This window comes from Dendrobates tinctorius, unplaced genomic scaffold (genome assembly GCF_039654945.1).
Source record: "Dendrobates tinctorius isolate UK_male_01 unplaced genomic scaffold, ASM3965494v1 ptg000126l, whole genome shotgun sequence".
Lineage (NCBI taxonomy): Eukaryota > Metazoa > Chordata > Amphibia > Anura > Dendrobatidae > Dendrobates > Dendrobates tinctorius.
This window is the reverse complement of record NW_027361794.1, coordinates 10,412,295-10,555,891: the sequence shown is the minus strand read 5'-3', so window position 1 is coordinate 10,555,891 and position 143,597 is coordinate 10,412,295. Positions and strand designations below refer to the sequence as shown.

Below are 143,597 nucleotides of genomic sequence, written 5' to 3'. Positions count from 1 at the left end.
TAGCTGCCAACTTCTCTGGTTTTCTGGACTTAGCTAGCATTTCTATTTTTGCCTCCTACGGTGACTCAATCATAACAGAATCACCCGCCATACCGCAGATCCTAGGGTACTCAATTGCAGGATAGAATTGTATAAAAAAAAAAAGTGTGTATATTTTTTCCTCTATATCTCTGAGGCCGTAGGGGGAATTTTTTTTTCTCTCAATGGAGATAAAGCAATTGTCTGATCGTGTGGAGCAGCTCGTTGCGGAAGTGCGGAGAATTTCCGCCTACCTTGCTCATTCACATGCTGCTGAACCAAAGATTCCTACACCTGATGTATTTTTTGGGGATCGGTCTAAATTTTTGAATTTCAAAAATAATTGTAAATTATTTTTTGCCTTGAAGCCTAACTCATCAGGGAGCTCCGCGCAGCAGGTTAAAATTGTCATCTCTTTGCTGCGTGGCGATCCCCAGGATTGGGCGTTTTCTTTGAAACCAGATGATCCTATTCTGACTAATGTGAACACATTTTTTCAGGCCTTGGGGTTGTTGTATGACGAACCTAATGCCATTGATCAGGCTGAAAAGACCCTGCTGGCATTGAACCAGGGTCGTGATTCTGCAGAATTGTACTGTCAAAAATTCCGAAAGTGGGCAGTACTTACTACCTGGAATGATAATGCCTTGGCTGCTCTCTTTCGGAAGGGGTTGTCAGAAGCCATAAAAGATACTATGGTGGGATTTCCTGTTCCCTCTGGTCTGGACGATTCTATGTCTTTAGCCATTCAGGTTGATCGGCGTTTGCGCGAACGCAGAGCTGCATGAGAGGTGTTGCCACCTGTTGAACAGATGTCTGAACCTATGCAATGTGATAGAGTTTTTTCCAGAGAGCAGCGTCAGGAGTTCAGAAGGCGTAATAAGTTGTGTTTTTTCTGTGGAGATGCCTCACATATTATTTCTGTCTGTCCTAAACGCGAGAAACGCCTTGCACACACATTTTCTGTTGGTGGTGTTCAACCTAAGTTTCTTCTGGCTATTACTCTGATCTGCTCCCTGTCCACATTTTCCGCTAAGGCTTTTGTGGATTCGGGAGCAGCTCTAAACCTAATGGACTTGGATTTTGCTAAACGTTGTGGATTTCCGATGACACCTCTGCAGACGCCTATCCCTTTGAGGGGGATTGATGCTACTCCTTTGGCTAAAAATAAACCTCAGTTTTGGACCCAGGTGGTAATGCGGGTCGCCCCAGATCATCAAGAAAATTGCAGGTTTTTGGTGTTACATAATCTGCATGATACTATTGTTCTGGGGTTTCCCTGGTTACAAATTCATAATCCAGTTTTGGATTGGAAATCTGTGTCTGTGGTGAGTTGGGGTTGTCGGTGTGCCTTTAGTGAGGCTCCGGTGTTTTCCACCTCTCCTCAGTCGCATGATGTTCCTGATTATTTGGCGGACTTTTATGATGTATTTAGTGAGAATGAGTCTGCGTCTCTGCCTCCTCATAGGAGTTATGACTGTGCAATTGAACTGAGCCCGGGGTGTAAATTTCCCATGGGTCGGCTCTTCCATTTATCTGTACCCGAGCACGAGGCTATGCGATCCTATATTAAGGAGGCGTTGGAGAAGGGTCATATTAGACCATCCTCGTCACCCTTAGGTGCCGGTTTTTTTTTTGTAGCCAAAAAGGATGGATCATTAAGACCTTGTATTGATTATCGTGCTCTCAACAAAATTACTGTTAAATATCAGTATCCGTTACCCCTTATTTCTGATCTATTCTCCAGAGTTAAAGGTGCGTGCTGGTTTACCAAGCTTGACCTCAGGGGGCGTATAATCTTATTCGCATTAAGCATGGGGATGAATGGAAGACGGCGTTTAATACTCCGGAGGGACATTTTGAGTACCTGGTGATGCCTTTTGGGCTCACTAATGCCCCTTCTGTCTTCCAGTGCTTCATGAACGATATTTTCCGAGATTTTGTCGATAAATTTTTGATTATCTATCTGGATGATATTTTGATCTTCTCCAAGGATTGGGATTCTCATGTGGAACATATTCGGACTGTGTTCCGGATCTTGAGGGAGAATTCCCTGTATGTCAAAGGATCTAAATGCCTTTTTGGAGTACAGAGGATTTCTTTTTTGGGATTTATTTTGTCCCCGTCAACTATTGAAATGGACCCGGCCAAGGTACAGGCCATTTACGATTAGGTTCAGCCCACTTCTTTGAAGGCCCTCCAGAAGTTTTTGGGTTTTGCTAATTTTTATCGGAAATTTATAGCAAAATTTTCTAGTATTGCCAAGCCATTGACTGATTTGACTAAGAAGGGTGCTGATGTGTTAAATTGGTCTCCAGAGGCTGTTTCTTCCTTTCAGGAGCTGAAGCGAAGATTCACCTCCGCCCCGGTTTTGCGGCAACCTGATGTCTCACTTCCGTTCCAGGTAGAGGTGGATGCTTCTGAGATTGGTGCAGGAGCTGTTTTGTCCCAAAAGGATCCTGTAACATCTAAAATGAATCCCTGTGCTTTCTTTTCCCGAAAGTTCTCTCCATCTGAACGTAACTATGATGTGGGGAATCGGGAACTGTTAGCCATGAAATGGGCATTTGAGGAGTGGAGACATTGGTTGGAGGGAGCTAAGCATCAAGTCGTGGTCCTCACTGACCACAAGAATTTGATTTACCTAGAGTCGGCTAAGCGCTTGAACCCTAGACAGGCTAGGTGGGCCTTGTTTTTTACACGTTTTGATTTTGTGGTTTCTTTTCTTCCTGGAACTAAGAATGTCAAGGCTGACGCCCTCTCTAGGAGCTTCTTTGCTGATTCTCCTGTGGTGACCAAGCCTGCTACCATCTTAGGCGAAGGGGTAGTTCTTTCTGCCATTTCGCCCGATTTGAGACGTGCTCTGGAAGAGTTCCAGGAGGACAAACCTGAGCGTTGTCCCAGTGGAAAGTTGTATGTTCCTGACCAGTGGAAGAAGAGAGTGATATCTGAAGTTCATTGCTCTGCTTTGGCTGGTCATCCAGGTATTTTTGGTACTAGAGATCTGGTGAGTCGGTCTTTTTGGTGGCCCTCCTTGTCTCGTGATGTCAGGAATTTTGTGCAGTCCTGTGGGATGTGCTCCCGGTCTAAATCGTGTTCTCGCTCTAGTGGGTTGTTGATGCCTTTGCCTGTCCCCAAGAGGCCATGGACCCATATTTCAATGGATTTCATCTCTGATATGCCTGTCTCTCAAAGGATGACTGTTATTTGGGTGATTTGTGATAGGTTCTCTAAGATGGTTCATCTTGTACCACTCCCTAAGTTGCCGTCTTCCTCTGAATTGGTGCCCCTGTTTTTACAACAGGTGGTTCGCTTGCACGGGATTCCTGAGAACATTGTATCTGACAGAGGAGTCCAGTTTGTGTCTAGATTTTGGAGAATTTTCTGTTCCAAGCTGGGAATTCAGTTGTCCTCTGCTTTTCACCCTCAGACCAATGGGCAGACAGAGAGAACAAACCAGACCTTGGAGTCATATTTGAGATGTTTTATTTCTGCTGATCAGGATGAGTGGGTTTCATTTTTGCCCTTGGCCAAATTTGCTTTAAATAATAGAGCTAGTTCTGCCACTTTGATGTCACCTTTTTTTTGTAACTTTGGGTTTCATCCTCGATTTTCTTCAGGGCAGGTGGAGCCCTCTGCCTGCCCAGGTGTTGACACTGTGGTGGAGAGAATGCACCAGATCTGGGACCAAGTGGTGGATAAGTTATCTCTCTCCCAGAAAAAGGCCCAGCGGTTTTCCAACCGACATAGGACCATTGGTCCCCAGTTTAAGGTTGGTGATATGGTGTGGTTATCATCAAAAAATATTGCTATGAAGGTGGCTTCTCCTAAGTTTAAGCCTAGATTTATTGGACCTTACAAGATTTTGGAGATTATTAATCCGGTCTCTTTTCGTTTGGCTCTTCCTGTCACATTTAAAATCCATAATGTGTTCCATAAATCTTTGTTGAAGAGGTTTGTTGAACCTGTTGTTCCGGGGGTTGCACCTCCAGACCCTGTATTGGGTGAAGGTAACATGGAATATGAGGTAGAGAAAGTACTGGATTCCCGTCTGGCTAGACGGAGACTCCAGTATTTGGTTAAGTGGAAGGGTTATGGTCAGGAGGATAATTCCTGGGTCTCTGCCTCTGATATTCATGCCAAAAGATTGGTGCGTGCCTTTCATCGGGCTCACCCTGATCGCCCTGGTGGCGTGGTTGAGGGTTCGGTGACCCCTCCTCAAGGGGGAGGTACTGTTGTGAGTTCATTTTCCCCTTCACTACTGAGGCCCGAGGAACTCCCTCTTCTGGTGAAGAAAGGTAGTGAGCCTGATTGTCAAACACCTGGGGCTGATGATGATGACTGGCTGAGTGGAGATGATGACTGGATATAAGGCTGCTGACGCCCTTCTGGCCTGCGGGTGATTTCTCTGTGGACTTCTAGGAAACCAGTCTGATTCCTGCTCATCTAAAGCTAAGATTTCTGCTTTGCCTTTTTGCATTAGTGTTTTGTTTTCCTTGCTTTTCTGGATTCTGCCATTCCCTGCTGGGGTGAGCTGAATCTCCTTTTGCCTGTTGCTCTGTCTTCAGAATATTCCTGAGTACTGACATAGCCTTTCTGAAGCCTAGCGTCTTCAGGGCCTTTTTTACTGTCAGTTTGTTGGCTCTTATTTTCATAGGGTTTTTCACGGATTGCAGACAGCAGCCTTCCTGTCCTTTCCTATCTAAGCTAGCTTGGGCCCCATCTTTGCTCAGTCTATCTTTCTGTCTGTGTTTTGTTCTTTCTTCTTGCTTCACCGTCATTATATGTGGGGGGCTGCCTTTTGCTTTGGGGTCTGCTCTGGGGCAGTTTAGATTTCCCTTTCTGTCTTTAGGCTATGTAGTCCTCCGGCTGTGATCGAGGGGCCTAGGGCATCGTAGGAGCCCCCCACGGCTACTGCTAGTTGTGTTGATAGGTTCAGGGGTCTGCAATCCGATAGCTGCCAACTTCTCTGGTTTTCTGGACTTAGCTAGCATTTCTATTTTTGCCTCCTACGGTGACTCAATCATAACACAGAAGAGAAACAATGATGCCAAGCACCAGCCTCCTTTTAAAGTGTCCAGTGGTGTCATTCTTACTTAATCATGACAGATTGATCTCCAGCCCTGTCCTCATCAACACCCACACCTGTGTTAATGGAGCAATCACTGAAACGATGTTAGCTGGTCCTTTTAAGGCAGGGCTGCAATGATGTTGAAATGTGTTTTGGGGGATAAAGTTCATTTTCTAGGCAAATATTGACTTTGCAAGTAATTGCTGTTAAGCTGATCACTCTTTATAACATTCTGGAGTATATGCAAATTGCCATTAGAAAAAATGAAGCAGTAGACTTTGTAAAAATTAATATTTGTGTCATTCTCAAAACTTTTGGCCATGACTGTACAGTACAATGCCCCCACAGCCCCAGCCACACACAGTACAATGTCCCCACAACGTAGGATACTTTTCAGCCTCAGCCACATACAGTACAATGCCCCCACAGCCCCAGTCACACACAGTACAATGCCCCCACAGCCCCAGCCACACACAGTACAATGTCCCCACAGCCCCAGCCACACACAGTGCAATGCCCCCACAACGTAGGATACTTTACAGCCTCAGCCACATACAGGACAAAGCCCCCACAGCCCCAGCCACACACAGGACAATGCCCCCACAGCCCCAGCCACACACAGCATGATGCCCCCACAACATAGGATACTTTACAGCCTCAGCCACATACAGTACAATGCCCCCACAGCCCCAGTCACACACAGTACAATGTCCCCACAATGTAGGATACTTTTCAGCCTCAGCCACATACAGTACAATGCCCCCACAGCCCCAGTCACACACAGGACAATGCCCCCACAGCCCCAGCCACACACAGTACAATGCCCCCACAACGTAGGATACTTTACAGCCTCAGCCACATACAGTACAATGCCCCCACAGCCCAAGTCACACACAGTACAATGTCCCCACAATGTAGGATACTTTACAGCCTCAGCCACATACAGTACAATGCCCCACAGCCCCAGCCACACACAGTACAATGCCCCCACAAAGTAGGATACTTTACAGCCTCAGCCACATACAGTACAATGCCCCCACAGCCCCAGTCACACACAGTACAATGCCCCCACAGCCCCAGTCACACACAGTACAATGCCCCCACAGCCCCAACCACACACAGTGCAATGCCCCCACAACGTAGGATACTTTACAGCCTCAGCCACATACAGTACAATGCCCCCAAAGCCCCAGCCACACACAGGACAATGCCCCCACAGCCCCAGCTACACACAGTACAATGCCCCCACAAAGTAGGATACTTTACAGCCTCAGCCACATACAGTACAATGCCCCCACAGCCCCAGTCACACACAGTACAATGCCCCCACAGCCACACACAGTACAATGTCCCCACAGCCCCAACCACACACAGTGCAATGCCCCCACAACGTAGGATACTTTACAGCCTCAGCCACATACAGTACAATGCCCCCACAGCCCCAGCCACACACAGGACAATGCCCCCACAGCCCCAGCCACACACAGTATGATGCCCCCACAACGTAGGATACTTTACAGCCTCAGCCACATACAGTACAATGCCCCCACAGCCCCAGTCACACACAGTACAATGTTATGAGTTCATTTTCCCCTTCACCATTGAGGTCTGATGAACTCCCTCTTCTGGTGAAGGAAGGTAGTGAGGCTGATTACCAAGCACCTGAGCTGGGAGAGGATGACTGGGCGACGGGGATCTCTGACTGGATATAAGGCAGCCGATGCCCTTCTGCCTCGCTGGTGATTTCTCTGTGGAATTCTAGGAGACCAATCTGATTCCTGCTCCTCAAAAGCTAAGTTTTCTGCTTTGCCTTTTTGCATTTGTGTTTTGGTTTTAGTTTGCCTTGTTTTTCTGGATTCTGCCATTCCCTGCTGGGGTGAGCTGAATTCCATTTTTGTCGGTTTGCTCTGTCTTCAGAAAATACCTGAGTACTGATATAGTCTTTTTGAAGCCTAGCGTCTTCAGGGCCTTTTTCCCTGTCAGTCTGTTGGCTCTTATTTTTATAGGGTTTTTCGCGGATTGCAGACAGCAGCTTTCCTATCCTGTCCTATCTAGTTAGCTTGGGCCCCATCATTTGCTCAGTCTATCTTTCTATCTGTGTTATGTTTTTTTCTTCTTGCTTCACCGTCATTATATGTTGGGGGCTGCCTATTGCTTTGGGGTCTGCTCTGGGGCAGTTTAGATTTCCCTTTCTGTCTTTAGGCTAGGCAGTTCTCCGGCTGTGATCAAGGGGTCTAGGGCATCGTAGGAACCCCCCACGGCTACTGCTAGTTGTTGTTGATAGGTTCAGGGGTCTGCAATCCGATAGCTGCCAACTTCTCTGGTTTTCTGGACTTAGCTAGCACTTTTGCCTCCTACGGTGACTCATTCATAACAGTACAATGTCCCCACAACATAGGATACTTTTCAGCCTCAGCCACATACAGTACAATGCCCCCACAGCCCCAGTCACACACAGGACAATGCCCCCACAGCCCCAGCCACACACAGTACAATGCCCCCACAATGTAGGATACTTTTCAGCCTCAGCCACATACAGTACAATGTCCCCACAGCCCCAGTCACACACAGTACAATGTCCCCACAGCCCCAGCCACACACAGTACAATGCCCCCACAATGTAGGGTACTTTACAGCCCCAGTCACACACAGTACAATGCCCCCACACACAGTAAGATGCACCCACAGCTCCAGCCACACACAGTACAATGCCCCCACAGCCCCAGTCACACACAGTACAATGTCCCCACAGTCCCAGCCACACACAGTACAATGCCCCCACAACGTAGAATACTTTACAGCCCCAGCCACACACAGTACAATGCCCCCACACACATTAAGATGCGCCCACAGCTCTAGCCACACATAGTACAATGCCCTCACAGCCCCAGCCACAGACAGTACAATGCCCCTACAATGTAGGATACTTTACAGCCTCAGCCACACACAGTACATTGCCCCCACACACAGAAAGATGCCCCCACAGCACCAGCCACACAGAGTACAATGCCCCCACAATGTAGGATACTTTACAACCTCAGCTACACACAGTACGATGACTCCACACACAGTTCAATGCCCCCACTGCTCCAGCTACACTCAGTACAATGCCCGCACAGCCCCAGTCACACACAGTAAGATGCCCCAGCCACACACAGTAGAATGCCCCCACAGCCCCAGCCACACACAGTACAATGCTACACACAGTACAATGCCCCCACACCACATTGCCCCCACAGCCACAGCCACACACAGTACAATGCCCGCACAGCCTCAGTCACACACAGTAAGATGCCCAATCCACACACAGTACAATTCCCCCACAGCCCCAGCCACACACAGTAAGGTGCCCCCACAGCCACACACAGTACAATGCCCCCACAGCCCCAGCCACACACAGTACAATGCCCCCACAGCCCCAGCCACATACAGTACAATGCCCCCACAACCCCAGCCACACACAGTACAATGCCCCCACAGTTCCAGCCACCCCAGTACAATATCCCTACAGCCCCCCCAACATAATTTGATGGCCCCACACGGACAGTATGATGGATCTCACAGCACCCCGAGACATGGTTTGATGGTCATTACAGCCCCCCCACAGAGTAATGGCACCCATATACCCCAACAGACAGTAATGATGGTCCTCAGAGCCCTCCCCACACACAGGACGGCCCTCACGGGCAGTTGCACAAGGTATGACTGTCCTCACAGAGCCCCACACATGGTATAATGGTTCTCATGGGCCCTTATACACAGTATAATCCCTGATACCTCAGAAAGTATTATGGACACCACAGCCCCCTATATAATATAAGTCTTCACACACAAAGCCACATATACACTCACAGTCCACCTACAGTGGGGAAAAAAAGTATTTAGTCAGCCACCAATTGTGCAAGTTCTCCCACTTAAAAAGATGAGAGAGGCCTTTAATTGACATGATAGGTAGACCACAACTATGAGAGTCAAAATGAGAAAATAAATCAAGAAAATCGACTTGTCTGATTTGGCAAGGTTTATTTTTCAAATTATGGTGGAAAATAAGTATTTGGTCACCTAAAAGCATGCAAGATTTCTGGCTCTCACAGACCTGTAACTTCTTCTTTAAGAGGTTCCTCTGTCCTCCACTCATTACCTGCAATAATGTCACCTGTTTGAACTTGTTATCAGTATAACAGACACCTGTCCACAACCTCAAACAGTCACACTCCAAACTCCACTATGGTGAAGACCAAAGAGCTGTCGAGGGACACCAGAAACAAAATTGTAGCCCTGCACCAGGCTGGGAAGACTGAATCTGCAATAGGCAAGCAGCTTGGTGTGATGAAATCAACTGTGGAAGCAATAAGAAAATTGAAGACATACAAGACCACTGATAATCTCCCTCGATCTGAGGCAGCATGGAAGATCTCACCCCGTGGGGTCAAAATGATCCCAAGAACGGTGAGCAAAAATCCCTGAACCACAAGGGGGACCCTAGTGACTGATCTGCATAGAGCTGGGACCACAATAACAAAGGCTACCATCAGTAAAACACTACGCCGCCATGGACTCAGATCCTGCAGTGCCAGAAGTGTCCCGCTGCTTAAGCAAGTACATACATGTTGTATGTTCTCCCCGTGTTTGCGTGGGTTTCCTCCCACATTCTAAAGACATACTGATAGGGAATTTAGATTGTGAGCCCCATCGGGGAAAGTGATTATAATGTGTGAAAACTGTAAAGCGCTGCAGAATATGTTAGCGCTATATAAAAAAAAAAATAGAGATTATTATTATAAAAAAAATAAAGATTATTATTATGTCCGGCCCGTCTGAAGTTTGCTAGAGAGTATTTGGATTATTCAGAAGAGTATTGGGAGAATTTCATATGGTCTGATGAAACCAAAGAAGAACTGTTTGGTAGAAACAAAACTCATCATGTTTGGAGGAGACAGAATGCTGAGTTGCATCCAAAGAACAAAATACCTACTGTGAAGCATGGGAGTGGCAACATCATGCTTTGGGGCTGTTTCTCTGCAAAGGGACCATGGCGACTGATCTGTGTATATGAAAGAATGACTGGGGCCATGTGTCATGAGATTTTGAATACAAACCTTCCATCAGCAAGGGCATTGAAGATGAAACATGGATGGGTCTTTCAGCAAGATAATGATCCCAAGCACACCACCAGGGCAATGAAGGAGTGGCTTCGTAAGAAGCATATGCAGGTCCTGGAGTGGCCTAGCCAGTCTTCAGACCTCAACCCCATAGAAAACCTTTGTAGGGAGTTGAAAGTCCATGTTGCCCAGCGACAGGCCCAAAGCATCACTACTCTAGAGGAGATCTGCATGAAGGAAAGGGCCAACATACCACCAACAGTGTGTGCCAACCTTGCGAAGACTTACAGAAAACGTTTGACCTCTGTCATAGGCAACAAAGGATATATAACAAAATATTGAGATGAACTTTTGTTAATGACCAAATACTTATTTTCCACCATAATTAGAAAAATAAATCTTGCCAAATCAGACAAGGTGATTTTCTGGATTTGTTTTCTCATTTTGACTCTCATAGTTGTGGTCTACCTATGATGTCAATTATAGGCCTCTGTCACCTTTTTAAATGGGAGAACTTGCACAATTGGTGGCTGACTAAATACTTTTTTCCCCACTGTATATCCCCACCAATCTCAGAAGCATCTACCTCCAAGAAGAACCTTCAAGAAGAGCCTGAAGACCCACCTGTTCCGACAAGCCTACAGCCTGCAATGATCTTTGGTCTACTGAACCACCGCACGACCTGCTCTACCCCTCTCCTACTGTATCCTCACCCATCCCTGTAGACTGTGAGCCCTCACGGGCAGGGTCCCCTCTCCTTATGTGCTTGTGTGTGTGTCCCTTGTCTTACACATGTTTATTATACTTGTTTATATTTCCACTTTTCACATGTAAAGTGCCATGGAATAAATGGCGCTATATAAATGCATAATAATAATAATAATAATAACCTCCATCTGAAATGGGAGTGAGACATCAGGTTGCCGTAGAACCGGAGCAGAAGTGAATCTCCGCTTGAGCTCCTGAAATGCTGCCTCTGGAGACCAATTCACCACATCAGCGCCCTTTTTGGTCAAATCAGTCAGTGGTTTAACAATAACAGAAAAATTACTTATAAATTTACGGTAGAAATTAGCAAAATCCAAAAACTTCTGGAGAGCCTTCAAAAAATATTCCTATGAAGGTTGCGTCTCCAAAATTCAAGCCAAGATTCATTGCACCTTATAAGATTTTGGAAATCCTTAACCCCGTTTCTTTCCATTTGGCTCTTCCAGTTACGTTTAAGATTCATAACATTTTTCATAAATCTTTGTTGAAGAGGTTTGTTGAGCCAGTAGATCCCATGGCGGCGCCTCCTGACCCTGTATTGGTTAAAGGTAACTTGAAGTGTGAGGTAGAGAAGACATTGGATTCTCGTTTGGCTAGACGGAGACTCCAGTACTTGGTCAAGTGGAAGGGTTATGGCCAGGAGGATAATTCTTGGGTCTCTGCTTCTGACATTCATGCCGAAAGATTGGTTCGTGCTTTTCATCGGGTCCATCCTGACCGGCCAGGTGGTGTGGATGAGGGTTCGGTGACCCTTCCTCAAGGGGGGGTACTGTTGTGAATTCTCTGGTGGTTACTGAAGGTAGTGGAGCTAGTCAGATTGACAGAGGTGTTGCGAGTTCTCTTTCTGGGCTCCCTCTGGTGGCTACTGGAGGTAATGGAGCTGGTCAGATTGACAGAGGCTTGCCTCCTGATAATGATGATGATGATTGGAGATCTGGGGTTTCTGACTGGTGTATTTAAGACAGCTGACTTCCTTCAATCCCTGCTGGTGATTTTCTTCCTGTGCCTTCTGAGGTCTGATGTCTGATGTCTCCTGCTCTGTTCCTGCAAGGTTCATCTAAGTGGCTCATTTGCTAATCTTTTTGCATTTGATCTGGTTTGTCTATCTCTGCTTTGTGCGGGTCAGCTTGCTCCTGCTGGGGCTGTGCTGGATCACCGCCCATATGTTATTGCTTGTGTCAGCTTGTTTTGTCCCCTGTTATATTGGTCTCTTTTTGCTTTGCTTTCAGTATATACCAGAATGATGATATAGTGGGGGCGAAATTGTGTGACTTCAGTGTTTTTTGTGCATCAGATGTGTTGGATTTTTCAGGGTTTTTTGCGTGATTGCAGAAAGTGTCTTTCCTTTCCTGTCTAGTCAGTTTGGGCCCCATCTTTTGCTCAGTCTATTTTTCTGCCTGCGTATGTGTTTCATCTTGTCTCACCGACAATCTATGTTTAGGGGCTGTCTATTCCTTTGGGGTCTGCTCCGGTGCAGTTTAGATTTCACCTTTCTTGCTGTAGGCTGAGTTAGTTCTCCGGCTGTGCCAAGGCATCTAGGGCATCGTAGGTATGCTCCACGGCTACTGCTAGTTGCGTGGATAGGATCAGGGGTCTGCAATCCGCTTAGTTTCCAACCTCTCTGGTTTTCTGTGGCTTAGCCTGGTCCTGTTATCCTCCTCAGTGACCCATTCATAACACCAGTGTCTCTCTGCCTGCAGCTCTGTGAAATCTGAGACTCTAGTGAGGATTCTTCTCTCTTCCCCCCCTAGCCAGGAAAAGATCTCTTTTTTTTAAGCACCATGCGGCTAAATAAAACTATGGGTGATATTAAAGAGACTGGATCATGAAAACGATGTGCGACAGATATAAAAATCACATCTCTGCGTAGGGCACGAAACCAGCATTCTGGCCCATAATTTTCATGGTTCTAGCACCCCCAGAAACTGAGAAATGGATTCCTTCTAAACAGTGTGTCATAACTACTGCATGTTTGGTTTTGAATTATTGTATTCAACAAACTACAAAGAATGATACCATGTGCGGGTTTATACAAGGTATCCTCTACGAGATATAGTTATTATAAGTTTTGTAGGTAGATTGTAACTCCAGGAGTAGGGGACTGACCCTCTCCAGACTGCCCCTTTTGTCATGTCACAAAGCAAAGCTATAAGACATTCCCTGCCAAAACTATTCATGCCTAAAGGACCTCCCAACATGGTACAGACCATCTAAGCAACTGTAAGTTTAATTTCTGCTGTTAATCCCTTTTATTTTATATTTGCATTGTACATATCTAGTGTCTCAACTTTGTAACATTTTTACCTGTGTAATCACTGCCCACCTTTTTTGGGAATAAATTCTAAAACTTCGTCTCTGTCTCCATGCTCTAAGAAACAAACTTATGCGCCTTTAAGATAATTACGCTACTGACTGGGTTGGCTTCAAACCCCTCTCTTAAGTCTATAGCTTAAGCAGAGAAACCTGGAGCTGGTGGCGGCGTGGTGTGTTTTGGTTGGACTAGCTGGCAGTGACGGAAGGGTCTTATATGCTGATTGGGTGGCTGCGGCCAAAGCATTAATAATTCCCTCACTGCAGTGGTCTAATCGCCCGTACACAACAAGCAGCCCGTCCGGCGACTAATTATCCTAGGTGTAGTAACCTGACTGACCTGAGGGTAAGGGGGCACCGGAGAGCTGTGAGATCCAAAGTGGAACTGAAAAGTGGGATATCCATAAATCCCCGCAGTTCGTGGAAGATTGTTAGCAGTGGTGGGACATCCAAAATAACCCCCCTGCGATAAATTGTTAGGGCAAGACTAGCTTGCTGTGGTTTTTGTCACCTGGTGCCAGGGGTGGGATAACTAAGATAAGCCCCCCCTGCGCCTGTGATAGCCGTGTGCTAGCAGTGCATTGCATCCCTCCGTCCGTGACATACCGGTGTCAGCGGCGGGTCTGTGACATCACCATATATTAGGTCGCCAGTAGGGTTGTCTCCTCCACCATATATTGGGTCGCCAACTTGACTTTTTATTTTTTTTCTGGACAGCCAAATTAAAAAAATAGGCAAAAATATTTTTATGGACACTTTGAACAAGCATTATGGCTGTAAATGGTACATATCTACAATCCAGAATTATGATATGAAGACAATAGCTGCATTCACTATAATGTTATAAGAATTAGTCAAAGTTATCTGCATAAGTTTCTTCAGATTAAAAAAAAATAAAAATCATGACCACCTTCAATTTTTTTTTTACCGACAGGGCAAAAAAATGCCATGTTTTCATAGACTGTCCTGGAATTTTGTGATGGTTGGCAAACTTGGTCACTGAGAAAGCAATTGCATGGTGCAGCCCATGGGCTGCAATTTTCAGGCCTTTTGGTGGCCTCAGTCCACATGCTAGACAGGAACAGCCAGAAGGCCGGATTTCCTGCGTGCTGCACTATGCCCAGATCTAATGTACACTGTGTACATAGATTTGAGTTACTGCAAATTATGTCCTTCTTGGCTAAAATTACTCTTCAAAATTATTAAGAGGAGTATTTTTACCCCTCTGTAAAATATGTAGTGTGACCTCTGCTAGAGTATGTGCTATGGAGCAGTGGGGGCACCTGCAGTGAGACCCTCAGCAACTGATGGCCCTTTAATAAACAGCCATAAAAAAGAGTTGTCCTATATGACTTCTAAAATGGACCAGGCTGTATGGGTAACAAAGAATCGTAAGTGACTATAGAAGGCCGACGTACACCGAGAAACATCGCTGGGACCTAAGAAATTGCTTACATAAGCGATTATCATGTTTGTTTATTTACTTTTTTAATTTACTGTATTTTTCAAACCATAAGAGGCACCCCAAATTTTGGTAAGGAAAATTGAAAAAAAAAAAGACTTGATAAAATGAGGATCTTACAGTCCGTATTTACGGTAGCTTACATGGGTAGCGGTGGATTGGGGTCACAAGAGGCAGGGACCGTGTTGTGCGAAACCGTCAGCGGTGGGGCAGTGCTGCAGGCCTTGGGTGGGAGAGGGTGTACTAGCGCTGCAAGGCTGCGGGTCCTGGGCTGGAATAAGTGGTCAGGCTCCAGGAAAACTGCTGCCTCAGGTGGGACATGCGCAGAATGGGATCTGAGGTCCTGCAGCCTCGCCCCACTTCTGCCTTCCTGCACCAAGGACCCTGCCTCCTGTGACCCCGCTCCACAAGAGTGCCCCACCATAAGCTATATACAGACTATAAGACACACCCCAATTTTCCTCCCAAATTTGGGGGTAAAATTGCCTCTTCTAGTCCAAAAAATGTGCTAAACGCTGCTGAGGACAGAAAATAAATTGTCAGGGAGATCTGAATGATTTAATGCGAGTCTACTGCAGATTGCTTCCCCAACAAATTGCAATGTGTGAACGTACCCCAAGCTTTAGAAATATATTATTATGATACATTTTTATAGCACCATTTATTCCATGGCGCTTTACATGTGAAAAGGGAGAAAAATAGACAAGTACAATAAACTTGAGCATTACAAGACACACACAAGTACAGAAGGAGCCTGCAACGGCTCACAGTCTACAGGGGATGGGCGAGGATACACTAGGAAAGGGTAGAGCTGGTTGTGCAGCGGTTCAGTAGACTGAGGATCACTGCAGGTTGTAGGCTTGATGGAAGAGGTGGGTCTTCAGGTTCTTTTTGAAGGTTTCCATGGTAGGCGAGAGTCTGATGTGTTGTGAATGCATTTTCTGGTTCACCTCTGGCTTCTGGTGAGGGTGATGGAGCTGGCTGTGCTGACAGAGGAGTAGTGAGTTCTCTATCTGGACTCCCTCTGTTGGTGAAAGGAGGTAATGAAGCTGATCTAAATGGCAGAGACCTGCCACCTGAGGAGGAGGACTGCGATTGGACATCAGGAGTCTTTGATTGGAGTAAAGGCAGCCGACTCCCTATTTTCTTGCTGGTGATTTCTCCTGCCTGTGGCTTCTGGTTTCCAGTTCGGTTCCTGCCTTCTCAAAGCTAAGTTTGCTCTGCTATTGTTCATATGAGTTTTGGTCTGGTTTCTTAGTTTTTTGTGTTCAGCCAGCCCCGGCTGGGGCTGTGCGGAATTCCCATTTTTGTCTCTGATTATTTCAGTTTGTTTTTGTCCCTGATCAGTTGATCTCTTTTGCTCTGTCTTCAGAATATCCCTGAGTGCTGATATAGGGATTTGAAGTCTAGCGACTTCAGAGCTTTTTCCTATCAGACGTGTTGGACATCTTTTTGGCAGGGTTTTTTCGGATTGCAGACAGCAGCTTTCCTTTCCTATCCTTTCTAGTTAGTGTGGGCCCCACTGTTTGCTCAGCCTATCTTTCTATCTGTGTTTGTGTTTTCATCTTATTTCACTGACAATACATGTTTGGGGCTGTCTATTGCTTTCGGGTCTGCTCTGGGGCAGTTTAGATTTTCCCTTTTCTTTCTTTAGGCTTATTTAGCTCTCCGGCCATGACGAGGCATCTATGACCACCGTAGGCACGCTCCACGGCTACTGCTAGTTATTGTGGATAAGATGAGGGGTCTGCAATCCGCTAGTTACCAACCTCTCCGGTTTTCTGGGCTTAGCTTGCTTTTTGTTTTTCCTCCTCGGTGACTCATTCATAACAGCCCACCCTGTATATTACACTCCCCATAGTCCTCCATAAATTAAAATACACTGCTCAGTCTTCCATATAGTATAATACACTCCTCATAGTGCTCCATTTATTATAATGCACCGCCATAGTCATCCATGTAGTACAATTCACTTCCCATAGTATAAAGCACCCCATAGTTCTTCTTATAGTATAATATATTCCCCATAGTTCTTGATACAGTATAATGCAGCCCACATCCCACATATAGTATAATGCAGCCACCCCATACAGCATAATGTAGCCACCCCACAGAATATAATGCAACCACCCCACAGAATATAATGCAGCCTCACCATACAATGTAAAGTAACCCCCATAGAATATAATGCAGCCCCCTCAAATAGTATAATGCAGCCCCTCCATAGAATATATGGCAGCCCCCTCATAGAGTATAATGCAGCCCCACCATAGAATCTAATGCAGCCCCCTTATATTATATAATGTAGCCCCTCCATAGAATACAATGTAGCCCTCCTCATATAGTATAATGCAACCTCCCATACAATATAATCTAGCCCCCCCATAGAATATAATGCAGCCCCCACAGACTATAAGGTAGCCCCTTCATAGAGTATAATGAATCCCCCATACAATATAATCTAGCCCCCATAGAATACAATGTAGCCCTCTCATAAAGTATGATGCAATCACCCCTCATTGAATATAATAAATATAATACAGCCTCCCATAGAATATAATGTAGCCCCCATAGAATATAATACAGCCCTCCTCCCCATATAATATAATGTACCCCCATAGAATATAATACAGCCCACCTCCCCATAGAATATAATGTAGCCCCCCATAGAATATAATACAGCCCACCTCCCCATGGAATATAATGTAGCCCCCCGTAGAATATACAGCCCACCTCCCCATGGAATATAATGTAGCCCCCCATAGAATATAATACAGCCCACATCCCTATAGAATATAATGTAGCCCCCCATAGAATATAATACAGCCCACCTCCCCATAGAATATAATGTAGCCCCCCATAGAATATAATACAGCCCACCTCCCCATAAAATATATTGTAGCCCCCCCCACCGAGAATGGCCCAATGTCCAGTACTCACTGATATATTAAAAAAAAAATCACAATCCTCATGTCTCTTCGTGCCCCGCCCTGCTCCAGGCTCTGCTCCGGTCTCAACAGCGGCACACAGTGGGTGCTTCATGAAGTGACGTCATTGCGCACCCGCAGTGTCAGAGGCAGAGGGGAATGATGGGAGAGGGAGCGTCATCTGACACTCTCTCCTCTATCATTGCTTTGAACGTGACGGCGGCGGGTGGAGTTGGCGCTGGCGGCAGGTGTGCCCCCCTGACTCAGTGGCCCCATAGCGGCTGCGCGATTAGTGGCACGACTCTGGCTGGGGGCCCCTGGGGGAGTGGGGGCTCTAGTCAGCTGCCTGGTCTACCTGCCGCTAATGCCGGCCCTGCACAGCAGTCACAGTCTCTCATGTGGTCCCTCAGGAAAATAAATTGGCCACCCCTGGAATACAGAATACTAAACTATCACTAGTTATGAGGTGAAGCTGGATCTTATAACAATGCTTCCATGTATGAATAGAGAGAACTTGTTTTCATCACAGGACCCCTTTATCACCTATCCAAGGTCATCGGTGGTGTCCACAGCTGGGACCTGTACTGATTGGCAGAATGGGGCACTGTTATCTCTGTAAGGCCGCACTCACTCTGGCATATAACTCGGATGAGTGCAGTTCACTAAAAAAATCAGATTGCTCTTCTGACCAATGTTATTCAATGAGGCCATGCAAATCGGCGTATTTTTTTTCTCAGCTGTATTCGTCATGTTACGATTTCACTCAAATGTGATGGGTGTGAGAAAAAAATCAGATGCCATATGGACCACCAGCATACAGACCACCAGGATATGGAACATCAGTATGGCATCAGATTTTTATGGATACATTACAATTCTGTAAGATGGGAAACCATAAATTTTCCTGTAAATGATTAATAGTTACTGAGTAAAAAAAAACAGATTGTACATTGATGACATTGAGAAAAAAATCATTCTACTCTCCTGGATGAGAATGGGACTGATTATACGCTAGTGTGAATGAGCCCTAAGAATTACGCAGCAGAGCACATGCTCAGTCTGACCTCCATTCTTTGAGCAGCACTGCACATGCTCAGTCTGAGCTCCTTTCTTTGAGCAGCACTGCACATGCTCAGTCTGACCTCCATTCTTTGAGCAGCACTGCACATGCTCAGTCTGACCTCCTTTCTTTGAGCAGCACTGCACATGCTCAGTCTGACCTCCTTTCTTTGAGCAGCACTGCACATGCTCAGTCTGACCTCCATTCTTTGAGCAGCACTGCACATGCTCAGTCTGACCTCCATTCTTTGAGCAGCAGTACACTTGCTCAGTCTGAGCTCCTTTCTTTGAGCAGCACTGCACATGCTCAGTCTGACCTCCATTCTTTGAGCAGCAGTGCACATGCTCAGTCTGAGCTCCATTCTTTGAGCAGCAGTGCAAATGCTCAGTCTGAGCTCCATTCCTCCTCTATGGGGCAGCAGAGCGCTCTGCTTTTTCCAGCAGCTCCATTGAGAATGAACGGAGTAGTGATCGGGCATCCAACCAGTCACTCTATTTTGTAATGGGGATATAAAGTCCCTGTTTTGCCAATCGGTGCAGGTCCCAGCGGGACTCACTGATCAGCAAGTTGTAACCTATCCCATAGGTGAACACTTGTTTTCACTGCATGGCCCCTTTAAAAAGACTTTGTCAGCACAGAATGATTATTTAAAACAAGCGCAGGCACTCGGTGCACCCTTGTTGTGGCTAGACTTTTAAAAGGGTGGTCCAGTATTAAGACAACCCCTTCTTAAACTAAATCTTTGGCCCCAATAAAATAATAAAGCCTATACTCACCTCCATGCTGGTGCCGTTCCAGTGGTGTTGGTTCTTGTGGCCCCGGGGCTGTGACGCGGTGGAATGACACGTGATGGCTGTTTTCACCTGACCATGAAGAGGCAGTCCGGGCTGTATCTGATCCCAGACTTCCTCTTCATGATCAGTTTGTCCCAAGGCAGAGACAGTGATGCCAGCGCTGACTGGGTGCTGGCATCATGTGTCACAACACCGCATCAGAGCCTCGAGGAGAGAGAGTGCCGACACTGTAGGATCGGGGCCGAACATTTTTAAGAAGGGGTTGTCCTAGTCGTGGACAACCCATTTAACTGCTCCTTCCATCTACTTGTTTTTTTTTCTCTATCTCCATCCTTCCTCTATTTTCAAAGACAGCTCTGGTTTTATTGAACCTGAGAAGGTCAGCGATATATGGGAAAACAAGTAGGTGGGAAGGTGCATTAAAATGTTTTGCTGCACCAAGGCTGCTGCATTGAGCGCTTGTGGTTGGTTTGAACAGTCATTCTGTGCAGACAGAGTCCCTTTAGGGCTACGCACATGAGAGTGGAAGAAGAACCCGCTGCCGAGTGAAGCAAAATTCCACTCCACTTTAATAGAGCTAGTGGAATTCTACATCACTCAGTAGCACTCGATCCACTCTCATGTGATTCCTTCTAGACCTCTTGATAGATCCAGCGTGGGGAGCAGCAACCGGCAGGAGACTCCTATTCAGGGTTGGACTGCGGTGTCTGGGGCCCACCAGGGGAATGGACTCTAGGGGCCCACCCTACGGTTATATGCAAATGTCTGTTAGTCATTATCCCCATTATAGTGGAGCATCGGCTGTAAAACACAAGCGGCTCCTGCACATCTACTGTGCGCTCCCATAACTGGGATGTATAATTACAGTAGCTTGCATTAATGGGGTTCTTTGGTTAAAACAAGTTATCACCGATCCATGGTCTCCACAGGATAGATGATCACTTAGGTCCGACCATTAGAAACTGCACCAATTGGAAGAATGGGGAAGTTTTATCCCTTATAGGACACTTATCCCCATTTTAAAATGGATCGGCAGGTGGGATATCTGACCGAAGCTCCATTTATTCTCTTTGGGGCTTCTATAAAAAAACAAGTGCAGCCACGGAGGGAATGAATGGATCAGTGATCAAGTCAGACATGCCTCTCCAGTCTAATGGGGATAAAAGCTACACATTCTGCCGATTGGGTCCACATAGTCTGCCATACAATATTATCGGCAACCACATAGTCCACCATACAATATTATGGGCAACCACATAGTCCGCCATACAGTATTATGGGCAACCACATTGTCCACCATACAGTATTATGGCCAACCACATAGTCCTCCATACAGTATTATGAGCACCCACATAGTCCACCTTACAGTATTATGGGAAACCACATAGTCCACCATATAGTATTTTGAGCACCCACATAGTCCACCATACAGTATTATGAGCACCCACATAGTTCACCATACAGTATTATGGGCACCTCATAGTCCGGCATACAGTATTATGGGCAACCACATAGTAATCCATACAGTATTATGAGCACCCACATTGCCCGCCATACAGTATTATCGGCACCACATAGTCCGCCATACAGTATCATGGGAAACCACATAGTCTTCCATACAGTATTATGAGCACCCACATAGTACGCCATACAGTATTATGGGCACCTCATAGTCTGCCATACAGTATTATGGGCACCTCATAGACCGCCATACAGTATTATGGGCAACCACATAGTCTGCCATACAGTATTATGTGCAACCACATAGTCCGCCATACAGTATTATGTGCAACCACATAGTCTGCCATACAGTATTATGTACCCCATATAATGCTCCTCCATACAGTATTATGGGGCACCTGCTCCTTCATACAGTATTATGGGCCCCCTGCTCCTCCACCCAGCACATTATGGCCCCGCTGCTCATCCATGCAGCACATTATGGCCCCCCTGTTCCTCCATGCAGCACATTATGGCCTCCCCTGCTCCTCCATGCAGCACATTATGGCCCCGCTGCTCATCCATGCAGCATACTATGGCCTCCTCTGCTCCGGCACAGCTTCCAGGGAGCATGGTGACGAGAATGATATACTATCAAACTGCGTAGGCGACAACCGTGGGGCCCCCAGAAACCTATTTTTCCTCTCATTGTGGCCCCATCAGGTAGCCGGCACAGCTTCCAGGGAGGGTGCTGAGATTATATATACTATTACACGCTGCGTAGGTGACCACCGTGGGGGCCCCCAGACTGGGGGCCCCCACGGTGGTCACCTACGCAGTGTAATAGTATATTTCACCACCCTCCCTGGAAGCTGTGTGCCGGCTACCTGATGGGGCCACAATGAGAGGAAAAATAGGTTTCTGGGGGCCCCACGGTTGTCGCCTACGCAGTTTAATAGTATATCATTCTCGTCACCATGCTCCCTGGAAGCTGTGCCGGCTACTTGATGGGGCTCCAAAGAAAGGAAAAATAGGTTTCTGGGGGCCCCAGAAACCTATTTTTCCTCTCATTGGGGCCCCATCAGGGAGGGTGCAGAGACAGCAGAGCAGCTCACCACGCCAGGCTAGCCATCATTCTCTACACAGGGCAGGCTGCAGGGCAGGAGTCAGACAGGGAGCCCGGCGGAGAGCACACGCCACCACCACCACACAGCCGGGCCGGCACTGCAGGACAGCGGTAGTCGGAGGCTGGCAAAGCAGAGCTGCCTGACTCCGAGCAGGAGGACACTGGACATACTGGGCAGTCCGCAGGGCTTCAGGAGTCAGACAGGGAGCCCGGCAGAGAGCACACAACACCACCACACAGCCGGGCCGGCACTGCAGGACAGCGGTAGTCGGGAGCCGGCAGAGCTGCATGACCGAGGAGGACACTGGATGCGGCACTGGGCAGGCCACAGGGCTGCAGGAGTAAGACTGGGAGCCCGGCAGAGAGCACACAACACCACCACAACACAGCCGGGCTGGCGCTGTCTTGTCCGGCACTGCAGGACAGCGGTAGTCGGGAGTCGGCAGAGCTGCATGACCGAGGAAGAGGACACAGGACACGGCACTGGGCAGGCCGCAGGGCTGCAGGATTAAGACAGGGAGCCCGGCAGAGAGCACACACCACCACCACACAGCCGGGCTGGCAATCTTGTCTGGCACTGCAGGACAGCGGTAGTTGGGAGCCGGCAGAGCTGCATGACCGAGGAGGACACTGGACGCGGCACTGGGCAGACTGCAGGGCTGCAGGAGTAAGACAGGGAGCCCAGCAGAGAGCACACAACAACACAACACAGCCAGGCACTGCAGGACAGCGGTAGTCGGGAGCTGGCAGCGCTGCATAACTGAGGAGGAGGACACTGGACACACTGAGCAGGCCGCAGGGCTGCAGGAGCAAGACAGGGAGCACACAACACCACCATACAGCCGGGCCGGCACTGTCTTGTCCGGCACTGCAGGACAGCGGTAGTCGGTAGCCGGCAGAGCTGCATGACCGAGGAGGAGGGCACTGGACGCACTGAGCAGGCCGCAGGAGTAAGACAGGGAGCACACAACACCACCACCACACAGCCGGGCCGGCACTGTCTTGTCCGGCACTGCAGGACAGCGGTAGTCAGGAGCCGGCAGAGCTGCATGACCGAGGAGGAGGACACTGGATGCACTGAGCAGGCCGCAGGGCTGCAGGAGTAAGACAGGGAGCACACAACACCACCACCACACAGCCGGGCCGGCACTGCAGGACAGCGGTAATCGGGAGCCGGCAGAGCTGCATAACCGAGGAGGAGGACACTGGACGCACTGAGCAGGCCGTAGGGCTGCAGGAGTAAGACAGGGAGCACACAACACCACCACCACACAGCCGGGCTGGCACTGTCTTGTCCGGCACTGCAGGACAGCGGTAGTCGGGAGCCGGCAGAGCTGCATGACCGAGGAGAAGGACACAGGACGTGGCACTGGGCAGGCCGTAGGGCTGCAGGAGTAAGACAGGGATCCCGGCAGAGAGCACTCAACAACACAACACAGCCGGGCCAGTACTGCAGGACAGCAGTAGTCGGGAGCCGGCAGAGCTGCATGACCGAGGAGGACACTGGACGCGGCACTGGGCAGGCCGCAGGGCTGCAGGAGTAAGACAGGGAGCCCGGCAGAGAGCACACAACAACACAACACAGCCGGGCCGGCACTGCAGGACAGCGGTAGTCGGGAGCCGGCAGGGCTGCATGACCGAGGAGGACACTGGACGCACTGAGCAGGCCGCAGGGCTGCAGGAGTCAGACAGGGAGGCCGACAGAAAGCACACAACACCACCACCACACAACCGGGCCAGCACTGCAGGACAGCAGTATTCGGGAGCCGTCAGAGCTGCATGACCGAAGATGAGGACACTGGTCGACGTGGCACTGGCCTTGGCTGCAGGAGTCAGTGAGCCCGGCAGAGAGTCCACCACCACCACCCCCACTCACCAGCACACAGCCGGCAGAGAGAGTCCACCACCCACCACCACACACAGCCATGATCAGCCGAGGACATTGGCCTAGTCTGTGTGACTGTCTGTCGTGTCTCCCGTAGTAGTGTCCCCTGCTGGACACCTTCCCCTGCTATTTTATACACTAGTGAGTAGTGACTAGTCTGTGACTCACCGGACCGGGGGGCTCAGGGCTGCGGACGGTACACTGTACAGACACAGGAGCTGGAGCAGCAGCAGGATGAGCGGCGACGTCCTCTGCTCTGTGTGCTGGCGCTGCTATTAGCCAGGCAGCAGCCAGCTACAGAAGAGGAAAGAAATGCGGGGTGGTGACTCACCGCCCGCGCGAACCACTGCAGCGCAAGGTCACGCGGCGGCCAGGAGAGTGACTCACTCATCACATCAGGCACTCAGGAGCCGCCGCCGCCGGAGACAGGGAGCAAACGCGTGCTCTTTAAGGGCCCGGCCGGCCCCTAAACATTTAAAGGGGCAGTAAATGTAAAGGGCCCCCCCGCAACCCTCGGGACCCACCGGGCATTTACCCGGTAGCCCGCCAGGCCAGACCGAGCCTGCTCCTATTCAATTTCCTTCAGGGTTGTGCCTGCCACGCACACCCTCCATAGGTGAGTACGCTCATCACATTGCCTCCATCAGTCTCAGTAGATCTGTGCAATGTGCATTTTCTTTACCTTTCTTTCTACATATCTTTAAAGGGAATCTGTCACCCCATTTTAGCCCTATCAGCTGCCGGCACCACCATCAGGGGCTTATCTGCAGCATTCTGTAATGCTGTAACCTGAAAGATAAGAAAAAAGAGTTAGATTATACTCACCCTGGCGTTCGGTCTAGTTTGATGGGTGTCGCCATCCCGTGTGGCGCCTCCCATCTTCATACGATGATGTTCTCCTCCTTGCTTCTCCCTCGGCTCCTGCGCAGGCGTATTTTATCTGCCCTGTTGAGGGCAGAGCAGAGTACTGCAGTGCGCAGGCGCCGGACCTCTCTGACCTTTCCCGGCACCTGCATACTGTAGTACTTTACTCTGCCCTCAACAGAGCAGATAAAATACGCCTGCGCAGGAGCTGAGGGAGAAGCAAGGAGGAGGACATCATAGTATGAAGATGGGAGGTGCCGGACCAGACCGCGACACCCACCGCCCCCGCCCCCCGGTGAGTATAATCTTACATGTTTTTCTTTCAGGTTTCATCGGGAACTTATCTACAGTATTACAGAATGCTACAGATAAGTCCCTGATGGCGGTGCCAGCAGCTGATAGGGCTAAAATGGAGTGACAGATTCCCTTTAAGGCTACGGTCACATGTTCACCATTTGGTCAGTATTTTACATCAGTATTCGTAATCCAGAACCAGGAGTGGGTGAAAAATACAGAATTGATTACGTGTTTCTATTGGTATAGTAAATATTTATATTTTGCTTTGATTATTATTTTGACAATTAAATTTACCTGTACACTGTGTTCCAAATTATTATGCAAAAAATATTTCCTCATATTTTCTCTAAATTACCTATATGAATTGCAGTCATTGCTATTTTCCAGTCATCTAATATTCTAGTATAATTGCAATGTTTTTGAACAAACTGCCTATGAAAACAGTATATTTTTAAAAATAAGAAACACTCAAAATGCATGTTCCAAATTATTATGCACAGCAGAGTTTTCAACCTTTTTATTTTTAATTTGAACAAAAAAATGGTGAATTGTGAAATTATAAGCATTATCAGCTTATTACAAAATGAAATCAAACAGTTTTCAAGCAAAAACTTTATTCTAGGTGATGTTACATTTGCACATAGGACCCCTTGTTCGAAAGAAGCTTCTGAACTCTCGTCCATTGAATTTGTCAGTTTTTGGATGGTTTGTGCTTCAATTGTTTTGCATGTGGACAGAATACCCTCCCAGAGCTGTTGCTTAGATGTGAACTGCCTCCCGCCATCATAGACACTCCTTTTGATGATGCTCCAGAGGTTCTCAATGGGGTTGAGGTCAGGGGAAGATGGTGGCCACACCATAAGTTTGTCCTCCCACAGCAGCCAGAGATGCAGATGTGTTATTTGCAGCATGAGACGGTGCATTATCAGGCATGAAAATGATCTGGCTGCGGAAAGCCCGGTTCTTCCTCTTGAACCATGGCAGTAAGTGCTGTTTTAGAAACTCCGCATAGATTATGGAGTTCAACTTTACCCCTTCAGGGATCCTAAAGGGGCCGACAATCTCTCTCCCCATGATTCCAGCCCAAAACATTACTCCACCTCCTCCTTGTTGGCGCCTTAGCCGTGTTTTCATGGGGTGTCCATCAACCAGCCATCCTCCACTCCATCCATCTGAACCATCGAGCATTGCATGGCACTCATCGGTGAACAAAACAGTTTGGAAGTCAGTCTTCATGTATCGTTTGGCCCACTGGAGCCGTTTCTGCTTGTGTGCAGTGGATAGAGGTGGTCGACAGGATGGCTTACGCACAGCTGCAAACCTCTGAGGGACCCTGCATCTTGTTGTTCGGGGGACGTTGGAGGCACCAGCAGCTTCAAAAACTTGTCTGCTATGACAAGGCATTTTTGCAGATGCTCTTTTAACCTGACACAATTGCCTGTTGGAAAGAGTCCTCAATTTTTCCTTATCAGCGCGCACACGTGTGTGCTGGGAATCAGCTACATACTTCTTGATTGTGCGATGATCACGATGAAGTGTCTTGGCAATGTTGATTGTAGTCATGCCTTGACCTAAATACTCCACAATTTGTTGCTTCTCAGCAGCCGACATATCCTTTTTCTTTCCCATTTTGGCAAAAAATGTAGGCTGCTTAATAATGTGGAACAGCCTTCTTAAGTAGTCTTGCCTTTATTTGGACACACCTGCCAAACTAATTTGCACAGGTATCTGCAATTGCTTTCAGTGATATAAAGAGCCCTGACACACATCACCATCAATGAGTTTAAATGACAAACAAAAAAATTCTAACCTTATCACTCCTAAACTCTTTTTGCATAATAATTTGGAACACAGTGTATATCTATGATAAGTATATATTAGATTACAAAAATATAAAATTATCTTGTAATGTCTTTACATCCTGTTCTGTCCAGATGTGTCCGGACCCCAGAATTCCAAGCGGCGGAAGTTCACCGACTGCCATATTGGGACACCCCAGTGATGAGTGTCTCAATATGGAAACACCACACACACACTGCATACGCACCATACACATTGTATACTCCGTATGCTCCACACACATACACACACACTCTGTATTTACCGTATGCACCACACACACACACACACACACACACACACACTGTATACATCGTACGCAGCCTCTTGCGTGGTACCACCAGTGGAACACCATAGACGCTCAATCCATCAGCCACATCAAAGCTGTGCAGGTACATACAAAGAGTCACATGTACACAGAGAAAGCTCTAATGCCTATATTCGCTAAATAAAATATGAGCGTCCTCACATGTACCACTACTGTGCAGGCGCTTACTTCTCTGCCTTGTCGTCATTCCGATAGCGCGCCCCATATTACACTCTGATCGACCTTTATGGGGAAGAGTCTTGAGGAGATCATTTGCATATTCCCAGTGCCTTCTGGGATAAGTGAAGAGTCTCCGCGAGCTCTACGATCACTGGGTTTTGGCCGTTGCAGCTGAAAAGAGGAAATCGGAAAACCAGGGGAAGAGTCTTGAGGAGATCATTTGCATATTCCCAGTGCCTTCTGGGATAAGTGAAGAGTCTCCGCGAGCTCTACGATCACTGGGTTTTGGCCGTTGCAGCTGAAAAGAGGAAATCGGAAAACCAGGGGAAGAGTCTTGAGGAGATCATTTGCATATTCCCAGTGCCTTCTGGGATAAGTGAAGAGTCTCCGCGAGCTCTACGATCACTGGGTTTTGGCCGTTGCAGCTGAAAAGAGGAAATCGGAAAACCAGGGGAAGAGTCTTGAGGAGATCATTTGCATATTCCCAGTGCCTTCTGGGATAAGTGAAGAGTCTCCGCGAGCTCTACGATCACTGGGTTTTGGCCGTTGCAGCTGAAAAGAGGAAATCGGAAAACCAGGGGAAGAGTCTTGAGGAGATCATTTGCATATTCCCAGTGCCTTCTGGGATAAGTGAAGAGTCTCCGCGAGCTCTACGATCACTGGGTTTTGGCCGTTGCAGCTGAAAAGAGGAAATCGGAAAACCAGGGGAAGAGTCTTGAGGAGATCATTTGCATATTCCCAGTGCCTTCTGGGATAAGTGAAGAGTCTCCGCGAGCTCTACGATCACTGGGTTTTGGCCGTTGCAGCTGAAAAGAGGAAATCGGAAAACCAGGGGAAGAGTCTTGAGGAGATCATTTGCATATTCCCAGTGCCTTCTGGGATAAGTGAAGAGTCTCCGCGAGCTCTACGATCACTGGGTTTTGGCCGTTGCAGCTGAAAAGAGGAAATCGGAAAACCAGGGGAAGAGTCTTGAGGAGATCATTTGCATATTCCCAGTGCCTTCTGGGATAAGTGAAGAGTCTCCGCGAGCTCTACGATCACTGGGTTTTGGCCGTTGCAGCTGAAAAGAGGAAATCGGAAAACCAGGGGAAGAGTCTTGAGGAGATCATTTGCATATTCCCAGTGCCTTCTGGGATAAGTGAAGAGTCTCCGCGAGCTCTACGATCACTGGGTTTTGGCCGTTGCAGCTGAAAAGAGGAAATCGGAAAACCAGGGGAAGAGTCTTGAGGAGATCATTTGCATATTCCCAGTGCCTTCTGGGATAAGTGAAGAGTCTCCGCGAGCTCTACGATCACTGGGTTTTGGCCGTTGCAGCTGAAAAGAGGAAATCGGAAAACCAGGGGAAGAGTCTTGAGGAGATCATTTGCATATTCCCAGTGCCTTCTGGGATAAGTGAAGAGTCTCCGCGAGCTCTACGATCACTGGGTTTTGGCCGTTGCAGCTGAAAAGAGGAAATCGGAAAACCAGGGGAAGAGTCTTGAGGAGATCATTTGCATATTCCCAGTGCCTTCTGGGATAAGTGAAGAGTCTCCGCGAGCTCTACGATCACTGGGTTTTGGCCGTTGCAGCTGAAAAGAGGAAATCGGAAAACCAGGGGAAGAGTCTTGAGGAGATCATTTGCATATTCCCAGTGCCTTCTGGGATAAGTGAAGAGTCTCCGCGAGCTCTACGATCACTGGGTTTTGGCCGTTGCAGCTGAAAAGAGGAAATCGGAAAACCAGGGGAAGAGTCTTGAGGAGATCATTTGCATATTCCCAGTGCCTTCTGGGATAAGTGAAGAGTCTCCGCGAGCTCTACGATCACTGGGTTTTGGCCGTTGCAGCTGAAAAGAGGAAATCGGAAAACCAGGGGAAGAGTCTTGAGGAGATCATTTGCATATTCCCAGTGCCTTCTGGGATAAGTGAAGAGTCTCCGCGAGCTCTACGATCACTGGGTTTTGGCCGTTGCAGCTGAAAAGAGGAAATCGGAAAACCAGGGGAAGAGTCTTGAGGAGATCATTTGCATATTCCCAGTGCCTTCTGGGATAAGTGAAGAGTCTCCGCGAGCTCTACGATCACTGGGTTTTGGCCGTTGCAGCTGAAAAGAGGAAATCGGAAAACCAGGGGAAGAGTCTTGAGGAGATCATTTGCATATTCCCAGTGCCTTCTGGGATAAGTGAAGAGTCTCCGCGAGCTCTACGATCACTGGGTTTTGGCCGTTGCAGCTGAAAAGAGGAAATCGGAAAACCAGGGGAAGAGTCTTGAGGAGATCATTTGCATATTCCCAGTGCCTTCTGGGATAAGTGAAGAGTCTCCGCGAGCTCTACGATCACTGGGTTTTGGCCGTTGCAGCTGAAAAGAGGAAATCGGAAAACCAGGGGAAGAGTCTTGAGGAGATCATTTGCATATTCCCAGTGCCTTCTGGGATAAGTGAAGAGTCTCCGCGAGCTCTACGATCACTGGGTTTTGGCCGTTGCAGCTGAAAAGAGGAAATCGGAAAACCAGGGGAAGAGTCTTGAGGAGATCATTTGCATATTCCCAGTGCCTTCTGGGATAAGTGAAGAGTCTCCGCGAGCTCTACGATCACTGGGTTTTGGCCGTTGCAGCTGAAAAGAGGAAATCGGAAAACCAGGGGAAGAGTCTTGAGGAGATCATTTGCATATTCCCAGTGCCTTCTGGGATAAGTGAAGAGTCTCCGCGAGCTCTACGATCACTGGGTTTTGGCCGTTGCAGCTGAAAAGAGGAAATCGGAAAACCAGGGGAAGAGTCTTGAGGAGATCATTTGCATATTCCCAGTGCCTTCTGGGATAAGTGAAGAGTCTCCGCGAGCTCTACGATCACTGGGTTTTGGCCGTTGCAGCTGAAAAGAGGAAATCGGAAAACCAGGGGAAGAGTCTTGAGGAGATCATTTGCATATTCCCAGTGCCTTCTGGGATAAGTGAAGAGTCTCCGCGAGCTCTACGATCACTGGGTTTTGGCCGTTGCAGCTGAAAAGAGGAAATCGGAAAACCAGGGGAAGAGTCTTGAGGAGATCATTTGCATATTCCCAGTGCCTTCTGGGATAAGTGAAGAGTCTCCGCGAGCTCTACGATCACTGGGTTTTGGCCGTTGCAGCTGAAAAGAGGAAATCGGAAAACCAGGGGAAGAGTCTTGAGGAGATCATTTGCATATTCCCAGTGCCTTCTGGGATAAGTGAAGAGTCTCCGCGAGCTCTACGATCACTGGGTTTTGGCCGTTGCAGCTGAAAAGAGGAAATCGGAAAACCAGGGGAAGAGTCTTGAGGAGATCATTTGCATATTCCCAGTGCCTTCTGGGATAAGTGAAGAGTCTCCGCGAGCTCTACGATCACTGGGTTTTGGCCGTTGCAGCTGAAAAGAGGAAATCGGAAAACCAGGGGAAGAGTCTTGAGGAGATCATTTGCATATTCCCAGTGCCTTCTGGGATAAGTGAAGAGTCTCCGCGAGCTCTACGATCACTGGGTTTTGGCCGTTGCAGCTGAAAAGAGGAAATCGGAAAACCAGGGGAAGAGTCTTGAGGAGATCATTTGCATATTCCCAGTGCCTTCTGGGATAAGTGAAGAGTCTCCGCGAGCTCTACGATCACTGGGTTTTGGCCGTTGCAGCTGAAAAGAGGAAATCGGAAAACCAGGGGAAGAGTCTTGAGGAGATCATTTGCATATTCCCAGTGCCTTCTGGGATAAGTGAAGAGTCTCCGCGAGCTCTACGATCACTGGGTTTTGGCCGTTGCAGCTGAAAAGAGGAAATCGGAAAACCAGGGGAAGAGTCTTGAGGAGATCATTTGCATATTCCCAGTGCCTTCTGGGATAAGTGAAGAGTCTCCGCGAGCTCTACGATCACTGGGTTTTGGCCGTTGCAGCTGAAAAGAGGAAATCGGAAAACCAGGGGAAGAGTCTTGAGGAGATCATTTGCATATTCCCAGTGCCTTCTGGGATAAGTGAAGAGTCTCCGCGAGCTCTACGATCACTGGGTTTTGGCCGTTGCAGCTGAAAAGAGGAAATCGGAAAACCAGGGGAAGAGTCTTGAGGAGATCATTTGCATATTCCCAGTGCCTTCTGGGATAAGTGAAGAGTCTCCGCGAGCTCTACGATCACTGGGTTTTGGCCGTTGCAGCTGAAAAGAGGAAATCGGAAAACCAGGGGAAGAGTCTTGAGGAGATCATTTGCATATTCCCAGTGCCTTCTGGGATAAGTGAAGAGTCTCCGCGAGCTCTACGATCACTGGGTTTTGGCCGTTGCAGCTGAAAAGAGGAAATCGGAAAACCAGGGGAAGAGTCTTGAGGAGATCATTTGCATATTCCCAGTGCCTTCTGGGATAAGTGAAGAGTCTCCGCGAGCTCTACGATCACTGGGTTTTGGCCGTTGCAGCTGAAAAGAGGAAATCGGAAAAACCGCGCGCCTACCGGCGCGCGAATTTTGGCTCATCTTTCATCGTTTTTAAGAAATCTCAAGATGGAAGAGGCCAGGAGCCATTTGGTGAGCTGCATTTCTTGCTACATGTTCACAGACTTACCAGTGGAAAAGCCAAATTTCACATGCCACAAATGCAAGCTTGTGTCCCTGTTGGAGGAAAAGTTGCAAAATCTCGAAGAGAGGTTGGCTACGTTGAAGATCATTAAGGAAGGTGAAGAGTTCTTGGACAGAGCAGAATTATCTCTTCATGTTACAGAAAGAGAAGAAATTCGAAGTGCACCTGAAGAAACAGAGGAATGGAGACATGTGACCCAGAGAAGCAGGAGGATCAGGAGGCAGTCAGCACCCATACTGCTCAGAAACCAGTACCAGGCTCTCACGCAGGAAAATGATGAAGAAATACATCAGGATAAGACTTTGCCAACAAACAGCAACCTTGTACGCCTTCAGAGTCCTCCTGGATGGAGAAAGAAAAATGTTGTGAAGAAGAAACGGAGAGTGGTGGTCATGGGGGATTCCCTGTTGAGAGGAACAGAGGCCGCTATCTGCAGACCGGATATAACTTCAAGAGAAATGTGCTGTCTTCCAGGTGCAAAAATTAAAGATGTGTCTGACAGGATATCAGGACTCTTCAGACCTACAGATGACTACCCATTCCTGCTACTACATGTGGGGACAAATGACACCGCAAGAAACGACCTGGAAACCATCTGCAGAGACTTTGAAGACTTAGGCAAGAAAGTGAAAGAACTGGGAGCGCAGGTGGTCTTCTCTTCCATCCTCCCAGTGGATGGCCATGGAACAAGGAGGTGGAATAAGATTCTGCAGGTGAACAACTGGCTACGTCGATGGTGCCGTCAGCAACGATTTGGATTTCTGGATCACGGAGTGAACTACTTATACGATGGACTACTTGCTAGAGATGGGGTGCACCTTACGAAGACTGGAAAGCATGTATTTGGAAGTCGCCTTGCTACACTTGTAAGGAGAGCTTTAAACTAGAACAACATGGGAAGGGAAGCAAAAGACCAGAAAAAGCCATACACCTGACAAATGCTATTGAGAACTCTGCTAATAGAAGTGGAAAGGAAGAACAAAGACGAAAGAATCTAATTAATAAAAATATTGGAGAAAGAGAAACCAATCACAAACTAAAATGTTTCTATACTAATGCATAAAGCATGGGCAACAAACAAGGAGAATTGGAACTACTAACACAGGAAAAGAAATATGATGTCATTGGAATCACTGAAACTTGGTGGGACAATACACATGATTGGAATACAAGACTAGAAGGATACAACTTATTTGCAAGAAACAGACTTGATAAACGAGGAGGAGGTGTTGCATTGTATGTTAGAAACGCGTATATCTGCACAGAGATTGAAGCTTCAGAGACTGGGAGTTCTGTGGAAACTGTTTGGGTAAGAATACAAGGACAGAACAATGGAAAGGACACCATTGTAGGCATTTACTACAGGCCGCCTGTGCAAGCTGAAGATATGGATGAACTCTTTATGCATCAAATGGCCAAGTTCTCCAAAAAATATGACATAGTTGTCATGGGAGATTTCAACTATCCAGACATTTGTTGGGAATCTCTCTCAGGCAAAACTAACAGGTCAAGGAAATTCTTATCCTCTCTTGCTGACAACTTTATCTTCCAAAAGGTAGGGGAGAAAACAAGGGGAACTGCTACCTTGGATCTAATCCTTATAAACAGGGAGGAAATGGTTGAGGAGGTAAAAGTGGCTGGAACCCTAGGAGGTAGCGACCATGCTATTTTAGAATTTTGGATAACTAGAGGCGGAAGACCTGTGAAGACTCAGACGTCAAGGTTAGATTTCAGAAAGGCAGATTTTAAGGGATTCAGAAAGATAATTGGAGGGATCCAATGGCTGGATATCCTTAAAGACAAAAATGTCCAGGAAGGATGGGAAATCTTGAAAAATGAAATTCTCAAAGCACAGTTGTTAACAATTCCGAAAAGAGGGAAGAATAGGAAGCATTTAAGGAAACCAGGATGGGTGAACACAGAACTTAAGCACATGCTAAAAAGGAAGAAAAAAATGTTTATAAAATGGAAAGAGGGAGGCATATCTAAAGAAGAATATAATGCTGTCTGCAGAATCTGCAGGGCACAAATCAGATTAGCTAAAGCTGAAAATGAATTGAGGCTTGCAAGAGATGTCAAAAGCAATAATAAAGGATTTTGGGGATATGTCAAAAGTAAAAGAAAAGTCAAAGATGCTATAGGATTTTTACAGGATGAAAATAATGAAATGGTAAGACAGGATGTTGAGAAGGCTGAACTTTTAAATTCCTATTTTGCATCTGTTTTCTCTCAGAAAGGAAATGTAACACCAACTGTTATTCACTGTCCTATTAAGGGAATAGAAGAATCCAGGATATCTATAAACAGAAAGATAGTGAGGAAACACTTAGCTAACCTAAATGAATTCAAGTCTCCAGGTCCAGATGAATTACACCCCAGAGTACTGAAGGAGATAGCAGAAGAAATTTCTGAACCACTCTCCATAATCTTTGAAAATTCTTGGAGAACAGGAGAAGTGCCAGAAGACTGGAGAAGAGCAAATGTTGTTCCTATCTTCAAAAAGGGGAAGAAGGTGGACCCAGGCAACTATAGGCCGGTGAGTCTGACTTCTATACCAGGAAAGATCTTTGAACAAATTATTAAACAACATGTAAGTCAATACCTGGATAAGAATGAAGTGATCAAACAGAGTCAGCATGGGTTTGTAACTAATAAGTCATGTCAGACTAACTTAATTTCCTTCTATGACGGTATCACTGATTGGGTGGATCAAGGAAATACTGTAGATATAGTATATCTTGACTTCAGCAAAGCATTTGACAAAGTCTCTCATACAATCCTTATTGAAAAAAATGACTAAGTATGGAATGGACAAGGCAACTGTTAGGTGGATTCATAGCTGGCTTAGTGATCGGACCCAAAGAGTGGTCGTAAATGGCTGCACATCCAGTTGGAAGAATGTCTCAAGTGGGGTACCACAGGGCTCTGTCCTGGGCCCTGTATTGTTCAACATCTTTATCAACGATTTAGATGAAGGAATTGAGGGTAAACTGATTAAATTTGCTGATGACACAAAGCTAGGAGGGATAGCTAATACTAGAGAAGAGAGAGAGAGGATTCAAAAAGATTTAAATAAACTGGAGAAGTGGGCAGTAACTAACAGAATGGTTTTTAACAGGGAGAAATGCAAAGTACTACATCTGGGCAATAAAAATGAAAAAAGCATATATAGAATGGGAGGAATAGGGCTAAGTGACAGCACATGTGAAAAAGACTTGGGTATACTAATAGATCACAGACTGAATATGAGTCAACAGTGTGATGCAGCAGCAAAAAAGGCAAATGCAGTTCTAGGATGTATTAACAGAAGCATACAGTCTAGATCACGTGAAGTCATTATTTCCCTCTACTCCTCTTTGGTCAGACCTCATCTGGAATATTGTGTCCAGTTTTGGGCACCACATTTTAAAAAAGACATCAACAAACTGGAGCAAGTTCAGAAAAGAGCGACCAGAATGGTGACCGGTCTGCAAACCCTGTCTTATGAGGAAAGGTTGCAGGATTTGGGAATGTTTAGTTTGCAAAAGAGAAGACTGAGAGGAGACTTAATTGCTGTCTACAAATATCTAAAGGGCTGTCACATTGTAGAAGGATCAACTTTATTCTCATTTGCACAAGGAAAGACTAGAAGCAATGGGATGAAACTGAATGGGAGGAGACACAGATTAGATATTAGAAAAAACTTTTTGACAGTTAGAGTGATCAATGAGTGGAACAGGCTGCCACGAGAAGTGGTGAGTTCTCCTTCAATGGAAGTCTTCAAACAGAGGCTGGACAGACATCTGACTGGGATGATTTAGCGAATCCTGCTTTGAGCAGGGGGTTGGACCAGATGGCCCAGGAGGTCCCTTCCAACTCTACGATTCTATGATTCTATGATTCTATGTCCATTGCGCATGCGCAGGTCATATTCAAATAGGCGCACTCTCTACCAACCCACGATATATACTGCGCAAGCGCCATCCCGGACGCACCTGCGCATGCGCCGAACACAGCAGCGTCGCACACTGTACACTGCGCAGGCGCCACCCTGGATGCCACAGCGCGTGCGCCAAACACAGCGGCGTCATAAGTCTCCGAGAGGGACGACAAAGGTGCTTATACCCAAGTGCACAGGCGCCGATCATAGCCATATAATTATCTAAAGAAGACTATACAAAAGTCTCAAAGAAACTTATTGTAACAACCCTGCTGGCATCACTGCATGGCCTCCCATCCCCCGCACACCAATTTGCTTTCTGCTTCAAGCCATACTGTGAATTCTGTCTGTTGCCAGCTCTGTGCCTCTGCTCTCCATGCTTCCAGACTGTGTGTATAGGGGGGCGGCGCCTGAACTCTCTGGTTCTTATGCAGTCAGGGTGCACCTGTGTAATCTGTCCCTGACCAATCACCTGGAGCCCTTGACTATTTAGTTTCGCCACTCCCACTGAAACATTGCCTGTGCAATGTCTAAACTCAGTTAGCTCCTTGCTGCTGAGCTAGCCCGGCCCTGTCCTATGTCTTGCCTTCTCTGAAGGCTCTTAGTCTGTATTCCTGTGTCTCGGTACCTTGCCTAGCATTTCTCTGTCCGCCTGCCAGGAGGCAGAATATCCTGGTCCTTGAGTCTTGTTCCCAGTGCCTTGTCTGTTCTCTGCCCGCCTGCCAGGAGGCTGAATATCCTGGTCCTTATGTCTTTGTCCCTGTCTCTCTGTCTGAACTCAGTCTTACCTTTGTCTATCAGTCTCCCTTTCTCCTTGTCCGTGGCTCCCTTCCTTGCTGTGTCTTTCCTTGTGTCCTCCCTGTCTGTGTATCTGCACTCTCGCAGCTTTATCTGTGTGTCTGCAGTCTCGCAGCTTTATCTGTGCGTCTGCACTCTCGCAGCTTTATCTGTGCGTCTGCACTCTCGCAGCTTTATCTGTGCGTCTGCACTCTCGCAGCTTTATCTGTGCGTCTGCACTCTCGCCGCTCTGTCTGCTCGGCTCTCTAGCCGCTCTGTCTGCCCGGCCCCTTAGCCGCTCTGCCTGCACGGCTCCTTCTGCCGCTGCAGTACCTCTTGCTGCAGCTTCTCTCCACAGACCTTGTGGTTCAGCTTTGCTCCACTCCTGCTGCCACTGCAGAACCTCTTTCTGCAGCTTCTTATTTCACTCCTGCCTGCCTGCATCCATACCTGCACCTCCTGTGTGAACAGGGCCAAACCTGTTCCTTCATATTCCACTCCTGCCTGCCTGCATCCATACCTGCACCTCCTGTGTGAACAGGTCCAGACCTGTTCCTTCATATTCCACGCCTGCCTGCATCCAAACCTGCACCTGCTGTGTGAACAGGTCCCTACCTGTTCCTTCTCAAGCCGTGCCCGCCTGTCCTGTGTCTCAAGCCGTGCCCGCCTGTCCTGTGTCTCAAGCCGTGCCCGCCTGTCCTGTGTCTCAAGCCGTGCCCGCCTGTCCTGTGTCTCAAGCCGTGCCCGCCTAAACCAGTGTCTCCAAGCCACGCCTGTTTGTCCAGTGTCTTCAAGCCACGCCTGTTTGCCCAGTGTCTCCAAGCCACGCCTGCTTGCCCTGTATCTGTCGTACCTTCTTGCCCTGTGTCTCAGTCTGCCTGTCAGTCACATCTGTCCAAGTGACTTGTCTCCAAGTGGGATCAGCAGCCACAGCCAGACACCACCCTGGAGTGGCACCCGACAGCTATCTGCCGCACAAGCCTGACCTCACCATCAGAGGCTCCAGTGAAGACCAAGGTAGCTGTCGCAGTCACGCCCCTTCCAGGGTAGTCTGGTCTGTGGCACAGTGGGGCCACAACCCCCGACTCGCGCCATTCAGCCAAGGCGCGGGCGTGACAGTTTGCACGGGCCATGGTCCCCGCTGAGTCCCATGTCCTTCCACTTGCAGAGCGTCATGAACTCTCTCCCTGCCAGTGTGAGCCACCGGAAGAGTTTGTTCCGCCTTGTTTGGTTCCAATTGTGGAGACTTCTGAACCACTCATAGTCTCCAAGGCCATCTATGAGCAGCTCCTGGCCTACGAAGAGCACGACCCAGCAGATCCGCCTAGGTTCTATGGGGACCCCAAAGAGTGCCAAGGGTTCCTGAAAAAGTGCCTGCACTACATCCTGCAGAATGCAGTTTGCATCCTGCAGAATGCAGTTTGTTTCCCCTCTGACCGGGTCAAGGTGGCATATATCATGTCCTACCTAGCTGGTGATGCCTTGAATTGGATCTGTCCCCTTTGGGAAGCAGGGGACCATGTCGTCATGAGCCTGGGGGCCTTCCGTAAAGTTTTCGACATGCCTCGTCCAGCTGCTCTTGAGATGTCTTCCCCTTCAAGCTTCCAGATACAGACCAGACAAGAGGAACCTATGGGTGAATCCTCTCATTCGTCTGTGACCGTCCCTGACACTCCTGTTCCTCAGCCTGCTAAGGCGGCCTCCCGTGTAAGGTCCAAGAGGTCTAAGAAAAAGTGGCTGGCAAGCTTACAGCCGCAATCTGGTCTCGTGAAGGAACATCCCGACGGTCTCTGTCCTGTGAAGCCAATGACTGTTTCTCTGCCTTCTGGGAGCTTTGGTGTGTATAAACTGCCAGCCATACGGAGTCAGTGTGTCGTCTCTGTCATACAGCTCCCGAAGGTGACATGGACGTTGTCTCGAGGTGGCCGAGCCCTGTTGGAAAACAGTCTAGTCCTACAAGGACAACTACAGCTCCAGGTTGGAGCTTTATACATGAAGAAGTTCATCTTCCACGTGTTGACTGGTATGCCCATGGGTCATTCTGAACCAGAGATCCTGGTGCCCATTTATGTTTGGAGACCCAGCAAGGCACCACAACCAAGTGACAAGAGGTGTCTGGTTCCCTTGTGTCGCATTCAGTCAGCAAGGTCGTCTTCTTCGTCTGGTTTGCTAGTCGCCGAGTCAAGGTGTGAGGATGCCTCTGAAGAGGGGGAGGCGGTCTCAGTCTCCTCACATGTCCCCAGTGACTATACCAGCGTCCTGCTCCCAAGAGCACCCCTGCCTCTTGATTGTCTTCCCCAGGATAAAGGGCTGAAGATGGATCCTGAGTGTATGCCTTCAGCTTCCCTGTGGCTCAGGGGTGAAGGTCCCAAGACAGAGCTTCACCCATCCTCTAACCAGGAAGATGTGGTCCAGTTTTTTCAGGGTAACAGGCTGAAGTGGCTCCCTGTATGTATGCCTCCAGCTTCCATTTGGCAGGTGGGTGAAGATGTTGGAGCAGTGACCTATCTCCATTTCTCACCAACCGGGAGGAGGAGGTCCAATTTTTCTGGCACATCGGGCGGAAGTCGGACTCGGTGATGGTGTCTTCTGTTTCTAGCTGGCCGGCTGATGTAGGGGTCAAGTCTGAAGCTTCCAGGTCCCTGCTCTCTGCCAATCAGGAGGAAGAAGTCTTTGTACCCTCTGTGTTGGAAACTGACTCCCTTAGGCACCAAGAAACAGGGCAATCTGGGATTCCTGATGGCACACATACTCCACCCTACCTGAAGGATGTCGTGTCAACCTGGACTGTGTGTGGTCCCGTACTCCTTCTTCTGGTCATTCTGGCAGGCTTGAGGAAGAGGGGCCGTAAAGGGGGGGTACTGTAACACAGTGGGGTCACAACCCTCGACTCGCGCCATTCAGCCAAGGCGTGGGCGTGACACTTATATTGCCACATTGCCATAAAAAAGGGTACAAGAATCCATGGAGCAGACTCCCGAGGAACTCCAAAACCTTAGACCCCTATACAGGGATCTGGATTTACATGAAGTCCAGTGGAGTCATGCTCCTGGAGTCAACCCATATATTAGGGGACGGGGGATGAACAACTCATAAAAATGAGGCAAAGGAGAGTTGATCATTTAAACCCGTAGGTTGCAGGGTTTTAAGCCAAAAAATCCATTTACATTCCCTCTGAAGGATCAATCTATCCCAGTCTCCACCCCGAATCGGGGGGGAACCTTGTCTCTCCCCATAAACTTAATGTGCTTATGGTCTCCTTTGTGTACTCAGTTAATATGGTTTGCTATCGCCGTATCTCTCTGATTTAGTACATCCCCAATGTGTTCACACATTCCTTTTTCTGAATTCTCTCGTTTCTTTGCTGTTGTTACACTACACCAGCCTGCTACTTATCCAGATCTATATTCCACCAGCTGGAACCATGGTTCCTGGACTGACGTCCTGTAGTCACAAAGGTGACAGGGGCATGCCCTCATTTCAGGACATTGTCCCTGTTAGGAATCTGGGTTCCAGATTCTCACATTTGTCTCCAGAGGCTAAGTCCTTAGTCCCTTCTACTGAGCATGCTCATGGGATGAGCTCTCATTGGAGTTCAGGAGTCAGGTGCTCAGGTCCTGCTCCTGATCCCATTGGTTATGCTCAGGGCTCTGGGGATTTCCGGCAGGTCCCGTACGCTATAAAAAGTGCATATGGCCGTTCCGCCATGCGCTAGTATTCTCATACTTGCTGCTGTGTGTTTGATGATGGATGCTTGGACTGGTGACTGACTCATTAAATATCCCCTTCCTTGGTTATTACGTCTGTGAGAGTGATTGGGTCAGCCAGTAGTAGCACCAGCTCACTCAAGCTTTAACCATTGCAGCAGCTAAGCGTCTTGCATTGCGCTTGCAGCATAGCAGTGCTTTTTCCTGCGGCTCAGTTATTGCCGCGCTGCGGTTGCAGTTTGTCGGATGTCCGCAGTTGCGACGTTCCGCTACTCAGTTTATGGTAGGTTTAGACGGAGTAGTTCTGACGTCTAAGACTACTCCTGTGACTTTTTAATACCGTGTCTGCTCCGCTGTAGTCTGTGACGTAAAACAGACTCAGCGGTTTTGCATGCTTTATAGTTCGCAGCTCTGTGACTCTAACAGAGCTTGCTTTAGTGCACTGGGTGCAGTCATACCCTGCACACATTACCGCCTTGTGCTCTGCCTCTCTAGCAGCAGTTTGCTACACCTGCCGCAGGGTGGACCCTGGGCGGCGAACACGCTTTATTTATATTTTTATTTAGCGTGTTTCGCCGTCCATAACATACTAGCGCCAGAGTCTGGCTTGAGATGGCAGACCAGCAGCAACTAGTGCAGTGCGTGCGACAGCTCGAGGCTCGCCTGGCTACGCTTTAGAGGGCTCTCGCAGCCGCGCAGGCCACTGATTCTGCGGTACAGGCACTCACAGATGCGGTAGGGCGTATGTCCATGTCCGCCCTTGCGCCGACAGTTACCCGCCTCCCGTTGCCCGAGAAATATTCTGGGGATGGCGCCTCCTGTAGGGGTTTGTCAGCCAGTGCTCGATCCATCTGGAGCTGCTGGCTGCGCAATTCCCTACAGAGTGGGCCAAGGTGGCCTTTATCATATCCCTGAGATTCGGACCGCTGCTCACTTGCTCGCTGCTATTAAGCAAGTTTTCCTTGGTCCATGGGTCACCCATGATTCTTCCCTCCAATTGCTTGCCTTGTCTCAGGGATGACTCCCAGTTAGCCAGTGCGCCCTCCGTTTTCGGACATTGACGTCTGAGTTGGAGTGGTCTGACAAGGCACTTATTCCAGTCTTTTGGAGAGGACTAGCGGAGCACGTGAAGGATGCACTTTCCACTAGAGAGATCCCTACCACTCTGGAGGAGCTAATCGCCATCTCTTCCCGTATCGATCTCCGTTTTTCGGAGCGTGCGCACTCCAAACGTAGAAATACTCCGGCTCCCAAATTTTTTGAGCCTCTAGAGCTGCCCGAGCCAGAGGTTCTACCTCCCGAGCCCATGGAGGTGTCTCGCGCCATATCCGAGACACGCCCGGCTCCAGAGTCCATGTGCGGTTGTCATCATCTCCTCGCTGCTTCCTCGGAAGACGGTGCCCCGCAATGGTCTGACTAAGAGTCGGTCGGCGAGATTTTTGTCCCTCCTCACCAGCGACCTAAAATTCTCGCATGGGCACATGCGTCCAATGCGGGCGGCCATCGTGGGTATATGCAGACCACGAAGTCCCTGGCCGGTTCATATTGGTGGCCGCACAGGGCTCGGGACGTGACGAAATTCATTTGGGCATGCGCATTATGTGCTCGGGACAGTCTTCCCGAACGGAGTGTGACGATGGAACGTCGATACACAGCGGCGGTCTCCTAAACCTTCCGCTCCCATTATCTCTCAGGTGTCCCTGCTGAGACCTGGCGACCTGACCTCCGCCGATACCATCTGCATGTCCCGGGTTTCAGTTTCACCTACCAGGACATCAGGCTCGCTTTTGGGCGAGTCTGAGGCCTGTGTCACTGTCGGGCACAGGCTGGTGGGCCGGAGGGTTCAGGAGGAGGGGGACCCTAGGAGGGGGGGTAATGTTAGGAATCTGGGTTCCAGATTCTCACATTTGTCTCCCTTCTACTGAGCATGCTCATAGGATGAGCTCTCATTGGAGTTCAGGAGTCAGGTGCTCAGGTCCTGCTCCTGATCCCATTGGTTATGTTTCCGGCAGGTCCCATACGCTATAAAAAGTGAGCATGGCCGTTCCGCCATGCGCTAGTATTCTCATCTGTGTTTGATGATGGATGATTGGACTGGTAACTGACTCATTAAATATCCCCTTCCTTGGTTATTACATCTGTGAGAGTGATTGGGTCAGCCAGTAGTAGCGCTAGCGCCAGCGCGCTCAAGCTTTAACCATTGCAGCAGCTAAGCGTCTTGCATCGCGCTTGCAGCATAGCGGTGCTTTTTCCTGCGGCTCAGTTATTGCCGCGCTGCGGTTGCAGTTTGTCGGACGTCCGCAGTTGCGACGTTCCGCTACTCAGTTTACGGTAGGTCTAGACGGAGTAGTTCTGACGTCTAAGATTACTCCTGTGACTTTTTAATACCGTGTCTGCTCCGCTGTAGTCTGTGACCTAAAACAGACTCAGCGGTTTTGCATGCTTTATAGTTCGCAGCTCTGTGACTCTAACAGAGCTTGCTTTAGTGCACTGGGTGGTCATACCCTGCACACATTACCGCCTTGTGCTCTGCCTCTCTAGCAGCGGTTTTCTACACCTGCCGCACGGTGGACCCCGGGCGGCGGACACGCTTTATTTATATTTTTATTTAGCGTGTTCCGCCATCCATAACAGGCCCACAGGATTGAGGGAAGATGGGGGGGGGTTAATCCCACATTGTTTCATTGTTCAAATAGCCTGCATATTTGTCCTCAAAGTTGTGCAGACTAGTACACCCAGGGGGCTGATGCAATACATAATCAGCAGGCATTCCACAAATTAACATACAACAAGGGTCAATGGACAGTCTCACATGAAACAATAAATCTTGTCCCATGACCTACTGAACAAGCGAACAGTATGTCTGGCATAATTAAGAATTAGTCACCCCCACACCAGTGACCAGAATGACTCATCATAGCCACCATCTAAAGAAAAATCCAACAGCTATTGGCGAGGAGGAAGGATGGATAAGACACTCCATAGACTTTCATTTACATATTCTATCAGTACATTCAGGTCCCGACAAATTATAAAAGGTGAGCTTTATTTAATTTGACATTAATGACAAGATCAGTAGCACAATAATAAGGACAACGAGGAAGTAAAATCTCTGCCTCTTTTTCCAAGAACACATTTCCGAACTCATTCAGGTTCTCCAGCAGACCTTCCAGACTAGTGGAGCAAATTTGCACAGAACTTAAATTTTCTTATGGAAATTGAGGCTCCACTTAACAATATCCTTCTGATACCAATCAATAACAGGATAGTGAATACATAGCCATGGAAGTCCCAATACCAACCCAGTGTCAGTTTCATATCTGACTGTGGTCTAGGGACATCTTGAGTGACAGCTCAGCCGCCCTATGGTATCTGAAGTGTTCTGGACTATCAGTGTTGTGAGTGACAGTCCAGTCATCTAATCTGATACCTGAGCGTGCTGGGCTGCCAGTATTTTGATTGACAGCCCTGCTGTTCAATCTCGTCTTACCTGCGGGCATTTCCACAGGTGCATCCTGTCCTTCATTATTTGCTATTTACCTGAATTGCTGTCTGCAGTCAATTTCAGTTGTAGCTTTGCTTAAGTAAGATGTGTGTGCTTACGGGGTCTGATATCATGATCTTGTTGCTGACCTCGCATTTGTTGTGACCATTCATGTGTATTATACCTTCTGCTATTGACATGCACTGACTTTAGGTATGACCATGGACTTGGCCCCCAACTATTCATTTGTTGTACTCTCTGGCCTTGATGCACCTTCTTGGCATTTGACCCCGGACTGTTACCTGACCATGCCTTTGTCTTACCACTCTTCATGAGTTCTCCTGGTATCTGACCTTTAACCTTCTAACTACCCTGTCTCATGGCTTACCTGCGAGTAGTGACTCAGCAACACACCCAGCAGGTAAAATGTCCAACACATTGCTGGAGATGGCTCACAGTAAAGTATTTGAGGAGAAAAATGTACCTGGGAGTCTGGGTGACCACTTTGATAATCACCCAGACTTGGCATTTCCTGACAGCTTGCTTGTTTGCTTGAGGGTGTACTGAGCAGTCCTTAAGTCAATGTCCAAAATGGCCATAATCAGAGTCCGAGCAGAGTCCAAGATTGCGCCAACATCTCTTCTCAATGGCCTGAGTGCTGGCAGCTCCAGCCTACATTTGTTCCGCCTCAGGTACGTGGACGGACCCGGGAAGAATGAATGAAATACTCTTTCACTCATCACATCATTGCCTCCGCAATTTGGATTATGTCTGGTTTGTCACAGATCATCCCTAAGCTATCAACAAATATGTTAACAGAAGACCTTTCTGGAGCTAGTGAGAACAAAGGAAATGCCCAAGTCTGAGAGCCCAATCACAGTAGACGCATAATTATTCCCACCCCCAGTAGACCAGGGTCCTAAGGTAAAAAGTAGTCTGCAGATTTCCTTGAATAACCTAAACTGATCTTTCTTCCCCAAAAATATATTAGGTAGTGCAACTACTGGTTCAGGAGAGGTCACCTGCACATCAGAAGGTAATGAAGTCATAACTACAGTTGGTAGCGGAGAGCTTTGGGAAGCACCCATAGCGCCAGAAAACTGACCCTACAGCTGGAACTGGGAAAATTCTAGCTTCTTATGCTCGCTAGCCAGATCCTGGACCATCTGGGTCAGATGTGCCACATGATCACAAAGTGTATGAACTGGATCCATTTGTGTGAGGAAAAAAAGTATATGACAGATGTAATGTGATGCTGGTCACTACTCGCAGACAGGCCATGAGGTAGTGTATTCAAATGTTACGGTGTCAGATACCAAGAGAGCACATAGTAAACTAAAGAAAAAAAAAAAATAATGCTTTTTGTTTTCTATAGTGAACTAAAGGGAAAAGACAAAGTCGAAGTCAGTTCATGGTCTGATGTCAGAATACCAGGAAGATAGCAGATCAGAGCAAAGGGGCTAGGCAAACAGATGATCAGAACGATGTCCAAGGTCAGGCAAACAAGCAGAGCACAAGGCAAACCACTGAGCAGATGCTACCTCAGTCAGAAGTCTGGAACTGACAGTTCAGCTAAGCTGAGAAATCACCTGGAATAGGGAACACCTGAAAGAAACTCAGCACCAGATTGGACACTGTCAGTCAACACATCCAAGACACACTGAGTGGAGAAATCGTGACATTCTGATGTTTATTAAAAGTTCATTTTAGTGGAAACATTTCCCACATTAAGAAAAAGGCTTCTTCTTGTGTGAGTTCGCTGGTGCTTAACAAGATACGCTTTCTGGTTAAAACATTTCCCACATTCTGAACAACAAAAAGGCTTTTCCCCTGTGTGAATTTTCTGGTGCGTAACAAAATTTGATTTCTGGTTAAAACATTTCCCACATTCTGAACATGAAAAAGGCTTCTCCCCTGTGTGAGTCATTTGGTGTATAACAAAATGTGATTTCTTAGTAAAATATTTCCCACATTCTGAACAGGAAAAAGGCTTCTCTGCTGTATGAATTCTCTGGTGGCTAACCAAATCTGATTTCTGTGTAAAACTTTTCCCACATTCTGAACATGAAAAAGGCTTTTCCCTTGTGTGAGTTCTCTGGTGCCTAACCAAATCTGATTTCTGTTTAAAACATTTCCCACATTCTGAACATGAAAAAGGCTTTTCCCCTGTGTGAGTTCTCTGGTGCTTAAACAAATCTGATTTCTGGTTAAAACGTTTTCCACATTCTAAACATGAAAAAGGATTCTCCCTTGTGTGAGTTTTCTGGTGTTTAAACAAATCTGATTTCTGGTTAAAACATTTCCCACATTCTGAACATGAAAACGGCTTCTCACCTGTGTGGGTTCTCTGGTGGGTATCAAGATTTGCTTTCCGGCTAAAACATTTCCCACATTCTGAGCAGTTAAAAGGCTTTTCCCCTGTGTGACTTGTCTGGTGCATAATAAAATTTGCTTTCTGTGTAAAACATCTCCCACATTCTGAACAGGAAAAAGGCTTCTCTCCTGTGTGGGTTCTATGGTGCTTAATAAAATTTGCTTTCTGTGTAAAACATTTCCCACATTCTGAACATGAAAAAGGCTTCACCCCTGTGTGAGTTCTATGGTGGGTATTCAAACTCGATTTTTGTATGAAACATTTCCCACATTCTGAACATGAAAATGGCTTCTCCCCTGTGTGACTTCTCTGGTGATAAACAAGATTTGATTTCTGGTTAAAACATTTCCCACACTTGGAACAAGAAAATCTATTTTTTTGATGCTTAAGATAAGACTTTTCAAGGATAAAACTATTTCCATATTCTGAACGTGAAAATGGCTTCTTTGCTTTGAGAGCAGTTCGTTTTTTAATGCTTATTTTGTGACTTTGATTTTCCTTAGTAGTCAGTAATGAATCAGATGACAGGACCTGTCTCAACAGATAAGATGATAGATCTTTGCTGTCAAGGGATGATGGTATATCGGGAGTAATGGCATTCGCTTCAATTGTATCCTGTGTAATCTCAAGATCATCTGATTTAAAAATTGAAGATGTCAGCTGTCCCTCTGATCTCCAGGTACAGTCGTCTGCCAAGAAAAAAAACACATTACTTTTGAATAAAATATCCTTGAATTTTATATTTTTTGAAGATTTACACTTGACCTGTGTCTGTAAAAATGGCAAGTTATGTAAAAATATAGAATTATTCACCAGGTCAATGACAATTCAGTCAAATAGAAAACCTCATAGGATGAACCAGTGGAGCGTAGTGTTCAACTGTTTGTTCATTCTGCCTGCCAAATATGGAATTAAAAGCCAACAATATTATGTAAGCAATAGTGATCAGTGAGGATACTCGGTAATGCTCGTTACTCGCCCGAGCATCGCTGTAATCGCGGTACTTGGTGAGTGCAAAGCATTTCCGAGTTTTCTCGGTTGATGTTCGGGTCCCTGCCCTGCATGTTTGGCACTCTTTCCACAAGCAGATGGCGATAGCCATCCCAAGTTACTCGGTCCCCAGCCGCCACTGTTTCTCCCGGTGTGCCATCCTGGCATTACACAAGCACGTGTCCCACAACATTACCTGTGCCCTCAACAATGCTGTTACTGGGAAAGTGCACCTAGCCACGGGCACATGGACAAGTGCTTGTGGGCAGGGACAGTACATCTCACTGACGGCACACTGGGTTAACATAGTGGAAGCCGGGACCTAGTCGGACCTTGGGATGGAACACGTCCTCACGACGCCGGGGATTGCGGGCCCTACGTCAATCAGGGTTGCCCCCACAGTCTACAGCTCCTGCACCTTCTCTTCCTCTTCAGCCTCCATCTCCGAAATGAGCACATCAGTCACAAGCCGGAAACACTGCCTCAGCCAAGTGTCAACAGGCTGTGCTGAAGCTAATATGCTTAGGCCTGTTTCACACTTCCGTTTTTTCAAATCCGTCAAAATCCGTTGGTTTCCGTAAAAAAACGGATCCGCCATTTTTTGCAGGATCCGTTTTTTTTGTCCCATAGACTTCCATTAGTGGTTACCGCGGATCCGTCAAAAAAACGGATCCGTTTTTTTAAAAACGGATCCGTTTGCATCAGTTTCCGTCAAAAAAACGGAAACGGATCCGTTTGGCGGACACAAAAACGGAAGTGTGAAACAGGCTTTAGGTGACAAACCGCACAATGCTGAAGCGTTGCGGACAGCTCTGAAAGAGCAGGCAGATGTATGGCTGACACCACTGAAGCTACAGCCAAGCATGGTCATGTGTGACAATGGCCGGAACCTGGTAGTGGCTCTGAGGTGAGGCAAGCCCACACACGTACCATGCCTGGCCCATGTGCTTAACCTCATTGTTCAATGGTTTCTCAAAAACTAACCGGAGCTGCTGGATCTGCTTGTGAAAGTACGCTGCCTTTGTGCCCATTTTAGAAAGTCAGCTACAGCTTCAGTTGCCCTTGCCGTGCTTCAGCAGCGATTACAGCTTCCGGCTCACAGACTGGTGTGTGATGTCCCCACATGTTGGAACTCTACATTGCATATGTTGGAAAGGATTTGTGAGTAGTGAGGGCAGTTGTTGACTACCAGCATCAACAAGGCTGTCGGTATTCAGTTCAGAGTCCACACATAAGACTTCAGGAGTGGATATGGATGTCAGACATTTGTACCATCCTACAAATCTTTGAGTACTCCACCAAGATGGTGAGCAGCGATGACGCCATAATTAGCATCACCACCCCACTTCTCTGCATTCTGAAAAGCTCTCTGCTCACAATGAATGAGGATGCATTGCAGGCGGAGCATGATGAGATGGAGCAAGGAACCATACAGGGTGATTACTCATAGCCCAGCCTCATGTCATCCCAACGTGGATTGGTTGAAAATGAGGAAAAGGAGGAAGAACAGGAGCTGCTTTCATGCACTCTAGATGATAGTACAAGCACAACTTCATATCGTCTGTTCAGCGTGGATGGCCTGAGGACAGGGAATTGGAGGAGGAGAAGGACAGCATGGTCAGTTGTCCTGTTGGTGAGGACACGGAAGTCTTGCCTGTTAGCAGTCTGCCATGCATGACTGACCTTATGTTGCGCTGCCTTTCCAGTTACCCTCGCATTATCAAAATTTTCGATAACACTGATTACTGGTTGGTGAAACTACTAGACCCACGCTACAAGGAGAACTTTCAATCTCTTCTTCCAGATTCAGATAGGTGTACTAAAATGTTGCAGTACCAGAGGGCCATTGTTGCAGAATTATTAAAAAAATTCCATTCTGAAAAGCGCTGGCATCAGAGGTCACAGTTCATTGGACACCCAAGGAGTACAGGCGAGAGCCACAACTACAATCCAGCAGAGGCAGGGGAACACTGGCAAAGTTTAGGGAGAATTTTCTCAGACCCTCCTATTGCCATTGCCCAGAGGCGTGGGGCACTCACAAAGAATGCAAAGTTTGGGAAGATTAAAAAACAAAAAAATAAAAAACAAATCTGAACTGAGAAAAGTAAGTTAATGTGTATGCACGCCACTTGGCAAGTGAGAAGGTTTTAAATACTAGAGTAGGGACTGTCCCACAAGGGTTGCCGTGACGTGGCGGGATGGCTTGTACATTATTTTGATCAAAATTATGTTTACTAAATACCCTTATTATTATTACCTTTATGCATTATTTGCAATATATTTTTTACTTTTAGTTCAGGATATTTGTGTTTTTTGCGTTTTGTTTTCTCTGGTTAATGGTCATGTGTTAATATGCACTTACATTGTGCATACACATTAACTTACTTTTCTCAGTTCAGATTTGTTTTTTTATTCATTTCATTGTGCATTCAGTGCATATATGGGTGTGACCGCCCTCTTTCTGAGCTGGGAAAGCCATCCAGTCTGGCCTAAGCTGTTACAAGTGGTTCAGCCGCTCGACCCTTATTCACATTCACGCTACTTGGCAAGTGAAAAGGTTTTAAATACTAGAGTAGGGACTGTCCCACAAGGGTTGCCGTGACGTGGCTGGGATGGCTTGTACATTATTTTGATCAAAATTATGTTTATTAAATACCCTTATTATTATTACCTTTATGCATTATTTGCAGTATATTTTTTACTTTTAGTTCAGGATATTTGTGTTTTTTGCGTTTTGTTTTCTAAAGTTTGGGAAGATGCAGAGGGAGTACCTTGCTGACCGTACCAACATCCTCCGTGATTCCTCTGTTCCTTTTAATTATTAAGTATCCAAACTGGACACATGGCATGAACTGGCTCTCTACGCTTTAGAGGTTCTTGCCTGCCCTGCCGCTAGCGTTTTATCAGAGCGGGTTATTAGTGCCGCTGGTGGAATTATAACTGATAAGCGCATCCGCCTGTCAACTGAAAATGCTGACAGGCTGACTTTTCTAAAAATGAACAAGGGCTGGATTGGGCCAGACTTCTCTACACCACCAAATGATAACAATGAAACATAACCTCTAATACAGTGTCTTTTTTTGGGAGATGTATTCCCATGCACCTCTTCACACCCACACATGGGTATACGCATCCTGATTTTGGCTACTTGGTGTTATCCTCCTCCTCATCATCATAATCCACCACCACTACATCACCATGGTGACCGTGGTCCGTGATGCATCAGCCATGCATCATTGTGTAAAAGGGTATTTTTGATGCCCTTTAAAAAAATGTTTACACAGTATGTTGATGTGTACCCCCCAGGGGGAAATGTTTGTCAACCCATACACTTGGTGTGGGGGCATTACAAGTATAGGAGACCAGCTCCTGTAAACTGGGAAAACAGTTTTAGCAGGCCATCACCACCACCACTAGCTCCGTGATGCTACAGCCACTCTAGCTTTAGGCAAGGGTGTTATGATGCCCGTAAACAAATTTAAAAAAAATGTACCCCCCTAGGTGAAAATGTTTTTCAGCCCATACACTTAGTGTATCGGCATTACAAGTATACGAGACCTGCTCCTTTAAATTGGGAAAAGATTTAAAGGAGGACATCCTCCTTGTCTCTGCAGACACCACCACTAGAACACGAGGGTGAATGTGTTCCATGATGCAACAGCCGCTATAGATTTTTTGCAAGGATGCTTATGATGGCCATAAAAAAAAATTTACACAGTAGTTTGATGTGTACCCCCTGGAGGAAAATGTTTTTCAGCCCATACACTTAGTTTATGGGCATTACAAGTATAGGAGACCGGCTCCTTTAAACTAACATATTAACATTGCTAGCAAGGCCGAAAAAATACATTTGTCCATCCAGGTCAGCCTATATTCCGTCAGAATAAATCCCCAGATCTACGTCCTTCTAAAGAGCCTAATAACTGTAAAATACAATATTGTTATGCTCCAGGAAGATATCCAGGCCTCTCTTGAACCCCTCGACTGAGTTAGGCATCACCACCTCCTCAGGAATTCCAGATTCTCACTGCCTTAACAGTAAAGCATCCTCTTCTATGTTGGTGGAAAAACCTTCTCACCTCCAGATGCAGAGAATGCCCGCTTGTGACTGTCACATTTCTTGATTTAAACAGATCCTCTGAGAGATATTTATATTGCCCCCTTATATACTTATACATGGCTATTAGATCGCTCCTCAATTGTCTTTTTTCTAGACTAAATAATCCTAATTTTGCTAATCTCTCTGGGCATTGTAGTTCCCCTATCCCCTTTATTAATTTTGTCGCCCTCCTTTGAGCACCGGTGTTCAAAACTGTACACAGTACTCCATGTGCGGTCTAACCAGGGATTTGTACAGAGGCAGTATAATACTCTCATCCTGTGCATCCAGGCCTCTTTTTATGCACCTCATGATCCTGTTTGCCTTGGAAGCCGCTATCTAGCTGCTCCAGGTAAGTTTATCATTAACTAGGATCCCAAGTCCTTCTCAATGTCAGATTTACCAAGTGGTTTCCCATTCAGTGTGTATTGGTGATATTGATTCCTTCTTCCATGTGTATAACCTTACATTTATCATTGTTAAACCGCATCTGCCACCTTTCGGCCAAAGTTTCCAACTTATCCAGATCAGTCTGTAGCAGAATACTATCTTCTCTTGTATTGACTGCTTTACATAGATTTGTATCATCTGCAAATAGCGATATTTTACTGTGTAAACCTTCTACCAGATCGTTAATAAATATGTTAAAGAGAATAGGTCCCAACACCAACCCCTGCGGTACCCCACTGGTCACAGCAACCCAGTTAGAGAATATACCATTAAAAACCACCCTCTGCTTTCTATCACTAAGCCGATTATTTACCCATTTAGGCTGTGTTCACACGTAGCTTTTTTTGCGTTTTCGCGGCGTTTTTAAACGAGCGATTTTGCCGTGAACACGCAAAAAAAAAAGCATCCCATGCAATCCTATGGCATTCCGCAATGCTGTGCTAATGCTGCGGATTTTTCCGCGGCGGAATCGCATCGCAGAAAAATATGCAGCATGCTCATAAATTTTGCGGAATCGCGGCGATTCCGCCCACATAGGAATGCATTGTTCTGCTTACTTTCCGCATGTGGCTGTCCCTGGCTTGGATTCTCCTCCAGGCTCTAGGTACCATATCCCTGTAAAAAATAGAATTAAAATAAAAAAATCTGCATATTCTCACCTTCCGATGTCCCTCGCAGCGTCATCAGGCCTCTGCGATGCTCCCGGCAGGTCCCGTTCCCAGTGATGCATCTTGCGAGACTGCAACGTAATCAAAGATCATTGCCGCAATACATCATTGGTAAAGGGACCTGCCGGGAGCATCGCGATGATCGGGAACGCTGCGCGGGACGTCGGAAGGTGAGAAAAACACGATTTTTAATTTTTTTTATTATTTTTAACATTAGATCTTTTTACTACTGATGCTGCATAGGCAGCCTCAATAGTAAAAAGTTGGTCACACTCGTCAAACACTATGTTTGACAAGTGTGACCAACCTGTCAATCAGTTTTCCAAGCGATGCTACAGATTGCTTGGAAAACGCTAGCATTCTGCAAGCTAATTACGCTTGCAAATCGCTAGTTTTTCCACGGGAAATATGCGGGAATTAAAATGCTGTTTTCTCGCTTATTTCCCTCGGAATGGAATTACGGAATTCCCGCAGCAATTTCGTATCGTGTGCACATAGCCTTACACATATTTTCCCCCAGACTTCTCATTTTGTGTACCAACCTCTTGTATGGCATGGTATCAAACGCTTTGGAAAAATCAAGATATACCACATCCAATGACTCACCTTGGTCTAGTCTATAAACACTCAAAAATGAAGGTTATAACACGGAGGACCGTGAAACCAGATAACAAACAATAAAGAAAAAGGTCCTCCAATAAAGATAAAAAATATATATTTTATTGGGACATATAATATAGAATAAAACAGAGACGGCAAACCATACTCAAAATGGAACTATCACGCTTACCCTTATCTGCAGGAGGGTAGCGTGACCGGTCAGCGGTCCCGGCGTCGGAGTAGAAACTCAGACCACGGGGCTGTCAGAGGGGCCCGTGCAGGAACACAGTTTGGGAGGTCGCAGGACCTGTGGAAGGGGCGGAGTGCTTGCAGAAGCACTTAGAGGCTGCAGGACCTAGCACCATGTGACCTGCGACGTCAGAGGGGGCGGAGCTATCGCAGGGACTCTAAGGTGACGGGCAGGGGGCTCAGAGAGCCAGGGGTTTATACAGTAGCGATGGTCGGGCAATCCAGAAGTCATACACAGGAGGAGCAGTGCGGTACAGAATCAGACAGAACAAGAATGGTCAGGGAAGCAGGAGGTCAGGCACGGGACGGGCTGCACGGTACAAAATCAGAAAGTCAGAGGGTAGTCTAGGGGAGCCAAAGGTCAGAACACGGGTCGAGCAGGACGGTACCAAATCAGAAAATCAAGAGACAAAAACCAAAATCCAGACCAGGTCATACACACCACAGACACGGAAACAGGCGAGAGGCACTTAGCAAAGTCGGACACACTCAAGTATTAAGTATAAACGACAGGGAAGGTTGCTCGCCTGTGGCCATAAATACCCTCCCTGAGGCGAAAGAGAGGCTCTAACCATTAACCCTTCGCTTGTCAGACCAAAATTCCAGATACCATGACAGTACCCCTCCCTCAACGGGGGGCCTCCGGACCCCCAGGTTTTCCTGGGTATCGAGCATGATATGCCCTGACCAGGCGATCTGCGTGTACTGATCTGGCCGGTACCCAGGATCGATCCTCCGGGCCATACCCTTTCCAATGGACGAGGTACTGCAAAGAACCACGAACCCATCGAGATTGCACAATTTTTTGCACCTCGAACTCCATGTGGCCGTCCACTGATATAAGCAGTGGTAGAGGAGTACGTTCCTCTCTCTCTGAACCTATCGGCTTAAGCAAGGATCTATGAAAGACGTTGTGCACCTTCAAGGAGGATGGGAGACGTAGCCGATAAGCCACCGGATTAATCACCTCCGTTATTACGTAGGGACCAAAAAATTTGGGACCCAACTTTGCTGATGGCAGTTTTAACGTTATATTCCGTGTTGAGAGCCACATCTGGTCCCCATAATTCAAGCCCTGACCCGGACCCCTCTTTTTATCAGCAAAACGTTTGTACCTTCCCTGAGCCTTTTCAATACTTGCGCGAACCCTTGACCATAAACCACTGATCTGCCTATTCGAATCTTCTACCCCTGGACAATTTGAATCCAACCGCGAAAACTCACCAAAATGAGGATTTAATCCAAGGGTAATAAAAAAAGGTGACCTACCGGTGGACTGGTTAATTCGGTTATTAAAGGCGAACTCCGCCAATGGTAATGCATCACACCAGTCGTCTTGCAGTGTTGAAGTCAAACATCGAAAGATTTGTTCCAAAGACTGGTTGGTGCGCTCCGTTTGCCCATTACTCTCCGGGTGGTAGGCTGAGGAAAAAGACAAAGATATCCCCAACTTCCTACAAAAAGCTTGCCAAAATTTTGCTATAAATTGTGTCCCCCTATCAGAAACGACATTAGTAGGTACTCCATGGAGACAAATGAATTGGGAAAGGAAGTGTTTAGAAAGGACCTCGGCAGACGGTAGTTTAGACATGGGTATAAAAGGTGCCATTTTTTAAAACCTATCTACCACTACCCAAATGACGGTATTACTCTTGGAGGGGGGGAGGTTGGTAATGAAATCCATGGACAAATGGGTCCATGGTCTTTCTGGAATTGGTAGTGGCACCAATTCCCCGGCCGGCAATGAGAGCTCTTAGAACGGGCGCACACTCCACAGGCCATGACATACCCCTTAATTTCTGTACACATTGATGGCCACCAAAACATTCTCTTTACCGCCTCATAAGTGGCCGCAATACCTGGGTGGGCCCCCAACTTAGAATCGTGAAACTCCCGTAAGAGCTTGGACCGTAAGACCTGTGGTACAAACAATTTATTAGACGGTTTGGCCCTTGGAGCTAAAGATTGAGCCCCCACAATCTCCCGCTCCAACTTTGATGAAAGCTCGGCTATCACCACCCCGGGTTGAAGAATGGATGAGGGAGGATCGGGGGCAGAAAGAGGTTCAAAACTTCGTGACAATGCGTCCGCCTTCACGTTCTTAGAACCAGGCCAGAAAGTTATGGAGAACTGGAATCGGGAAAAAAAAGTGACCACCGAGCCTGCCTGGGAGTCAACCTTTTTGCTGTTTTAATGTACTCCAAATCTTTATGGTCAGTGATAACCGTAATTGGATGTTCTGCCCCCTCCAAAAAAATGCCTCCATTCTTCAAACGCCAGTTTTATAGCCAAGAGCTCTCTATTCCCCACATCATAATTTCTCTCTGCCGGAGAGAATTTCTTGGAAAAAAAAGCACAGGGTCTGAGATTAGTTAATGTAGCTGATCCTTGAGACAAAACAGCCCCTACCCCCACCTCGGATGCATCCACCTCTACCACAAACGGCTGTGACGGATTAGGCTGCACCAGAACTGGCGCGGACATAAAGCAATTCTTCAGACTCACAAAAGCTTGTTTCGCCGGAAGGGACCAATTCTTTAAATCGGCCCCCTTACATGTGAGATCAGTAAGAGATTTCACTAGCTGAGAAAAACCCTTGATAAACCTCCGACAATAATTTGCAAACCCCAGAAAACGCTGCAGGAACTTCAGGTCCTGGGGTTGAACCCAATCCGCAATGGCCTGCACCTTCTTGGGATCCATACAAAACCCCTGTGGAGAAATGATCAGCCCTAGAAAAGTTAGCTCCTGCACAAAAAAGGTACACTTTTCTAATTTAACAAACAATTGGTTCTCCCTGAGTCTCTGGAGAACAATCTTAACATGAGATAGGTGAGACTGCTCGTCTGCGGAGAAAACCAAGATATCGTCCAAATAAATGACAACAAAGCGGCCAATCAGGTCCACAAAAATCACATTAATAAAATTCTGAAAAACTGCTGGTGCGTTGGCGAGACCGAATGATCAATGAGTGGAACAGGCTGCCACGAGAAGTGGTGAGTTCTCCTTCAATGGAAGTCTTCAAACAGAGGCTGGACAGACTGACTGGGATGATTTAGCGAATCCTGCTTTGAGCAGGGGGTTGGACCAGATGGCCCAGGAGGTCCCTTCCAACTCTACGATTCTATGAATGGCATCACAAGATTCTCAAACAACCCTTCAGTAGTAAGAAATGCTGTTTTCCATTCATCCCCCTCTTTAATCCTAATAAGATTATAAGCCCCCCTAAGGTCTAGTTTGGAGAACCATCTTGCTCCCGAGAGTTGATTGCACAGATCGGGAATCAGAGATAAGGGATATGCATTTTTAACAGTGATTTTATTGAGTTCCCGAAAGTCGAGGCAGGGACGCAGGCCACCATCTTTCTAACAAAGAAGAACCCCGCTGCTATTGGAGAGACCGAAGGTCTGATATGCCCTTTACGGAGACTTTCCTTTATATATTCTTTCATTGCCAAACGTTCAGGCCCTGATAAATTAAACAGACGGGCTTTGGGTAATTTGGCCCCTGGGACTAAATCAATGTTGCAGTCAAAAGGCCTATGTGGGGGTAATGCCTCGGCCTCGCTTTCGGAGAACACGTCCTCAAAGTCTTTCAGGCACTCCGGAATGCCCTCCAGACACACAGAAGACTCCAAGACAGGATTTGCAGGGGAAACACAACCCACAGCTTTATAGGAACAGTCATCACATTTCAGACCCCATTTAACAATTACCCTCCTTTCCCAGTCAATTACCGGGTTGTGCCGCTGAAGCCACGGCAACCCAACACCAGCCCGTCAGGTAGATTATCCATGATGAAACATCTCATCTCCTCCGCATGGGAGGAGCAAACCTGTAACACAAAGGTATTGGTGGCATAACGAATCCCCGAACGGGTGAGAGGGGAGGAGTCAATTGCCATGATTTTCAACGGGGTCTCTAACCTGACTGTCCCTATCTTGACCCTGGCGACGGTGCTGGCACTGACCAGGTTAAGAGAGGAACCGCAGTCCACCAAAGCTGTGGAAAAAATACGACATTTGTCTACCAGCAGTTCAACATCAAGCAACAGCTTGGGGCACGAGGAAAAAGGTACCTGCGGGTCTGGGCAGCCTCCTCGATCACTACCCAGACCTAGTAGTTTCCCGACAGCTGGGAAGACGAGGGACAGGACGGACAGTCTCTCCTCCAATGTCCTGCTTCTCCACAATAAAAGCACAGTTGTTTATCCCGCGGGCGTCTCCTCTCTTTCTCTTTGATGGATGTGGCACCAATCTCCATGGGTATAGCACTGGCCCCCACCTCCTTGCTCCCAGCGAACAGAGGTGATTCGGAGTGCATCACCCCTCTGGCCCTTAACAGTCGATCCATCCGAACTGCCTGTGTCATGGCATCTTTCAGGGTATCAGGAGGCGGATGCAGGGCTAGTGGGTCCTGAAGGCGTTCTGCTAAGCCCCTATGGAATAGACCGCGGAGAGCCGCATCGTCCCAAGTGACTTCCGCTGGCCACCGCCGAATCTCAGAACAATACCACTCTGCAGAGTGCCGACCCTGATGTGCGCTCATCACCATGTCCTCCGCCAGGCATACTCTCAGGCTCATCGTAGATACGGCCCAAGGCCTCAAAAAACGCATCCACAGTCATATGTTCTGGTGCTGTGGGTGCTAACGAAAATGCCCAGGCTTGTGGGGTACCTCGCAACAGGGAGATAACTACCCCCACCCTTTGAAATTCTCCCCCAGACGAGCGAGGTCTCAGGGAGAAAAACAATTTGCACCCCTCCCGGAACGCTCTGAACTCCTTTTTGTCTCCAGAAAAGGAGTCAGGCAGTTTAACTGGGGATTCAGGGGACGTCAGGGATACATCCCTACTCTCGGAAGACATAGCCCCTTGCACAGTATTAACCAGCTGCTGCTGGGTATGAGCCATACTGCGCTGTTCAACACTCATTTTCTGGAACATTTGAGAGAGCTGCTTCACTTGCTCCGACAATGCCTGCATCGGGTCCATGTGCAAACTACCTCACGGCTCCATTATCGACGCATAGCCTGTTATACCTAGTCACAGTTACCTATGGTGGCCCTATTAAACAAGTACATTCAGTATATTATATAGTACATTGACGAAGGTCACTGTTGACTGAAACGTTTACTGTATGTACTGTACTTATTAAACTTCACTGTCACTTGCATCTCCACGTGTGTGTGCCAAGTCAGTTTGCACATGTATATGGTTTGGGATCCTACTTGTGCACCACCATCTTGAAAAGTTGTGCCAACGGTCTTTATATCTGCATCGGGTCCATGACTGCAGCAGACCCCCACACACTCACACACAAGTATCAGAACAGGTAGTAACAGAAGGATGAGTGGGGGGGGGGGAGGGGGAAAAGTATGGGTCATTTATAATATCACGCTTACCCTTATCTGCAGGAGGGTAGCGTTACCGGTCAGCGGTCCCGGCGTCGGTGTAGAAACTCAGACCACGGGGCTGTCAGAGGGCCCGTGCAGGAACACAGTTTGGGAGGTCGCAGGACCTGTGGAAGGGGCGGAGCGCTTGCAGAAGCGCTGAGGCTGCAGGACCTAGCACCACGTGACCTGCGACGTCAGAGGGGGCAGAGCTATCGCAGGGACTCTGAGGTGACGGGCAGGGGGCTCAGAGAGCCATGGGTTTATACAGTAGTGATGGTCGGGCAATCCAGAAGTCATACACAGGAGGAGCAATGGGGTACAGAATCAGACAGAACAAGAATGGTCAGGGAAGCAGGAGGTCAGGCAAGGGTCGGGCTGCACGGTACAAAATCAGAAAGTCAGAGGGTAGACTAGGGGAGCCAAACGTCAGAACACGGATCGAGCAGGACGGTACCAAATCAGAAAGCCAAGAGACAAAAACCAAAATCCAGACCAGATCATACACACCACAGACACGGAAACAGGCGAGAGGCACTTAGCAAAGACAGGGTCGGACACACTCAAGTATGAAGTATAAACGACAGGGAAGGTTGCTCGCCTGTGGCCATAAATACCCTCCCTGAGGCCAAAGAGAGGCTCTAACCATTAACCCTTCGCTTGTCAGACCAAAATTCCAGATACCATGACAGGAACAGCAAAAAAACACACAACCACTGGGTGAAAAAAACAGTAATCCATATATAGGTATATAATTGAAAAAGATCAGATGTAATTTCATATATCGATATGTATCTGGTAAAAAATAATTACATATATCATATCAAAGAGCACCCCTTCTGAGGAAGATATCCATCGAAACGCGCGTCAGGGGGACCCTGGGTAATCTCTTCTGGTAAATATATCTTACGCAAATGCATTTTTCATTAGAGCCATGAGGTGTATTTCTCTATATCTGGCTCCCTCCCTATAGATTTATACCATGTTACATTTTATGCACAACATAGAAAAAGATTTTCCAGCGTCTCCAGGAGATAAAATAACAATTGCTTTATTGAAAATATAAAATCTTCTTACCATCAAGTAAAAACAACATAAAGAGGCAAATGGAGGGGAGCACTATCCTACGCGTTTCACCCTAAAATGGCTTAATCATTTCCATGATTAAGCCCTTTTAGGGTGAAACGCGTAGGATAGTGCTCCCCTCCATTTGCCTCTTTATGTTGTTTTTACTTGATGGTAAGAAGATTTTATATTTTCAATAAAGCAATTGTTATTTTATCTCCTGGAGACGCTGGAAAATCTTTTTCTATGTTGTGCATGCACTATACACCCGGGTCAGGGCGTTTCCGTGCGTCGGAGGTGTGATAAGGAGTGAAGAGGGGTGAGCTGAAAATTTCCTTTTGTGCATGTTACATTTTATGAAAACAAAAATAAGTCAAAATAAGCATAAATTAACTATAGTAAATATTGAAGAAATAACTTCACTCCAAAGAATAAGGCATAATGCCTAACAAAAAATGAAAAAAAAAGGAAATGCTCCCATTAGAATGATATACATAGAGAAAACGGAGCAGAGAAATACCATACAATAAAAGAATTATATTTTATTAATTCAAATAATTTTGAAAATATAAAAAATATACATACCAAAATTAAGGCTTTTACAGTAAAAAGGAAAGGAGGAATACTATGGCCAATACAGGGGTACACATGGTGATACTGCGACCAAGAGTTAAACAATATGCATATCGGTAATACAGTACAACAAGATATATCCCAAGCAAAGTATCAATACAGAAACATGAGCAAATATAAAAAACATTGTCCGGAACAACTAACAAATCAATGTGCCCATCTGCATCAAAATAAATATCACTTAGGTGCACCCCTTTTGAAAAAGCATTCAACGCGAAACGCGCGTCAGGGGGTTACAGGAGGGCACACTGGTGTACTGGTGATTATGGGTAAGTGATATTTATTTTGATGCAGATGGGCACATTGATTTGTTAGTTGTTCCGGACAATGTTGTTTATATTTGCTCATGTTTCTGTATTGATACTTTGCTTGGGATTTATCCTGTTGTACAGTATTACTGATATGCATATTGTATAACTCTTGGTCGCAGTATCACCATGTGTACCCCTGTATTGGCCGTAGTATTCCGCCTTTCCTTTTTACTGTAAAAGCCTTAATTTTGGTATGTATATTTTTTATATTTTCAAAATTATTTGAATTAATAAAATATAATTCTTTTATTGGATGGTGTTTCTCTGCTCCGTTTTCTCTATGTATATCATGTTACATTTTATGTGGGCTTTGTTCCCTCATGGAGGAAGACCAGATACGAGAAACCAGCAATGCCTGAGTTCAATTTAATATGAATATATCTTTCTGTGTGCATGACCTTGGTTTTGATATTGTGGATCTATATCTTAATTTTGAATTGTGGGATTTTTTTCTTCTCTATGTTATTGTTGCACTAGAAATCTATGAATGCTATTCATTAGTACCAACAGTTTTTTTTTTATATATTAAATTATTCTTTGCACTTGCACTATATTTTTTTTTTTTATGTACCCATTGCCTTCATGTGCTCTTTGATATGATATATGTAATTATTTTTTACTAGATACATATCAATATATGAAATTACATCTGATCTTTTTCAATTATATACCTATATATGGATTACTGTTTTTTTCACCCAGTGGTTGTGTGTTTTTTGCTATTCCATTTTGAGTATGGTTTCCGTCTCTGTTTTATTCTATATTATATGTCCCAATAAAATATATATTTTTTATCTTTAGTGGAGGACCTTTTTCTTTGTTGTTTGTTATTTGGTCCAGTCTATAGCTTACCTCTTCATAAAAACTGATTAGATTGGTTTGACAGGAGCAATTCCTCATAAACCCATGCTGATATGGAGTTAAACAGTTATTCTCATTGAGATAATCCAGAATAACATCCCTCAGAAACCCTTCAAATATTTTACCAGCAATAGAGGTTAGACTTACTGGCCTATAATTTCCAGGTTCACGTTTAGAGCCTTATTTTAATATTGGTACTACATTTGCTATGCGCCATAGGAAAACATTTTTCGGAGGCCATCCTCCACGTCTCTTCTGACACCACCACTAGATCACAAGGGTGAACGTGTTCCGTGATGCAACAGCCAAGTAATTTTTTTCAAGGGTGTTTATGATGCCCATCTCAAAAATGTTCACACAGTATGTTGAGGTGTACCCCCCAGTGAATGCATTTGTCTTGGTTGAAAGCAATGCTAAAGTGGAAAAACGCATCAAAAATGCTACGTGTGTGTCATGATCCAGGTTGGATCTGACAGATTAAATGCACAAAGTAACCTTTTTTTTTCCTTTGGCTGTGTGCCAAAGGTGTTTTTGCCGACGGTGGCCATTAGGGTCATTGCACTATGGTGATTTCAGTTGTAGTGTTCCCCCCGGTGGCCATTAGGGTCATTGCAGAGTATCAGGTGTGTTAATCACTGTTGGTGATAGTTCCTCATTTGCAAGCAAGCCTTGGTAAAGAATGGAGCTGAAGGAGAGTCACAGGCAGCCCAGTCAGAGTGCTGGAGTAGCAGCTATGGTGTCTGCAGGGAGGGCTGGCATGGATTGGTGGAGTGTCAGCTATGGTGTCTGCAAGGAGGGCTGGCATTGCTTGGTGGAGTGGCAGCTATGGTGTAGAGCTGCACTCGGGATGCTGGACTCGGTTGCGAAAAGCTGGACTCAAAATGTTGGACTCTTTGGCAGAAAAGCTGGACTCATTTGCTGGACTCTGTTTCTGGACAGCTGCACGCAGGTGTGGACTCTGTTTGCTCCAAGGCTGCACTATGGTGCTGAGAAGAGTCCAGGACAACTCAGTCAGAGTCCTGGAGTGGCAGCTATGGTGTCAGCGAGGAGTTCGTGGAAAGCTTGGTGGAGTGGAAGCTATGGTGTAGAGCTGCACTCAGGTGCTGAACCCCGTTGCTGGACAGCTGCACTCAGGTGCTGGACTCCGTTGCTGGACAGTGCACCCAGATGTTGGACTCGGTGGAGGAAAAGATGCACGCAGGTGGTGGGCTCTGTTGCTGGGAGCGTAAGCAACAGAGGAAAGCTAAGTGGTTTTCCCATTTTGTCACTTTTCCTTATGTGTGTTTATACAACAAAAAATTCAAGGCACCTGTGCAATCTCACTAGAATATATATAAAATAGATCAATGACTATCAAAATAAGATGCACAATTGTACTAAATAAGAAAAAGGACACATCGGAACTAGAATCATATAACAGCGAAAAGAATCCGAACAACAAACGTCCAATATTACAAATAAAATAAATATTTTATTCACAAGATTCACAATATACAAAATAAATGGGGGACAAATACCAAATGAAAAGGGCCAAAAAACTAGGAATCCAATAAACACTACAATAAAGAATATACTGTATATAATAAATCATGAGTGCCAAAATATTGCCATGTATTTTGTAATTATATATATTATTTCTTTGTAGCATTTATTCTGTAACACTGGTATAATTTTTATTATGTATTATTTATTTTGGCACTCATGAATTATTATATATATTCTTTATTGTAGTGTTTATTGGATTCCTAGTTTTTTGGCCCTTTTCATTTGGTATTTGTCCCCCATTTATTTTGTATATTGTGAATCTTGTGAATAAAATATTTATTTTATTTGTAATATTGGACGTTTGTTGTTCGGATTCTTTTCGCTGTTTTATGTGTGTTTAGTGCAGTGGTGGGATTAGTTTCCGCTCCGACCAGTTCCCTAGTGAGGGTTTAAGTGCAGGGCGAGTCAGGGTTTTTAGGTTCCTGATCAGCGCCCGATGCGGAACCAGCCTAGGGAACGTTAGGAGTGTAGAGACACTGACTCAGGGGAGTGCAGAAGGTCTCCACTTCCCCGTTCCCTATCGCAGGGCCACCATTGTTATTGTTACCCAGGTTTTCCCTATTCCCTTGTCTTATTGTATTAGTTACCGGCCTGCGGGCCGCGTCACATAGGACAATTACACGTGCCGCGTCCTGTTGTATCAGTTACCGGCCTGATGGCCGTGTCACTCAGGACGGGGCACGTGACAGTGTGAACATAGCCCAAGTTGTGGAGGAACATTTTTGTTTTGGGTTATTTTGCCTTACATACAAATCATTATCCTGGAAAGGATGTTCCTCAACAAATTTCCCAGGAAAATTAATTTTGCTTCGTTTTTGTATGTTTTTAGGTGCGCCTGTAAAAGTGGCATAGGACTCTGACAACATTGTTCACAGCTGTGACCTGGGTGTCAGAAATGCTTCCAGGGGTATTCCCCATGATGTTCCCATGTCATTTGAGCACTATTCCCATCGATTTCAGACGTTTTTAGACCATAAAAGGACCCCCGGGGGGATCGCAGCAAAAATGATCGGTTTTCCCGTAGACTTACATTGGGCTAGTTGCTCGGGTCGAGCACCTAAGCATTCCAATCTGCTCGACCCGATCAACGAGCAACCGAGCATTTTAGTGCTCGCTCATCACTAGTAAGCAAAAAAGACTATAAAAACTTTTACTCATCTCACAAAAACAAGCCCCCACTCAGGTCCATCATCTATAAATGGAAAAACAGAGACTTCCACATTATTAGTGGTTCAAAGGCTCTTGAAAGCAACATGGCTTCCATAAACAAATACAACAATATCCACTCTCCCAAAGTCAAGTCTCCCTCTCGATTCTGAGCCTTGCAGTGCGCCCAAACCACATTTAGCATCCATGTATTTGGCATTACTATAGTAAGAAGAACCCACTTAATTTACGGTGTGTGTTTCCTGGAGTACAATCTGGGCACTATGTGCTGGGCAGTAAAATAACCAATATGCAATTTTCACTTTGCAACATACACTGCATTTTAATTTCTGGAAAGTGGATGGAATCAAATTAGTCACTACTCCTATAGATTAATTCACTAAGGGTTATTCTTTCCAAAATGGAGTCACTTTATGGGGATTTCTAGTGCTCAATTTTTCTGAAATTTTGTCATATTAGTGTGCCTGCAAATGGTGTGTCCCATCTCCTCCTGCGCCATCTGCTTCTGTCACCAGGCAGTGTCTTATTCATTCTGCAGGCTGCGCTGGTGATGGAGGAGACATCAGAACCAGAAGCTTTGGGCGGCACAGGCTCTGTCCAGCCACTCAGAATAGGGTGGAACCTGTAGTACTATCCAGGCTGGCAGCATGGGTGTGTGTGCTGTCAACCTGTGTGCTGTTGTAAGGGGGTGTGGGCTTTACCCCTTTAAAGGCTATTTATAATTACCTGTACATAATTGCTATGTATCATATGTTTATTGCTGTTGTCTGCATTATTTTATATGTAAGATAGGGACAGTGCAGTTAGGGAAAAGGGCCACTAGATGGGTGCACTGTGTAGGAAGGTTTAGCGGAGTTAAAACTAGGAGAGGTAGCTGGGCAATAATATAGGGAGACTTCCTGTATATAGTCAGTCAGAAGTAGACCCCTGTGTGCTGCTCAGGTGGCCTATGGCCTGGGCTGCTCAGTTACCACGAAACGTTCTAAGTAGAAGCCCAGTCATCCCTGCAAAGGAGTGGGAGTATAAGGAAGGAATAGAAGAGTAAAGAGCACAGTATGCGCAGCAATGTAGTGAAGAGTGAAGCGATTTACAGAAGAAGTTAGAGTGGGCCACCGTGAAAGTGCGCTGGCAGGATAACCGTAAAAGGGGTGGACAACCCTGTAGACAGTATTTCCGAGTATGAGATGAAGCAGGCTGCAGGGAGATATATTGCAGTGGTGTTTTCACTGGGCTCCTCGGCCCATTATATCTTTGTGGCCTATTCCTTGACGCAGAAGAAGAAGTAGGGAAAAATGGAGAAATGTATTGCTGGTACTGTGACGAATGTGCTGGAAGTGTTATGGATGTGCTGTGTCCTGAAGATAATAAACCTGTATTGTTTAAAGTTGCTTTGGACTCTGCCTCCTGTCCTTTGAACACAAGGAAGAATGGGGGACACAGCAGTGAAGAAGCAGCTGCCAGCAACCCTGTCGCTATTTTACACTGTCATTAATTAATATTAATTAACACTCAATTTTGAGCAGAATTAAATAAGCTGAAATTACCCTATATACCATTTGAACTCGAATATAGCCTCTTCTATATATCATATGAGGCCTACACAGCATCCCATGTCCAGCGTATTAGGCCAACATAGCCTCCGCATGTCCAGCATGAGTCCCACACAGCCTCCCTATATATAGCATGAGCCGCACACAGCCTCCCCATGTCCAGCATATTACGTCCACACAGCCTCCCCATGTCAACATATGATGCCCACACAGCCTCCCCATGTCCAGCATATTAGACCCACACAGCCTCCCCATGTCCAGCATATTAGACCCACACAGCCTCCCCATGTCCAGCATATTAGGCCCACACAGCCTCCCCATGTCCAGCATATTAGGCCCACACAGTCTCCCCATGCCCAGCATATGAGACCCAGACAACTTCCCTATGTCCAGCATATGAGGCTCACACAGGTTCCCCATGTCCATAATATGAGGCCCACACAACCTCCCCATGTCCAGCATATCAGCCCCACAAAGCCTCCCCATGTCAAGCATGAGACCCACATAGCTTCCCCATGTCCAGCATATGAGGCCCACAAAGGTTCTCCATGTCCAGCATATGAGTCCCACACAGCTTCCCCATGTCCAACATATGATGGCCACACAGCCCCCCATGTCCAGCACATGAGCCCCACACAGCCTCCCCATGTCCAGCATATTAGGCCCACACAACCTCCCTATGTCCAACCTATGATGCCCATACAGCCTCCCCATGTCCAGCATGAGCCCCACACAGCCTCACCATGTCCTGTAGATGAAGCCCACACAGCCTCCCCATGTCCTGCATTGAGGCCTACACAGCCTCCCCATGTCCCCCATAGCTTCCACATGTCTACAGTAAGACCCCTTGTAGCCTCCCCATGTCCACAGTAAGACCCCCATAGCCTCCCCATGTCCACAGTAAGACCCCCATAGCCTCCCCATGTCCATAGTAAGACAACCATAGTCTCCTCATGTCCACAATAAGACACCCATAGTCTCCTCATTTCCACAGTAAGACCCCCATAGCCTCCCCATGTCCACAGTAAGACCCTCATACCTTCCCCATGTGCAGCCAAACATTCCATATACATAATATATATATATATATATATATATATATATATATATATATATACACACACATATATACACACATACAGTACAGACCAAAAGTTTGGACACACCTTCTCATTCAAAGAGTTTTCTTTATTTTCATGACTATGAAAATTGTAGATTCACTCTGAAGGCATCAAAACTATGAATTAACACATGTGGAATTATATATTTAACAAAAAAGTGTGAAACAATTGAAAATATGTGTTATATTCTAGGTTCTTAAAAGTAGTCACCTTTTGCTTTGATTACTGCTTTGCACACTTTTGGCATTCTCTTGATGAGCTTCAAGAGGTAGTCACCAGAAATGGTCTTCTAACAGTCTTGAAGGAGTTCCCAGAGATGCTGAGCACTTGTTGGCCCTTTTGCCTTCACTCTGCGGTCCAGCTCACCCCAAACCATCTCGATTGGGTTCAGGTCTGGTGACTGTGGAGGCCAGGTCATCTGGCGTAGCACCCCATCACTCTCTTTCTTGGTCAAATAGCCCTTACACAGCCTGGAGGTGTGTTTGGGGTCATTGTCCTGTTGAAAAATAAATGATGGTCCAACTAAACGCAAACCGGATGGAATAGCATGCCGCTGCAAGATGCTGTGGTAGCCATTCTGGTTCAGTATGCCTAATTTTGAATAAATCCCCAACAGTGTCACCAGCAAAGCACCCCCACACCATCACACCTCCTCCTCCATGCTTCAAGGTGGGAACCAGGCATGTAGAGTCCATCCGTTCACCTTTTCTGCATCGCACAAAGACACGGTGGTTGGAACCAAAGATCTCAAATTTGGACTCATCAGACCAAAGCACAGATTTCCACTGGTCTAATGTCCATTCCTTGTGTTCTTTAGCCCAAACAAGTATCTTCTGATTGTTGCCTGTCCTTAGCAGTGGTTTCCTAGCAACTGTTTTACCATGAAAGCCTGCTGCACAAAGTCTCCTCTTAACAGTTGTTGTAGAGATGTGTCTGCTGCTAGAACTCTGTGTGGCATTGACCTGGTCTCTAATCTGAGCTGCTGTTAACGTGCGATTTCTGAGGCTGGTAACTCAGATGAACTTATCCTCCGCAGCAGAGGTGACTCTTGGTCTTCCTTTCCTGGGGCGGTCCTCAAGTAAGCCAGTTTCTTTGTAGCGCTTGATGGTTTTTGCCACTGCACTTGGGGATACTTTCAAAGTTTTCCCAATTTTTCTGACTGACTGACCTTCATTTCTTAAAGTAATGATGGCCACTCGTTTTTCTATACTTAGCTGCTTTTTTCTTGCCATAATACAAATTCTAACAGTCTATTCAGTAGGACTATCACCTGTGTATCCACCAGACTTCTGCACAACACAACTGATGGTCCCAAAACCATTTATAAGGCAAGAAATCCCACTTATTAAACCTGACAGGGCACACCTGTGAAGTGAAAACCATTTCCGGTGACTACCTCTTGAAGCTCATCAAGAGAATGCCAAGAGTGTGCAAAGCAGTAATCAAAGCAAAAGGTGGCTACTTTGAAGAACCTAGAATATAAGACATACAGTATTTTCAGTTGTTTGACACTTTTTGTTAATTATATAATTCCACATGCGCTAATTCATAGTTTTGATGCCTTCAGAGTAAATCTACAATTTTCATAGTCCTGAAAATAAATAAAACTCTTTGAATGAGAAGGTGTGTCCAAACTTTTGGTCTGTACTGTATATACTCACCTCGGTCCCGTTCCCCGACACGCTGACCCTGACCCTGTCTCGGTGTCTCCGGTGTGCTGACCCTCCGCAGTACACAGCTGATGCAATGAAATGACGTCATCACATCAGCTGTTTCACACTCTGATTGGTGGAGGAATTGACCTGAGGCCTCTCCTCCACCAATGCAGTCAGTGTGGATATAGACAGCGGAGACAGCGAGTGGGCACGTTGCGGACCGTGGGCCACTGTTTTCAGCCCCTCATCTGTTTCGGACTGCGGGCCGCACTTTGCCCAGGTCTGCTATAGATAATAACACATCTACTGAAATGATCAAAGTCAACAGTCTTCATCAGTAATAAATGAGTAAATATAGGTGAAACCTCTCTGAAGTAATTACAGTTTGGGGATCGGTGGCTCTTAGCAATATAAACTATAGTTAGGGCCAATATTTTCTGTCAGATGAGTTTCAAGAAGAAATATTACACATTTAAAGAGAACTTTTTATAATAGTGCAGCGCTGAGGTGTCGTAAATTTAGATCTTGGGCATTTGGAAGAGGTAATGGAGAGCTTTTTTTAAAGTCTTCCAGGGAGTTACAGACTCACATAAGTGAGGCAGGCAAATCCCACCACAAACTATCATACACAATGATCTTGTAAAAAAGACATACATCCTCAACAACAACGTATGTATGTATGAAGGGAGAACTCCATCACTAAGCCGAAGTTGCACTCATTTATAGTGGACCATTGGGGCTAATATGAGTTCTGGCCAGAAGAATAGAGAAAGTGTTAGCGCCCCCATTTCAGGAGAGATTGTCCAGTAATCTGTATTATTTAGGATTGAAAACAGAATGTAATTTATGAAGTGGAGTGAATCCATGAAACCAGGGCTGGAGCCATGCCAACACATCTCCTGCAGGCGGGAATAAATGTATATTACAGCCCTCAGCCACACACAGCTTAGAGATATATCATGGCTCAGGTGTAATGTTTTTATGTAGTTTATCACAATCCTGTTTGAAGTTAGTCGGTTTTAAAAGAAATTGAAAAGTCAGGATAAAGGGAAACCCTGTTGTTATTGTACAGAAATTCACACTTGGCCTCACTGCACATTTACTGTTGTCAATCATAAAAATTCAACCAGAGAAGTTTGGCCTGAAAGACTGGACCTGGTCTTGTAGGGACCATATGAGCACATTCAGCAGCACAGAAAAGAGGGAAAGGAGATTCATCCAATAAGATATCAGGGATCCAGGAAGCCAACAGCATCATTACCCTCTGCTTTCTCGTACAGACCCATCATAACATTTTACTTCAAGTGATTTTCTAACTTATCAGCGCATTCTACGTACGCTGTCATTTGTCTTTGTAGTTTACAGATCTGGGCAGGTAACGGGCAGCATCTTCTAATCTCAGGGGGCAGGTGGATCCTCTAGGTTGTAAGTTCTATAGAAAAGGGCTTTCAATGTCCAAAGTCATTTGAACAGTCTTGGGTGGAGGAGAACATTGTGGTCAAGACACAAAATGGTAATCACAAAAATTGTGATACGGTCGGACTACACTGTCAATAAAGCAGACACAGCCGGTGACTGAGAAGAAGCTGTGACTTCTCTGAATTTAGTAATTACTGCTCACCTGGGTAGTCATATGTGGGAATCTCCTCTTTACACAGCTCATCACCCCTCACAAATGTCTCTGTAGTATTAATATGGGTCAGATCTTCACCCTGAAACAAATACTGTGAAAGTCACCGACAGAAGAAGTCACATCTATGATCAGCTCTAATCCTGCCATCTCCACCATTTTCACTACACACGGTGTCCCGCTGGTGGTACTGTGGAAGAGCCTCGTACCACCAGCGGGTGCCATATTGGAATACACATCACTTGGGTACTCCAATATGGTGGTCGGATTATGGTGGATTATGGGATTCGAGGACATCCAGACGGAAGTAGATGACGGACAATTTAAGGCAATTATATAAACAGATAATACTGGAGGATAAAACAAGACTGAGCACAAGACCTTCACAGCAGTCTACACATCATAGGGAGATCTCATGACACCTTCTCTCCATCTACCTGATGATCCTGAGGAACATTGGGATCTTCTTGTTTACAATCTTGTGGAAGAAGAGGATGGGGACATCTCTCTGGTGTTGTCCTCTTACTGGATAGATCTGGAGGAAACACATACAGGGACTGAATTCATTGTTTACATACAGATAATTATAGGCCGTGTGTATTTAGTCCTGTCTATTACCTGGTGATGTGAGGGGCTGGGGAACCTCCATCACGACGTCCTTGTACAGATCTTTGTATCCTTCTAAATACTCCCACTCCTCCATGGAGAAATAGACAGCGACATCCTGACACCTTATAGGAACCTGACACATACAATGATACTGTCATCCCCCAATCCCTTCATAGCGTTACTGTATTATGTCCCAGCATTCCCAGCAGTGTCACCTCTCCAGTCAGCAGCTCAATCATCTTGTAGGTGAGTTCTAGGATCTTCTGGTCATTGATATCCTCATGTATCAGGGGGTGAGGTGGAGGCCCCATGATTGGGCTCACGGGTCTTCCCCATCCATCAGACACAGGGTCCTGACAGCGCTCACTAGAGGTCTTCTTCACGACTGTGTAATCCTGGTTATGGAGAGACACATTAATAAACCTCACTACAGACATTCCCAGAGTCCTCACCTCTCCAGTTCTGTCCATCTGTTATTCCCATAGATAAGAATGATGTTATGTGACGTCATCAGAATCTCTCACCTCTCCAGTAAGCCGGAAGAGGATCTCTAGGGTGAGGTGTAATATTCTCTCCGCCATCTTGTCTCTGTCCATATCCATCCTTGATGGGTAAATCAGGAAAATTCTCTTATGTAGAAGATCTTCACTGAGAGGATCCGATATTGTAGAGACCTGAATGAGAAGATGAGCCGATGTAACATCATAAAATCCTGTGTAATAATACAATTACTGGAGATAATAAGGGAAACATAAGAGGAGATTTATTATTTTACAGTATTTAGTTTCCTTCTTTACATCTACTAATAAAACCTATATATTTAGGCCACAGACAACAAGCAGTTTCCTCCTCGGAGTCGGCAGCTGAATACGTTCCTCATAAACTCATCTTCCATAACGCTAATTCTCCTCTCATTTACCGACACAGGAATCGGCATTAGCAATACTGCAGGAGATATTCATTACACGTGACAGGAGAAATAACTACTTCATGATGAGGACGACATCTTCATCTTCTACTACGGCTCTAGAAACATATTTGTCCAGAGTCGGTCACTGACTCCATCCCCACCGGCCGTCTATATGAATGTTTCCCACCTTCCCTGCACTGTAATCTTCTAAAATGTTAGATCCAGTGATGAGCGAGCACTTAACCCCTTAGCGACAGAGCCAGTTTGCAGCTTAATGACCAGGCCAATTTTTACAATTCTGACCACTGTCCCTTTATGAGGTTATAACTCTGGAACGCTTTAACGGATCCCGCTGATTCTGAGACTGTTTTTTCGTGACATATTGTACTTCATGTTAGTGGTAATATTTCTTCGATAAGGCTTGTGTTTATTTATGAAAAAAACAGAAATATGGCGAAAATTTTGCAATTTTAAAACTTTAAATTTTTATGCCCTTAAATCAGAGAGATGTGTCACACAAATTTCTTAATAAATAACATTTCCCACATGTCTACTTTACATCAGCACAATTTTGGAAGCAAAATTTTTTTTTTGTTAGGAAGTTATAAGGGTTAAAATTTGACCAGCGATTTCTTTAGGACCACATCATATTTAAAGTCGTGTACATGACAGAAAATACCCAAAAGTGACACCATTCTAAAAACTAGACCCCTCAAGGTGCTCAAAACCACATTCAAGAAGTTTATTAACCCTTTAAGTGTTTCACAGGAACTAAAGCAATGTGGAAGGAAAAAATTAACATTTAACTTTTTTTTGCAAAAAATTTACTTCAGAACCAATTTTTTTTATTTTCACAAGTGTTAAAAGAGAAAATAAACCACAAAATTTGTTGTGCAATTTCTCCTGAATACGCCGATACCCCATCTTCAGCACATGGCAGAGCTCGCAAGGGATGGAGCGTCGTTTGACTTTTTCAACGCAGAATTGGCTGGAATTGAGATCGGATGCCATGTTGCGGTCGGAGAGCCCTTAATGTGCCTAAACAGGGGAAACCTCCAACAAGTGACCCCATTTTGGAAACTAGACCCATTAAGGAACTTATCTAGATGTGTGGTGAGCACTTTGAACCTTCAAGTGCTTCACAGAAGTTTATAACGTAGAGCCGTGAAAATAAAAAATCCATTTTTTTTCCACAAAAATGATCTTTTCGTCCCAAAATTTTTATTTTTACAAGGGTAACAGGAGAAATCATACCCCCTCAGTTGTTGTGCGATTTGTCCTGAGTACGCCGATACCCCATATGTGGGGGGGAACCACTGTTTGGGCGCATGTGAGAGCTCGGAAGGGAAGGACTGCCATTTTGAAATGCAGACTTTGATGGAATGGTCTGCGGGCATCATGTTGTGTTTGCAGAGCCCCTGATGGGCCTAAACAGTGGAAACCCCCCCCCCCCACAAGTGACCCCATTTTGGAAATTAGACCCCCTAAGGAACTTATCTAGATGTGTGGTGAGCACTTTGAACCCCCAAGCGCTTCACAGAAGTTTATAAACGCAGAGCCGTGAAAATAAAAAGTCTTTTTATTTCCACAAAAGTGATTTTTTTTTAGACCCCAATATTTAGACCCCCAAAGTTGGTAAATAGTGGAAACCCCTCAATTCTTGCTCCAACCCTAACCCCAACACACCCCTAACCCTAATCCCAACCCTAATCCCTAATACTAGTTCGCCCTAACACTAATTCTAACCCTAGCCCTAACCCTAGCCCTAACCTTAACCCTAACCCTAGCCCTAATGGAAAACTGAAAAAAAAAATATTTTCTTTATTTCATTATGTTTGCCTATATAAGGGGGTGATAAACAGGGGGGGGTTATGTACTATTTTTTTTATTTTGATCACTATGATCGTTTATCATAGTGATCAAAATAATGCATGGAATCTGCCAGCCGGAGCCATTTTCAAGATGGCGCCCATCGGAGGACGCCGGCGGGACCACCGGGAGGAGACGGAGGACCACGGAGAGGTACCGGGCGGATCGGGGACCCTATTTCTCTCTCCTCTGATGTGCGATCACATCAGAGGAAAGAGAAATTTAATGCATAATTGCGGCTTTTTTTTTTTTGCGGTCGCCGTTATAGGGTTAATAACGGCGATCGTAAAAACGGAGTCGGTAAAATCCAACCGATTCATGTTCTCTGGGGTCTCGGCTACCCTTGGCAGCCGAGACCCCGGAGAAAATCCGACACTGGGGGGCGCTATGTACTTTCTCCACAGCGCCGTGAATTAACGGCGCTGTGGTTTTAGTACACTCAATTACCACCGTTAAAAGGCATATCGGCGGTCGATAAGGGGTTAAAATGCTCGAGTGCTCGTTTCTTGGGTCGGGTACTTGACCTGAGCAACAAGCCCAATGTAAGTGTATTGCAAAACCAAGTATTTTTACCGCGACCCTCGGGGGACCTTTTAGAATCTGAAAATGTCTGAAAATGATGGAAACAGTGCTCAAATGACATGGGAACATCATGGTGAAGACCCCTGGAAGCATTTTTGACTCCCAGGTCACAGCTGTGAACAATGTTGTCCGAGTCTTACGCCATTTTTACAGACGCACAATAAAACATAGAAAAATGAAACCAAAATGGATTTTCCTGGGAAATATATTAAGGCACATCTTTTCCGGGGTAATAACTTTTGTATAAGGCAAAATGAATAGCCCAAAACAAAAATTCTCCTCCACACCTTGAGTTATGTTCACACGTAGCGTTTTGATTCATTTTTCAACTTTATCATTGCTTTCAACCAAGACAAATGCATTCACTGGGAAATGTCACTTTAATGGTTTACAATCTTATGGCAATGTGGTGTGTGACACATCATCAGACACATCTTGTTTAATTTATGAAGGAGGGACTCTGAAAGTCACAAAGTCTTTTTTTTTTTTATAGGGCCAGCAGTCGGCCCTCACTATGCTTTGTTGTTCCCATTATTAAACATTGGGTCCATTATACTGTTATTGCGTATGCAGTGAGTGGCAGGGCAGCCCAAAATTTGGACGCACCCCAACAACCCATTGAACAGACATCATAGATGACCGCATGCAACCAAAGTTCCAAGTATTCATTTGGTACTCCCATATTGTTTACTTATGCATTGATTGCAAGGCCTGCCCTGCACCAAAGTTACACGCACCCCAATAAGCCTTTGAACACACGTACTTTATGGCCACAGGAAAACCAAGTTCACATTATTCATTTGGTACTCTCATACTGTTTGCTTATGCATTGAATGCAAGGCCTCCCCTGCACCAAAGTTACAAGCACCCCAACAAGGCTTTGAACCGAGGTACTGGATGGCTACAGGAAAACCAAGTTCACATTATTTATTTGGTACTCCCATACTATTTGCTTATGCATTGAATGCAAGGCCTGCGCTGCACCAAAGTTACACACCCCAATAAATCTTTCAGCACACATACTGGATGGCCACATGAAACCAAAGTTCCCATTATTATGATTTTTTAAGTCACCTAAAGTATGCCCATGAAGTGAATACAAGGTCTGCCCAAAATTTGCACACAGTCCAATCCCTCAAGGAAAAAAATGTGGAGGATGGTCTCTGAAAAGTGTTTTCCCAGTTTAATGGAGCGGGTCTCCTATACTTGTAATGCCCATACTCTAAGTGTATGGGCTGACAAACATTTCCCCCTGGGGGGTATACATCAACCACTGCGTAAATATTTTCTTACGGACAGCATAAACACCCTTGCTAAAAACTATAGTGGCTGTTGCATCACGGACCATGATTAACCTGGTGATATAGTGGTAGTGTGTGGGAGTGAAGAGGTGCATGGAAATATACCTCCCAAAAAAAGACACTGGATTTGAGGTTAGGTTTCACTTTTATCATGCGGTGGTGTATAGAATTATGGCCCAATTCAGCCCTTGTTCATTTTTACAAGAGTCCGCCTGTCAGCATTTTCAGTTGACAGGCAGATGTGCTTATCAGTTATAATTCCACCAGCGGCACTAAAAACCCGCTCTGGCAGAACGCTAGCAGCAGAACAGGCCAGGACCTCTAAGGCGTAGAGAGCCAGTTCAAGCCATGTATCCAGCTTTGAGACCGAAATAAAAGGCACAGAGGAATCTTGGAGAACGTTGGTACGGTCAGCATGGCACAGTATGTACTCGAGTATAAGCCGATCAGAGTATAAGCCGAGGCACCTAATTTTGCCATGGAAAACTCGGTAAGCTTATTGACTCAAGCATAAGCTGGGTATGCATTGTCCCCTCATCCCTGTCCTGGTATGTGTGGCTTCAAATAGAAGAAAAAATGGGCTAAAAAAGCCCTAGCCAGCTCACCAACCACAGCCACAGCGCGGAACCTCGTCTGGACCCAACGATAGTTGATAGTAGACAGAAACATAAGGGGCGTTCCAGTTGATAAAATGTCTTGCTTTATTGAAAAATTAAAATAGTACAACAGCTTACTCCTCCGGTGTGGATGGATGTGCTATGAGGCACTGAGACAACAGCTACGCGTTTCGACCCCTCATGGGTCTTTATCACAGCTGCAAATTACTAGCATAGTGCAAACCTTATACTTAGTGCTGACCACTGAGAACTGCAATGTAAATCACATGAACAAGCCAAAGGTCCTGTGAGCATTACTACAATGCCTATGTTCCATAGAGACCTATGACGATATCACCTTCTATCACATGTTCTAATAGAAAGGTCCTGTGTGCAAAGCTCCACATTCTCTAGGTTTGCATAATAATACCACATAAAAACAAATTAATTGACATATATACAAATACTTAAAATATAGCAATAACCATCAATAGTGATACATGATCTCTGTTCTTTTGTTTAACCCATTTGGATATCTAGACCCCAGACAGAATATCCAAAAAGCAAGAAATGTTATCAGCTGGAACGCCCCTTATTTTTCTGTCTACTATGAGTGGCTCCCCCTGTTGTATGCATGGCTAGACTCGGCTCCTCCCGTCATACTCACCTACTCCTGGCGTGATTGTTGCAAGTCCTTCCTGCATCTCTCTGTTGTCTCGGAGAGGCAGCTTCTTCCTGTGTTCAGCGGTCACGTGGTATTGCTCATTAAAGTAATGAATATGCGCTCCACGCCTATGGGAGAGGAGACGCATGTATATTCATTACTTTAATGAGCAGTACCATGTGACCACTGAACACAGGAAGAAGCTGCCTCGGGACAACAGAGAGATACAAGGAGGACTTGCAGCAATCGCGTGAGGAGTAGGTGAGTATGATGTGACAGCCGCCGGCTCCTGCCACTCCCCCTCCCCCAACTCCCTGGGACAATGACTCATGTATAAGTCGAGGGGGGCGTTTTCAGCACAAAAAAAATGTGCTGAAAACCTTGGCTTATACACTAGTATATACGGTACTTCCTCACCATTTTCCAAAACTTTACAATCCTTGTTAGAGTACCCTGCGCCTCAGGGCCACTGCGATGGGAGGGTCTGAGAAAACTCTCCCAGAACTTTGCCAGTGTTCCCTTGCCTTTGCTTGAATGGAGTTGTGTCTCTCTCACCTGTACTCCTTGGTTGTCCAACTAACTGTGACCTCTGCCGCCACCATTTTCAGATGGGAATATTTTTAATAATTTCGCAACATGGGCCTTCTGGTACTGCAATATTTTAGTACGCCTGTCTGCCTATGGAAGAAGAGATTGAAAGTTCTTCTTGTAGCATGGGTCTAGAAGTGTCACCAACCAGTAATGACTGTCGACCGAAATTTTGACAATACGAGGGTCACGGGAAAGGCAGCACAACATAAAGTTAGCCTTGCGTGGCAGACTGCTAGCAGGCAAGACTTCCGTGTCCTCACCAACAGGACAAATGACCATGCTGCCCTCCTCCTCCTCCACCTCCCTGTCCTCAGGCCATCCATGCTGAACAGACGGTATGACAGTTGTGCTTGTGGTATCATCTAGAGCACATGAAAGTAGCTCCTGTTCTTCCTCCTCTTCTTCTTCATTGTCAACTAATCCACGTTGGGATGACATGAGGCTGGGCTATGTGTAATCACCCTGTATGCTTCCTTGCTCCATCTCAATGTGCTCAGCCTGCAATGCCACCTCTTTTATTGTGAGCAGAGCAGAGAGCGTTTCAGAAGACAGAAAAGCAGGATGGTGACGCTAGGTATGTCATCATCGCCGCTCACCATCTTGGTGCAGTCCTCAAAGTTTTATAGGATGGTACATATGTCTGACATCTATGTTCACTCCTGAGGCCTTATGAGTGGACTCTCAACTGAATACCGATGGTCATGTTGATGCTAGTAGTCAACAACTGCCCTCTTCTGCTCACAAATCGTTTCCAACATGTGCAGTGTTGAGTTCCGACACGTGGGGACATCACACACCAGTCGGTGAGGCGGAATCTGCAAACGCTGCTGAAGCACAGCAAGGGCGATAGAAGCTGGAGCTGACTTTCTAAAATTGTCACAGTATGCTGCCTGTGTGCCTAACAGATCTGGCAGTTCCGGGTAGCTTTTGAGAAACCATTGAACAACGAGGTTAAGCACATGGGCTGGGCATGGTACGTGTGTGAGTTCGCCTCACCTCAGAGCCGCCACCAGGTTCTGGCCATTGTTACAAATGACCATGCCTGGCTGTAGGTTCAGCAGTGTCAGCCACATATCTGCCTGCCCTTTCAGAGCTGTCCACTCTTCAGCATTGTGCAGTTTGTCCCCTAAGCATATTAGCTTCAGTACAGCCTGTTGACACTTGGCTGAGGCAGTGCTGCAGTGCTTCCAGTTTGTGACTGATGTGGTCATTTCAGAGGAGGCTGAAGAGGAGGAGGAGGTGCAGGAGCTGTAGACTGTGGGGGCAACCCTGATTGACGTAGGGCCCGTAATCCTCGGCGTCGGGAGGATGTCCCTCTGGGTCCCGGCTTCCACTATGTTAACCCAGTGTGCCATTAGCAAGATGTAGCGACCCTGTCCACAAGCACTTGTCCACATGTCTGTGGTTAAGTGAACTTTCCCAGTAGCAGCATTGTTCGGGGCACGGGTAATGTTGTGGGACACTTGCTTGTGTAATGCCGGGACGGCACACCGGGAGAAATAGTGGCGGCTGGGGACCAAATACCTTGGGACAGCCGCCATCAGGTTGCGGAAATCTGCCATATCCACAAGCCTAAAAGGCAATATTTTGAGAGCAAGCAGATGAGAAATGTGTGAATTCAGTACTGTGACATGTGGGGCGTTGGCTGCGTATTTACGCTTGAGTTCCAATGACTGTGGTATGGACAACTGAAGGCTGGCTGGGAAAAGGAAATGTACGTGCTTGATGATGATGGTAGTTGAGTGTGGTCAAAGACAGGTGCAGGGCAGGAGGCATCTTCGCATGCAACGTGGACAGGGGATTGGCTTGCATGCACAACAGTGGAAGAAGCATTGTTTTCACCCACAGACACGGTTCCTGGAGCCTGGTGTTCGGCCTACAAAGTCGGATGCTTTGCTGCCATGACCCTGATCATGCTGGTGGTGGTCAGGCTGGTAGTTTTGCTACCCCTGCTGACGCAGGCATGGCAAGTAGTGCAAATGGCCTGTTTGGGGTTATTGGCAGAGTCTTTAAAAAACATCCAGACTCGGGAAGACCTAACAGTTGTACTGCCAACTTCCGTTGTTTTGGTGTTGCGAGGAACAGTTGCCCGGCTTCTGTCTGCGGACACCACACTGCTTCTTCCTGTCTGTTGGGATGCTATTCCTCCTTGCCCCTGTGTGGTGTGGTCCTCACTCTGCATGTCCCCCTGCCAGGTTGGGTTAGTTACTACATCATCCACCACCTCGGCTTCCACTTCCGCACCCTGGTCCTGCTCCTGAGTTTCTGGCAATTGTGTTTCATCAGCATCCACCTGTTGACACGTTCCCACCTTCGCCTTCGTGTGAAAGTGGCTGCTTAAATATTTGGGCTTCGCTACATGCGATCTCATCTTGCCCCGCTTCAAGTGGACCGGGCGAGAGGCCCGAATCTATAAATGGAAAAGTGAATAGCTCTTCGGAGTGTCCAAATGTGGGATCAGTTGTCTCTGGGCACTCGGCATGTTCAGAGGAAGGAGGATCAGGGTAAGGAATATGCAGTCCAGACTCACGGCTACTCAGACTTGACTGTGTGGAAGACAGGGTGCTGGTGGCGGTGGAAAAGTGAGTGGAAACCTTATCCGCTATCCAACCAACAACCTTTTGACACTGCTCTGGTTTCAATAGTGCTGTTCTGCGGTTCCCTATGAATTCGGACAGGAAGGTCATGCTTGAAGATGTTGGTGTTTGTTGTGGCACAATTTCAGCTTGCCCATGGCCTCGGTATGCACCATCACGTCCACTTCCCCATCCCTTGCCACGCGCCTTGCCCATTTTAAATGGACTACAATATTTTCCACGTTCACTACAAATGGCTGACTTGGGAGCGAGCATGAAAGTGATCTGTGTGCGGGAAAACCACACTTTAAAATATCTGGAATGTAGGTAAAAAAATTTTATTTTTATTATCAAACTGGTGTCAATAACTAGGGTAAAACATGCAAATATATAAGCCGCGGAGACACCATCACATGTTTCTCAACGCAGGCAGTGACTAGCCAGGTCTTTCACCGGGAAGGAACAACCACGGGAAGGGCAGTCTCCAATGAAGGAAACCACCTATGCCAAAACATGGTATCCATCCACAGACAGCTGTTTCGGGGTATTGCCCCTCATCAGTGTGGAGTAGGAAACTGGCTAGTAGGAGCAATGCCTAGTAACAGAACATGAAAAGAGGAGGATGAATGACCTCATGGAGATCAACATCCGACACTGCGGAGACACCATCACGTGTTTCTCAACGCAGTGATTCTAGAGCACTGCTCCCATCCCTTATGGGAAATATGTAAAACATGCAAATATATAAGCCGCGGAGACACCATCACATGTTTCTCAACGCAGGCAGTGACTAGCCAGGTCTTTCACCGGGAAGGAACAACCACGGGAAGGGCAGTCTCCAATGAAGGAAACCACCTATGCCAAAACATGGTATCCATCCACAGACAGCTGTTTCGGGGTATTGCCCCTCATCAGTGTGGTATAGGATATATATTTGCATGTTTTACATATTTCCCATAAGGGATGGGAGCAGTGCTCTAGAATCACTGCGTTGAGAAACACGTGATGGTGTCTCCGCAGTGTCGGATGTTGATCTCCATGAGGTCATTCATCCTCCTCTTTTCAATAACTAGGGTAAGACACACAAATACAGTGGACTGGAGGCCTCAAATGTCACAATTTGTAGTCCACACATAGATCAGGCGTTTGACGAAGATACTACACTGTTCAATATGTCGCCTGTATTTTTCTATTTTTCACCATAAAATAATGTAGAGAACTAGGGTAACAGACAGCAAATACAGTGGAATGGAGGCCTGAAATGCCACAATTTGTAGCCCACAGATAGATCAGGCATCTGACGGAAATACCACACTGTTCAATTTGTGGCCTGTATTTTTTTTTTATTTTTTACCCAAAATAGTCTATAGAACGAGGGTAAGACACTGCAAAAAAAAAAAAAAAAAAAAAAGGTGAATGTAGGCCTGAAATGCCACAATTTGTAGCCCACAGATAGATGAGGCGTCTAATGGAGATAGCCCACTTTCAAATATCTGCCCTGCATTTTATTTTTGGCCAGCAAAATTGTGTCAATAAGTAAGCTATGACACAAAAAAAATTCTATGGAGGCCTGAAATGACAAAATTTTGAGCGCAATGATATGCGATCCGTGTGGCGGACAAAACCCAGTGTAAAATATCTGCCCTGTAGCGAAATATTTTTGGCAGCAAAATGGTGTAAAAAATTGTATAAGACACTCCAAAAAAATTCTACAGTACTACAAAAAATGGCAGATTTTTCTGCGCACTCAGATGTGATGCCTGGGATGGGCAAACCTGTTTAAAATTGCTGGATTTTCACGCTGTACTATGAAAAGGATCTGGCTGTAGTCTGCAGTGTCAACAAGCAAATGGAGAAAAAAAGTGACTCTGGATTGCTTTGGAATAAAATAATCAGGATTAAGATGCAATAAAAATATTCCTAGCCACGGATAACTGGGGCTAGTTACAGTGGGGAAAAAAAGTATTTAGTCAGTCAGCAATAGTGCAAGTTCCACCACTTAAAAAGATGAGAGGCGTCTGTAATTTACATCATAGGTAGACCTCAACTATGGGAGACAAACTGAGAAAAAAAAAATCCAGAAAATCACATTGTCTGTTTTTTTTTCATTTTATTTGCATATTATGGTGGAAAATAAGTATTTGGTCAGAAACAAGCAATCAAGATTTCTGGCTCTCACAGACCTGTAACTTCTTCTTTAAGAGTCTCCTCTTTCCTCCACTCATTACCTGTAGTAATGGCACCTGTTTAAACTTGTTATCAGTATAAAAAGACACCTGTGCACACCCTCAAACAGTCTGACTCCAAACTCCACTATGGTGAAGACCAAAGAGCTGTCAAAGGACACCAGAAACAAAATTGTAGCCCTGCACCAGGCTGGGAAGACTGAATCTGCAATAGCCAACCAGCTTGGAGTGAAGAAATCAACTGTGGGAGCAATAATTAGAAAATGGAAGACATACAAGACCACTGATAATCTCCCTCGATCTGGTGCTCCACGCAAAATCCCACCCCGTGGGGTCAGAATGATCACAAGAACGGTGAGCAAAAATCACAGAACCAAGCGGGGGGACCTAGTGAATGAACTGCAGAGAGCTGGGACCAATGTAACAAGGCCTACCATAAGTAACACACTACGCCACCATGGACTCAGATCCTGCAGTGCCAGACGTGTCCCACTGCTTAAGCCTGTACATGTCCGGGCCCGTCTGAAGTTTGCTAGAGAGCATTTGGGAGAATGTCCTATGGTCTGATGAAACCAAACTGGAACTGTTTGGTAGAAACACAACTTGTCGTGTTTGGAGGAAAAAGAATACTGAGTTGCATCCATCAAACACCATACCTACTGTAAAGCATGGTGGTGGAAACATCATGCTTTGGGGCTGTTTCTCTGCAAAGGGGCCAGGACGACTGATCCGGGTACATGAAAGAATGAATGGGGCCATGTATCGTGAGATTTTGAGTGCAAACCTCCTTCCATCAGCAAGGGCATTGAAGATGAAACGTGGCTGGGTCTTTCAACATGACAATGATCCAAAGCACACCGCCAGGGCAACGAAGGAGTGGCTTCGTAAGAAGCATTTCAAGGTCCTGGAGTGGCCTAGCCAGTCTCCAGATCTCAACCCTATAGAAAACCTTTGGAGGGAGTTGAAAGTCCGTGTTGCCAAGCGAAAAGCCAAACACATCACTGCTCTAGAGGAGATCTGCATGGAGGAATGGGCCAACATACCAACAACAGTGTGTGGCAACCTTGTGAAGACTTACAGAAAACGTTTGACCTCTGTCATTGCCAACAAAGGATATATCACAAAGTATTGAGATGAAATTTTGTTTCTGACCAAATACTTATTTTCCACCATAATATGCAAATAAAATGAAAAAAAAACAGACAATGTGATTTTCTGGATTTTTTTTTTCTCAGTTTGTCTCCCATAGTTGAGGTCTACCTATGATGTAAATTACAGACGCCTCTCATCTTTTTAAGTGGTGGAACTTGCACTATTGCTGACTGACTAAATACTTTTTTTTCCCCACTGTATATATGTAATAGGCAGCAGCAGACAGTAATGGAATGGACCCTTTTGATGTATGCATGAGATATATATACCCACATACAGTGCCGGCATGCCTTGCACTGATATGTATAAAGCCACATACACTCCCTGCCTACCTAGCACTGCAATCTACATACCCCGGAATTAGTTTAGCTGGATTTGTGGTTTCTATGATGGTATGCCCACACTAACTTATAAACCCCCAAATCTGACCCTATCTCAGCAGCAGCTCTCCTTACACTATCTGATTCAGGACGTGACTGTGACAAGCAGAGGGTTGGAAGGTCTCTTATAGACCAGCTAATCACTGTAATCCCACAACAAAGATGGCTGCGGCATTACAGTGTGTGGCAGACAATCCCTGCATGTTGATTGGCGCGCTAAAGAAAACTTGCAGGGTGGAGACCCGAGCTCCCGCCGAATACTCGAGCGCGTAACGAGCATTACCGAGCCTGCTCGCTCACCACTAGTTAGGTCTTGTGACCTTCATCAAATTACTGAAATAAATAGATATAAATCGTTTACCAAAAAAATAAAAAAATAAAGTATATACAACGGAATGCTGGGTATATGAAACAGATACAGTAATATATGCCGTGAAACATCATGCAACAAGATAGCACGCGGGCAGTGAAACAAACATGTAATGCTGAGGATTACAATAAAAAGAGCAGGTAATGGAAAAAATGCACATACCCCTGTAATGTACTGAATGCCTTGAGTGTGTGAGAAAAAACCTGTGAGGACAGATCAATGAGGCTATGATAAATATCGTCGCTAGTGCCAAAGTGTATAAAAGGATAATCTGCAAGTCTTACCACAAAATATGCAATAGACTGCTTGTGGCTACTCTCCTGAGAATATAAAAGGACCACATCATTATATAGAATGCCCCTGAGATTGTGAACAATACCGCAAAGGAATAAGGCAGTGTCTTACCGATCCGTCGGTGCACAGTGCGTGCCTGAGCTGTGAACGCGGCGTCCGCCGTTAGTTCTATGTGCTGGCTAGAGTATGGTCCGTGGCTAGCTATATAGAGAGGGGCAGGGCGGCAAGTGAGGTCGGGCGTGCGTGTCACCGCCGCCATCTTGCGTTCCACCAGCCCTAGAGTATTGTGGGAACGGGGCGGTGCGGTGAGTCAAATGACGCTCTAGTGGGCGTATCTATACCTGCCTCTGTGCCGTCCTATTCAGTGATGGGAGGGGGGAGGAGATTCTCTAAGGAGCAGAGACAAAGTGTCATGCGTAGGAGTGCAGTCGACTAGTGCTCAAGTGAAGGCAGCGGCATTCAGGATTGCGGGTTCTGAAATAAAGAATATATGCATAAATATCATATACACACATGAGGACAAATTGCCTAGGGAAGGAAAAAGGGGGTCTGTTAGTACATCATGAGAGATTGGATATCATAGTCCCTATTTAACCCTTTGGGTGCCATAGTGTTCAGTTCATGGATCCAATACGCCGCTCTCTTTTTGAGGAGATAGACACGATTGCCCCCTCTGCGGGGAGGGTGGACCTGTTCAATTATCTGGAATTTTAATTGGGCAATGGTGTGTCCTGCACTGACAAAATGGAAAGGGATTGGGAGCAGCAGGTTTTTGCATCTTATAGTAGATTTATGCTTTGAGATGCGATCACGTATTGGTTGCGTAGTCTCCCCTACGTAAAGTAATCCACATGGGCATTTGATTAAATACACTACAAAGGATGCATTGCAAGTAAAGTAATCCTTTATGGTATATTTCTTTCCCGTATAGGGGTGACAGAAAAAACTGCCCTTTTGGACATTATTGCATTGCACACACTGTAAACAAGGGAATGTCCCAAATTTGGGGGTTGAAAGAAAATGTTGAAATGTAGAAGGCCGAGAAGGGCCAATATCTGCTTTCACCAAAAGATCCCTGATATTCCGTGGTCGTCTAAAGCAAGGGAGGAATGGTACTGCACTTGGGTAGAACGAACAAGTTGTATAATTATGTGCTTAATTGTAAAACACTGGGCAAAACAGTCACTGAAAAAGACCTGGGTGTATGGGTGGACGACAAACTCACATTTAGTGGCCAGAGTCAAGCAGCTGCTGCAAAGGCAAATAAAATAATGGGATGCATTAAAAGAGGCATAGATGCTCAGGAGGAGAACATAATTTTACCTCTATATAAGTCACTAGTGCGACCACACTTAGAATACTGTGTACAGTTCTGGTCTCCGGTGTATAAGAAAGACATAGCTGAACTGGAGCGGGTGCAGAGAAGAGCGACCAAGGTTATTAGGGAACTAGGGGGTCTGCAATACCAAGACAGGTTATTACACTTGGGGTTACTTAGTTTGGAGAATCGAAGGCTTAGGGGTGATCTTATTACAATGTATAAATATATGTGGGGACAATTCAAAGACCTTTCTAATGATCTTTTTACTCTTAGACCTGTGACGGGGACAAGAGGGCATCCTCTACGTCTGGAGGAAAGAAGGTTTAAGCATAATCACAGACGCGGATTCTTTACTGTAAGAGCAGTGAGACTATGGAACGCTCTGCCATAAGATGTTGTAATGAGTGATTCACTACTAAAATTTAAGAAGGGACTGGATGCCTTTCTTGAAAAGTATAATATTACAGGGTATATACACTAGTCTCCTTAATATTGCGTTGATCCAGGGAGCAAGTCTGATTGCCGTATGTGGAGTCGGGAAGGAATTTTTTTCCCCAATGTGAAGCTTTCTGTTTGCCACATGGGGTTTTTTTGCCTTCCTCTGGATCAACATGTTAGGGCAAGTTAGGATAGGATATGGGTTGAACTAGATGGACTTAAAGTCTCCCTTCAACCTTAATAATAACTATGTTACTATGTACTGAAAATTCTTCGATATGTGGGTGCGCTGTTTGTAAAATCTGCCAGTGTCGGCGAATAGTGGTGTGTAATCTATAAGCCAACGGATGGTAGTTGTGGACAAATGGGATTCGCTTGCTTGCTTTAGATATAGAGGAGGCAGTTGCTCTAGGCACCTCTAATGTATGGGGGGGATAACCCCTTTCCTTAAATTTCTTGCGCATCTCACCCATGCGTAAATCCCTAGTTTCGATGTCTGAGACTATTCTTTCTACTCTCTTCATTTGGGATTTTGGAATAGAGTCCTATCTCCTCAAAAAGAGAGAGGCGTATTGGATCCATGAACTGAACACTATGGCACCCAAAGGGTTAAATAGGGACTATGATATCCAATCTCTCATGATGTACTAACAGACCCCCTTTTTCCTTCCCTAGGCAATTTGTCCTCATGTGTGTATATGATATTTATGCATATATTCTTTATTTCAGAACCCGCAATCCTGAATGCCGCTGCCTTCACTTGAGCACTAGTCGACTGCACTCCTACGCATGACTTTGTCTCTGCTCCTTAGAGAATCTCCTCCCCCCTCCCATCACTGAATAGGACGGCACAGAGGCAGGTATAGATACGCCCACTAGAGCGTCATTTGACTCACCGCACCGCCCCGTTCCCACAATACTCTAGGGCTGGTGGAACGCAAGATGGCGGCGGTGACACGCACGCCCGACCTCACTTGCTGCCCTGCCCCTCTCTATATAGCTAGCCACGGACCATACTCTAGCCAGCACATAGAACTAACGGTGGACGCCGCGTTCACAGCTCAGGCACGCACTGTGCACCGACGGATCGGTAAGGCCTGTTTCACACTTCCGTTTTTGTGTCCGCCAAACGGATCCGTTTCCGTTTTTTTGACGGAAACTGATGCAAACGGATCCGTTTTTTTAAAAACGGATCCGTTTTTTTGACGGATCCACGGTAACCGTAATGGAAGTCTATGGGACAAAAAAACGGATCCTGCAAAAAATGGCGGATCCGTTTTTTTACGGAAAACAACGGATTTTGACGGATTTGAAAAAACGGAAGTGTGAAACAGGCCTAAGACACTGCCTTATTCCTTTGCGGTATTGTTCACAATCTCAGGGGCATTCTGTATAATGATGTGGTCCTTTTATATTCTCAGGAGAGTAGCCACAAGCAGTCTATTGCATATTTTGTGGTAAGACTTGCAGATTATCCTTTTATACACTTTGGCACTAGCGACGATATTTATCATAGCCTCATTGATCTGTCCTCACAGGTTTTTTCTCACACACTCAAGGCATTCAGTACATTACAGGGGTATGTGCATTTTTTCCATTACCTGCTCTTTTTATTGTAATCCTCAGCATTAGGCTGGTTTCACATTTGCGTTAAAACAACGCTGCGCACTGTGTCGGTAAGCCCCGCCCCGAGCCGGCTCCCTGCCCGCCCCATCCGGGATCACCGCCTACTTTCGCATTTGCACGCATGCGATCGGCGCACCCTATCTTTAGCATAGGGTGCGCAGATCATGCGCTGCCAGTGTGAAAGTAGCGTGCTGTGCACTTTTGACGGTGCGCCGTGCGCGCCGAAATGCAACATGCTGCATTTCGGAGACATGCATAGAAACCAGCCTCACATGTTTGTTTCACTGCCCGCGTGCTATCTTGTTGTATGATGTTTCACGGCATATATTACTGTATCTGTTTCATATACCCAGCATTCCGTTGTATATACTTTATTTTTTTATTTTTTTGGTAAACGATTTATATCTATTTATTTCAGTAATTTGATGAAGGTCATAAGACTGAAACGTCATTAACTGTATGTACTATACCTTATTAAAATTCCACTTTTCGCATCAACAAACATAAGTGTGTGTGCCAAGTTTATGTATCAGTTATTACGGATTGGGCCCCTACTTGTGCACCACCGATACCTGAGTTGTGCCAGCGTCTTTTCACTCACCACTAGTTAGATCTCAGGTCTGAGTCACACACAGAAATTTGAGTCTTTTATAAAAGCTATTTTGTTTCCACAAACAACGCGGACAGAAATGATCTGATCCCAAAGTCTCCATGTACAGTGATTTATGGGGATTATTTCTGGCCTTAGACTTTCCTATATTACAAGAAAAACACCAGAAAAAAACCAGTTATTAAAATGTTTCAAAAGAAAATTGGCTCCAACAATTCTTGTAAGAAAAAAAAAAAAAACATGGAAAAAGCAGATGACACATTTTATCATTTTTTTAACATGTTACACATTTGCTTTTTAAAAAAAATGAACCCTTTTGGGCACAAGAACATAGCTGTACAACACAGGGATGGCACAGGTGCGACTGCAACAAAAACCTTGGCAGTTTAACCACTTGCTGCTGTCAAAATCAAACATGGAACCTAAGAAGGTGTGACAGAGCTCGGCAGAATGCCCTCCGCCCCCAAGTACTCGATAGTATGGGGCGGCCTAGTTACTACGATACTTACATGCCTAATAATGGTGTCTGGGCCTGCAATATAAGAAGGTCTATTAGGAAAGCTGGAATATGTGTGTGTATGGGGGAGTCAGGAGAGATAGCCGTCTGCCAAATGACTGTTCAGCCAACACTTATCTCATGTGTATGGGGCCGTTAGTATTACACTGACAGGCAGGGATGATACACGGCACTACAGTAGTACAGTGCATCACCGGAGCCATCAGACGCTTGTATGTTGTATGATCGCAGAAATTAGGTGTTTAAAAAAAAATGTTTAAACGTGAAAAAAAAAAAAATCACAGTTTTAGCAACAAGAAATGTCTGTCACTATATTTGAAACAGAGTCACTGCACAATGTTAGTTAAGTCTCGTCCATAACAAGTTTATTATACAGTGACATGTAAAAGTTTGGGCACCCCTGGTCAAAATTACTGTTATTGTGACCAGTTAAGCAAGTTGAAGATGGAATGATCTCTAAAAGGGCTAAAGTTAAAGATGACACATTTTCTCTGTATTTTAGGTCAAAAAAAATTATATATTGTCATTTTAAAAATTACAATAAGGAAAATAGGCCAATGCAAAAGTTTGGGCACCCTGCATAGTTAGTACCTAGTAGCACTCCCTTTTAAAAATATCACAGCTTGTAAACGCTTTTAGTAGCCAGCCAAGAGTCTTTCAATTCTTGTTTGATGGATTTTCATCCATTCTTCCTTGGAAAATTCTTCCATTTCTGTGAGATTCCTGGGTCGTCTTGCATGCACTGCTATTTTGAGGCCTAGCCACAGATTTTCAATGATGATCGAATTGGGGGACTGTGAGGGCCATTGAAAAACCTCTAGCTATCGCCTTTTGAGGTAGTCTGTTGTGGATTTTGATGTGTGTGTGTGATCATTATTCATTTGTAGAAGCCATCCTGTTTTCAAATTCAGCTTTTTTACACATGGTGTTATGTTTGCATCAAGAATTTGTTGAAATTTCATTGACTCCATTCTTCCCTCTACCTGTGAAATGTTCCCTGTGCCATTGTCTGCAACACAACTCCAAAGCATGATTGATCCATCCCCATGCTTAATGGTTGGAGAGATGTTCTTTTCCTGAAATTCTATGCAATTTTTTCTCTGCACATACCTTTGATCATTGCGACCAAAGAGTTTTATTTTAACTTCAACGATTCACAGGACTTGTTTCTAAAATGCATTGGGCTTGTTTAGATGTTCTTTTGCATACCTCTGATGCTGAATTTTATGGTGAGGGTGCAGGAGAGGTTTTCTTCTGATGACTCTTCCATGAAGGCCATATTTGATAAGGTGTCACTGTACAGTAGAACAATTACCACAACTCCAGAATCTGCTAAATCTTTCTGAAGGTCTTTTGCAGTCAAGTGGGGGTTCTGATATGCCTTTCTAGCAATCCTACAAGCAGCTCTCTCTGCAATTTTGCTTGGCCTTCCAGACCTTATCTTGACCTCCACTGTTCCTGTAAACTGCTATTTCTGACTTACATATTGAACTGAGGAAAGGACAACTTGAAAACGCTTTGCTATCTTCTTATAGCCTTCTCCTGCTTTGTGGGCCTCCACCATTTTCATTTTCAGAGTGCTAGGCAGCTGCTTAAAAGGACCCATGGTGGCTGTTTTTTCGCACAAGGTTAGAGGAGGCTATGTGTTTCTAAACCTGTGGAATCTGCATCAGCTGGCCTTTCCTAACATTGAGGGTGAACAAGCCATATCCCTTACAGGCTAATTAAGGTCTGAAACCTTGGTCAAAGTTATCTGAGCACACAAATCTCCAAAGGTGCCCAAACCTTAGCATCGGACCATTTTTCTTTTTGTAATTTTTAAAATGTGAAAAAATGACAATGTGTATTACTTTTTAGCCTAAAATAAAATACAAAACAAATGTGTCATCTTTAACTTTAGGCCTTTTAGAGATCATTTTATCTTCAACTTGCTTAACTGTTCACAATAACAGTAATTTTGACCAGGGGTGCCTAAACTTCTGCATGCCACTGTACTCTATTATCCTATACACAGAGGAGTAGATAGAAATCACAGGTCTGACAGCAATAGCTGGAATTGGACCGCCCAAAGGAAATTCATATATATACTGCTCAAAAAAATAAAGGGAACACTTAAATACAGGATCCTATGTTTAAAAGTGTTCCCTTTATTTTTTTGAGATATATATATATATATATATATATATATATATATATATATATATATATACACACATACATACATACATACATACATACACACACATATCACTGGTTTTCGACTATAAACTTTGTCCTTGAGTACTCCCCAAAAGAAAAAATCTATTGGGGTCAAGTCTGGTGAACATGCCGGCCAATCAAGTGGGCCTCTTCGGCCAATCCATTTATTAGGAAATGTTTCATCAAGATCCTCATGGACGACTCTTGAATAATGTGGAGGGGCAACATCTTGTTGGAAATAAAGGTCATTTGAATTAGGCTGTTGTTGTAACTGGGGAACAACTTGATTCACTAGATTTTCGAGATACTTGTCTCCTGTGACTGTTCCATAAAAAAAACATACGGTCCAAAAACACCAAAACTTGAAATCCCACCCCAAACATTGACACCAGGCTCATTTAGTTGTTGCTCTAATGTTAAATGCATGTTCTCATTATACCAGTAAATACAATTCTGTCTGTTAATATGGCCAGATAATGTGAAAGAAGCTTTATCACTCCACATAATGTTATCTAAAATTACTGGATTTTCTTCAATTACGTTACACCATGTTTGGTAAATCTCCCCCTTCATAACCCTATTACACATACTGTACTGTTCACCTACTTTTGGACCACCCTGTATATATATATATATATTTATATTTGGCAGAGTCATATGTCCTGACTATGCAGATTGCATGCTGCCGTTGTACCGTTGCAGGCTTGGACCAGAAGCTATGTGTCACGATCCATTTTTGGATCCGTGACAGATCTAGATTCTCACATTAAAACTTTTTTCCTTTCAGGCCATCGGGGGTTAATGTCAGTTTCCCCCCCCCTGTGGCCGCTAGTGTAATTACAATGCTGCTGACTTTGCTGATGCAGTTGGTGACCACTCCCACCTTCCTTCAAAGGGTCACCTGATGCATCAGCTAATCGTCAGTGTTAGAGGTCATTCTGCAGTGACTACGTTGGGAGGAGCTTGCTGGGAGCAGTTGTTCATCAGCTGAGTCCAGTGTATATAGTGTTTCATTCTTGCTGTGCAGCGCTTTGCTGCAGAGAGCTAAGTGTTGTTTTCCTTCACCTTGTCTGTCATATCTTCCCTTTGTGTTGTCTTAGTGGAGCGGTGGGACCAGTGTCCTCACTTGCCAATTCCCTACTTAGGGATAGGTGCAGGGCAAGCGAGGGCTTAGGTATTCTGCTCGGCAACAGGTTGAAAAAACCTGTATAGGGATGTCAAGGCACAAGAGGCGCAAGAGGTGTCCATTTCCCCATTCCCTATCGCAGGGCCCACCATTGTAATTGGTGTTGAATTGTTTGTTGAGCTCTGGGTGACTGACCTACTGTTGGGTCGTTACATACCAGATCAGTCACTTTTGTGACAGTATAGAGATGAATGAGGGAGACCAATGTCCAAAAATAAACTTTCCTTTACTTAACAAGAACTTGATGAGAAGTATATACATCAGATAGCAGGCACAACATTTTATGAATGCTTCTTCTGCATAATGCAGAGTCAGGAACTTTCCGGTTACATGTGGCACTGCACTGAATCCTGCATGTGTCCTGCCAATGTTATTCATCTTAGCAGCATATATAATGGCATATAGTTATTTCAACTTACTCTGCTTGTCCCCTTATGCTATGAGGTCAAGTAACTTTTCAAAGTGGTTTTTGATCCATGTAGGCTTGGACACTTGTTTATCTGTTCACTACATTTATTGTGTCCTGCTGTCTCAACTTAGATTGATTTATTACTAACGAGAGAAAAAAAAAGTAAGAGATCTTAGAACTTGTCTCGTATATATTCAGACATAGTCTGGGGAAGCATTTATGCAGTGGTGCATTTATGTACATTTAATCGAAGTACATTTGATCAAAGTACTGGCAGTTATAACATAGCTGTTAAAGAGGGCAGGAGACAGGTAAGACAAATATATACATCTATTCCCTGTACATTTGTGTCAGGGATAGGGGGTATATGACCTTTGGCCGCACACGGCTATCACATGTGCAGGGGGGCTTATCTTACTTATCCCACCACTGCCACAGTGTGATGAAAACCGCAAGCTAGTCTTGACCTACCAATTTACCGCAGGGGGACTTGTTTTAGTTATCCCACCACTGCCACACTATATCACGAACTGCCTGTATTTATGTATATCCCACTTTCTAGTTCCGCTTTGGAACTTGCAGCTCTCTGGCGTCCTCCTTACCCTCAGGTCAGTCAGAGAACTGCACCTAGGATAATTAGTCACCGGACGGGCCACGTGATGTGCACTAGGGTTGGTTGCAGGCTTACCCCCTCTCCAGCTGATGGTGACTGGCTTCCGAGTCTCCGGTTTCCAGTTGGACTCATAGGTGTCGGCGATCTGCGCTGCTTTGTCCATATCCATTGGCTCTCGGTCCAGTATGAACTGTCAGACCTCAGCAGGGCAAAGATGTAAGAACTGGTCTTTGATCATCAGGTTCAAAGGTGTTCACTGACAGTCTGTGGATCCACTGGTCAAAGTCGGTCCTGAGTCCTTGCACTACATCACTATAACTGTTGTGTGGGCCACGTTGGAGGTTCTGGAACTTCTTTCGGTATACCTCAGGGGTCAGCCGGAATTTGGCGATCAGGGCCTGCTTGATGGCGTCATAGTTGTTATCTCATTCTGGCGGGAGAGAAGCAAACGCCTCCAGAGCTTTGCCTTTTAGCCCTGGAGTCAAGTACCTGGCCCATTGGTCCATAGGAAGCTGGTACTGTCTGCAGGCTTTCTCAAAAGCCCGCAGAAAAGTGTCAAAGTCACCATCCTTTTCCAAAACGGGAAAATGATTTGGCCAGGGCTTCGGTATCTGAGCGCTGCTGGGCTCACCGCTCTGGGCTGTGGAGGGTATTTCCCTCAGCCGGGCCAGCTGCAGTTCATGGGCCCTCTCAGCCTCCTTCTCAGCTCGGCACTCGGCTCTCTCTTGAGCTTGCTGGATCAGCTGCAGACGTCCAACATGGTCTTCAGCAGGGAGTTGCTGTAGGGCCATTTGCAGATAGCGGTCCACGACTTCCTGGCTGCCGGTCAGGCCGGCCTGCACCAGCTGGATCTCTGCGGCTGCACCATCGGCACTGATGCTGCCTTCTGCGCCCTGGCTCTCCTCCCATTGCACCAGAGCCGTGACCAACTGGTCTTTGGTTTTGTCGGCAGCATCAATCTGGTTTGCCGTGCACAGGGCCCTAAGGGCGTCCTTCTTAAGCTGCTTATAATAAGATTCTCCACTCATAGCCATGGTTGCCAAATAAAAGATAGGATAGAAAAACAAAGATAGACCAAAGGTCTGTATTTCTCACTTACATATTTATTTATCCCTATCTGACAAGGAATTTGTTCTTCTGTTTGCCCATGTAGCTCAGAATGTGGGTTCTCACACAGTATGATGGCCTCCACAGCACCTCACACAGTATTATATCCACCACAATCTGCTACAGACAATAAGGAGCCCCAGTCAGTATGGAGGTATTTACAGTCTACCACAACCCCTTACTCAGTGTAATGACCCCTACCAGTCACACATTCAGTAAGAGAGTCCCAACAGCTCTTCTCTTAATATTAAGCCTCCACAATTCCTGATATTTAAAACACACACACACACACACACACACACACACACACACACACTACTCACCCAACCCGGTTCCCAAGGTGAACTTCTCCAGTCTGTGCAGTGTGAGTACTGAGGCTCCATGTTAGGGGCTGGCAGAACACACCAAATAATATAGATGGTATTCATGTGCGTTTATAGCCCGGGGTCCACCGTGCAGAGGTGTTAACTGCTGCTCGGTAATGGCGGACGCGATATGGCGGTATAATAGAGGGACACACGGGGTTAACCTCACCCAGTGTGTACAGAGGCAGACTCTTTCCTCATAGAGCCACACAACCGCCAAATATAAATGCCGTAGCCTGTTTGTACTCACAGAGCTCGGCAGTGTGAGCACTAGCGTAAAGTCACAGGATTCTGCCCCTGAGACACTGGGTTAGAGTGACACTAGAGCTTGGCACCACAGCTGCGGTGCCAGCAGGACAATAGCTGGAGTAAATGCGCACTCAGTGTAGACTGCACCGCTCTGGCAGACGCCACTAACCTCCCTAACTAGGGCAAGGAAAGCGCATGACTTGTGCACGGCGCCGCAGCTACTTACTGTGGTACTGAGTTGCCTTGTGCTGAATGGCACTGTTAGGCGTTGGATTCCTGTCGCTGCACAGCGGGAATCCCGAGCCTTGCTTCCAGCAGTCTCCCATTCCTCTCCAGCCGCAGAGAAGGTTGCTCAGCAAACTTGTCGGTCCAGGCGCTCTGCCCAGACCAGCTCCGTGGGTTTGCTTGCTGCTGCCACCTCTGGCACAGCTATGGCAATACATGCTGTTCAGCAGCGAGATTCTCCAGGGACTAAGTCCCCATGTCGGGCCACTGAGCATGCCCGTGGAGTGATCTCCCATTGGAGATCGAAGGTCACGTGCTCAGGTCCTACTCCTGTTCGGATTGGCCCATCCGAGAAGCCAGGAAGGTCCCGGACGCTCGTGGCTATAAAAGTTTTGCATGGCCGCTCGGCCATGCGCTAGGATAGACTGTATTTACAGACTATGTGGAGTGAGTGATGTATGCACGTATGAATGTCTCTGGTGAATGACTCATTAAGAAACCCCTACCCTTGGTACGCATGTGTTGTGCAGCCTAGCCTGCTAGCGCCCAGGCTTAGGTGTAGGTAGGACAGAGGTTGAGTCAGGCATCAGTCCTCACCAGGGACTCGGCACACCTTAGTGCACGTGCTCCACTTCATAGCCAGCGTCTATAGCGGCGCTCACGGCAGCGACGCCGCGCGCTCAGTGGGCCTAGAAGGACTCTAACCCCATGTCCTTGTGGTAAAGTTCTGTGGCCGAACACTGTGTGCTCTTTTGGCCGGGCTCTGTGAGCTAAACAGGCTCCGGCATCTACGTTCAGCGGTTGTGCGACTCTGTGCACTAAGAGTTCGCACCTGTTCACATTGGGTGACGTAACCCACGTGTGACTGTTTTTACACCGCTCAATTCTTCCGCCATTACCTAGCAGCAGTGTACCACCCCTGCACGGTGGACCCCGGGCTGCGAACGCACCTACTATTATTTTATAATTTGGTGCGTTCCGCCAGCCCTAACAGGCACAATATGGCGCTAAGAAGAGTGCTGTGACTTGGAGCACAGTGGCACAAGACAATGCCACTAGTAGGCGCTGACTATAACTACAGTTCCCTATCACATGCGTATCCAATGGAGGGGAGTCATAATGAGTCAGTCACCTGTACACATGCATCCATCATCACACACACAATAAACAATAAGAGTCTATATTAGCGCATGGCCAAGCTGCCATGCAAGCCTTTTATAGCAGCGTCCTTCCAGGACCTTCCTGATGGTCCAATCCGAGCTACTTGAGGACTTGAGCATGTGACCTCCAATGAGAGGTCGTCCCACGGGCATGCTCAGTAGGCTGCAAAAAGGACTTAGACACTGGAGCTGCTTGCTGCTGGCTAGGGCGGATTGCAAAAGCTGACCCAGAGGTGGCAGCAGCAACCAACCTGACAGCACTAGCTTGAGCAAGACGCCGGGATTGACGCCTTTGCTGAGCAGCCTCCTCTGCTGCCGAAACAGAATGGGAGACTGTAGAAGGCAAGGCTCGGGCTTCCTTCTGTTCAGAGGCAGGAACCCGATGCCTAACATTACCCCCATAGTACCCCCTCCCCCTGAGCCTTGCTACGCTCAAAGGCCGCATGAGTAGCGGAGCGCAGATGTTCTCCACAGGCTCCCAGGTCTGATCCTCTGGGATATGACCCTTCCAGTCCACAAGCTAATATTTTTTCCCACGTACCAACCTGCACCCCACAATGGCATTCACCTCAAGCTCGTCCGAGGACAAGCCTGATGTCCCGGCACATGACTCTGAGAACCGGGACATGTGAACGGGCTTAAGGAGGGATACGTGGAAGGTATCGGTGATACCCAGGTGTGGAGGAAGGGCCAGCCAGTAGACCACAGGGTTAGCCTGTTCGAGCACCTTGAAAGGACGTATGGAGCAAGGCGCAAACTTAGTGGACTCGACCCACAGCCTGATGTTACGGGCGGAGAGCCACATTAAGTTGCCAGGGGCGAAGGTCGGAGCAGAGCGCTGGTGTGCATCCGCGGAGACCCTCATTCTCTCCTTGGAGGCCAGAATGGCATCCTGGGTGTGGTCCCGAATATCACATGCCTCCACCGCCCAGTCTGCCACCCTGGAGTCGGTGGATGACACGGGCATGGGGACAGGGATGCGCGGATGCTGGCCGTAGTTAAGGAGGAATGGAGTCGGCCACAGCGTTGTTCAAGGCGAACGCCGCCCACGGCAGCAAGGATGCCCAGTCATCCTGCCTGGCTGAGACAAAATGTCGAAGGTATGTGACCAGAGTCTGGATGGCCCTTTCTACCAACCCGTTCGTCTCGGGATGATAACCTGAGAAGAGATTCAGCTCAATGCTGAGCAAGCGACAGAGCTCTCTCCAAAACAGAGAAGCGAACTGGGGACCCCGGTTGCTGACAATCTTATCTGGCATATTGTGTAGGTGGAAGACATGCTTGATGAGCAACGCTGCCAGGCCCCGTGCAGAAGGTAGCCGAGAGAGATGCACCAGGTGCACCATTTTAGAGAAATGATCGGTGACGACCCAAATAACCATGCTGCCACTGGACTTGGGTAGGCCCACCACAAAGTCCATGCAAATCATTTCCCAGGGCCTGTCCGCCACCGGCAGGGGGTAAAGTAGCCCAGCGGGCCATTGTCGGGGAGACCTATTCTTGACACAGGAGTCGCACATCTGAATGTAGTCTCCGACATCACGGACCATATGCTGCCACCAATAAGTCCACGCCAGTAGCTTAGAGGTCCACTTTGTCCCAAAGTGTCCACCCACCCTGAGCCCAAGAGAAGACCTTCGGTCGCAAACGGGCAGGGACAAATGTCTTGCCTGGAGGCAAGACATAAGGGTGATCGGAGCCACAGTCCACAGACTCTCCGAAGGGACGATTAGCCGAGGCTCCTCATCCTCCTCCTCCACTGACACCACGGAGCGAGAGAGAGATGTTCTTCTCATCAGAAAGGAAATGAAGGGTTTAGTGGAACCGGAAGAAGAAAAGGGACCATCTGGCCTGGCGAGAATTTAGCCGCTGGGCTGTCTGAAGATACACCAAGTTCTTATGGTCAGTGAACACCTGGAAAGGGAACCGAGCCCCTTCCAGGAGGTGTCTCCACTCCAAAAAGGCCAATTTCATTGCTATCAACTCCCTGTCTCTGATGGAATAGTTCCTCTCCGCTGGTGAAACGGTCTTAGAATAGAAGAAGCAAGGGTGCTTCCGACCTTGAGCGTCCTTCTGGAAGAGGACCCCTCCAGCACCTCCAAGATGAATGACTTATCTACATCGGAGCGATGTAGAATGGAAGCACAAGCAAAGTGGGACTTGATGGAGGAAAAGGTCTTGGAGACCTGTTCCGACCATAACTTGGGGTTTGCTCCCTTCTTGGTGAGGGCAACCAAGGGAGCTACCAAAGCGGAGAAGTGGGGAATAAACTGGCAATAATAATTAACAAACCCCAGAAAGTGCTGCACCGCTTTAAGAGAGTGAGGTTCCTGCCAGTCCATCACCGCCTGCAGTTTGGCAGAATCCATAGCCAAACCCTGGGCAGAGATGATATAGCCCAGGAAAGGCAAGGACTCCTGCTCGAACAGGCTTGAGGACATGAGCACGTGCTCTCCGACCACCAATGAGAGGTCGTCCCACGGGCATGCTCAGTAGGCTGCAAAAAGGACTTAGACACTGGAGCTGCTTGCTTGTGCGGATTGCAAAAGCTGACCCAGAGGTGGCAGCAGCAACCAACCTGACAGCACTAGCTTGAGCAAGATGCCGGGATCGACATTTTGCTGAGCAGCCTCCTCTGTGGTCGGAATAGAATGGAAGACCATAGAAGTCAAGGCTTGGGCTTCCTCCTGTGCAGAGGCAGGAACCCGACACCTAACACTCCATACTACAAGTGTGATGTAGTAACGTCATTGTGCCTGCAGTGCATGGAGTCTCACTCACAAGTGAAGGCTGAATGGTGGATCGGAGAGCTTTTGACTCCCTGATTCACTATTCTATTCAATGGTATCACCTTCATGGGACCAATATCAAGCCCCACGAGCTCTCTCAATTGATGGGCATAATAGCGACTGAGTGGGCTACCTTTATGTATGATACACTCCTGCCTATCCAACTATCATATGGTAAATATCTCATAGATCCTGGGTTCATTAGTATCTGCTCCAAGAATGAAGCTAAGTGAGTATTTATTAATAAGCTGTAAGGTTGTCGGTGGGGTGGATGGTACCATATTGTGCATTTAGGGGGCAGTACTGTGGGAACATTAGAAAGTAGGGGGAAGGCAGTACTGAATATCACGCTGCTGCAATGCAGGTAGAAGCTAGCTCCACTAGGAGGCAATAGAATGGAGAGAGGTCATGTACACAGATGAAGCAGACCTGCCGTGCAGCAGTGAAGCTACCACCAGGTGGCAGCAAAGAAGTCAAACAAGCCGGGTCAAATCCTAAACTGTAGCACAGTACCAACGGAATATGCAAGGGTCAGAGACAAGCCAAGCGATCAGTAAAGGTCAGGAGCGGATATGCCAAAGACAAGAGATAAAAGCAGGTCAGGGTCCAAGCCAAGTTCAGTACCCTACTCTCATGGGGGGCCCCTGGACCCACAGATTTCCCAGGATACCACGCATGAAACACCGGAACCAATCGATTGGCATGAACTGATCGTGTCCGGAACAAAGGATCGATCCTCAGGACCGTAATCCTTCCAATGGACCAAATTCTGCAGAGAACTGTGGACCATGTGCGAATCCACAATCTGTTCCACCTCATACTCCATCTGCCCGTCCACAGAAACCAGAGGTGGAGGGGATGAAGACCCATCACAGGAAGGTACAAAGACTTCAGGAGAGAATTTTGGAACACATTGGGGATCTGAAGTGACGGAGGTAGACGTAAGCGAAAGGCAACTGGATTGACAACCTCAATGATCTCGTAAGGAACAATAAACCTGGGACCTAGCTTACCAGAAGGAACTTTCAGACATATGTTCTTGGTAGACAACCACACTTTATTTCCTACCAGGAATATAGGTCTTACAGACTGTCGCTTATCAGCAAAATGTTTATGTTTGCCCTGGGCCTTCCCAATGTTCTTCTGGACCTCCCTCCACATCTCCCTCAACCGTTGAACTGCCAAATCAGTCTCTGGACATCCTTAATCCAGCCTGGAAAATTCGCCAAAATGGGGGTGAAAAAAATAATTACAGAGAGGTGCCAGTGGACTGATTAACTCAATTAATAAATGCAAATTCAGCCACTGGCAATGAAGAACACCAATCATCCTACTGAGACATAGCAAGATACCGCAAAATCTGCTCAAGTGACTGATTGGTCCTCTCCTTCCGACTGTTGGTCTTGGGATAGTAGGCCGAGGAGAAGGTCAAGCAAACACTCAATCTTTTACAAAATGCCCTACAAAATTTGGACGCAAATTGCACCCCTCTATCATAAACCACACTCAAAGGCAGGCCATGCAACCGCACAATGTGCTCAACAAACAACTTAGATAGTGTTTCTGCATTAGAATCATAGAATCGTAGAGTTGGAAGGGACCTCCTGGGCCATCTGGTCCAACCCCCTGCTCAAAGCAGGATTCGCTAAATCATCCCAGTCAGATGTCTGTCCAGCCTCTGTTTGAAGACTTCCATTGAAGGAGAACTCACCACTTCTCGTGGCAGCCTGTTCCACTCATTGATCACTCTGTCAAAAAGTTTTTTCTAATATCTAATCTGTGTCTCCTCCCATTCAGTTTCATCCCATTGCTTCTAGTCTTTCCTTGTGCAAATGAGAATAAAGTTGATCCTTCTACAATGTGACAGCCCTTTAGATATTTGTAGACAGCTATTAAGTCTCCTCTCAGTCTTCTCTTTTGCAAACTAAACATTCCCAAATCCTGCAACCTTTCCTCATAAGACAGGGTTTGCAGACCGGTCACCATTCTGGTCGCTCTTTTCTGAACTTGCTCCAGTTTGTTGATGTCTTTTTTAAAATGTGGTGCCCAAAACTGGACACAATATTCCAGATGAGGTCTGACCAAAGAGGAGTAGAGGGAAATAATGACTTCACGTGATCTAGACTGTATGCTTCTGTTAATACATCCTAGAATTGCATTTGCCTTTTTTGCTGCTGCATCACACTGTTGACTCATATTCAGTCTGTTATCTATTAGTATACCCAAGTCTTTTTCACATGTGCTGTCACTTAGCCCTATTCCTCCCATTCTATATATGCTTTTTTCATTTTTATTGCCCAGATGTAGTACTTTGCATTTCTCCCTGTTAAAAACCATTCGGTTAGTTGCTGCCCACTTCTCCAGTTTATTTAAATCTTTTTGAATCCTCTCTCTCTCTTCTCTAGTATTAGCTACCCCTCCTAGCTTTGTGTCATCAGCAATTTAATCAGTTTACCCTCAATTCCTTCATCTAAATCGTTGATAAAGATGTTGAACAATACAGGGCCCAGGACAGAGCCCTGTGGTACCCCACTTGAGACATTCTTCCAACTGGATGTGCAGCCATTTACAACCACTCTTTGTGTCCGATCACTAAGCCAGTTATGAATCCACCTAACAGTTGCCTTGTCCATTCCATACTTAGTCATTTTTTCAATAAGGATTGTATGAGAGACTTTGTCAAATGCTTTGCTGAAGTCAAGATATACTATATCTACAGCATTTCCTTGATCCACCCAATCAGTGATACCATCATAGAAGGAAATTAAGTTAGTCTGACATGACTTATTAGTTACAAACCCATGCTGACTCTGTTTAATCACTTCATTCTTATCCAGGTATTGACATACAATGTTGTTTAATAATTTGTTCAAAGATCTTTCCTGGTATAGAAGTCAGACTCACCGGCCTATAGTTGCCTGGGTCCACCTTCTTCCCCTTTTTGAAGCTAGGAACAACATTTGCTCTTCTCCAGTCTTCTGGCACTTCTCCTGTTCTCCAAGAATTTTCAAAGATTATGGAGAGGGGTTCGAAAATTTCTTCTGCTATCTCCTTCAGTACTCTGGGGTGTAATTCATCTGGACCTGGAGACTTGAATTCATTTAGGTTAGCTAAGTGTTTCCTCACTATCTTTCTGTTTATAGATATCCTGGATTCTTCTATTCCCTTAATAGGACAGTGAATAACAGTTGATGTTACATTTCCTTTCTGAGAGAAATCAGATGCAAAATAGGAATAGCCTTCTCAACATCCTGTCTTACCATTTCATCATTTTCATCCTGTAAAAATCCTATAGCATCTTTGACTTTTCTTTTACTTTTGACATATCCCCAAAATTATTGCTTTTGACATCTCTTGCAAGCCTCAATTCATTTTCAGCTTTAGCTAATCTGATTTGTGCCCTGCAGGTTCTGCAGACAGCATTATATTCTTCTTTAGATATGCCTCCCTCTTTCCATTTTATAAACATTTTTTTCTTCCTTTTTAGCATGTGCTTAAGTTCTGTGTTCATCCATCCTGGTTTCCTTAAATGCTTCCTATTCTTCCCTCTTTTCGGAATTGTTAACAACTGTGCTTTGAGAATTTCATTTTTCAAGATTTCCCATCCTTCCTGGACATTTTTGTCTTTAAAGGATATCCAGCCATTGGATCCCTCCAATTCTCTTTCTGAATCCTTTAAAATCTGCCTTTCTGAAATCTAACCTTGACGTCTGAGTCTTCACAGGTCTTCCGCCTCTAGTTATCCAAAATTCTAAAATAGCATGGTCGCTACCTCCTAGGGTCCCAGCCACTTTTACCTCCTCAACCATTTCCTCCCTGTTTATAAGGATTAGATCCAAGGTAGCAGTTCCCCTTGTTTTCTCCCTTACCTTTTGGAAGATAAAGTTGTCAGCAAGAGAGGATAAGAATTTCCTTGACCTGTTAGTTTTGCCTGAGAGAGATTCCCAACAAATGTCTGGATAGTTGAAGTCTCCCATGACAACTATGTCATATTTTTTGGAGAACTTGGCCATTTGATGCATAAAGAGTTCATCCATATCTTCAGCTTGCACAGGCGGCCTGTAGTAAATGCCTACAATGGTGTCCTTTCCATTGTTCTGTCCTTGTATTCTTACCCAGTTTCCACAGAACTCCCAGTCTCTGAAGCTTCAATCTCTGTGCAGATATACGCGTTTCTAACATACAATGCGACACACCCTCCTCGTTTATCAAGTCTGTTTCTTGCAAATAAGTTGTATCCTTCTAGTCTTGTATTCCAATCATGTGTATTGTCCCACCAAGTAAGTTTCAGTGATTCCAATGACATCATATTTCTTTTCCTGTGTTAGTAGTTCCAATTCTCCTTGTTTGTTGCCCATGCTTTGTGCATTAGTATAGAAACATTTTAGTTTGTGATTGGTTTCTCTTTCTCCAATGTTTTTATTAATTAGATTCTTTCGTCTTTGTTCTTCCTTTCCACTTCTAATAGCAGAGATCTCAATAGCATTTGTCAGGTGTATGGCTTTTTCTGGTCTTTTGCTTCCCTTACCATGTTGTTCTAGTTTAAAGCTCTCCTTACAAGTGTAGCAAGGCGACTTCCAAATACATGCTTTCCAGTCTTCGTAAGGTGCACCCCATCTCTAGCAAGTAGTCCATCGTATAAGTTGTTCACTCCGTGATCCAGAAATCCAAATCGTTCCTGACGGCACCATCGACGTAGCCAGTTGTTCACCTGCAGAATCTTATTCCACCTCCTTGTTCCATGGCCATCCACTGGGAGGATGGAAGAAAAGACCACCTGCGCTCCCAGTTCTTTCACTTTCTTGCCTAAGTCTTCAAAGTCTCTGCAGATGGTTTCCAGGTCATTTCTTGCGGTGTCATTTGTCCCCACATGTAGTAGCAGGAATGGGTAGTCATCTGTAGGTCTGAAGAGTCCTGATATCCTGTCAGAAACATCTTTAATTTTTGCACCTGGAAGACAGCACATTTCTCTTGAAGTTATATCCGGTCTGCAGATAGCGGCCTCTGTTCCTCTCAACAGGAGTCCTGCCAAAGGTACAAAATACACCTGTTTACTGAATCTGTCAACCACTACCCAGATCACAGTTTTCCCATTGGAAGGAGGGGGATCAGTGATATAATCCATGGACAAATGAGTCCAAGGTCTCTCCGGAATTGGCAATGGCACCAATTCCCCGGTCAGTAGTCGGTTATGGGAGCTCTTAGCACGGGCACAGGTATCACAAGTAGAAACAAACCTAGCAACATCAGAGGTCATGGAGGACCACCAAAACAGCCTAGCAATGGCTTTCTGGGTGGCGGAGAACCCTCCACCGGTACTGAATCGGGACAAAGAGCTTATTATCAGGCAAAGACGGAGGAGCAAGAGACTGAGCCTCCCGAATTTCACACTCTAATTCAGAGGACACCCCAGCAACAATCACCCCATACTGAAGAATGGAGGAAGGAGGTTCAGGTGGTGATATCGGATCAAAAATGTGAGACAAGGCATCTTCCTTAACATTCTTGGAACCAGGCCGAAAGGTGATAAAAAAAATGAAAATGTGAAAAAAAGAGACCACCTCGCCTGTCTAGGAGTTAACCGCTTGGCAGACGCAATGTAGGACAGGTTCTTGTGGTCCGTAATTACCATGATCCGATGAACCGCCCCCTCCAAAAAGTGCCTCCATTCTTCAAAAGCCAATTTTATGGTCAATAACTCCCAGTTACCATCGTCATAATTCCTCTCCGCAGAAGAAAACTTCCTGGAGAATAAGGCACATGGTCTTAAATTAGTCAAAGTAACGGGTCCCTGAGACAGCACTGCCCCCACTCCCACCTCCGATGCGTCCACCTCTACGATGAATACTTCTGATGGATCGGACTGAACCAATACAGGAGCAGACATAAAACACTTCTTTAATGTGATAAATGCTTCAACCGCCAGGGGTGACCAGACTTTGAGATCAGCCCCCTTACGAGTGAGATCAGTGAGTGGCTTGACCACCTGAGAAAACGCCTTAATGAATTTTCAATAACAATTGGGGAAACCCAGAAAACACTGCAGACCCTTGAGGTCTCTGCGCTGCACCCAATCAACAATGGCCTGCACCTTTCCAGGATCCATCCAAAACCCGTTGGCAGAAATTATAAACCCCAAAAAGGAAAGCTCTTGGACACAAAATGAACATTTCTCGGGTTTAGCAAACAGGGAATTTCCCCGTAACCTATGAAGAACAGCATGTAAATGACCAATGTTGGATTCCTTGTCAGGAGAGAAAACAAGGATATTGTCCAGGTATACAACCATAAAGCACCTGATAAAATCAGAAAAACCATCATTCATGAAGTTCTGAAACATCGCAGGAGCGTTTTTGAGCCCAAAGGGCATGACCAAATTTTCAAACAGACCCTTGGAGGTGAGAGATGCCGTTTTCCACTCATCCCCTTTCCGAATGCGGATCAGGATATATGCTTCCCTGAGATCAAGTTTGGAAAGCCACTTAGCCCCAGACAATTGGTTATAAAGATCTGGAATGAGTGACAGAGAGTAGGTATTTCTCAACATAATTTTATTTAGTTCCCAGAAATCGAGGCAAGGGCATAAACCACCATCTTTTTTCTTAACAAAAAAGAATCCAGCGGCCACAGGTGTGACAGAGGGATGGATGTGGCCTTTGTGTAGACTATCAGAGATATAGTTTTTCATAGCGGTACATTCCAGGCCAGAAAGATTGTACAAACGGGCTTTGGGCAATTTAGAACCCGGAATAAGATTAATCGTACAATCATAAGGACGATGTGGTGGCAAGACCTCAGCCTCTTTTTCAGAGAACAGATCCCCAAAATCCTTCAGGTACTCCGGAATACCCTGCAGATTAATGGCTGACACAAAAAGAGTAGAAAGACAACCATTGGAACAATTAGGACCCCATTTAGCAGTATCACAAGATCCCCAGTCTATAACAAGATTATGCCTCTGTAACCATGGGAAATTGTTGTGAGTTCATTCTCCCCTCCGTCACTGAGGCCTGGTGAACTCCCTATTCTAGTGAAGGAAGGTAGTGAGCCTGATTATCAGGCACCTGGTACTAATGAAGACGATTGGCTGAGTGGAGTCACTGACTGGATTTAAGGCAGCCTACGCCCTTTCTGCCCTGCGGGTGATTTCTCTGTGGACTCTTGGACACCAGTCTGATTCCTGCTCTCCTAAAGCTAAGTTTTCTGTTTTGCCTTTTTGCATTTAAGATTTGTTTTTGTTTTTCTTGCTTTTTGGATTCTGCCACTCCCTGCTGGAGTGTGCAGTGTTCCGTTAGCTCTGTCTTCTGAAAGTACCTGAGTGCTGATTTAGTTTTTGAAGCTTAGTTGCTTCAGGGCCATTTTTATATCAGCTTGTTGGCTTTTGTCTCTGATAGGGTTTTGGCAGATTGCAGACAGCAGCCTTCCTATCCGTTCCTATCTAGGTAGTTTTTGGGCCCCGTCTTTGCTCAGCCTGTCTTTTCGTCTGTGTAAGTGTTTTCATCTTGCTTCACCGTCATTATATGTGGGGGGCTGCCTATTGCTTTGGGGTCTGCTCTGGGGCAGTTAGATTTCCCCTTTCCTTCTTTAGGCCTATGTATCTCTCCGGCTGTGAACGAGGGGTCTAGGTCATCGTAGGAACCCCCCACGGCTACTGCTAGTTGTGTTGATAGGTTCAGGGGTCTGCAATCTGATAGTTGCCAACTTATCTGGCTTTCTGGACTTAGCTAGCATTTCTGTTTTTGCCTCCTACGGTGACTCAATCATAACAGAATCACCCGCCAAACCGCAGATCCTGGGGTACTCAATAGCAGGAAAGAATTGTGTTTAAAAAAAAAAAAAGTGGAGTTTGTATATTCTTTCCTCTATATCTCTGAGGCCGTAGGGGGAATTTTTTTTTTCTCTCAATGGAGATAAAGCAAGTGTCTGATCGCGTGGAGCAGCTCGCTGCTGAAGTGCGAGGAATTTCCACCTATCTTGCTCGTTCACATGCTGTTGAACCAAAGATCCCCACACCTGATGTATTTTTTGGGGATCGACCTAAATTTTTGAGTTTCAAAAATAACTGTAAATTATTTTTTGCTTTGAAGCCTAACTCGTCAGGGAGCCCCGCGCAGCAGGTTAAAATTGTCATCTCTTTGCTGCGCGGCGATCCCCAGGATTGGGCGTTTTCTTTGAAACCAGATGACCCTATTCTGACTAATGTGAACGCATTTTTTCAAGCCTTGGGGTTGCTGTACGACGAACCTAATGCTATTGATCAGGCTGAAAAGACCCTGTTAGCATTGAACCAGGGTCGAGAATCTGCAGAGTTGTACTGTCAAAAGTTCCGAAAGTGGGCGGTCCTTACTACCTGGAATGATAGCACCTTGGCTGCTCTCTTTCGGAAGGGTTTGTCAGAAGCCGTAAAAGATACTATGGTGGGATTTCCTGTTCCCTCTGGTCTGGACGATTCTATGTCTTTAGCCATTCAGGTTGATCGGCGTTTACGTGAATGCAGGATTACACGAGAGGTGTTGCCACCGGTTGAACAGACGTCTGAACCTATGCAATGTGATAGAGTTTTATCTAAGGCGCAACGTCAGGAATTCAGAAGGCGCAATAAGCTGTGTTTTTTCTGTGGAGATGCCTCACATATTATTTCTGTTTGTCCTAAACGTGAGAAACGCTTTGCACACACGTTTTCTGTTGGTGGGGTTCAGCCTAATTTTCTTTTGGCGATTACTCTGATCTGTTCCCTGTCCACATTTTCCGCCAAGGCTTTTGTGGATTCGGGAGCAGCACTAAACCTAATGGACTTGGATTTTGCTAAACGTTGTGGATTTCCGTTGACACCTCTGCAGACGCCTATCCCTTTGAGGGGGATTGATGCTACCCCTCTGGCTAAAAATAAACCTCAGTTTTGGACCCAGTTGGTCATCTGGGTCGCCCCAGACCATCAAGAAAATTGCAGATTTTTGGTGTTGCATGGTCTGCATGATGCCGTTGTTCTGGGGTTTCCCTGGTTGCAGATTCATAATCCAGTTTTGGATTGGAAGTCTGTGTCTGTGGTGAGTTGGGGTTGCCGGTGTACCTTTAGTGAGGCTCCGGTTTTTTCCACCTCTCCTCAGTCGCATGAGGTTCCTGACTATTTGGCGGACTTCTATGATGTATTTAGTGAGAATGAGTCTGCGTCCTTGCCTCCTCATAGGAGTTATGACTGTGCAATTGAACTAAGCCCGGGGTGCAAATTTCCTAAGGGTCGGCTCTTCAATTTATCTGTACCCGAGCACGAGGCTATGCGGTCCTATATTAAGGAGGCGTTGGAGAAGGGTCATATTAGACCATCCTCTTCACCCTTAGGTGCCGTTTTTTTTTTTGTGGCCAAGAAGGATGGTTCTTTAAGGCCTTGTATTTATTATCGTGCCCTCAATAAAATTACTATTAAATATCAGTATCCGTTACCCCTGATTTCGGATCTATTCTCTAGAGTCAGAGGTGCTTGCTGGTTTACCAAGCTTGACCTCAGGGGGGCGTATAATCTTATCCGCATTAAGCAGGGGGATGAATGGAAGACGGCGTTTAATAGTCCGGAGGGACATTTTGAGTACCTGGTGATGCCTTTTAGGCTCACTAATGCCCCTTCTGTCTTCCAGTGCTTCATGAACGATATTTTCCGAGACTTTGTCGATAAATTTTTGATTATCTATCTGGACGATATTTTGATCTTCTCCAAGGATTGGGATGCTCATGTGGAACATATTCGGACTGTGTTCCGGATCTTGAGAGAGAATTCTCTGTATGTCAAAGGATCAAAATTACTTTTTGGAGTACAGAGGATTTCTTTTTTGGGATTTATTTTGTCTCCGTCAACTATTGAAATGGACCCGGCCAAGGTACAGGCCATTTATGATTGGGTTCAGCCCACTTCTTTGAAGGCCCTCCAGAAGTTTTTGGGTTTTGCTAATTTTTATCGGAAATTTATAGCTAAATTTTCTAGTATTGCCAAACCATTGACTGACCTGACCAGGAAGGGTGCGGATGTGTTGAATTGGTCTCCAGAGGCGGTTGCTTCCTTTCAGGAGCTGAAGCGTAGATTTACCTCCACCCCGGTTCTGCGGCAACCTGATGTCTCACTCCCGTTTCAGGTAGAGGTGGATGCTTCTGAGATTGGTGCAGGAGCAGTGTTGTCCCAAAAGGATCCGGTAACATCTAAAATGAATCCCTGTGCTTTCTTTTCCCGAAAGTTCTCTCCATCTGAACGTAACTATGATGTGGGGAATCGGGAACTGTTGGCCATGAAATGGGCATTTGAGGAGTGGAGACATTGGTTGGAGGGAGCCAAACATCAAGTTGAGGTCCTCACTGACCACAAAAATTTGATTTACCTAGAGTCGGCTAAACGCTTGAACCCTAGACAGGTTAGGTGGGCCTTGTTTTTTACACGTTTTGATTTTGTGGTCTCTTTCCTTCCTGGAACTAAGAATGTTAAGGCAGACGCCCTCTCTAGGAGTTTCTTGGCTGATTCTCCTGTGGTGACCAAGCCTGCTACCATCTTAGGCGAAGGGGTAGTTCTTTCTGCCACCTCGCCCGATTTGAGACTTGCTCTGCAAGAGTTCCAGGAGGACAAACCTGAGCGTTGCCCCAGTGGAAAGTTGTATGTTCCTGACCAGTGGAAGAAGAGAGTGATATCTGAAGTTCATTGCTCTGCATTGGCTGGTCATCCGGGTATTTTTGGTACTAGAGATCTGGTGGGTCGCTCTTTTTGGTGGCCCACCTTGTCTCATGATGTCAGGAATTTTGTGCAGTCCTGTGGGACTTGCTCCCGGTCTAAATCTTGTTCTCGCGCTAGTGGGTTGTTGATGCCTTTGCCGGTCCCCAGGAGGCCATGGACCCATATTTCAATGGATTTCATCTCTGATATGCCGGTCTCTCAAAGAATGACTGTTATTTGGGTGATTTGTGATAGGTTCTCCAAGATGGTTCATCTTGTACCACTCCCTAAGTTGCCATCTTCCTCTGAGTTGGTGCCCCTGTTTTTGCAACAGGTGGTTCGCTTGCACGGGATTCCTGAGAACATTGTATCTGACAGAGGAGTTCAATTTGTGTCTAAATTTTGGAGGACGTTCTGTTCCAAGTTGGGAATTCAGTTGTCCTTCTCCTCTGCTTTTCACCCTCAGACCAATGGGCAGACAGAGAGAACAAACCAGACCTTGGAGTCGTATTTGAGATGTTTTATTTCCGCTGATCAGGATGATTGGGTTTCATTTTTGCCCTTGGCCGAATTTGCTTTAAATAATAGAGCTAGTTCTGCCACTTTGATGTCACCTTTTTTTTGTAACTTTGGGTTTCATCCTTGATTTTCTTCAGGGCAGGTGGAGCCCTCTGCCTGCCCAGGTGTTGACACTGTGGTGGAGAGAATGCACCAGATCTGGGACCAAGTGGTGGATAAGTTATCTCTCTCCCAGGAAAAGGCCCAGCGGTTTTCCAATCGACATAGGACCATTGGTCCCAAGTTTAAGATTGGTGATATGGTGTGGTTATCATCAAAAAATATTGCTATGAAGGTGGCTTCTCCTAAGTTTAAGCCTAGATTTATTGGACCTTACAAGATTTTGGAGATTATTAATCCGGTCTTTCGTTTGGCTCTTCCTGTCACATTTAAGATCCATAATGTGTTCCATAAGTCCTTGTTGAAGAGGTTTGTTGAGCCAGTTGTGCCTGAGGTGGCACCTCCGGACCCTGTATTGGTTGAAGGTAACTTGGAATATGAGGTAGAGAAAATTCTGGATTCTCGTCTGGCTAGATGGAGACTCCAGTATTTGGTTAAGTGGAAGGGTTATGGTCAGGAGGATAATTCCTGGGTCTCTGCCTCTGATATTCATGCCAAAAGATTGGTGCGTGCCTTTCATCGGGCTCACCATGATCGCCCTGGTAGCGTTGTTGAGGGTTCGGTGACCCCTCCTCAAGGGGGGGGTACTGTTGTGAGTTCATTCTCCCCTCCGTCACTGAGGCCTGGTGAACTCCCTATTCTAGTGAAGGAAGGTAGTGAGCCTGATTATCAGGCACCTGGTACTAATGAAGACGATTGGCTGAGTGGAGTCACTGACTGGATTTAAGGCAGCCTACGCCCTTTCTTCCCTGCGGGTGATTTCTCTGTGGACTCTTGGACACCAGTCTGATTCCTGCTCTCCTAAAGCTAAGTTTTCTGTTTTGCCTTTTTGCATTTAAGATTTGTTTTTGTTTTTCTTGCTTTTTGGATTCTGCCACTCCCTGCTGGAGTGTGCAGTGTTCCGTTAGCTCTGTCTTCTGAAAGTACCTGAGTGCTGATTTAGTTTTTGAAGCTTAGTTGCTTCAGGGCCATTTTTATATCAGCTTGTTGGCTTTTGTCTCTGATAGGGTTTTGGCAGATTGCAGACAGCAGCCTTCCTATCCTTTCCTATCTAGGTAGTTTTTGGGCCCCGTCTTTGCTCAGCCTGTCTTTCTGTCTGTGTAAGTGTTTTCATCTTGCTTCACCGTCATTATATGTGGGGGGCTGCCTATTGCTTTGGGGTCTGCTCTGGGGCAGTTAGATTTCCCCTTTCCTTCTTTAGGCCTATGTATCTCTCCGGCTGTGAACGAGGGGTCTAGGTCATCGTAGGACCCCCCCACGGCTACTGCTAGTTGTGTTGATAGGTTCAGGGGTCTGCAATCTGATAGTTGCCAACTTCTCTGGTTTTCTGGACTTAGCTAGCATTTCTGTTTTTGCCTCCTACGGTGACTCAATCATAACAGGAAATGCAACACCAGTCCCGCAGGAAGATTAATCATAACATAACATGAAATTTGTTCCTGGTGCAAGGAACCCACCTTGAGGAGGAAATCCTCAGAGACAAACTTAACAACATTTTGAGCCAACGGTGTCTTATCAATGGCAATGATATGGATGGAAGTCTCTAGCCTAACTGTCCCTAACTTTAACTTGGACACCAGACTAGAGTTAATGAAGTTCATGGAAGATCTTCAGTCCACAAATGCTGAAGTGGATGCGTAACCACCTCCATAACACAGTTCCACCTCTAACAACATTTTTTGAAATGATGAAAATAGTACCTGAGAGTCTGGGTGACTTCCTCGACAATCTCCCAGACTCAGAAGCTTGTTAATCGATGTATTTTACAAGAGGGGCAGTCCTTCTTCCAATATTCCGGATCTCCACAAAAAAACATAATTTCCCATCACGTCATCGCTTCCTCTCCTTTTCCTTGAAGTTGGTAGCACCAACCTCCATGTCTCCGTGAATGGCATCACCTCAGATTTAGCACGCAATACAGGAATTTCTGACTGGATAACTCCTCTTTCCCGTAATCTCCGATCCATATGAATGGTCTGGGTCACGGCCTCCTCTGGGGAACTAGCTGGCTGATGGAGGGCCAGAGCATCCTTGAGATGATCCAAAAATCCTCTCCTGAACACACATTTCAAAGCTGAGTAATCCCATACACCTCAGTGGACCACCGTCTAAACTCAGAACAATACCATTCAGCAGTGAGCTTACTCTGGGAGAGACCCATGATCATGTCCTCTGCCACCCTGACACGGTCTGGTTCATCAAAAATAAGTCCTAAGGCCTCAAAGAACTTTTGCAGATAAACGTTCAGGGGCGGTAGCAGGTAAAGAGACAGCCCTAGATTGAGGTCCAACCCGAAGTAAGGAAATAATTATCCCCACCCACTGACTCATCTCCAGAGGATCGGGGTCTAAGAGAGAACAGGAACATACAACTCTCCCTGAACGTACAGAACTTCTCCTTTTCTTCAAATAAGGTATCTGAGAGCCTGACCGTAGGTTCAGGAGAGTGCAGCAAAGAATCAACAGTGTCAGTGTTTACAGACAGATTGGGAAACAGAACCCTGAAAAGATTTAACCGTCTCAGAAACCTCCCTCTGCAGTTGGTTATGAGAAGAAGCAAGAGCCCTATGTTCCACTGACAAATCCTGCATCATTTGCATCAAATTTGACATCTGACCAGCAAGTGTGCAGCAGATCCATAAGGAGCAAAGCAGGAAAAAAAAAATCTGTCAGTGGTCAGTTATAATATCACACTGCTGCAATGCAGGTAGAAGACTGCTCCGCTAGGTGGCGATAGAGTGGAGAGAGGTCATGCACACAGATGAAGCCGACCTGCCGTGAAGCAGCGAAGCTACCACCAGGTGGAAGCAGAAAAGTCAAACAAGCCGGATCAAATCCTAGACTGTAGCGCAGTACCAAAGGTATTAGCAAACTCAGGGTTAGAGACAAGCCAGGGGATCGGTAACGGTCAGGAGCGGATATGCCAAAGACAAGAGACAAAAGCAGGTAAGGGTCCAAGCCGAGTTCAATTACCAAGAAGTCCAGACACAAAGGGGACACACAGAGTCGGGATAGGGAGCAGGGAATAACACAGACATGGATAGAGTCAGGAATAACAGCAAGACATATCAGGGTGTAACAGAATCAGCTACTCACACTGTAGTCAGAACTATAACTGACATCGCCTGCAGGAAGGAGCAGCGATAAATAGCCAACCTGAACCCAGACTGAGGCTGGGAAAGGTTATCTCTTGACATGACCAGACAGGGAAAAAGGGAAAACAGAACTCAAAACCTGTTCTGGATTATGACACTGTGGGAACACTATACTATGTGTGAGGGGGATGCCAATCCTGTGGAAACATTATCCTGTGTATATGAGACCCTGCTATTGTGGGAACATTATACTATGTAGGGGGATGGTGGTACTGTGGGAACATAACTGTCAAGCTCGCGCCTTGGCTGATTGGCGCGATCTGGGGGGTTGTGGCCCCACTGTGCCACAGACCAGACTACCCTGGAAGGGGCGTGACTAAGACAGCTGCCTTGGTCTTCTCTGGAGCCTCCAATGGTGAGGTCAGGGTTGTGCGGCAGGCAGCTGCCAGGTGCCACTCCAGGGTGGTGTCTGACTGTGGCTGCTGATCCCACTCAGGGACAAGTCACTTGGACAGGTGAGACTGACAGGCAGGTAGGCACGGCTGGTACCTAGGCAGGCATGGCTGAGACACAGGGCAAGCAGGCACGGCTTGGAGACAAAGGGCAGGCAGGCACGGCTTGGAGACACAGGGCAGGCGGGCACGGCATGGAGACACAGGGCAGGCGGGCACGGCATGGAGACAGGGCAGGTGGACACGGCTTGGAGACACAGGGCAGGTGGACACGGCTTGGAGACACAGGGCAGGCGGGCACAGCTTGGAGACACAGAATAGGCGGGCACGGCTTGGAGACACAGAATAGGCGGGCACGGCTTGGAGACACAGAATAGGCGGGCACGGCTTGGAGACACAGGGCAGGCGGGCACGGCTTGAGACACAGGACAGGTGGGCACGGCTTGAGACACAGGAGGTGGGCATGGTTTGAAACACGTGGCTGACTGGCACAGCTTTGAGGCACTGGCAAGTGGGCACGGCTTTGAGACACAGGGCAGGATGACACAGGAGAGACAGGGCAGGCAGGAGTGGTGTATGAAGAAACAGGTAGAGACCTGTTCACAAAGCAGGTGCCAGTACTGATACAGGCAGGAAGGAGTGGAATATGAAGGAACAGGTTTGGACCTGTTCACACAGCGAGTGCAGGTACGGATACAGGCAGGAAGGAGTAGAACATGAAGGAACAGGTTTTGGACCTGTTCACACAGGAGGTGCAGTTATGGATACAGGCAAGAGTGTGGAGGAGGCGGAGCTGCAAGGGTTCAGAGCAGGCGGAGCTGCACGGGTGTGGAGCAGGCAGAGCTGCACGGGTGTGGAGCAGGCAGAGCTGCAAGGGTGTGGAGCAGGCAGAGCTGCAAGGGTGTGGAGCAGGCAGAGCTGCAAGGGTGTGGAGCAGGCAGAGCTGCAAGGGTGTGGAGCAGGCAGAGCTGCAAGGGTGTGGAGCAGGCAGAGCTGCAAGGGTGTGGAGCAGGCAGAGCTGCAAGGGTGTGGAGCAGGCAGAGCTGCAAGGGTGTGGAGCAGGCAGAGCTGCAAGGGTGCAGCACAGACAGGGACGACACAGGGAAAGACACAGCAGGGAAAGAAGCCAAAGACAAGGAGGCAGGGGTAGGACAGAGTTCAGACAAAGTACAGGGACAAAGACTCAAGGACCAGGATATTCTGCCTCCTGGTGGGCGGACAGAGGTACTAGGCAAGACAAGGTCAGGGGCTATAGCACAGAGACCAGGATATTCTGGCTCCTGGAGGGCACAGAGAAGTACTAAGCAAGGTACAGAGATAAGCAATAATAGCCTTCAGAGAAGGCGAAACATAGGACAGGGCCTGACTTACTCAGCAGCAAGAAACTAACAGAGATGAGACATTGCACAGGCAATGTTCCAGTGGATGGGGCATGCCTAAATAGTAGAGGGCTCTAGGTAATTGGTCAGGGACACATTAGACAGGTGCACCCTGACTCCATAAGAAGCAGAGAGTTCAGGCACCGCCCCCCTATACACACAGTCAAGAAACAGTCAGAAATCACAGCAAGGCCTGGAGCAGTGAGCAAGTTTGTGAGTTGGGAATGGGAGGCCATGCAGGGTTGTTACGAAAATACTGTGTGTGGTGGGATGATGGTACTATGGAAACATTATACTTTGTGGTGAGAGTGGTAGTACTGTGAGAAGATTATACTGTGTGTGGAGGGAACTTCGGTACTGTGAGAAGATTATTCTAAGTGTGAGGATATAGCGGCACTGTGAAAATATATTTTGTGTGAGAGATGCCAGTACTGTGGAAACTTTATACTGTGTGAGGGGCATCATATATACTGCATAAGGGGTGTAACAAGAACAAATCCCCAGGGCTGTGCGACATTTGTACAAAAAGACTGCCATCTGCCATCCAAACGGGACCTGGGGAATCAATCAGAAGAGGGAGAGTTTCAGGAAGAGTCTAGATGGTAATCAGGTCAGGTGACCTTGATGATGCAGTTTCCTGTTATTATAAAGATTTGGCGCCAATCAAAAGAACAGGGTGCTAGAGAACAATCTGAGGTACCATGCCATGGTAAAGTGCCCGAGGCAGCTGTTTGTGGCAGCAGAACCCAGGTGGCACTGATGAGTCCCAGAGGATTATGCCTGTCAAGGCCCAAGAACCAGTCCTGCGCTGGTCAAGACCCGGAGTCCAGACTATGCCTTTCAAGGCCTGAGAACCTGCGCCAGTGAAGACCCAGAGTCCAGACTACGCCAGGCAAGAGCAGAGTCCCAGCTCTTACTACTTCTGGTGCAAGAGACATCTGCCGTTGGTCAAGCACCAAAAATCTGTGAGGAGATTCCGCTCAGTAGTGTATGCCTGCAGTGAAGAGCAGGAGGCGCGAGTGAGCCGAGCCATTGCTTCCAGCACTGAAGTCAGTACAGGTGTTGGTCCAGGGTAGTACAACAGACAAGGTGAAAGCTAGTTGAAAGACTGTGTTAGGAGGACTTGTGACCCAACGGGAAGAAGCAGAGATCATGCAATGGCCTGTGTTCGCAGAAGAGACAGTGTTGTCGACTATATGTGTCAGGAAAGTCACCCTCGTCAGTAGGTAAAGTAACATTTTGTTAGGGGCTGCTATTACAGTGAGAGTGAGCCGGAGAATTCATTGTACATCTGATATTGTAGATTTCACCTCATAATCACCGTTTTTCATTATTCACTGTTGCAATAGTGATCACAATTCGCATTATCAGGGAAATCTATAATATAACGGGCTAAGCGTCACTCTGTCCGAAGCCTTTATAGACTGCGCAAGCGCGACGCACCTGCGCAGTCTGGCTCCAGACAGAATGAGGCATCCAGCGGTGAGGAGTGTGTATGGTGTCGGAGATGGCGGTACGTGTACACACTGCATACCGCTATGTCCGGCGCCATACTTACCTGACCAGGAGGAGCGTTGCCACGGCACTTCTCTTTGGCCAGAGACCAGGGCAGGAGTGCGGGCGGAATCGCGCATGCGCATAGCGCGATTTGCAGTGTGTCTTCAGCAATTTGGCGCCAGACACCGCTATGGGCATGCGCGTACTCCGGCGCCAGACTCCTCCCCCGGCTTCCAGCAGAACGTGGTGACAGCGTTGGATCACAGGAAAGAAGGGTGAGTATAAATGTTTTTTTTTATGTGTGTAGTTTAATAGGAGTGAGGGAGACCATGCATACCAGGATTGGGGGTGAGAGGACCATGCATACCAGGATTGAGGGGTGAGGGGACCATGCATGTCACGAAAGGGGGGTGAAGGGACCATGCATACCACGAAAGGAGGGTGAGGGGACCATGCATACCACGAAAGGAGGGTGAGGGGACCATGCATACCACGAAAGGAGGGTGAGGGGACCATGCATACCACGAAAGGAGGATGAGAGGACCATGCATACCACGAAAGGAGGATGAGAGGACCATGCATACCACGAAAGGAGGGTGAGGGGACCATGCATACCATGAAAGGAGGGTGAGGGGACCATGCATACCATGAAAGGAGGGTGAGGGGACCATGCATACCATGAAAGGAGGGTGAGGGGACCATGCATACCACAAAATGGGGGTGAGGGGACCATGCATACCACGAAAGAAGGGTGAGGGGACCATGCATACCACAAAAGAGGAGTGAGGGGACCATGCATACCACAAAAGGAGGGTGAGGGGACCATGCATACCACGAAAAGGGGGTGAGGGGGCCATGCATACCACGAAAGGAGGGTGAGGGGACCATGCATACCACGAAAGGGGAGTGAGGGGACCATGCATACCACGAAAGGAGGGTGAGGGGACCATGCATACCACGAAAGGGGAATGAGAGGACCATGCATACCATGAAAGGGGAGTGAGGGGACCATGCATACCACGAAAGGGGGGTGAGGGGACCATGCATACCACGAAAGGGGGGTGAGGGGACCATGCATACCAGGATTGGGGGGTGAGAGGACCATGCATACCAGGATTGGGAGGTGAGGGAACCATGCATACCAGGATTGGGAGGTGAGAGGACCATGCATACCAGGATTGGGGGGTGAGGGGTAGCATGCATACCAGGATTGGGGGGGTGAAAGGACCATGCAAACCAGGATGGGGGTGTGAGAGGAGCATACATACCAGGATAGGGGGGTGAGAGGACCATGCATACCAGGATAGGGGGGTGAGAGGACCATGCATACCAGGATAGGGGGGTGAGAGGACCATGCATACCAGGATAGGAGGGTGAGAGGACCATGCATACCAGGATAGGAGGGGGCAGCACATACCAGGATGGGAGACCAAATACCAATAAAAATGCTCGCCACCCGGGCGTAGAATAGGTTCATAACTAGTAAATAGTAGAGTTGAGCGAAACGGGTCGAAAAAATTGAAAAGTCGCCGACTTTCACCAAAGTCGGGTTTCATGAAACGAAACCCGACCTTAGCGTGAGGTCGGCCACGAGGTCGGCGACTTTAGCGCCAAAGTCACATTTCAAAAGAGGCTCGAGCGCCCTTTTTGCAGCCAATCAGGAAGAACGGACACTGTGGGCAACGTGATGACATAGGCAGCGGTCACCACCATCTTGGAGAAGGGCATGCAAGTGATTGGCTTGCTTTGTAGGGCATCACAGGGGGTATAAAAGGGCGGGGACGCCGACCACCATGTTACTCATGCCGATCTCAGAATAGGGAGAGCTGCTGCTGATTCTGTAGGGAGAGTGTTAGGCAGGGAAGAAGATACCAAAAACTGATTCTGCTGCTAGCAATTTTGCCTGTACAACACACCAGTCACTGTGCAGTGCAAGGGGAGGCTATATTTTGGTGCATCAGCTCTGTTGGTTATTAGGCTGCCTTTTAAGGCTACCTGGTAGCTGCATTGCTGTGTGCCCACTGCTGAGCAAACTGCTTTTTTCAAAGCAATCCAGATTTTATTGTTTTGTCCTTGTGAGTTACTGAGCATTCATTTTTCACACACCGTACAGCGGTGTACGCTCCTCTCACAGTACCGTGTAACGGCTGTTATCACGGCCACAGTGAAGCTATCTGTGTGTGACTCTGTAAGGATAAGTCGAGGAGTTGTTCCGTTCTTACAAACCTCCACCTTACAGTTTTGTCTGGTTTTCAAACAGTTTAGTATATTTGCTGTTTGATTACATTCAAAACTATAGAGAGACAGCGTGTGTCAGTCCGTATACTAAAACACGGAGCTTGACAATTTTACATACACTGGACAGCAGTGTATGTGCACGCTCCTCTCTCAGTACCCTGTAAAGGCTGTTATCACGGCCACAGTGAAGCTGTGTGTGAGTCTGTAAGGATAAGTTGAGGAGTTGTTCCGTTCTTACAGACCTCCACCTTATAGTTTTGTCAGGTTTTCAAACAGTTTAGTATATTTGCTGATTACATTCAAAACTATAGAGAGACAGCGTGTGTCAGTCTGTATACTAAAACACGGAGCTTGACAATTTTACATACACTGGACAGCGGTGTACTGCACACTCCTCTCTCAGTACCGTGTAACGGCTGTTATCACGGCCACAGTGAAGCTGTGTGACTCTGTAAGGATAAGTCGAGGAGTTGTTCCGTTCTTACAGACCTACACTGTAGGGAGATTCCAGTTCTGCCCAATTCTATATACACCTTGTAGTTTGTCATACACTAGGCAATTTCTGCCGGTCACATTGCGGTGTTAAATAAACAGGGCCTGACTGAATCAGACAGTGTCCTGAAGTGTAGAGACATTCCAATTCTCCACAGTCCTCTATACACCCTTCTAACAGCATAAAGAATCTGCCTGTCATATTGCGGTATTAAATAAACAGGGCCTGACTGAATCCCACAGTGTCCTGAAGTGTAGAGACATGCCAATTCTACACAGTTCTCTATACACCTTTCTAACAGCATAGAGAATCTGCCTGTCATATTGCGGTGTTAAATAAACAGGGCCTGACTGAATCCCACAGTGTCCTGTAGTGTAGAGACATTCCAATTCTACACAGTCCTCTATACACCCTTCTAACAGCATAGAGAATCTGCCTGTCATATTGCGGTGTTAAATAAACAGGGCCTGACTGAATCCCACAGTGTCCTGAAGTGTAGAGACATTCCAATTCTACACAGTCCTCTATACACCCTTCTAACAGCATAGAGAATCTGCCTGTCATATTGCGGTGTTAACCCCTTCACTCCCAAGGGTGGTTTGCACGTTCATGACCGGGCCAATTTTTACAATTCTGACCACTGTACCTTTATGAGGTCATAACTCTGGAACGCTTCCATGGATCCCGGTGATTCTGACATTGTTTTCTCGTGACATATTGTACTTCATGTTAGTGGTAAAATTTCATTCAAATAACTTGCGTTTGTGAAAAAAACGGAAATTTGGCAAAAATTTTGAAAATTTCGCAATTTTCCAACTTTGAATTTTTATGCCCTTAAATCACAGAGATACGGCACACAAAAAACTTGATAACTAACATTTCCCACATGTTTACTTTACATCAGCACAATTTTGGAACCAACATTTTTTTTTGGTAGGAAGTTATAAGGGTTAAAAGTTGACCAGTGATTTCTCATTTTTACAACACCATTTTATTTTTAGGACCACATCACATTTGAAGTCACTTTGAGGGGTCTATATGATAGAAAATACCCAAAAGTGACACCATTCTAAAAACTGCACCCCTTAAGTTGCTCAAAACCACATTCAAGAAGTTTATTAACCCTTTAGGTGCATCACAGGAATTTTTTTCAATATTTAAAATAAAAAATGAACATCTAACTTTTTTCACAAAAAAAATACTTCAGGTTCAATTTTTTTTATTTTACCAAGGGTAACAGGAGAAATTGGACTGCAAAAGTTATTGTGCAATTTGTCCTGAGTACGCTGATATCTGATTTGTGGGGGGGAACGACTTTTTCGGCGCATGGCAGAGCTCAGAATGGAAGGAGCGCCGTTTGACTTTTTCAATGCAAAATTGGCTGGAATTCAGATCGGACGCCATGTCACGTTTGGAGAGTCCCTGATGTACCTAAACAGTGGAAACCCCCTACAAGTGACCCCATTTTGGAAACTAGACCCCCCAAGGAACTTATCTAGATATGTGGTGAGAACTTTGAACCCACAAGGGCTTTACAGAAGCTTATAACGTACAGCGGTACAATAAAAAAAATCATATTTTTTCCACAAAAATGATCTTTTCACCCCAATTTTTATTTTCCCAAGGGTAACAGGATCCTAAAAGTTATTGTGCAATTTGTCCTGAGTACGCTGATACCCCACATGTGGGGGTAAACCACTATTTGGGCGCATGGCAGAGCTTGGAAGGGAAGCAGCGCCATTTGACGTTTTTGGCTGGAATTGAGATCGGACACCATGTCGCGATTGGAAAACCCCTGATGTACCAAAACAGTGGAAACCCCCCACAAATGACACCATTTTGGAAACTAGACCCCCTAAGGAACTTATCTAGATGTGTGGTGAGAACTTTGAACCCCCAAGGGCTTCACAGAAGTTTATAACATAAAGCCGTACAATTAAAAAAATCATATTTTTTCCAAAAAAATGATCTTTTCACCCTCAATTCTTATTTTTCCAAGGGTAACAGGACCCTAAAAGTTATTGTGCAATTTGTCCTGAGTACGCTGATACCCCACATGTGGGGGTAAACCACTATTTGGGAGCATGGCAGAGCTCGGAAGGGAAGCAGCGCCATTTGACGTTTTTGGCTGGAATTGAGATCGGACACCATGTCGCGATTGGAAAACCCCTGATGTACCTAAACAGAGGAAACCCCCACAAATGACACCATTTTGTAAACTAGATCCCCCAAGGAACTTATCTAGATGTGTGGTGAGCACTTTGAACCCCCCAGTGCTTCACAGAAGTTTATAACGCCCGGGCGTGAAAATAAAAAATTCGTATTTTTTCCACAAACATGATCTTTTAGTCACCATTTTTTTTATTTTCCCAAGGGTAACAGGAGAAATTGGACCCCAAAAGTTGTTGTCCAATTTGTCCTGAGTACGCTGACACCCCATATGTGGGAGAAAACTACTGTATGGACACACGTCGGGGCTCGGAAGGGAAGCAGTGACGTTTTGGAATGCAGACTTTGAGGGAATGTTCTGCGGGTGTCATGTTGCCTTTGGAGAGCCCCTAATGTACCTAAACAGTGGAAACCCCCCACAAATGACCCCATTTTGGAAACGAGACCCCCTAAGGAACTTATCTAGATGTGTGGTAAGCACTTTGAACCCCCAAGGGCTTCACAGAAGTTTATAATGCCCGGGCATGAAAATAAAAAAATCGTATTTTTTCCCACAAACATGATCAATTAGTCCACAATTTTTTCATTTTCCCAAGGGTAACAGGAGAAATTGGACCCCAAAAGTTGTTGTCCAATTTGTCATGAGTACGCTGACACCCCATATGTGGGAGAAAACTACTGTATGGACACACATCGGGGCTCGGAAGGGAAGCAGTGACGTTTTGGAATGCAGACTTTGATGGAATGGTCTGCGGGTGTCATGTGCGTTTGGAGAGCCCCTGATGTACCTAAACTATCGAAACTCCCCACAAGTGACCCCATTTTGGACACTAGACCCCCCACGGAACTTATCTAGATGTGTGGTGAGCACTTTGAACCCCCAAGTGCTTCACAGAAGTTTATAACGCTCGGACGTGAAAATAAAAAAATCATTTTTTTCCACAAAAATGATATTTTTGCCCCCAATTTTTTATTTTCCTAAGGGTAACAGGAGAAATTGGACCCCAAAAATTGTTTTGCAATTTGTCCTGAGTAGGCTGATACCCTACATGTGGGGGTAAAACACTGTTTGGGCGCATGTCAGAGCTTAGAAGGGAAGGAGCACCATTTGACTTTTTCAACTCAGAATTGGCTGGAATTGAGATCAGACGCAATGTTGCATTTGGAGAGCCCCTGATGTGCCCAAACAGTGGAAACCCCCAATTCTAACTCCAACCCGAACCCCAACACACCCCTAACCCTAATCTCAGCCCTAACCCTAACCCTAATGGAAAAATGGAAATAAATACATTTTTTTTATTTTATTATTTTCCCTAACTAAGGGGGTGATAACGGGGGGGTTTGATTTACTATTTATGGCGGTTTTTATGTTTGGCAGCTGTCGCACGCTAAAAGACGCTTTTTATTGTAAAAATAGTTTTTGCATCACCACATATTGAGAGCTATAATTTTTCCGTATTTTGACCCACCGAGTCATGTGAGGTCTTATTTTTTGCGGGACGAGTTGACGTTTTTATTGGTACCATTTTCGGGCACGTGACATTTTTTGATCGCTTTTTATTCCGATTTTTGGGACACAGAATTAACAAAAACCAGCGTTTCATGAATTTCTTTTGGGGGAGTGCGTTTACACCGCTCCGCATGCGGTAAAATTGATAAAGCGGTTTTATTCTTCGGGTCAGTACGGTTACAGTGATACCTCATTTAGGTCTTTTTTTATGTTTTGTCGGTTTTATGCAATGAAAACTATTTTATATAAAAAATAATTATTTTTGCATTGCTTTATTCTGCGAGCTATAACTTTTTTATTTTTTCGCTGATGACTCTGTATGGTGGCTCGTTTTTTGCGGGACAAGATGACGTTTTCAGCGGTACCATGGATATTTATATGCGTCTTTTTGATCGCGCGTTATTACACTTTTTGTTTGGCGGTATGATAAATCATTATTTTTTGCTTCGTTTTTTATTTTTATTTTTTTAAGGGGTTCGCTAAAGGGGTTAACTAATGGGACAGTTTTATAGGGCGGGTCGTTACGGACGCGGCGATACCTAATATGTGTACTTTTATTGTTTTGTTTTTTTTATTTCTAAAAAATGGATTTATTTGGGGGAATTTTTTTTTTTTTTTCTAATTTATTTGGCGATTTTTTTTTTAAATTATTTTAACACTTTTTTTTATTTTTTTTTTACTTTATTAAATAGTCCCAGGTGGGACATCACTGTCCTGTGACAGATCGCTGATCTGTCACATCACAGATCACTGTGACAGATCAGCAATCTGTCACAGGCATTGAAGAAGACTTCCTCTTGCCTGCGCTTTGCTGGCACTGAGGAAGCCAGCTTCCTGCAGGCCCCCGAAGGCCCCCGTCGCCATCTTGGATTCGGAGGCCTGCAGGAAAGGAGCCCCCCACAGCAGCGCTGCACATTGCGCTGCCGTGGGGGGCTCAGGGAAGCACGGAGGGAGCCCCCTCCCTGCCGATGCTTCCCCTTAACCCCCGGTACACCGCGATCGTGTTTGATCGCGGTGTGCAAGGGGTTAACGTGTCGGGGGCGGTCCGTGACCGCCCCTGACACATTGTTCCGGGTGTCAGCTGTGATAATCAGCTGACACCCGGCCGCGATCAGCGGCGCTCACCACGTGGGCGCCGCTGATCGCGGTAGACGTACTATCCCGTCCATGGGCATAGGGGCCCGGGTCCCATGGACAGGATAGTACGTCTCATGTCAGAAAGGGGTTAAATAAACAGGGCCTGACTGAATCCCACAGTGTCCTGAAGTGTAGAGACATTCCAATTCTACACAGTCCTCTATACACCCTTCTAACAGCATAGAGAATCTGCCTGTCATATTGCGGTGTTAAATAAGCAGGGCCTGACTGAATCCCACAGTGTCCTGAAGTGTAGAGCCATTCCAATTCTACACAGTCCTCTATACACCTTTCTAACAGCATAGAGAATCTGCCTGTCATATTGCGGTGTTAAATAAACAGGGCCTGACTGAATCCCACAGTGTCCTGAAGTGTAGAGACATTCCAATTCTCCACAGTCCTCTATACACCCTTCTAACAGCATAGAGAATCTGCCTGTCATATTGCGGTGTTAAATAAACAGGGCCTGACAGAATCCCACAGTGTCCTGAAGTGTAGAGACATTCCAATTCTCCCCAGTACTATATACACCTTGTACCTTGTTTTACAGTACCAGAGAGTTGGTGTAAATTTGGGTAAACTTTTCCAAAAATGAGGAAGTGTGGTGGAAGAGTCCGTGGAAGAGGGCGGGGGTTGGCAGCTGGTAATGATGGTGTTGGTGGTGGATCTGCTGGTAGTGGCAAAACCAAAATAGCACCTAATACTGGAGGTGTTGAGGCTGCATCATCGTCTGGCTCCACAAGGCCTCGAAGGCTCCCTTTTCTGGGAGTAGGTAAACCGCTTCTAAAGCCGGAGCTTCAAGAACAAGTTTTGGCTTACATTGCTGACTCAGCCTCCAGCTCTAGCCTCCTCTAGCCTCCTCTTCTGAAGTTTTAAAAAATAAAAGCACTGAGTCGTCATTGGAGGCTCATGGTCATGAACCACACCTTTCCTTGTGTCCTTCACCCCTACCAAAATTGAAGGATGTGGTAGGCCACACTACAGATTACTCCATGGAGCTGTTTTCACATACCATGCCTGGGTTATCAAATCAAATCGTGAATTACCCAGGCCAAGATGAATCTGACATGGAGTGCACTGATGCACAGCCACTGCTAGATTTATCTGCTGGTACATTCACTCAGAGCACTGCATTGTCCTCGCATGTACTGAGCCAGAATCTGACCCTGATGAAACTCAGTTGCCCCCTCCCGCATACTATACCACCATACACGGTGACACAGAGGAAGGTGCACATGACATTGAAGAAGAGGTGATGGATGACCCAGTTGTTGACCCAGATTGGCATCTATTGGGGGTAGAGTGTGCCGCTGCCAATAGCTCAGAAGAGGAGGAGGAGCATCCGCAGCGGGCATCGACATCGCAACAGTTATTATCTGGCAGGCCCGGAGCAGTCCAAAAACGGGTTACAAAAACCCAAAAAAATTGCAGGACAGCTTGGCCAGACGGTCAAAAAAGCACAGTGTGCAAGGCCTCAAACTGTCTTCCCTAGTAGGCAGAGTGCAGTGTGGCACTTTTTTGAACAAAATCCTAATGATCAGGCAAAGGTAATCTGTAAGAAGTGCGCAAAGACCTTTAGCCGAGGGAAAAATCTGAGAAATTTGAATACCAGTTGCATGCTAAGACATTTAACCACCATGCACTTGCAAGCGTGGATGGACTACCAAAACTCACGTACCACATGTGCTACTGCTCCCAAAGAAGGTAGTCAGCAACGCAACATTGTTTCCCCCACTGTAAGTCCACCGGTTAGCACACCACCAGCAGCAAATGTTGAGTTGTCGTCGCAAGGGCAAATCATTCAGGGAATCACACTGTTATTGCAATGAAAGACTGAATCTAGGCCATCAGAAAGAACACCAACTCCATCACCATCATCAACCCTCTCTCAGTCCGCCATGTCCACCGCTACTTCCACCATATCCAGCTCTCAAGTCCAGCTCACCCTACCAGAGACTATGAGTAGGACAAAAAAGTACTCATCCTCTCATCCGCGTACACTGGCTTTGAACACCCACATTGCCAAACTAATCTCGTTAGAGATGATGTCCTATCGGTTGGTTGAAAGCGCAGCTTTCCGCGAACTAATGGCTTACGCAGTTCCACGCTATGAACTACCCAGTTGCCACTTCTTTTCTCGCAAAGCCATCCCAGCCCTCCACCTTCATGTGAAAGACCGCATTGTCCATGCACTCAAGCTGTCAGTGAGTGGAAAGGTGCACCTCACAACTGATGCATTGTCCAGTAGGCATGGCCAGGGCCGTTACGTGTCCATCACTGCGCACTGGGATAATGTGGTGGATGCAGGGTCCACAGGGGACAGCGGTGGTGGCACAGTGCTGCCTAGTCCACGGTATAGGAAACAGTTGGCTGTAGGCGTTCGACCCTCCTCCTCCTCCAAAAGCGAAAGCTGGTCCACAGAGCGCAGTCGCACGAGCACTGCGTCCGCAGTTGACAATGTTGCAAATGAGGTGTCCCCCTATCGATCAACTAGTGGAAAGCGTCAGCAGGCTGTGTTGCAGATGATGTGTTTGGGCGACAGACACACCGCAGAGGTACTGGCCGACTACTTTCAGCGACAAACTGAGTCATGGCTGGGCAGTCTACATCTTGAGGCAGGCAAGGTAGTTAGTGATAACGGCTGGAATTTTGTGGCAGCCATAGCCCTTTCAAAACTCAGACACATACCTTGCTTGGCTCACACCTTGAACCTGGTGGTGCAGTGCTTCCTCACTAATTATCCGGATTTAACAGGCCTGCTCCTTAAGGTTCGAAGACTGTGCTCGCTCATCCTCCGGTCGCCGGTACACTCTAGTCGTATGCAGAAGCTGCAGTGATTGCTCCACCTTCCCAAGGAACTCCACCGTGCACATGGTTGAGTGGCTGTGCGAACAAAGGCAGGCCGTAATGCATTTGTCAGAGGATACACGGGCAAGCACTTTGAGGGCAGACATGGAGTTGACAGGTGTGCAGTGGTCGAAGCTGAAAGACCTCTGTAAAGTCCTTCAGTGTTTTGAGGAATGCACACAGCTGGTAAGCGCAGACGACGCCATCATAAGCATGAGCATCCCACTTATGCGTCTGCTCATGCAAACTTGACGCACATTAAGGAGCAGGCGTCTGCAGAAGAGGTTGATGAGGAGGAAGAGGAGGAGTGAAGTCTTGATGACAGTCAGCCATTGTCTGGTCAGGGAACTGTCGTGGACGAGGTAGAGGAAGAAGAGGAAGAGGAGGAGGATGATGGGGATGATTATTTAGGGGAGGAGGATGCTTCTCGTGGGGCAAGAGAAAATGTTGGCTTTGCAAGGTCTGGTACAGGGTTTGTGCGTGACTGGAGGGATGTGGATTTGCCAGAAAGTCCTCCTCCACCCAGTACTCGCAGTGCATCATTGACAACGGGAACATTGGCCCACATGTCAGATTATGCCTTGCAGATTCTAAAAAGGGACCCTCGCATTGCCAAAATGATGAACGATGATGACTACTGGTTGGCCAGCATCCTGGATCCACGCTATAAAGGCAAATTCCAAAACATCATGCCACAGGAGAACCTTGACCTAATATTGACTAACAAACAAGCTACACTGGTAAACCGGTTGGTTGAGGCATTCCCAGCACACAGCAGCGGTGATGGTTCTCACACGAGCCGTAGGGGTCAGGGGCAACTTGGAAGCGGTGTTTGTGGTGGACACATCAGAAGTGGCGTTGGAGACAGGGGTTTCATGACCATGTTGTGGATTGATTTTTCAAGTCCCGCTCACACGACTGGTAATACTGCTTCGATTGAAAGTGACAGGAGACAGCACTTGTCAAGTATGGTTACAAAATACTTTTCCTCCCATATCGATGTTCTCCCTCACAGATCATTCCCATTTGACTATTGGGCAGCTAAACTGGACACCTGGCCTGAATTGGCACAATATGCCTTACAGGAGCTCGCATGCCCAGCTGCAAGTGTGCTATCGGAAAGAGTCTTCAGTGCTGCTGGATCAATACTGACAGAAAAAAGGACCCGTCTGTCGACCCAAAATGTGGATGATCTAACCTTCATTAAAATGAACCATGCATGGGTTTCCAAGGATTTTGTCCCACCTTACCCTGATGACACATAGGTTGCCAGAAAAATTGTTTTCTTTGGTCCGCCTGTTCCTGGGACTTGACCAATTTCACCTTTAGCAGCAGGTGAATGTCCCACATCAACATATGCCTTTTGTAAACCTCCCTAACTGGGCAGCCTCCTCCCCCCAATGGCCGGGGTCACCACCGAGTGCACGCAACCGTGCGAGTGCCGTTGCCCTGGACAGGTGGGTGGGCCGACTCGTGGGCGCGGGCACTGGCACAGGGTCCCTCATAGTGCAATCAAGTGTCTCTGACGGTGGTGGTGCACACCCGCCGTCAGACACACCGCCGTACTATGAGGGGCCCAGTGCCAGTGCCGATGCCCACGAGTGGGCCCCCCTTGCTTGGGCAGGGCCCCAGCATTTGCAATGTTTACCTCTCCCTGCTCCTCCGCTGTGTAGTCTGGGCTGTCAAATCCATCACTGGGACTGGCACTTCAAATTTGGTGAACTGATAGAAGATGATGGTTAAGACGTAGCTATGCCCTGTCCCGCTGGCCGGGATCCAGCTTCAGATGATCAATGGCTTCCATTTCTTATGGACGTCGACTCACAATGAGATAAAGCTGATGAGAAACCACCACTGTAACAGTTTTCCTACCCACAGACGTGTGACATTTCAGCGCACATTTTTAAATGTGCCCTCCCTCTCATGCCAATCCAATTGAATCGCCTATGGCTTCTGTGTTTTGCACTCCAAAGTTACGTGACAGATCATGATAGGCAGTGAGCACCATGTTTACATCTCTCCCTGTGATCAAAACTGGATGGATATGAGTAATGGCGATGGGATCAACGGTACTGCGATACAGCAACACTTTCTTCACAAAGAAAGGTTTTTGCTGTGTCCACACACTAATTAATTGAGGGTCAGCATCGCCTCTGAGAATTGTGATGGAAGTTGTTCCTGTGAATAGTAATTCGTAGATTTCTGCAATCACTAGACTTTAGGTAAATAATTGTATGCATCTCATTTCCTATTGCAGAGAGACTGGGCTGTCTTACTGAGACAGAAATATAAATGAAGATTTAAAAATACCACCAAAAGTGTATCATGGTGTACGCTTGAAATACATTTCCTTTTTTCTAGTTTTTAGATTGTTGTGTAATCCATGCAGAGAACACGGAGATTTTAAAAGTTTAAACTATGCTCTATATACCTGCTATCCAGTGATAATGTACCCTATCTCAACTTTGTACAATCTGATCTAATCCATACTGGGCCTGAGACCGTCTGAGCCTCCCTCCTGATCGATACACTTAGGTTTTTAATGTGAAAACTATGCAACATATATACGTGTTATCCGGTGAAACTGTACCCTTTATCAACTTTCTCGAATCTTGTAGAATCCATACTGGGCCTGAGAACGGCTGCAGAGCTGTTAAGCAAGCTACAGCACCTGTGGATGGACATGTAATGTTTTTGCATTTTTTCAGGAATGCCGGTTAGGCCGAAATCAGGAATTGCTGTTGACCTGCACTTACTGGGAAATCATCGTTCACGGCGAATTATTGGAATCCCAGATCCCCATCACTAACGGTGTTCAGCGGGTTATCTGCACCTGTAAGCGACAAAAGATGGTCCTTTCAGTGTAGCACGCATGTAGCCCCGGACATGGAAGGCCATGATAGCCCTGTTATTGCTCGATCGCGCGTGCCAGAGCCTCGCGTATCCCTCTAGTAAGCTTTACGCGTACCGCAGGGGCATGCCGGAGGCCCGTTCGTTAATGGAATAAAGCTGACAAATCGCTAGCACAACTACAAACGTACATACCACACCACACACAATCGACAAAGCTTTCAATGTGTGCATCATTTTTTGAGGTGGCATGGTTGTGGTTTCCCGGGTGGAGTCCAATTAAGCCGCAGGCTCCACTCCTGGTGGTGCCCTTTTGGACATTCCTTTAAGGTTCAGCTTTGCAATCATACTGCCCCCGGAAAGCAAACACTTTGGCTTCATGGACGCTGTTTGGAGGTTCATGGGAATAACGCTGCCCGATCGCCAGTTGCCATAATTTATTGGTGGGAAGTACGACGGTATATGATCATGTTCGTTTTCAGATTTTGGTTTTTGGGGTTTGGTTTTACATTTTTAGTCCAGACTTTCTTGACTTCATAAGGGCATGACAGGGCATCTGTGTCTCCTCCACCTCCTCCTTTTACTCCTCCACCTCTTTTGTAAATGTAGTTGCCCTTTTCCATGTTATTTTTGGCTTCTGAGCATTTTGTCGGCTTTGGGACACCTTTTAAGGTGTTTTGTAATTGTTTTGTATGTGTTAGTATGTGTTTGTGTTTGCCTGCCATTGTTTTCAGTGTGGTTCGACGAACATTCGACGAACTTGCCTCCTGTGCGACGAACCAAAACACTAGCGGGGTTGCTCAACACTACTCATGATATATAGACGTACATTGTTAATGTTTAAACTATGCTATATATACCTGCTATCTGATGATACCGTACACTTTGTCTACTTTTTATATTCTTGTCTAATCCATACTGAGCCTGGGAGTGTCTCTGTGTGACTGATGGAATATATATGGAGATTGACAATTATCCTTTGACTGAATAGAGCTGTACGCTTCTGATACAGTACCATATATGTGATGTTATTTTGTGTCTATTTTGTGCTAAATTTGGAAGTCCACTCCAGCAAATATGCCCTCCTCTTCTGAAGTTTCAAAAAATGCAAGCACTGAGTCGTCAAGTGCTGGCTCCTGGTCAGGAAGAACCCCTTTCCTTGTCTCCTGCACCCCCACCCAAAGTGAATGATGCAGCAGGCCACACTTCACATTAGTCAAGTCAAATCGTGAATTCCCCAGTCCAAGATGAATCTGACATGGAGTCTGGGTGGCCAGGCAGGGCAGTGGGGTTAATCGGTACCGGGACGGTGTCTCCCTGGGATGTGTCACAGTGGTGGTGACCCGTTCCGTGGCCCTGGGCGTCCATGCAAAGGGGTGAATTACGTTTATAGGTGAATGATACGTGACGCCACCTGTGGTTTCTGAGTAGATTGACCAGCGCTGCAGTGGTGCTTCTCTGGGACAGAAGTTGTGGTGCAGCTAAGATGTAGAAGCCCTGCACAGGTATGGCCATTGTAGCAGGGCACATGAAAGAGTTGGTAGATGGTGTGCAGTGCAGGATGTAGCAGAGCCGTGTGCCAGGCGCAGGAGAAAGAGGACAGACAAAGTCGTGCAGTTCCTTTACCTGTACTTGGTAAGTGCCGTCCAGGACCCAGAGTACAGATGGAGAAGGAGTTGGTCAGCCTGGAAGCCAATTTGGAATTCTCTCTCTGCAGATAGGTAGTGTGGCCTCCATTCTAGCGCTTATCTGAGGTACTCGCAGTGCTGAGTTCAATGACGTTCCCCCTGTTGACTCTCTCTTGGAACTTTCTCGTATGGCAGGCAGCCGTAGCCTTTTCCTTCTGGCTGCCACACGTCGCTGCTGGGGCCTCCGAGCCTTAGTTGGGTACAGAGCATTTACAGCTGCTACTTCCTCTGGTTTCTGCTGCAGGAACATCAGTGTCCCTACAAGCTCGGAGACCGGAATCCGGACCATGCGCTCCAGCTAGGAGTGAGCCTTAACTCTGCTCATCCTCCAGTTCCCCTTCTCACGTCCACACACTTCCCCTTCCCTTCACAGACTGCTCTAACTTACCTCCTCCCGACCACAGACAGCAGCTCCTCAGCAGTCAGGTTCAGAGGTCTTCCTGCTGGCCTGGAGTGGGAAATGTGTTGTGTGTTTTTTTAACTGCTAGAGAGATCCTTCGTTGCTCCCAAGCATGATATCACACTCCCTAGGAGGAAGGTAATGCCACTGTGGCGACCGTACTCCTGGGGGCGCCACAAGTGCACTGAGGCTCAGCCACTGCTAGATGATACTGCTGGTACATTGACCCAGACCACTACATTCCCCTCACACTCTACACAGCCTGAATGTGACCCAGATGAAACTCAGGTTACCCTTCCCATATACTGTACCACCTTACATGGTGACAAAAATGAACGTGCAGCTGAAAGTGCAGGTTCGGCCCACCCGCCGTCAGACACACCGCCGTACTATGAGGGGCCCTGTGCCAGTGCCATCGCCAACGAGTGGGCCTCCCTGCTTGCTCTGGATCACAGCACTTGCAAAGTTGAAATACTTACCTCTCCCTGCTCCACCGCCATAACGTCTTCCGCGTTTCCTGACAGTAATATTCAGATCAGAGAGCGCAATTACATCACGTCTGTACGCCCAGACTAGTACAGGGATTCCCTAGCGAGGAGACTTATTTGAGGAGACTTATTTAATTGTTTTCAATGTTGGGACAGCAATTTTTGGGGAGCACTATACTCTGGAGAATGATATATGGGGCCCACAATACACTGGAGCATTCCAAAGGTGGACATCAGACACTGGAGCAGCATTTACAGGGCCCATTATACACTGGAGCATTAGAAATGGGGCCCATTATATATGGAGCATTATTTGGGCCCATAAGACAGTGGAGCTTCATCCATGGGGACCAACATATACTGTAGCATTATGTGGAGCTCATCATATACTGTTTCAAACATTATATGGGACCAATGATTCTGTATGGTGAAATATATGGGCCTCATTACTCTGTATAGCGCACTATGCGGTGGCCATAATACTGTATGGAGTAAGATACTGTCCGTTTTTGGAGCTATTGGAGAATTTAAAATGGATATGTCATGAGATGTAAAAAGTGAAGTATTTTTCATTGTACTATACTGCTATTTCTCTGCCGTATCGGAGCATCATGAGTTGTGGTATGTGTTAAAGGGGCGCTCTTTGGCCCAGGGAACATGAAATCCTGGAGCCAGCCCTACCCCCCCACAAATTTAGCCAAATAACCCCCATTTTTCAGTGCGTAACTAGTATTATGAAGTAAATTAAGGTTGAAAAGCTTCAGTAATAAGATTTGATGTTTTTGGCATTCAAAAGGGCACTGTAGATGTGTTTACTGTCCTCCACTCCCTGCCGACTTTGCTTCCCCATTGACTTGCATTGGGTTTCATGTTTCAGTCGGCCTTCGACTTTTCACAAAAATCGGCCGATTTCGTTTCGACCCGACTTTTGCGAAAGTCGGGTTTCATGAAACCCGACTCGACCCAAAAAAAGGCAAAGTCGCTCAACTCTAGTAAATAATAATATTGATTACTTCCGGTTTGTCTGTGTGTTGTATCCAGTCATCTGCTTACAGGGGCATAATGGGGGCATTACACTGTGTGGGGGGCATCATATATACTGAATAAGGGGCATAATGGGGGCATTACACTGTGTGGGGGTCATCATATATACTGCATAAGGGGCATAATGGGGGCATTACACTGTGTGGGGGGCATCATATATACTGCATAAGGGGCATAATGGAGGCATTACACTGTGTGGGGGCATCATATATACTGAATAAGGGGCATAATGGAGGCATTACACTGTGTGGGGGGCATCATATACAGTCATATGTAAAAGTTTGGGCACCCCTATTAATGTTAACCTTTTTTCTTTATAACAATTTTGGTTTTTGCAACAGCTATTTCAGTTTCATATATCTAATAACTGATGGACTCAGTTATATTTCTGGATTCAAATGAGGTTTATTGTACTAACAGAAAATGTGCAATCTGCATTTAAACAAAATTTGACCGGTGCAAAAGTATGGGCACCCTTATCATTTTCTTGATTTGAACACTCCTAACTACTTTTTACTGACTTCCTGAAGCACTAAATTGGTTTTGTAACCTCATTGAGCTTTGAACTTCATAGCCAGGTGTATCAAATCATGAGAAAAGGTATTTCAAGTGGCCACTTGCAAGTAGTTCTCCTATTTGATTCTCCTATGAAGAGTGGCATCATGGGCTCCTCAAAACAACTCTCAAATGATCTGAAAACAACATAGCTTTTCAGGGGAAGGATACAAAAAGTTGTCTCAGATATTTAACCAGTCAGTTTCCACTGTGAGGAACATAGTAAGGAAATGGAAGAACACAGGTACAGTTCTTGTTAAGCCCAGAAGTGGCAGGCCAAGAAAAATATCAGAAAGGCAGAGAAGAAGAATGGTGAGAACAGTCAAGGACAATCCACAGACCACCTCCAAAGACCTGCAGCATCATCTTGCTGCAGATGGTGTCACTGTGCATCGGCCAACAATACAGCGCACTTTGCACAAGGAGAAGCTGTATGGGAGAGTGATGCGAAAGAAGCCGTTTCTGCAAGCACGCCACAAACAGAGTCACCTGAGGTATGCAAAAGCACATTGGGACAAGCCAGTTACATTTTGGAAGAAGGTCCTGTGGACTGATGAAACAAAGATTGAGTTGTTTGGTCATACAAAAAGGCGTTATGCATGCGCTGTATTGTTGACCGATGCACAGTGACACCATCTGCAGCAAGATGATGCTGCAGGTCTTTGGAGGTGGTCTGTGGATTGTCCTTGACTGTTCTCACCATTCTTCTTCTCTGCCTTTCTGATATTTTTCTTGGCCTGCCACTTCTGGGCTTAACAAGAACTGTACCTGTGTTCTTCCATTTCCTTACTATGTTCCTCACAGTGGAAACTGACAGGTTAAATCTCTGAGACAACTTTTTGTATCCTTCCCCTGAAAAGCTATGTTGAATAATCTTTGTTTTCAGATCATTTGAGAGTTGTTTTGAGGAGCCCATGATGCCACTCTTCATAGGAGAATCAAATAGGAGAACTACTTGCAAGTGGCCACTTGAAATACCTTTTCTCATGATTTGATACACCTGGCTATGAAGTTCAAAGCTCAATGAGGTTACAAAACCAATTTAGTGCTTCAGGATGTCAGTAAAAAATAGTTGGGAGTGTTCAAATCAAGAAAATGATAAGGGTGCCCATACTTTTGCACTGGTCAAATTTTGTTTAAATGCAGATTGCACATTTTCTGTTAGTACAATAAACCTCATTTGAATCCAGAAATATAACTGAGTCCATCAGTTATTAGATATATGAAACTGAAATAGCTGTTGCAAAAACCAAAATTGTTATAAAGAAAAAAGGTTAACATTAATAGGGGTGCCCAAACTTTTACATATGACTGTATACTGAATAAGGGGCATAATGGGGGCATCACACTGTGTGGGGGGCATCATATACACTGAATAAGGGGCATAATGGGGGCATTACACTGTGCGGGGGCATCATATATACTGAATAAGGGGCATAATGCGGCATTACACTGTGTGGGGGCATCATATATACTGCATAATGGGCATAATGGGGGCATTACACTGTGTGGGGGCATCATATATACTGCATAAGGGGCATAATGGGGGCATTACACTGTGTGGGGGCATCATATATACTGCATAAGGGGCATAATGGAGGCATTACACTGTGTGGGGGCATCATATATACTGAATAAGGGGCATAATGGGGGCATTACACTGTGTGGGGGGCATCATATATCCTGAATAAGGGGCATAATGGGGACATTACACTGTGTGGGGGGCATCATATATACTGAATAAGGGGCATAATGGAGGCATTACACTGTGTGGGGCCAAGAAAGGCGCCCTGTACTATGAGAACAATCCGTCTCCTCCCTTCCTGTCTTCAATTGAATAAAAGTGTTATGATTCTTTTAAAGTGGCCATAAAAACACCAAAAGTGTTGAAAGGATTAATGTCCCCAACCCCCCACCCCGCTCAGTAATGGAGACTCCAGCACTTACCTCCACCCGCAGAGCCGCACTCCACATAGAGAATAATGGAGCCTCCGGCACCTACCTCCACCCGCAGAGCCGCACTCCACAGAGAATAATGGAGCCTCCGGCACCGACCTCCACCCGCAGAGCCACACTCCACATAGAGAATAATGAAGCCTCGAGCACCGACCTCCACCCGCAGAGCCGCACTCCACATAGAGAATAATGAAGCCTCGAGCACCGACCTCCACCCGCAGAGCCGCACTCCACATAGAGAATAATGGAGCCTCCGGCACCTACCTCCACCCGCAGAGCCGCACTCCACATAGAGAATAATGGAGCCTCCAGCACCGACCTCCACCCGCAGAGCCACACTCCACATAGAGAATAATGGAGCCTCCAGCACCGACCTCCACCCGCAGAGCCGCACTCCACATAGAGAATAATGGAGCCTCCAGCACCGACCTCCACCCGCAGAGCCGCACTCCACATAGAGAATAATGGAGCCTCCAGCACCGACCTCCACCCGCAGAGCCACACTCCACATAGAGAATAATGGAGCCTCCAGCACCGACCTCCACCCGCAGAGCCGCGCTCCACATAGAGAATAATGGAGCCTCCGGCACCGACCTCCACCCGCAGAGCCGCACTCCACATAGAGAATAATGGAGCCTCCGGCACCGACCTCCACCCGCAGAGCCGCACTCCACATAGAGAATAATGGAGCCTCCGGCACCGACCTCCACCCGCAGAGCCGCACTCCACATAGAGAATAATGGAGCCTCCGGCACCGACCTCCACCCGCAGAGCCGCACTCCACATAGAGAATAATGGAGCCTCCAGCACCGACCTCCACCCGCAGAGCCGCACTCCACATAGAGAATAATGGAGCCTCCAGCACCGACCTCCACCCGCAGAGCCGCACTCCACATAGAGAATAATGGAGCCTCCAGCACCGACCTCCACCCGCAGAGCCGCACTCCACATAGAGAATAATGGAGCCTCCAGCACCGACCTCCACCCGCAGAGCCGCACTCCACATAGAGAATAATGGAGCCTCCGGCACCGACCTCCACCCGCAGAGCCGCACTCCACATAGAGAATAATGGAGCCTCCAGCACCGACCTCCACCCGCAGAGCCGCACTCCACATAGAGAATAATGGAGCCTCCAGCACCGACCTCCACCCGCAGAGCCGCACTCCACATAGAGAATAATGGAGCCTCCAGCACCGACCTCCACCCGCAGAGCCGCACTCCACATAGAGAATAATGGAGCCTCCAGCACCGACCTCCACCCGCAGAGCCGCACTCCACATAGAGAATAATGGAGCCCCCGGCACCGACCTCTACCTGCAGAGCCGCACTCCACATAGAGAATAATGGAGCCTCCAGCACCGACCTCCACCCGCAGAGCCGCACTCCACATAGAGAATAATGGAGCCTCCAGCACCGACCTCCACCCGCAGAGCCGCACTCCACATAGAGAATAATGGAGCCTCCAGCACCGACCTCCACCCGCAGAGCCACACTCCACATAGAGAGTAATGGAGCCTCCGGTACCGACCTCCACCCGCAGAGCCACACTCCACATAGAGAATAATGGGGCCTCCGGCACCGACCTCCACCCGCAGAGCCGCACTCCACATAGAGAATAATGGAGCCTCCAGCACTGACCTCCACCCGCAGAGCCGCACTCCACATAGAGAATAATGGAGCCTCCAGCACCGACCTCCACCCGCAGAGCCGCACTCCACATAGAGAATAATGGAGCCTCCAGCACCGACCTCCACCCGCAGAGCCGCACTCCACATAGAGAATAATGGAGCCTCCAGCACCGACCTCCACCCGCAGAGCCGCACTCCACATAGAGAATAATGGAGCCTCCAGCACCGACCTCCACCCGCAGAGCCGCACTCCACATAGAGAATAATGGAGCCTCCAGCACCGACCTCCACCCGCAGAGCCGCACTCCACATAGAGAATAATGGAGCCTCCGGCACCGACCTCCACCCGCAGAGCAGCACTCCACATAGAGAATAATGGAGCCTCCAGCACCGACCTCCACCCGCAGAGCCGCACTCCACATAGAGAATAATGGGGCCTCCGGCACCGACCTCCACCCGCAGAGCCGCACTCCACATAGAGAATAATGGAGCCTCCAGCACTGACCTCCACCCGCAGAGCCGCACTCCACATAGAGAATAATGGAGCCTCCAGCACCGACCTCCACCCGCAGAGCCGCACTCCACATATATGGCTGCTCTGTGCGCACAGGACCTGTGATGAGGTCACAGGAGGGGAGGAGTCAGGGGTCACATGATCAGGGGCCTCAGTGAATGATAACAGGAGTGCAGCAGACGCCACATGGAAACTTCTCCTAAGGGCTCATACTCACTTGCACGAGTCTCTCGCATGGAAACCTGGCACTGCCGCCGGCACTTTGACCGCAGCGTGTGGCTACATGTATTTCTATGCAGCTGCACAGTCCGGTATGAGTGTCGGCGGCAGTGCCGGGCAGAGACTTCCACGAGAATCAGAGTATGAGCCCTCACTCACATACTCTGCAGGAGCGTTGTGAACATGTCAGACAGCGGGAGTGGGGAAAACATTACCTAGCAATCCCCTTTGACATTTTGAAGAGCTCCATCATTGAACAATGTCCTAGCACCAAGAAAGATAAAAAAAAGAAGGAAGATCCGCTAAAATTGGCGTGTCTTCTACAGGTGAAATTTTCCCAAACAAGAGTCCCGTGTCATGTTCCACCAGTTATGTTATAGACGTGATTATATACTCATGCCAGAATTTATTCCCCAACCCCTCCACAAAAGGCTGAGCTCACATCCTTTCAATATTCAAAAGGGATTTCTTAAACATGGACTTTCACGCCACTGCACCATCAAACACGATAAGGCTTCTTTTACACTTACCGGATTTTTTGCGGCCCGTTTTTGCAGGCAATATTGTCGTGATTTTTGTGGTCTGCCGCAAAAAACCGTCTCGGGAAAAATACGGCGATCCGCAAAGACAAGCTACTGTTGTTTTTGCGGTACCATTGAAATGTATTGCGGGGCCCGTGTCCGTGAGCTGTGAAAAATATCGAGCAAACTCGATATTTTTTCACGGCCGTATATACGGCCCTCACGGCCATACGGCACACTAATTAATTTTCGTGGCCCCATAGAAATCTATTGGGGCCTGCAAAAACACGGCAAGTGTAAAAGAACCCTAAAGATTACAAACAAGTGAAAATATTCTCCACAGGTTCAGAATCACATTGAACAACTAAATCAAAAAGAAATCTTTTGGATTTATCAACTAAACACCCTTACCCTACATGGACTCCGCAAAATTACAGATTTACAGATGCATTTTTGTGACCACCTTTTTGACTTCATAAATTGTATTATTTATTATAACATTTTGTTGTCATATTCATCATAAATTGCATTGCTCTATTCATTGGGGATCTTAATTATTTTATTTTTTTTTTTAACAATTCTTCATTTTAAGAAATGTTCATTGATAAAATGGAACGTACATTTGGAATGGAGTCACACCGCTTTGATACACGACGCATACCCCTTTCAAGAATATAACAGAAAAACAAAGGGCGAAAGAGAAAACAAATAGATCAGACACTTGCTAACCTAAGGGCTCATGACTTTGTGACAAAGTTGATGTTTAATTTTTCGGATCATATGATGGGTTTTTGCAGCAAAGGTTTTGGGGTTGTCACAGTGGCATCAGTATTTAGCCAGGGGTGGAATTACAGGGCTAGAGGTTGGAGACTATTTGCCTGTCTAAGTTCCTACCAAATCTGTGTATCCATGAGGCCGATAGGTTTAAGAAAGTTGGGTGAGAATGCATTTACTAGCTGGAAGGTTTTTCCAATCTATAAATCATGTGGACTTTTTCTATCCATTATTTTAGGGATGAAGTGGTTTGTTTCCAGTGAACAGGTGTCAGGCGTTTAGCGGCGTTGACCAATAATGGCAGAAGTCCATGTTTTCTCATTTTTTAGTTCATTGAAGGATAGTACAAAAGCACCTCCAAGGCTGCCAGGTCCAAAGTCAGGATACCTAATGATTTCAGCATCTTATTAATATCTTACCAGATTTTTTCAATTCGGGAGAGAGCCAAAATATGTGTGCCAAATTTCCTTTATGGGTTTTACACCTCCAACATAGATACAGTGCGTACGGAAAGTATTCAGACCCCTTTAAATTTTTGACTCTTTGTTTCATTGCAGCCATTTGGTAAGTTCAAAAAAGTTCATTTTTTTTCTCATTAATCTACACTCTGCACCCCATCTTGATTGAATTATCACCAAAAAGGTCTATCTTCATCTCATTAGACCAGAGAATCATATTTCTCATAGTCTGGGAGTCCTTCATGTGTTTTTTTAGCAAACTCTATGCAGGCTTTCATACGTCTTGCACTAAGGAGAGGCTTCTGTTGGGCCACTCTGCCATAAAGGCCCCACTGGTGGAGGGCTGCAGTGATAGTTGACTTTGTGGAACTTTCTCCCATCTCCCTACTGCATCTGTGGAGCTCAGCCACAGTGATCTTGGGGTTCTTTTTTACCTTTCTCACCAAGGCTCCTCTCCCACGATTGCTCAGTTTGACTAGACCGCCAGGTCTAGGAAGACTTCTGGTGGTCCCAAACTTCTTCGTTTCAAGGATTATGGAGGCCACTGTGCTCTTAGGAGCCTTGAGTACTGCAGAAATTCTTTAGTAACCTTGGCCAGATCTGTGCCTTGCCACAATTCTGCCTCTGAGCACGTTGGCCAGTTCCTTTGACCTCATGATTCTTATTTGGTCTGACATGCACTATGAGCTGTGAGGTCTTATATAGACAGGTGTGTGCCTTTCCAAATCAAGTCCTATCAGTTTAATTAAACACAACTGGACTCCAATGAAAGAGTAGAACCATCTGTAGGAGGATCACAAGCAAATGAACAGCATGTGATTTAACCCCTTCCTGACATCCGACGTACTATCCCGTCCATGGGACCCGGGCCCCTATGCCCATGGACGGGATAGTACGTCTACCGCGATCAGCGGCGCCCACGTGGTGAGCGCCGCTGATCGCGGCCGGGTGTCAGCTGATTATCACAGCTGACACGCGGAACAATGTGTCAGGGGTGGTCACGGACTGCCCCCGACACGTTAACCCCTTGCACACCGCGATCAAACATGATCGCGGTGTACCGGGAGTTAAAGGGAAGCATCGGCAGGGAGGGGGCTCCCTCCGTGCTTCCCTGAGCCGCCCACGGCAGCGCAATGTGCAGCGCTGCTGCGGGGGGCTCCTTTCCTCCAGGCCCCCGAATCCAAGATGGCAACGGGGGCCTTCGGGGGCCTGCAGGAAGCTGGCTTCCTCAGTGCCTGCAAAGCGCAGGCAAGAGGAAGTCTTCTTCAATGCCTGTGACAGATTGCTGATCTGTCACAGTGATCTGTGATGTGACAGATCAGCGATCTGTCACAGGACAGTGATGTCCCACCTGGGACTATGTAATAAAGTAAAAAAAAATAAAAAAAAGTGTAAAAATAATTTAAAAAAAATCGCCAAATAAATTAGTAAAAAAAAAAAAAATATTCCCCAATAAATTCATTTTTTGAAAATAAAAACAAAACAAAACAATAAAAGTACACATATTAGGTATCGCCGAGACCGTAACGACCCGCCCTATAAAACTGTCCCATTAGTTAACCCCTTTAGAGAACCCCTTAAAAAATAAAAATAAAAAACGAAGCAAAAAATAATGATTTATTATCATACCGCCAAACAAAAAGTGTAATAACGCGCGATCAAAAAGACGCATATAAATATCCATGGTACCGCTGAAAACGTCATCTTGTCCCGCAAAAAACGAGCCACCACACAGCATCATCAGCGAAAAAATAAAAAAGTTATAGCTCGCAGAATAAAGTGATGCAAAAATAATTATTTTTTATATAAAATAGTTTTCATTGCATAAAACCGACAAAACATAAAAAAAGACCTAAATGAGGTATCGCTGTAACCATACTGACCCGAAGAATAAAACCGCTTTATCAATTTTACAGCACGCGGAACGGTGTAAACGCACCCCCCCAAAAGAAATTCATCAAACGCTGGTTTTTGTTCATTCTGCGTCCCAAAAATCGGAATAAAAAGCGATCAAAAAATGTCACGTGCCCGAAAATGGTACCAATAAAAACGTCAACTCGTCCCGCAAAAAATAAGACCTCACATGACTCGGTGGGTCAAAATACGGAAAAATTATAGCTCTCAATATGTGGTGATGCAAAAACTATTTTTACAATAAAAAGCGTCTTTTAGCGTGCGACAGCTGCCAAAAATAAAAACCGCCATAAATAGTAAATCAAACCCCCCGTTATCACCCCCTTAGTTAGGGAAAAATAATAAAATTAAAAAAATGTATTTATTTACATTTTCCATTAGGGTAAGGGTTAGGGCTAGGGTTAGGGCTAGGGTTAGGGTTAGGGCTAGGGTTAGGGCTAGGGTTAGGACTAGGGTTAGGGCTTGGGTTAGGGCTAGCGTTAGGGCTGAGATTAGGGTTAGGGGTGTGTTGGGGTTCGGGTTGGAGTTAGAATTGGGGGTTTCCACTGTTTGGGCACATCAGGGGCTCTCCAAATGCAACATTGCGTCTGATCTCAATTCCAGCCAATTCTGAGTTGAAAAAGTCATATGGTGCTCCTTCCCTTCCAAGCTCTGCCATACGCCCAAACAGTGTTTTACCCCCACATGTAGGGTATCAGCCTACTCAGGACAAATTGCAAAACAATTTTTGGGGTCCAATTTCTCCTGTTACCCTTAGGAAAATAAAAAATTGGGGGCAAAAATATCATTTTTGTGGAAAAAAATGATTTTTTTATTTTCACGTCCGAGCGTTATAAACTTCTGTGAAGCACTTGGGGGTTCAAAGTGCTCACCACACATCTAGATAAGTTCCATGGGGGGGGTCTAGTGTCCAAAATGGGGTCACTTGTGGGGAGTTTCAATAGATTAGGTACATCAGGGGCTCTCCAAACGCACATGACACCCGCAGACCATTCCATCAAAGTCTACATTCCAAAATGGCACTGCTTCCCTTCCGAGCCCCGACGTGTGTCCATACAGTGGTTTTCTCCCACATATGGGGTGTTAGCGTACTCATGACAAATTGGACAACAACTTTTGCGGTCCAATTTCTCCTGTTACCCTTGGGAAAATGAAAAAATTGGGGACTAATTGATCATGTTTGTGGAAAAAATACGATTTTTTTATTTTCATGCCCGGGCATTATAAACTTCTGTGAAGCCCTTGGGGGTTCAAAGTGCTCACCACACATCTAGATAAGTTCCTTAGGGGTT

General features: G+C 46.4%; 1 protein-coding gene across 2 annotated transcripts; it reads right to left on the bottom strand.

Annotated features, from left to right (window-relative positions):
* Window positions 1–45,524: 45,524 nt before the first annotated feature.
* On the bottom strand, window positions 45,525–138,342 carry LOC141047291 (uncharacterized). 2 transcript variants are annotated; one of them, XM_073542340.1, is made up of 7 exons: window positions 138,301–138,342; window positions 71,351–71,500; window positions 71,042–71,221; window positions 70,836–70,959; window positions 70,655–70,752; window positions 70,209–70,311; window positions 45,525–46,922 (listed from the first exon to the last, which is right to left on the bottom strand). In XM_073542340.1, exons 1-7 carry the CDS (start codon window positions 138,325–138,327, stop codon window positions 45,553–45,555), a joined length of 2,052 nt encoding a protein of 683 aa, XP_073398441.1. In that variant the 5' UTR covers window positions 138,328–138,342; the 3' UTR covers window positions 45,525–45,552. The 2 variants fall into 2 exon arrangements, with proteins under 2 accessions (XP_073398441.1, XP_073398442.1); XM_073542341.1 differs by having other exon boundaries at window positions 70,209–70,299.
* Between the last annotated feature and the right edge of the window lie 5,255 nt (window positions 138,343–143,597).

What these genes read in the sequence shown, in the direction of transcription:
- LOC141047291 (XM_073542340.1), bottom strand. Translation starts at nt 138,327, where the DNA reads ATGTGGAGTGCGGCTCTGCGGGTGGAG. An exon ending in CCAGCCCCTCACATCACCAG is followed by an intron (nt 70,753 to 70,835) that starts GTAATAGACAGG and finishes TGTTTCCTCCAG; the next exon opens with ATCTATCCAGTAAGAGGACA. An exon ending in ATGTTCCTCAGGATCATCAG is followed by an intron (nt 70,312 to 70,654) that starts GTAGATGGAGAG and finishes TGACTTTCACAG; the next exon opens with TATTTGTTTCAGGGTGAAGA.